Consider the following 144,179-nt stretch of genomic DNA (forward strand, 5'->3'; position numbering starts at 1 on the left):
CGCTGCGCCACCCAGGGATCCCCCAAAGCAGGTAGTCTTAAAGCAGACGATCCTTTCTGACATACTGTTAGAAGGCCAGTGGTAGCCTAATTCTGTATCAGAATGCCTACCTTATTCATCTCCTTTTGTTGCATTACGTAGGCATTTTATCATCTCACATCATTGCAAGGAGGGTTGATGCATTACATGAAGATATTTTGAGAAATAGACCACATTCACATAACTTTTATTACAGTATATTGCTTTTTTTTTTAAGATTTTATTTCTTTATTCATGAGAGACCCACAGAGAGAGAGAGAGAGGCAGAGGCAGAGACACAGGCAGAGGGAGAAGCAGGCTCCATGCAGGGAGCCTGATGTGGGACTCGATCCCGGGACTCCAGGATCACGCCTTGGGCCAAAGGGAGGCACTCAATACTCAGCACTCAACTGCTGAGTCACCCAGGCATCCCTATGGCATATTGTTATAATTGTTCTATTTTATTATTAGTTATTGTTAATCTCTTACAATGCCTCATTGACAAATTAAACATTATCATATGTATGTACATACAGGAAAGAACATAGTACTTAAAGGGCTCAGTGCACTGTTTGTGGTTTCAGGCGTCCACTGGGGATCGTGGAGCACATTCTCCATGGAGAAGGGGAGACTACTCTATGTCCACACAAGAACCTGCATATGGGCATTTAAAACAGTTTTATTCATAACTGGCTACACTCAGAGGCAATCAAAATGTCATTCAGTAGGTAAATAGATAAATAAACCATGGTACATTCAGACGATGAAATTTACTCAGTGCCAAAAAGGAATGAACCATGAAAAGCCCTGGAGGAAACTTAAATGCATACTACTAAGTGAAAGAAGCCAATCTTAAAAGACTACATAGTGTATGATTCCAACTATATGACATTCTGGAAAAGTGAAAACTGTGGAAATGGTAAAAAAAAATCAGTGGTTGCCAGAGGTTATAGGGAGGGAGGATAAGTCAATGAAGTGATGAATTCTTAGGGCATCAAATTACTCTGTATACCATAATGGTGGATACATGTCATATATTTGTCAAAACTCATAGAATGTACACAACCAAGTCAAATCCTAATGTAAACTATGGACTGATATGATACTGATCTGTCAAGGTGGACTCATCGATTACAATAAATGGACTCTGGTGGAGGATGTTGATAATGCAGGAGGCTATGCATGTGGAGGGGCAGGGGGTATGTGGGAAACTTCTGTAGTTCCCATTCCATTTTTACTGTGAACCTAAGGCTACTCTAAAAAAGAAAGCCTATTAATTAAAAAAAAAAATCCTTTTTCTGTCATTTTAGTGGTGTTAGGGAAGAGAGAAAATACAGATACAGCTAAAGTTGATTCTTAGAAGCCTAAATCAATATAATATATTGGAATAAAGAAATGTGTTGAAGTCAATGGTTGGTGAACACTAGGAAGAAGCTAGTTACTTTTGGTCCTGAGGAATTAATTAGCATTCTTGGTGCAAACCTAAAGCAAAGGAATAGGTATTGAGAGGGTCCAATGGTCTATTTAAGAATCATAAATATCCTGTCAGAACCAGGTGCTGAGTAATGGGGAATCATTTTTAGGTAGACTTCAAGCAGTAAGTGGGCTTTCTCACACTGAAAAAGATTCCTGACCCGGGGGGGAGACCATGGCCAATGTATAAGCAACAGAGGCAGAGATCTCAAGGTAGACAAAGAAACAGGCACATGTTGTAAGCCCATCTCTGCTAGGTCCTAGGTCCACAGAATGCTGGCACTTGGTGTATAACCACCAGCAGGGAGGTGCGCCTTTTCTGTAAATGCAGAAAGGCCTCAGAATCATAAATCACCCCCCCTCCACACACACAGTCAGTGCTTGATACTTTAAACAAGAATGGATACTAACAGGATAGATGCAGAGTTCAATTAAATATAATGGAGAGTCCAGAAATAAAGCCTTTAAATTTATGGTCAGTTATTTGGCAAGAATATTAAAACAATTCAATGAGGAAAGAATAGTTAGTATTTTCAACAAACGGTCAATATTCACAAGCACACGAATGAAATCATACTCCTTCATCTTGCCACACACAAAGATAAACTAAAAATAAATAGAGCTAAATGTAAGGGCTAATTTTTAACAATTTTAAAGAAAATACAGGAGTAAATTTTCATGACTTTGTGTCAAAGCCTTTTTAGATATGACACAAAAAGCAAAACCAACAAAATAATAAATAAATTGGACTTTGTCAAAGTTAAAACATGTCGGGGCATCAAATAATTATTTTTTAAAAAGTGAAAAGACAACACACTTCCAAGAATGGAAGATATTTATGAACCATTATTTCTAATAAGGCTCTTGTATCTAGAATATATAAAGAACTCTTACAACTCAATAATAAAAAGTAGGGGCAGCTTGGGTGGCTCAGTGGTTTAGGCGCTTGCCTTCTGCCCAGGGTGTGATCCTGGAGTCCCAGGATCATGTCCCACGTCGGACTCCCTGCATGGAGCCTGCTTCTCCCTCTGCCTGTGTCTCTGCCTCTCTGCTTCTCTCCTCTCTCTCTCTCTCTCCTCTCTCTCTCTCTCTGTGTGTGTCTATCATGAATAAATAAATAAAATATCAAAAAAAGTAAATAATCCAATTTTAAAATGGGCAAAATAATTAAGAGACACTTCTCCAAAGAATACGTAGAGATGGCCAATAACCACATGAAAAGAGGCTAACATCATTAGTCCTTAGGGAAATACAAATCTAAACCACAATGATACTGCTTCACACCTACTATAATAAAAAGATAGTAACAAGTTTTGATGAGAATGTAGATAAATTGGGGCCCTCATATATTGCTGGTGGGAATGTACAATGATGCAGTTGCTTTGGAAAATAGTCTGGCAGTTCCTCCAGAGGTTAAATTATAGTTATCATTTGAACTAGCAATTCCAGTACTGGGCATATACCCAAGAGAAATGAAATCATATGTGCACACAAAAAGTTGTTCACGAATGCTTATAGCAGTATTATTCATAATAGCCCAACAATAGAAATAACGCAATGTTCATAAACTCACGGATAAACAGGATAAATAAAATGGGGGTAAATCTATACAAGGCAATATTATTTGACAATAAAAAGGAACAATATACCGACACATACTACAACACTGATGAACCTCTAAAACATTATGCTAAATGAAAGAAGCCAGTTACCAGAAGCCGTATATGACTCTATTTATATGAAATGTCCGGAAGAGGCGAATCCACAGAGATAAGAACTAGATTAGGGATTGCCTCAGATATGCATAAAATCCCTCAGGGGGATTGAAAATGGGAGTGATCGCCAAAGAGAATAGGGTTTCTCTTGGGGTGAAAATGAAAATGTTCTAAAATTGTGGTGATGTTTGTGCAACTCTGAATATGCTAAAATCTGTTTAATTTTACACTTTCAGTGGGTGAATTTTATGGATTTGTGTGAATTATATTTCATCAAACCTACTTTAAAAAAAAAAAAGATTTCATTTTTAAGTCATCTCTACACCCAACGTGGGGCTCAAACTCAAAAGCAAGAGTCTCATGCTCTACCGACTAAGGAAGCCAGGTGCCACTAAGGCTATATTTTATTTATTTATTTTTAAAGATTTTATTTATTTATTTGAGAGAGACAAAGAGCGAGCTTAAGCGGGGGCGATGAGCAGAGGCAGAAGAAGCAGGATCCCTGCTGAGCAGGGAGCCCAATGTGGGGCTCAATCCTGGGACTCCAGGATCATGATCTGAGCCAAAGGCAGATATTTAACTGACTGAGCCATCTAGGCGACCCTAAAGCTATTTTTTTTTAAAAAGGTGGTCAGAGTCATTTGAGGAAAGCTTCCAACGTGAAAGAGAAAGAATAAAACAAAGAAACAAGTAGCAAAAATAGTTGCAAAAAAGCACCCAGAGACAATTTGGGAAACAGCAGAATAACCTCAAAATAAGAGGGCTAATTACCACAAATATTGAAGACATAAAACAAGAATAGATTGGTTAGAGAATAGGAATGAGCTCTTTGGAATTCAAAAGATATTGCTTGCCACCCCTCCCCCTTGAGTTTAATATGAAATCCAATGTCAATCAAATCTTTCAGAAAGATTAAAAGAATAAATAGGACATAGGGGATAGGATATAAATTAAGAAAACTGGAGGAGCAATTGAGGAGATCCAACATATAGGAGTTAGAGAGCAGAGTGACTAATGTTCAAAGTAATGTAAGAAAACTTCAGAACTGAAGGGCAACAAGCCTCTAGGTTGAAAGCTACAAGCGTGTTTAGGATAATACATGAAAAACAATGTGTATCAAGGAACATCATCATGAAATGAACATTGGACATGCAGAGATGATCCTAAATGCTTCTAGAAGAAAAGAAAAAGGCCACTCACATAGTTCTGAGAATCAGAATGGTACTAGACTTCTGACAGTTAACACAAGAAGCAGGGAAACAGGGAAACAAAGGACTCGTACCTTCCAAATGTATGTGAATTTTCATCCTAGAATTTTATGCCTACCCATATTTTCAATCAAGTAGAAAAGGGACTTTTCAGACAAGCAAGCAAGGACTCCAGATTTTTTTCTAGGTATAAATTAAGAAAAAGGAAGATAACAGCTTTTGGCAAAAATGGAATCCAACACAGAAAAGGGACAAAGAGAATTCAAGACGACCACTGTTTGTCAGGTTTGGAGGGCAGCCGGACCAGACTGGGAGGAGGTGGACAAAGTGTTTGTGCTCCTAGAAAACAGTCTGGTGTTTGACAGATCCATTGCAGCAACTGGGAGGGAAGGAGGGATGGAAGGAAAGAAGGGAGTGAGGGAGGAAGGACAAGAGTAAGGATGGGCAGACAAAAACACCTGTAGGTTCAAAGAAAACAAACCAAATGAAAAAAGTGAGTTAGTTATTAAGTCCAAGAGGAAAAAAATTTACATAAAAAGAGAAACATAATCACATATAGTATTTAGCTCAGAAACTAGCGTAGTCTCTAATATTTACATTGATGATTTATTTAACTAAAAATTGTAGAACTCTATTAGGAAACAGGTTGGGAAGGGGAATATAAGAGAATGACATAACATGCTATTGAGAAAAAAATCTTTGAATTAAGTCAAGAAATACTAAAAGCTTACTACTAAGGGTGGAAATGCTAAAAGAGATAACAGAAGACGTGAAAGGTGGTTGTGTTTGGGGTGCAAGCAATGGCAAGAGATGGACAAGACTTCTTTTTTTGGCAATATAACTTTCAAAACTATGTACATTTACTATGTTTATAAAATGTAAAAATAGCTTTAAACAAGAAGAAAAAAGACATTATCAATCATGTAAATCAGTGGTTTTAAAACTTGTTTTGGTTAGAATGCTTTTTTGGGAAACCTTATGCAAAATAAAAGCACAGCTAGTATACGATAGAATCAAAGGGCAGGGGCCCTCTTGCCCTAGCAGTCTGAGACAACTCTTAGAAGTCACTAATTCATTCATTCATTCATTTATATTTTTAGAGGTCACTAATTCTTAAGAATAACTTAAAAGCCAGAATCTCTCTGAGCCATGTAACTAATAAATCTGACAGAATTTTTTTTTTAAAAAAAATTTATTCATGAGAGACACAGAGAGAGGCAGAGGGAGAAGCAGGCTCCATACAGGGAGCCTGACGCAGGACTGGATCCCGAGACTCCAGGATCACGCCCTGGGCAGAAGGCAGGCACCAAACCACTGAGCCACCCAGGGATCCCCAACAGGAGTTCTAACTTACCCAAAGTTATACAAAGCTGGGCTTAGAATCAAGGCCCCAGAGTCCCTGCCCAGGACTCTTTCTCTTATATGGTCCTACCTCAAGAATTTAAAAACATAGGGACAGAGGCATCAATGAAAACCAGTTCATTTTTATGGACAGGGAAAATGTGGACACCTTTGATCATATCAGTATAGGAGTTAGAGGCCAATGGAAAGGAATAAATCAGAGTTGAGGCTTTCACAGGAGGTAAGAGATAATAGGGTCAAAGGAAAAAAAGAAGAGGTTGGTGTTATTATGCTAAGAGTGGCAATCAGGTATTATCTCAAGTGCCTCATTTGATCAATTGGGAAGATCTACTCCAAGCACTGAGTTGGGTTTTGAGACCAACTCTGGCTTCAGCAGGAAGGTATTCCTGATTGATTAGGGATGTCTGGCAAGACAAGTGAGAGGTTGCTGTGGTCGACATGCTAATTGTCCTCCATTCTCACTTCGATGAGCTATCATGATCCTTCTGGAGACATTAGTCACCAGCTTAAGAAAAGGAACTGGTGATTTTAGGGAGTACCAGGTAGTCAGAACAGCGAATCGGGAAATGAATAGGCAAGGATGTTGCTGAACCAAAGGCAGTTTTGGATGCGTTGTAGATCTTCAGCTGATTCTACTGCTTGAGGAATGCCCAGGTGTAAATGACTCGTAAGAGATGAAGGCTGGCTTATACTTACCTTTAAACTCAGCAAGGTGTTTGTCAGTGCAAGGATCCTCTCAGATCTGAGTTACGCAGTTGGTAAGCAAGCCGTGAACCACACGTACGCCTGAGCACATGAAATGAAGCTGCTGTGAGGGTTGAATTTTGAGTTTTAATTAGTTAAAAACTAGAGTTGAACTTGAAGCCCTCTTCCACTTTCAGATGGAGTAGATGTACTTTTCCCTATTCCTCCCACTAAGTACAGCTATAACTCTTAGACATTATATCTAAAACAAACAAGACACTGAAAGGTGAAGAGAGGAAGCAGAGCAGCTGGGGATGTCAGTACCCACAGAATGACATAGCAGTGAGCTCTCTGGGTTTTCTTTCTGCCTCAATGTTCCAGTCTCAGAGTTAGAAGCCAGCAGCCTGGAAGTGCCAACAAGCACAGACCAAAAGAGTTCCCACCAAAAGTCTGTTCTCTCTAGCTAAGGGAAGAAGAAAGTGGTAGACTAGCAAGACAGCTTTTAGACCATACCGCTCTACTCCAGCCAATTGCCACAGAAAAAAACATGGCACCACACACCTCTCCTAAAATGCCATGCCAGCAAAGGCAAAACGTGGAGCCTACAATTCTACCCTTGCAAGGCTGAAATGAGGCTCCTCAACATTCCTGCTGACGTGACTTCAGAGAACTCCAAGTAGGAAGCTGGGATTTTCACCCCCTTTGGCTGGTGATGCCTTTCCCAACTTGGCAGTTTCTAAGTGGAAAATATGAGAACCCGGACTTCGGTACCTGATATCTGACAATACTGAGCCATCCCTCTCTCCCCTCATGAGGGTGGTGTCAGAGGAGGCCTCGTGCAGAGTCAGGACTGCTCAGTGGCAATGAGGCCACCCCACAGTGAACACAACCTGGACAGCAGGCAGGTACATCACCCCTGCAAGGAAACTCCCTGTCCCTGGGTATCAAAACAGGCTGAGTGGGCACTTCTACCTGCACCAGGCAATAATGAGACAGCATGTCCCTCTTCCCTTGCCAGAGCAATGCCAAGAATGACAGCCACCTCAAACAGAAGGTCCAGAATCTAAGAACGTAATGCAAAATGTCCAGGTTTCTTTTTCTTTCTTCTTTCTTTCTTTCTTTCTTTCTTTCTTTCTTCTTTCTTTCTTTCTTTCTTTCTTTCTTTCTTTCTTTCTTTCTTTCCTTTCTTTTTTTTTTTTTTTTAAATTTACTCATGAGAGACACAGAGCGAGAGAGAGAGAGATAGACACAGGCAGAGGAAGAAGCAGGCTCCACGCAGGAAGCCCGACGTGGGACTCCAGGATCCCGCCCTGGGCTGCAGGAGGCGCTAAACTCCTGTGCCGCCCAATGTCCAGGTTTCAACTGAGTATACCACACGAAGAATCTGGAAGATCTTTAAAAGAATTCAGTAGATAACAATGCTGATATTAGACTTATCTAAGATTTTAAATCATAATAAATGCTTCCAAGAGCAACTGCACTCCTAAAAAAAAAAAAGAAGAAAAGATAGAAAGTTTCAGCAAAGAAGAAGATATAAAGAAGAATCAAATGGAATTTTGTGAACCCCCAAATACAATGACTAAAATACAAAGCTCAGTGGATGGGCTCAAGAGTAGAATGGGGACAGAGGAAAGAATCTGTGAATTAAAAGACAGAACTATAGAAATGACCCAACCTGAGCCACACCGAGAAAACTGGTGGAAGTGATGGGGAGATAACAGAACATGTAATACTCGCATCTATGGAGTCCTGGAAAGAGAAGAGAAACAGGGCAGGGATGAAAAGGCCCTCACTGAAATGATGGCTGAAAACTTCTCAAATTTGGCAGAAGAGAACCTACATAGTCAAGAAGCTGAGTGAACCACAAACAGAGTAAACCTAAAGAAATCCAAGCCAACACAAATCATGATTAAACTTCTGAAAAGCAACCAAAGAAGACACCTTGAAAGCAGTCAGAGAAAAACAACACCTAGTCTCTAGACTAAAAATAATTAGAATGACAATGGATTCTCAATAGAGACCACAGAGGTTGGATGGAAGTGGCACAATATTTCTCGAGTGCTGAAAGAATGACTATCCATCTAGAATCCTACACCCAAATAGGATTACATCCCAAATAGATATACCTAAAATATCTTTCAAAGAAAAAAAGGAAGACATTCTCAGATGAAGGAAACCTAGAAGAATTTGACCTATCCTAAAAGAGTGGATAAAGCACATCTAAAAAGATAGGAAAAGATATTCTAAGAATATCAGAAGAAAGAACATGGTAAGCAAAACTATCAGTAAATACATTAGCTTTTCCTTCTCCTCTTGAGTTTTCTAAAGTATGCTAGATGGTGGAAACAAAAACAAAGTTCAAGCTAGTTTTCTCCCTTTAACAGTGGGCCATATGTATTTCATCCCAGTGTTCAATAACAATAGACTGTTTCTTCCTTTCTACAGTGAATAAGCACATTTTGTCCACCAAATTTAAGCGGCCACTTTTGGAAATGGAAAATTCTCTTACTAAGGAGAAGTTCTTTACTGATGGAAAAGGACATAATGGTTAATAATGCCAGCATAGTACTACTTACAAATATGCACTTTAATAGCAAAGATCTTTTTTTATTATGCTGAATTTTGCCAGTGGAAATAAAATATTAAGTACTGGGCTTTAAAGTTGTTTCATAAGTAGAATCTGGAGGAAGTATTACGAATTTGATAAATTTCTTTTAAAAATGTGCAACTGGGGATCCCTGGGTGGCGCAGCGGTTTGGCGCCTGCCTTTGGCCCGGGGCGCGATCCTGGAGACCCGGGATCGAATCCCACAACGGGCTCCCGGTGCATGGAGCCTGCTTCTCCCTCTGCCTGTGTCTCTGCCTCTCTCTATATATATATGACTATCGTAAATAAAAAAAAAAAAATAAAAATTAAAAAAAAAATGTGCAACTGAATAATGGTTCAGACCATAGGAGGTTCAGGGGAAGCCAGCCATGCTGGCTACTGTTCTCTTCGAGATTTGCATTTAGAGTTATCAAGGGACACATAACGTGCCAAGTGCGAAGAAGGAAACTTCGAAGCAATGTAATAAGTATTTGTTCCCTCAACGCATGCCAATCGCATCCAGCAATGACCACAGCTATGTTGAAGTTAGGCCTGGCTGTATCCTTGCAACATTCTGAGCAGAGTATTCACCTCCTATGGAATCTGTCAAAACACTGAAGGGTCTGTTCTCAGTAATCTGTTATCTGGCCATCGGCCCAGTTAAACAATTCACTTTAGCTGAGCAGGAAGAGAAGACCAAGAATAAGAAGTGAATGGAAATCTTTGGGGATTCCCTTGGGTACCAGCCCTCAAATGATGCATAAAATTAGAACCATTACTTTTTAAGGATGTGCACAAAGATGCTCAGCCTCTTAAACTGAGAGGAATGTCAAATTAAAGTACATCAACACACACACACACATATTTTACCTTAGTCGAGGGACAAAAATAAAAAAAGGTTGATAATATTCTGCACAGTTGGCAAAGCAGTAAGTAAATACTCCCCTTTATCTCTACTGGGGGTATATATTAGTATAGTACCTGTCATTAGGCCTAAGAGATTTGATTTTACTCTACTTCTAAGCTAAGAAGTTAGCATCTTACTCTTGCAGGAATCCTGAAATAAGACAAGGGACTCCACGATCAGACACACAGGACTTTATTACTCACAGTACGTTAAGCAGCATGAGCATTGGTGTGTTTGCACAAATCTCCTTGCCCCCAGGTCCCACAGGTAAGTGCAGGAGACCTTGATGGATTCTGCTGAGGTACACTGAGCCTGAGCAATCTACCCCTTTTATAGCAAGCAATAAGGAAGCTTGCTTTTTTTTGTCTTGGAGGGAGACGTTACTTCATCTTCATCCCTCAAGGTTGTTCACTGCAAACCCAAATCTAAGAAATAGTCCATGTGAAAAGTGGTCAGGGCCTTGCATTCTTGCATACCCAAGAATGCACAGCAGAGAGCCTTGGTAGAGTTTTTCCCAAGGTCTCTGCAGGGCAGTTTGGAAATAAAAATTGTAAACATACCTAATTTTAACCTAGCAATTCCACCTCTAGGAATCTATCCTATATATGTAGTTGCACATGCACAGAACGATGGCTATAGAGGTTATTTATCCTAGCGTTATTTAAAATAGAAAAAGATTAGAAACTGAAATGTCCATTGATATGGGACTTGGCTTGATTATAATACACCTTCATGATAAAATACCACATAGTATAATAAAGCATAATGAGTGCTAACTTAGATTGCCAAGTGAAGAAAACAGATGCAGAAAAGTAAACATTCTCCCATTTGTAAAAAGGAGGTAAAATGTGCACATGTACACATTTTCTTGTGCTGTGTACACATAAAGTTTCATTTCTCTAAGGACACACAATAAACTGTGAGATCTAAACTGAATGACTGGAAAAGGGAATAGGAGACATTTTATTGTATATCCTTTTAAATGTTTTGATTTTTATTCATTCATGAGAGACACAGAGAGGCAGAGACACAGGCAGAGAGAAGCAGGCTCCCCGTAGGGAGTCTGATGTGGGACTCGATCCTGGGACTCCAAGATCACTGAGCCGAAGGCAAGCGCTCAACTGCTGAATCACCCAGACACCCCTACATGTTTTGATTTTTAAACCATGTGATTACCACTATTTGAAAGGTTAACTGAAAGAAAACAAAGTATTATATTTTCTGAAATCCCACCATCTTAAACCAAAGGTCAGGGCATTCCAGTGGCCCTCTCAGTTTAAACATCTCATGTAGGAGAATGAATTTTGTGACTTATTTTATCACCCACTGTAGGTATCTAATATCCCACCTAAACCACTTGACAAACCTAATGTGCTGTACTTCGTTACTATCTTATGAAAGAGCAGCTAGGTCACAGAACCACACCCTCACCTGGACTTTTTGTGTATAATCTGGAAACTCCTTCTTCCCACATCTATCCCTTCCTTCCTGAGCCAGGACGCTGTCTGGGGAGGCTCCACCCCCTTCCCTCTGGTGATGGCACATCCATCTGCAGTTGGCAATCCTGGCTGCATATGGACCAGGGAGAAACTACACACTGAAAAAGGCAGGAAATGACAAATTCCAGGACAACACAACACCAAGGGATTTGGATTCAAACTTTTAATAATAAATTGTGCCAGTAGAAGCTTTTCAAAGGCAATGATATATCAATAAATAATAGTTAAATTGAGTTCCTGAGAAAGAACCTACCACATGAAAGTATGTCAGAGCGCTGTAAATAACGGGGCGTTACTATAAAATAGCGAAAATACTGACAGTCACGATACAAGCACAGCAGACTTCAGATTTTGCCATTCATACAAATGTAAACCAGTACACAGGAATTGTTTTTTTGTTTGTTTTTTTTTAGTTTAGACATTGATAAACTTATAAGTGTTGTTGCCTAGATATATACTAAATAATGGATACATTATGCTAAAAAATTCAAGGAAAAATATGTGGAATAATATAATGAAAAATATGATGCTTCAGATTTTTAAAAAGCAAAAAAGAATTGAACTTTTTACTCAGATATAAATCACTTTAAATAGGAATCATACTAATTTGAAATAAGGAATATTTTGTGTGTTTATCTATGTAATTATATGTACATCTACACTTCTAAGAAAATATGTATGGCTTAATTAGTTTTTTTTATTCCAATGTCACTTTGAATAATCCTTGCTGTTTTACAAAGATTAGAAAACTGTATTTTTAAAACCAAGTTAAGATTGATACTTCAAAGCACACCAAAAAAAAAAGTGAAAGAATTGAATTTCATCATGGTAATAACACCTCCGTTGTCTATGACAACAGGAGGAATGATGTCACGCAAACCTTTCAGTGCGGGCAGTCTGTTGGCAGTAGGGTGGCAGCTACTGGATTCCACATATCAGCTACGCCAACCAGAGGGTACTGACCAGTGAAATAGTTCTATGATTGACTTAAAATTTTTTGGCATAGCTAAATTAATCCCTTTTGATGTATACAAGTTTCTTACATGACAAATGTCTAAGATCATCCCCCAGAGAATCCAATCATACCCCAGACACACACACAAAAATCACTTCTCAGTTACACATCTGCATTTCTTTAACAAAACAATAAGGGATACAATCACAGCGAGGAAGTCACCCACACAATACGTTATCAGCAAACTGTCTAGAACATCTCATTTAAAGATACTCAGTAAAAACATATTCACAGAACCTGCTGTGAATGGCAAGATATGGTAATTTTATAATAGAAAAACCCTGCTCATGCAGTACTCTCTACACATCAGACATCTGAAATCATACCCACGTAATCACCTTGCTCACACTTTCTATTATACTATAATATGCAAAAAGCAAAAAAAAAAAAAAAAAGCAGCTTTTAACATTATATCACAATTTTGAAATGTGGGAAAAATATAAAACAAAAGCCATTGTGTGAATAAAATGATATCAGTAATATCAGAACAGTGTTATCTTTTTTTTTTTTTTTTACACATTATTGCACAGATTTCTTATCACATGTTCTTCAGTTTTTATGTCTTTTCCTAAATGTGAATAAGTGCTATGGATAAAATACAAATGTAGAAAATAACAGCAGCATGATTTGTCAAAGTTAATCCCTATAATTTAGTAAGAAAAATGGCTATAAACAAAATAAGTGCTCTTTCTAAACTGTACTAAACTTTTTAAAATAATGTTTTAATGCAGTGAAGGTCCTCAAAAGCCAATTCCAATTCAAAGCAATATTGATACCTGCCCCCAACCCCATCAACCAGAATCTGCTAGATTTGAGTCCTTCTTTAAAAAGCTTTTTTGTTTTGGGGGGTTTTGGTGAAGACCAGAACTTCAAGTGAAGTAATGAATGGACTAACTTGAACAACGCTGACATCGACTCTCCATCAGGCCTGTTAGGAAACCAGCTGTTGGCACCCTGGACCTCTGAAGCAGAGCGTCAGGGATACCGATTCACGGTCTACACGTACACAGGCTGGCAACCTTCAGTCTGATCCACCATATCAGAATTTTCCAAATCGGAGTCCTCTGCCTGGGAAGCATCTGCTCCTGAAGGCTTTGGGCATCTAAAGGGATAGCCGTTGTCATCAAAGAACCTTCGGAAAGTGAATTCATAAAATGCGTGCTCAGGGTGTTTATTATTTGGGGAGGTGAGCGTGTCCCAGGCCTTCGTGCTATCTTCACTAGCATCATTCCAAGGGCTTTCTTCATCTACGGGGTCAAAATTTGAGGTGTCCATGGGGTGGCTGATCTTGGGAACATACGGGGCCGGCTGCTTCCGGATGTCACTTGAGAAGTCAATGGCCCCGAAGAATGGGTGGGCCTTCAGGTCATCGGCCCCATTCCTCCCTAGCCGGTGGTCGGCAGCACAGCACAGTTTGGTGATGAGGTCCCGGGCCTCGGGGCTCAGCTTCACCTGGACTGGAATGTGGAGCGTGTTCTCCCAGTTTATTACCTGATGAGACAACAGAACCCAAATTTTCCTTTCTTTTCACATTTTAAGGCCAGTTTAGGGCAGTTCTGAGACAGTATGTGGTGACATGGCTTTCAAATAATTTTACTTTCATGACGGGACAACAGTTAGAACAAACCCAGGAGCAGCAGTTGCAAACCTGAGCAGCTAGGAAAGGCCAGTATGGTTTAGTAAGGGGCTCACAGCTTGAGGCAGGGGGTGATGAAGCCAAATACAGACCAAAAGAGACTGATTTTCTTCTATCAGAAAAAGAGTTTAGCAAAAGAATTTTGTGATTATTATGGCCAACAGATGGTCAACTGAGGTTTTATTTAAAAAAAAAACAACCTCACAGAGGAAAATAAAGGTGACTGAACCAATGGCCCTGGCCTCATGTTCATGACAGTCAACCACACAGAGCAGCCATTGGGATGTTCAGTAAATACATTTGTTATGAAATGCATCTGCTATGAAAAGAAAACCTAAGAGACTTCTCTATTATTTATACTTAGAATCAGGATAAAGCAAGGCCAAGCTAACAGGCCACAGGCTGGGGTGACAGGGCATTGGTAAGGTATGGAGGCAGGTGGGGTATGGGTGGGAGGGCTGGTTCAAACTTGAGTAGTTGTTTTAGTAGATCTAAAACTGTGAAAGTCACAGAAGAAAACATAGGGGAAAATATTCATGACATTGGATTTGGCAAAATTTCTTGTATATGGTACCAAAAAGCACTGGCAACAACAAAGATACATAAAACGGACTTCATCAAAATTTAAAACTTTTATGCATCAAAGGACACCATTAACAGAGTGAAAAGGTAACCCCCAAAAAGGGAGAATATATTTGCAAAGCATATATCTGATCAGGGATTACTGTCCAGAATATAAAATATCATGATCCTAGTGTCCTGGGATCAAGTCCCACATCGGGTTCCCCACAGGGAGCCTGCTTCTCCCACTGCCTATGTCTCTGCCTCTCTATCTGTGTCTCTCGTGAACAAATAAGTAAAATCTTAAAAAAAAAAAAATCCACAATGAGATACCACCTCACACCCACTAGGATGATTACTATTAAAAAACAACAACAACAAATGAAGTAAATGTTGATGAGCATGTGAAGAAACTGGAAGCCTCAAGCACTGATGATGGGAATGTAAAATCATGTAGCCACTGTGGCAAACAGTTTGGTGGTTCCTCAAAAAGTTAAATGTAGAATGACCATATGATCTGGCCATTCCACTTCTGGGTATGTAACCCCAAAAACAAAAGCAGGAACTCAAACAGATACTTGTATATGTACTCATGTTCACAGCAGCATTATTTGCAATCACCAAAAGGTAGAAAAAGCCCAATTGTTCATCACCAGATGCTTGATAAATATATGTGCTATACACATACACTGGAATATTCTTCAGCCTTAAAAAGGGAAGGAAATTCTGACACGTTACAACATGGATGGACCTCGAAGACATGCTAAAGTGAAATAAGCCAGTGGTGAAAGGACAAATACGGTGTTACACTTTTACAGGATACCTAGACTAGGCAACTTCACAGAGAAAAAAGTCAAAGAGAGGTCTGGGGGTGGGAGGAATGGGGAGCTATTGTTTGATGAGCCCAGTTTCTGTTTGGGATGATAAAACTATCTGAAGATAGGTTATGGTTACAGTCGTACAACACTGTGAATGCACTTAATGCCACTCAACTGTAAAATTAAAAATGTTTAAACTGGTAAATTTTATCACAATAAAAAATTGAGTTATCATACAAGCAAATTAGTGAATGGTATGGCAATTCAATTAGGATAGAGATAGTGTCATATTTCATTTTTATTGTTACCAGAGTGAAAACTAAGCCTTCATTCAGGATTTTTCTAAATAAGGGATTATTAATTTAGGGTCTAACATGGACTCTGGGACTTATGAATACTTCAAGAATTTTTAGTGAACACATATTTTGGTGGGTAAGTGCACTGTTCAAAGATGTTCCAAAGATTTTATCAAATTCTCTATTCAGTCCCTCCTAAGAAATCAAATCATTTATTTCAGAGAATAATGGTTATAACTCCAAAACTACTTACTATTAAATGATTATTTCCAATCAATATTAGAAAAATGTACAACTAGCCCAATCACATAGCTGATAATCTGCAAACAATAATGGATATAGTGTATAATGTAGTATAATATCCAAAGAAGTAATTGATTTCTTCAAGTACAGTTCATAAAGTTTTCAGTATTTTTTGCAAGGTAGGCACGTGTGGCAGCAGAGAATGGACATAGAGCCCACCTTTACTGCTTCTCCCTGTTCATAGTTCAAGATGGCGGATGACCAATGGTTCAAGTAAAACTTCAGATATACATAGATATCAAAACACAGGTCTAACTTGGTGGCTTTACTTATTAAAATAAAACTTTTTATACAGGTAATAATAATGATTTAACAACTGACACTCTTCCACTACTCAGAATTAAAGGTCAAATGGTGACCAGAGACTCATGGGTTCACATCAGAAAACCAAGTGTGTTTGCAGCGAGAAGATGCATGGGCTGGTTAGTACCTACCTTCAGTTGGGTTTCCGTGGGGGTAGGGGCCAGAAAGGGTGGCTGTCCCACCAGCATCTCAAAGAGAATCACACCAACACTCCACCAGTCACAGAGCTGAGTGTATCCTGAAAGACAAAGTCTCACTCAATTCCACACAGGTGTGCATTCTTCTCAGAGAAGAGTTTTGCAAAATCCTCAAATGCTAATTTGTCGTTGAAGGGGAAAGCATGTTCAAGCAGCACACATGTCATGTAAAAGGAAAGCAACCAACACAAAATGTGCCTCCCTATATGTGTGGCTCAGAATAGCAGGCTGGGTGGGACACCTGCCAGGGTGGTGACAGTCTTCATGTATTCTCTTATTTTCTACAATTAGTCTGTAATAAACACAGGATGCTTTTATAGTAAGACTTTCTACTTTTAAAAGCCTATTGTTACTGTTAGTAACATCACTAACCGGGATTTTCAGTTCTTAAAGAACTGAAAGACATAAACTAAAATAGGACTAACTGAAAACCAGAAAGTGCTCCACCTGCCAGTCCTGAGGGCTTCCCTGGGAGGCTTGCTAAGTCTGTTTTGGAAGAAGTTGAGGAGTATGAAGAGGAGGGCAAAGAAAACAACTGTCCCCTAAGACCTACTGCGAAGCACTCACAGAGCCAGGCCCTTCCTCACAGAGCTCCCAAGGTGCGGTAGCTGTGGCAGGGCGCCTGCAGCTTGGTCAGGCGAGCCAGCCTCACCAAGGCAGTACAACAGGCCCATTTTTCGATTTTCTCCCACTTGTCCTTCAGAGCTCTGCATCCTAGTCCCAGTCATGCTCAGTCTTGATGTCACCTGATCCTTGCTAAGCTTGAACTGGGCCTTAAGACCTGCCAGCAGCATTTGCTGTGTTCTCCCATCACCCCATCCCCCAGCTCTTCCACCCTGGTCTGGCACTAGAGGTGGCAGGGTAACTTGGATCCCTAGTTCCAAGACTGCACATGTTAGGGTGCTGGAGATACTTCTCACCTCCCACTGTGAGAGGAAGGAGACAATGAGACTTTCCTGTGCGGTAAGGCTGATGTTCACAGCAACCTCTCAAGGTAGTTATTGTTATACCTGTGGCTCTGAGTGGTTAAGTGCTTTGCTTTGGATTTCCACAGCTGACAAAGAAAACTGGAGTAAAACAACACATGTGAAAAGACAGACCACCGATCTCTGGATTTATTATACTGTCACTAAAAGCCCTGCAACTGATCCCTGAAAGGTTCTTCTCGTACTCAATCAAATGTCGTATTTGATAAAACAGAGCATCCACACAGGAGACTAATTCTACTGAACGCTTGTAGTTGCATGTACACCACTGCCCCCAAATCTCACCTTCCAGCACTTCTGGAACAACAGGGGGAGAACTGGAGGGAAACAATACTTATGTCCTGTCATACTTCATAACCAGCTGAATATAACCATAACCAGCTGGTATAAGCAGCTAGGAACTCAGGCAAGGAAGAGTCAAAGCGGGGTCCTGGACGTGTATGGCTTAGGAGACTGAGTAGTGTCCCTGTGCCCTGAGATATGTGTCTGTCAAAACAATGTGGAGAGATTCTCTTGGGTTCTAGATAGAAAGCCCAACCCTACACCCCAACCTAACACTTCCCAGCCAAAGGAGTGAACTAGCAAGACACGTCTAATGGTGTATGTCCTCTTTCACCCCGGAAGCAAGGGCAGTTGCAAAAGACATGAAATACATTGGAGGCTTGTTTGTTAGGGAAATAATTTCGCTCTTGGGCTTCCACAAGTACAAAAATACAATGAGAACATTCAGAGTCTCAGACAGCTGGAGCTGGAAAGACTCTTAGAGGTCATCTGGCTCAACAGGTTTGAAGTAAAGATGGCTGCCAGTTGGGCAGCTGGCTGTGGCTGGAAGCACGCACCTTTTCGGAGGAGCACTTCCGGTGCGATGTAATTTGGGGTCCCAACCAGGGAGTGAGCCAGGCACCTCTGGTGCTGCTTCCTGGCTCTCTGCTCCAGGGTCTTCAGCCTGTCTCCACATCGACAATTAGACACGTCGTCCCAGAGGTCACTCGGCTCCATACTATCCTGTCTGATGTGGCTCCCTTTCATCCAGGAATCAGGGGCAGTGAAGAAGGGAATAAAAAAATGAATTTCCACTATTCAACAATGCAACAAATCTACAATTTCAAAGGGGAAAGTAATTCAGTTCAGCTCCTGACATGTTAAGAGAAAGAATCCTCCCCAACTGTTCTGTAGACTCAAGCCATGAGGTAACACAAACACTACGAACAACAGATGAAGAAATGACAGGAGTTGGGTGCTGTGCAGGGTGATAGTGTGATGCTGAGGGAGCAAAGCTCAGGTAACTGTGGCAATATCGTGCATAGCATGCGAGCCAAAGTCTACTACCTGTCTGACATGACATGTTTCAAGATGAGCGTGGAAAAGCATGAGAGGTATTAAAAAATATAAACAAAAGTGACTTTAATGCCAGAATGAATGGCATTAATGGGAATGAATTAAATTAGGATTAGTTTTGAGTTGAAAAATAGAAGCATGAAGCTCGGTTGAAATGAGCATGCAACTCTTAATCTCAGGGTTGAGTTCGAGCCCCACATTGGGTGTAGAGATTACATTTAAAAAAATTTTTTTTTAAATAAAAGGCTGAGCCATGGTATTAAAATGACTATTTCAAGAAATTGAGCCATAAATAAGATAATGGCCAGCAGGACTGCAAAAGATGGAGTTAACCTATACCTACACTTAGAGATACCTATAGAAAAAAAATCACGTTAGCTATAAGAAGAGGACTCTTGGGAGGCTGTAAGGCTTAGTTTTTAAGGCTCATTTTATAAGGGCAGAGCGATGGTTCCCAACCAAGGACCACACCCCACAGCCTATTGTCCTAAAAATACTATAATAAAACTTGCATCTCCTTCAGGAAGAAAAGGATGTCATATCAAATTATAAAATAATGGAAAACAGGTAATTTCAAAATGATCAGGAGCCACCAGGATGGGAAAGCATTGCCTTAGTTCAGTTATGTCTAGATGTAGAAAGTGGATGTGGCGGGCAGCCCCGGTGGCTCAGCGGTTTAGCGCCACCTTCAGCCCAGGGTGTGATCCTGGAGACCCGGGATTGAGTCCCACATGGGGCTTCCGGCATGGAGCCTGCTTCTCCCTCTACCTGTGTCTTTGCCTTTCTCTGTGTCTCTCATGAATAAATAAAATCTTAAAAAAAAAAAAAAAAGTGGATGTGGCACATCTGAGACAATACCTTTCTGGTAGTATTTGGAATTGTGAGTCCATCTGAACCCAGTGCAGAGGCCAAAATCTGTCAGTTTGATGTGACCATCAAGATCTATCAAAATGTTGTCTGGCTTGATGTCTCGGTGGATGAAGCCCATTTTATGGACACTCTCAATGGCTAGAGTCAACTCTGCGATGTAGAACCGGGCCAGGTGCTCGGGGAAGACCTCCATCCGGATCAGCAGGCTCATCATATCCCCCCTGGGATGTAGTCCATCACAAAGTACAGGCTGTCCTTGTCTTGGAAGGAGTAGTAGAGTTTGACCACCCACTCATTGTCCGCCTCGGCCAGGATGTCCCTCTCAGCCTTGACATGGGCCACCTGATTTCGGTTCAGGACATCCTTCTTCCTCAGGGTCTTCATGGCGTATAGGGCATGAGTGTCCACCTTACAAGCAAGGCACACTTCTCCAAAGGCACCGATCCCCAGGGTTTTGATTTTCACAAACATGGACTTGTCCATTTTGGCCCTCTTCAGCCTGTTGTAATTAGACTCCTTCTGGTAGAGGATCTTTCTCATCTGTTCCTGCTCAGCTTCACAAAGTCCAGCCTGTGGAGAAGGAAAACAAGGAAGTCACATTATTGGTCACATGATAGGAAACAGGTGGGGTGGGAGACCCTAGAACTGAGACAGTCCTAACTTAATTTTCATATTTAAGAACACTGAATAGGTCCAGTATACTACACAAGCAACTTGTTTGTTCTTTATATGCTTATGTAGACACACATCTGGAATCTAAAGGGAAGATAAAACAGGTGAAATTACTTCCTTTTTAGGCTCTAAAGGAAACCTCTATAAATAAAAATTTTTGAAAAGGGGACCACAAAGTTCCTGGAATTCTAAGAGCAATCTAATAATTGAATAGCTCAAGGAAAATGGGAACAAAGAAAAATCAATGAAAATGGGAGAGCAGAAAGAGCACAGATTTTTAGAATTTGCAATGATTGGCTTTGTGTGATTTCAATTTACTGTAACATTTTAATTTAAATCATTTCCTTAATAACCTTCTCTAGCAGATTACTGTCAACTAAGGTACATTTAAAATATTTGCTGGGGGACGCCTGGGTGGCTCAGCGGTTGAGCGTCTGCCTTCGGCTCAGGGCATTATCCTGGAGTCCCAGGATCCAGTCCTACATCAGGCTCCCTGCACAAAGTCTGCTTCTCCCTCTGCCTATGTCTCTGCTTCTCTGTCTCAGTGTCTCTCATGAATAAATAAAATATTAAAACATATATATGTATTTGCTGGGTGTCTGGGAGGCTGTCAGTTAAGCATCTGCCTTGGGCTCAGGTCATGATCTCCGGGTCCTGAGATGGAGTCATGCATTGGGCTCCCTGCTCAGTAGGGAGTCTGCTTCTCCCTTTCCCTCTGGCTTTTGCCTCTTCCCCTGTTGTGCTCCCTCTGTCCCTCTCCCAAATAAATAAAATCTTAAAAAAAATATATTATTTGCTAATTATAGAATTAAAGGATAAATAGATTGTTACCAGATATATTTTTCTTTATAAATCCCACAATTTCAATTTATAAAATCTCAAACTTTGTTTCTACCCTTTCAAAGTGTTTAAGTACCAGTTACTAAAATTTGACAAATTTTGTTAATAAATAAGGACTGACCCTAAAAATCGATCTGGCAATCTGCCTGTTGGGGGAATCATGCACAGTGTTCACCGCTCACCTGCAGAGTCAGGGTGAATGTGCAACAGATCCAGCAACATCTGTGACATTGCCAAGGTGTTCGCCTATAACCCACCATCAGCCCGTGAGACGAATTGTTTGTAATAAAGGCGCATAAAGCAGAAACAGAAATGGGATTCTGCTGTAATTCCCATTACCACTTTAGGAAAGAACCAGGGCCCAATGATAAGGACATAATGAGAAATTACTTTCGCCATTTCCTGCTCCAGCTGTAACCTTCGGTTGACCTTCTGCTGGTAGGTTTTTATGACGTTTTCCACATGCTGCTCCATGAAGAACTTAAACGCGTATGGGGAGTAGCTCTTGATGCGGGACTCCCTCTTCTCTTCATCTCTGCTGTTTTTCCGAACAGGAACAGGAGAGGTCTGAATCTGCTTTTTATCCTTTCCTGCTTTGTCCCCTTTGGCGCTCTTGTGGCTCTTGTCAGTCTTGTCAGCAGGCTCGGCAGCCTGGCTCCCACGGAGGCTCTGCTCCAGGCCCACGCACAGGCTGTCCACATCGTACTGTTCGGACTTACTGCGGAGTAGCAGGTGTTTGGGATAGGGCGGGGGTGGGCACCTCAGGTCTGGGCTGCCATAGTCAACGTCCAGCGGGTACGCACTGGCGCCCCCCAGGGGCAGAGGGTGCTCATCCTTGGCGTCCAGACCCTCGGCTCCAGAGGGGGTGGGTGCTGGCACCCAGGCTGGGTGGGAGGGCCCCACAGCCGTCTGAGGCTCGGGCCGCATCACCCTCACACTCTTCACTGGGTGCAGGATGTGGGCGGCTGTCACAGCTGTGATGGTGTTGGGGGAGGGCATGGACGGCTCTGTCTTGCTGGGCACTCCTGCCCGGATGGGCACGGCCACTGGCTGCTGGTGGTTGTTGAAGGAGTTGGTTCTGCTAGGGACAGGGCCTTCTGGCAGGAATGCCACGTGCTGGCGGGCTGGCGCCTCCAGGCCTGGCTTCTGAAGAGAGTCACGGCGGGACAGGGTAGAGGATTGCCACTGCTGGACAGAAGGGCTGCTCAGGTCATATAGGTCCACGTTGAGGCTGTTTCTGGAGGGTGTCATCAGACTCTGGGGGGGGCTGTCGCTGGTGAACACCTGGCCTCTGGAGCCCAGCATGTGCACCTGGTGGGCCTGCTTGTGGTGCGGGTGGGGCATGTACAGACCTGTCGGTGTTCCCGTGGGCGGGAACGCATGGCCGGCCCCAGGCTGCCCACCTGGGCCCTTGGCAGCCAGATTTGCATAAGCTCCGGCCTCCTTGTTTTGGAAGGAGGGGCTGCGCTGGATGCCATAGCCCAGCGGCTCCCCAGGCACCAGCAGGTGTGGCCTATAGTGGGGGCCTTGCAGCGGGAGGGCTTGGCCCCCAGGGCCAGCCACTGGGAAGCTCATGCCCGCGGCCTCCATGTTTGCGGCATAGCCTTTGGGCTGGTGCTGATGGCCACTGGGCACACTGTGAGTGCTTCCAGTGAAGAGAAAGTCCATGTACTGGCGAGGCACCTCCTCCAGTGTGCTGCCACCCTCGTAGGCTGCCGCACTCATCTGATGGTAGGGTGGGAAAGGGTCACCTGTTCCTTCAAAGCTTGGCCTCCGTGGTACAGAGGCTGGTACGGTTCCCTTTCCTGCAGAGAACAGAAGAGGGACATGGCATTAGTGGGGAGCCTGTGCAGCTGGTCTGTCTCTTGCAGACTGGCCCCGCCTGCCTGCAGTGTCCTTGGGGCTGGCCCTGCTGCAGGCTCTTCCATGAGCCCAGGCCCTCTGGAAGGCCCTTTGACAAAGGCTGAACTCTGCTGTGGGCAGATCCTGGGGAACTTCTGGGTCACAGGCTCTGCCCTGCCCCCCGAGGTCCCTCACAGGGATACCTGGCAGAGCCGAGAACCTCTACAGACATCAGCTAGTGCAGAAGCACAGACAAACAATGACTGTCTTCCTGGGCTAAGAAGATGCATCAGTGAATACACATCAGAGGCAAATGTAGACGAAAATCATAACAGATTTGGGCCTGCATTTCCCTTTGGGGCTCTGCCCCAAGACAGACTCTGGGACTCTAAGAATCTTGACAGGGATAGCCGGCAGGCAACGGTTTAAGGGTCTTCTATCAACAAGAAAACAAGAGTTTGTGCCCTCTTAACAAAGACACAATTTCTCACTCAACAGAGGAAGGGAGTTTTATCAAAGATCTACCACAAAATAAGGAAAGCCCTTTTTGCTAAATATCCTAAATCCCTTATCATGCCCAGGGACCTCAGGTACCAAAAATTGTCCCTCCCATTTGCTCTATCCTCAAAAAGGAACATTCACTGACAGCCAATGAGGCAGAGCATTTGGTGCTGATGCCTCTGGCCCTTCCCAGGGGATACTGAGGGGCTGTCTAGGCCACTGCCTACAGCCTCCAGGCTGGAGAGACGTCTGCCAGCCTGCTCTGAGGCTACAGTGTGAGAAATCACTGTATTTTAAAGTCAATGAAATAGGGGCACCTGGGTGGCTCGGTCGGTTAAGCAACTTCGTTTGGCCCCAGTCATGGTCCCAGGGTCCCAGGATTATCCCTGCACCAGGCTCCCTGCTCAGTGGGGAGTCTGCTTCTCCTTCCTCCTCCTGTTGTACTCACTCTCTCTCAAATAGATAAAATCTTTTTAAAAATCTTAAAAAAAAAAAAAATCAAGGAAATAAACCTCCCTTTTCAAAGACTCCCTCACAGGCCCAAGAGAAAGTAAAAAGAACATTTTTCTTTTAATTTTTATTTATTTATGATAGTCACACAGTGAGAGAGAGAGGCAGAGACACAGGCAGAGGGAGAAGCAGGTTCCATGCACTGGGAGCCTGACATGGGATTCGATCCCGGGTCTCCAGGATCGCGCCCTGGGCCAAAGGCAAGCGCCAAACCACTGCGCCACCAAGGGATCCCCAAAAAGAACATTTTAAAACTCACTCTCTGCTAGGTTGCCTAACTTTACTATCCAGTGAGTTCTTCAAACTCCATAAAAAAAAAATATGTATACAACCCCCGCCCCCCAGAAAGTACCAGAGGCTATTTCAGGACCCAGGTAAGTCCCATGATCTGCCACCTGTTGCTTCTCTTTTCAGGGCCCAAATGCAGAGCAGGGCAGGCCCAGCTCACTGGTAAGGGCAGTGAGTGCCAACAGATAATGCACTGACCAGGGCCACACTGGACCTCACTTCCTGCAAACCGTCTTCACCCACAGTGCAGCAAGGTCTGAGCTCACCTGGGGAGGTCTGCTTAATGACTCGCACTATCTGCTCATTCCTGGGGTCCAGGTAGCCCATCTTGCTGATGTACTCCAGGGCGGCCTCGATGCTCCGGCTGCCAGTCTGCTTGAGGGCCCTGCCTGCCATCTCCTGGGAGGAAAGCACACAGATGAATGGGAGGTCTCAATGTGTGTCATCTTGACACAAAGCTATGCAGGGACTTCTATTCTCGCCCTGCTCAGGACTGTTGTGATATCTGCCTCTGTGCCTGCTGGGGTCTGTGACGTGCCGCAGACAAGTCTCAGAACGAGCACAGTTGGCCACATGTCCTCAGGTGCTTCATGACCAAAGCCTAACACACACTAACCCATAGGCTATTTATTGTATGTCACAAACACACAGGAATTTTGATGGGTGGACCTGAAAGAATCCTAAGTTCTGCTTCTCCTTAGGAAACTTCTGTGATTGGACTGATAAATCCTGCTTTGGGATTGGGGGAGACTGGGTGATGGGCACTGAGGTGGGCACTTGACGGGATCAGCACTGGGTGTTATTCTATATGTTGGCAAATTGAATACCAATAAAAAATAAATTTATTTAAGAAATAAAAATAAAAAATAAAAGAACCAATGTGATAACGCGCCCCCCCCCCAAAAAAAAAAATCCTACTTTGGGAGTAAACCTAAAACTAGAACAGTTTAATGTGAACAACGGTTGAAGTCCAAGACCCTAGCTTAACCCCAGCTGACCCCCAGGCTAACTGGGAGGAGGAGTGGCCCCCCTCGTGCCCCCTGAAGGAGGGGAGGGTTGCCAGGGTCGATAATAAAGAGCTTGCTGGATGCCTACTGTTTCCAGTGCCCTGTGCTGGCTACAGTAGCTGGGAACTTGCACATGGGCTCCTGATCTAATAGAAGAGAAGACAGGCCCCAAAGGAGCCCTTGGAGCAGGACCCAGCACAGGACAAGCCCCCTAAAACTGCCTGTGGGATGAACAAGAGACAGAAGCTGGCGACTAGCTACCATGGGAGACACAGCAGCCGAGGGTCAGAGGAGATGGACTCCTTCTGCTGAGAGAGAGGGCATCAGGGACTGTTTGTGGAGGAGACAGAGACATAGATGACCCCTCAAGGACAGACAGAATTTGGGTAGACAGAGAGCCCAGGAGAGAAAAGGTATTCTTGGTAGGTGGAACCATCGGAGTATAGGACAGGGGGCACAGAATGGGCAGAGTGGCAGGCACCGAGAAGGGGCATTAGAGACAGCAGAGGGGGGCTCGGGCTGGGGCCAGACTGTGCCCAGGCCTGCTCCTAGTTGAAAGCAGTTATGGAGGCTTTTCAACAGGGGGACATGGGGCAATGAGAAGATCAGTTTGGGGCAGAGAGACAATAAGCAGATTCTCAAGTTGGAGAGATAAAACAGGCCAGAGTAGACAGTAGACAGGAGGGGACACAGCACCTGCTGGTTGGCTCAGCAGAGCTGTGGGCAAATGGGACGGGTGGCGGAGGGGAGAGAAAGCCTCAGAGCCCAGCCTCCTGGAGGCAAGGACAGAACAGCCATGTCGAGGCAGCAAATGGAGCATGTATGGAAGGGAACACAGCACTGTGAAGGGGGAGGGCAGGCCAGTGAGGAGGAAGAAACAATGCAGTAGGGGTGGTGACAGGAGATGAGAAGGGTTCCGACGGCTTAAGGGATGGGAAAGCATGGCAAAGGGAATCTCGGGGCTCAGACAGGAGAGAGGAGAAGGGGTGAGGGTGTGGGAAGACCTCAGAATGACAAGAAGAAAGCTCGGGGTATTTCTGGGCAGGCAGACTGTGGCTGCGCTAGCACAGGGCCACTCTGGGGAAACAGTACTTGTCCCCGACTCAGAATGAGCCAGCCTCCTGAGCTTCCCAGCCCAGCGCCTTTCCAGGCTGACTCCCAACAGACCACTGTGCTCCCAATGGCCCTCGGCCAGGCATCACACCCCCAGGACCTTTATCAGACCAACATGTCCGTCGGTCCATCTGTCTCCTCCTCCAGGACTGGGCGCACATCCTGGGGCCTGCAGCCCACAGTACCTGAGGCTATACCTGGCGGCTGGCCACGACAGCACAAGTGACTTCAGCGCTCACTACCCCCCTGGTGACAGCATACTCCAGCCAAGCTTTCCATTCCCAGCGATTCCCGCCTTGTGGCAGGACAAAGCACATGTGCCTATACTCCTGCTGACGCCAAGAGAGCAAGGGTGCGAGCGGGGGGCGCGGTCAGGCTGCCTGGGGGCCGTGGCGGAGAGGAAGAGGCAGCTTTCGAGGCAGACGGAGACCTGGGAGTAAGAACAGGGCTGGTGTTTGAAAGCGAGCAGGCGTGTAAAGTGCCGTGGGGCTGTTGAGAGGGAGGCGCACGAGCCAACAGGGTGATGCCTCACCTGCAGGCGGGAGGTAACGCTTCGGCCTCCCCGCCTCAGGGCTGCGTTATGCGATGAGGTCACGTCTGCAGAGAACTCTCAACAGCTCCGAGAAAAACATGGTATAAGGCCACATCTTATCAGGATCGCCCTGGAGCTTCTGGCGCCCGTTTAAACACTGCGCCCTTGGGAGCTGACCCTAACCAGCACGCGCTGGGTCTGCACCACCACCACCGTCTGCATCTCCCGGGGGTGACCCGCCAGCCATGCTCACTGCTTCGGCACCCGCCCATCGGCAGGGAAGTGCGGACTCCCAGCCTTCGGTCAGGGGGGTGATCCTGGGGACCCGGGATCGAGTCGTCCCAGGGATCGAGTCCCGTGCTGAGCTCCCTGCATGGGGTCTGCTTCTCCCTCTGCCTGTGTCTCTGCCTCTTTCTTTCTCTCCTTCTGTGTCTCTCATGAGTAAATAAAATAATAATAATAAATTATTTGACCCTGTCAAATAATTCAGGTCAGTTGTGTCTCGACCTTGTCTGTTTCTCATCTTCATTTGGCAACTAAGTAGTTTCTATACATTAATTCTTGGGAGATGCTACATACACATACACCCAGGTCGTACAGCTGGAGGAAACCCAGGATCGTTTACAAATCCACCGGGAATAGGCACCCCGTCGCTGATCCAGCCTCACTGTCTGCTGTGGACTGCAAACAGGCTCAAGCAGACATCAGTGGTGCTAAACCCATCTAACAGCACGACCTGCTTGCGGCACCACTGCTGTGTGCGACCTCTCTGAAGCTCCACGTGACTCTAGTTCTCAGACATCCTGCCACAGCCTGAGGTGGCTCCAAACGTGCTTAGGGAGCAATGCAGAGAAACGGACGCCTCCCGCATCCCTACATGGTTTCCAGGGGCTGGGCGTGGCTGCCTGGTGGGAGAAGACATGGGCTTCTCCCCCAAAGGTCAGATGCCCCTCCTGGCACAGGTCAAGGGTTATGGTGGGGCCAAGGGCGCCCTCATATACAGTATTTCTAATGCACCCAAGAATGCCCAAATTCTGCCCCAGAGCTTAGGCACTTTCCCTGGATGGTATGTGCTCAGACACTGGCATATTTATGTGCCATGTGTCCACACTCTAAGCATCCTGCACGGACTAGTACACACCAGCCCCCCTCGCCTCTTTCTCTGGCAGCACACACCCATGTCCCATCTGCCTCTGGACTATCTCTTCATCTTACCTATCCCTGCACCCTCCACCCCACCACACACACGCGTGCTCCTCTGTAGCTTGTGCTCCATGACAAGGCCCACCCCACTCATTCACAGGAGCTGTGGAAACAAAGGTATCATCTTCCAACCATTACTAGGACCTGCCTGAAAGCATCAGTTTTCCCACAGAGCTTTTTTCAGTGAATACCTTCCACAGAAGTGCTCCACGAGAAGCCTTGCCTCCAAGGCAGATCTGGGATGGATTTGGGCTCTGTGAGCCCCATGGCTGGTGGGCCACCTGTCCCATGCACCCTCCTTCGGTGCAGGACAGGGTTTCCACAGAGTTCAAGGGAAACAATGAGGGGGTGGGCCAGGCCCCGGGCGGGTAGAGGTGCCCCCCACCCCTGCGAGCTGCTGCCATGGAGCCCGCAGTGCCCACACCAGTCAGGAAGTCCAGCCCCAGACCCCAACTTTGTCTGGGGCTCACGGCACTTCTGTGTGTCCTACTGCCCCTTTCACTCTACCCCTTGTTTCAATGTGCCATTTCACAAAACTGCTCACCCATTTCCAATGGACTAATGAAGAAACAAAACTACTGATCAGCCTGTTATCAAATTCATATGACAATTACTGGGAGAAAGAAACACACCCCAAGATACAACTAACAACAGCTAAAAGCACCTATTGCAAGGATTAATGGTGACTGCCCTTGACAGAAGGGCGACTTACTACCCGAAAAATGAAACCTGGGAGGCATTGACATGGCAGAAACGGTGGCCACTTACAGCTTGGAAACAAAAACATGCAGTGACTGATACGGTCAAAAGCGGATCATGAATCCAATCTTCACTGTAAACTTCAAATGCAAAATACTTGGTTTTGTTGAAAATAAAAAAGTAAAAACGGAAACTACTGTAAATTATTTAACTTCTAAACCTAACATGGGAACTGACAGATGATGACCTTAAGCAAGTTGCAGAAGCTTCATTTCCCACACTGTCCCCAACTTGTAGGGAGTTTTCCTGCCACTTGCTGCCCACAGGAGCCCAGACTCCTCTGTGTGCTAGACTTTCCGCAGACCCCACCCCATATGTTGCGTGGAGCAGCTGGCTCAATTCCAAGGTACATCATTCCCCTCCTAGGAGGGAAGGCTGGGGGCAGGAGGGGACAGCGACCAAAGAGAGCAAAAAGCCTGTGCACAGTCAGCGGGATGGCAAGAAGCTGGCCTGAGGAGATTGAGGGGATGAAGCTAATAAAGCCCGGCATCAGGGCCCTGAAGCCATGCTCAGGGGCTTGGTCCTCCACTTCTTTCTCAGGAACTCACCAGCATCTAAGAGTCCTGATCTAGAACTGTGGCTATTTCAAGCATAAAACCCACTCCAGAAGAGGCTGCAGGGTGGCAGAGCCTTGGCGTGGGGCATGGAGCCAAGTGCCTGGCTTCACCCTGCCCCCTGTCACACAGCAGCTGTTTGACCTTCAGCCAATTATTTGCCTACTTGGGAGCATTTGTTTCCCTCCCTGCGAAATAAGGTGAATAGTACTGCTCCGCAGATTAAAAGACCATGACATGTTTCAAAACAGCATCATTTAAGGGTCTGCTCTTACAGCTACAGAAGTATTTAAGCATCTCTGGTGACAAACGTAAAGATTGTATTTGTAGGTCTTATACAGGGTCAATATTTCATCTAAAGGACTTTATCCTTTTTACCATACTTCTAAAGATAAATGTCATGGGTTCTTTCACCAAGTCTCAACGGACACCTCCAATCTCTTCCAATTCACCTAGGGCTGCCCCATAAATATTACTATCTTCCATGGGTGCTGAGATGTGCACAAGGTCAGGCAGTCCTGCCCTAAAGCAAGCAAGTGGCCCCTATTAAAGGGGAAGGAGAGTCAGGTATCTGTTCTAGTGTCTGACACTAGAAAGTGCTGGCTAAGTGGATGGAATGACCAAATGAGACTCAGATCTACAAAGGAGGAAAGAGCTACAAGTGGGGTGGCAGCCAGGAGGTGCTCCCGGTTCTCTGGGCAGGCTGCCTCCTGCCTGTGGGGAGGTGGAGAGAAAGCACAAGCCAGAGCTGTACCCAAACATAGGCTGTAGGGAATGTAAAACACCAATGTTTAACACAAATATCAAACTAAGTTTGATTTCCCCAAGTTTTACTCTATTACCCTAACTAATTTGCATACCTGGGCCATTCTTCAGGAGAGCCTTTTCTATAGAAGTTCATGAAATCTTAAACTGTCCTACTGTGTGCCTCTTAAATTGCTTACCCTTTACTAAGTATTAACAGTCTAAACCTGGGCAGTACAGGTTAACAAGACTTTGATACATTTATGTCACCTAGCAACATGCACCAAGAAAATGTCACATACAATTAAATTCTAAAGCACTCCAGAAAGCTTCAGTTAGGATTGCTTACTGTCTCACACTAAAGTTAGGCTTATCTAGTAAGGACTAAAGGTACCATGTCTGCAAGCCAGCCGCCTTCTTTTTTTTTTTTTAAAGTTTTATTTATTTATTCATGAGAGAGAGAGAGAGAGAGAGAGAGAGAGGCAGAGACACAGGCAGAGGGAGAAGCAGGCTCCATGCAGGGAGCCTGATGTGGGATTCGATCCCAGGTCTCCAGGATCACACCCTGGGCTGAAGGTGGCGCTAAACCACTGAGCCACCCACGGATCCCCCCCAAGCCAGCCTTCTCTTCCAGAAAGCCACCATGCTGGAGCTGAAGTCACTCTACCAGGCATGCTAAAGTCCTACAAGACGCCTCCAGGTTCAAACTCACTTCCTTGGTGACTGCTCCGTGCCACCTACTACAATGATGGCATCTGTGCAAACCGGACCTACCTCTTTAGTCTTCCCATTCAGTAAACAACCATGCCATTCTCCCAACCTTGGAAGCATCCTGACTTTGAGATTTCCTTCGTATCTCACATCTAATCTAGAAGCATTTTTTTCTAAGCTTTACCTAGACTAGAGTGGTAAAAGATTCTGGATGCTCTGAAGGCAAGAGCATTCCACCATTGGTATCTCTCCCAAGAGATTTCTCCTTTCACATTTTATTGACAAACTGTTGATAACTTACAACTGGTTCTGGCTAAAATCAATTCTGGAAAATGAGATTTTCCTATATCTCATCTCATATGAAAGGGACTGCAGTGATGCAGTTTAACAAAATGGCCAAGTGGATGAGGTGTGGGGCACATAGCCAAACTGCCCTCCCTCTGCCCTGGCAGATTCTTGGGCTTCCCCACACCCCAATTCCAGAGTGTCCACTGGGATCAGCCAATGCCTCCGCTGCAGGTCCATCATCCATCTAACCTCCCCTCTGCCTCGTCCAGCGACCAGTTCTCCAGCTGCCATAGGTCCCCCAAAGCTGGCCTGCCAGCCCTGAAACCCACAGACATGGCAGGGAGCCCACCAAACAGCATGAGGAGGACCAGCATCAGTTCTGCTGTTCCTTGGCCGCAGGTGCATGGGCACTGGGCACCAACTCTGCCCCCAGCCCGGGGCAAAGGCTGTGTGGTTGGGCCAGGTCTGTGTCCCACCTGCCTCTGCTCTCCTGACCTGGCCACTCTCAAATGGCTGTGTTTTCACCACCACTCACAGGCCCTACAGGGAAGAGCTGCAGCAAACCTAGTCACACGCCTACGATTTTTGACTCCTGGCTCACAGGGAGACAAAAGCTGGGTTCACACACTCTGTACAGCTCAATTATTTTACGGGCATCGACGCAGGGCCGAGAGTAATTGAAATGCAGTGAAGAGTTATTATGTATGAAGGAAGGAATTTCCCATGGAGGTCCCTCCCCCAGCCCCTTCCTGGTAAGGAAGCATTTTTCAATTGTGAGTAAAGCCAAATCCCAACATTTTCACATTCCAATTATGAATTTTGGCTGAAAAACTAGAAATGTAGAACTTGGGCCTCGTTGGGTCTGTGTGGCCTGTATTGCAGGCCTTCTCAATACAAACTCTCCATTTTAGTTCAAAGTTGGAATGGAGGAAGAGTCTCTGGCCACCCCTTGCTGGAGACCCCATCTCTGGCCAAGACCTAATAGCCACTGAGCACTGCTATCCTGGGACTCAAATGCCCCCCTCTCCCCCCAATCAACAGGCATTTTTTTCACCTGTCAAGGAAAAAGAAGACTGCACAGCCAGCTTTGAAACTGGGAACTATTCTTCTTCACCTTAAAAAGGAAAGTTATCCAGAAGACCTGATTTCCTGAAGAGACCACCGCCAAGACGGAGAGCAGAACTGAGTATCACGGTATTTCCTCAGGGTACCTGTAGTCAGTGGCCAGGGAGCACAGTAACGCTCCCACCACTCCCGGGAGTGGCCGGAGGCATCACCATGGAACACGTGGGTACACGCACCAGGTCCGCCGCTGAGCTGCATCTCCTCAACCAGATGCTTCCAGGAGTTCTTTTGGAAACAAAGTAGAACCTAGTGTCTCAGTGCATCTTGCCACCAGTTTGTCAAGCCTCAATCATAAACACAGGCCTCGGGGGGGACCAACCCGGCAGACCCAGCCTCCTACCATTGTACACAGCTCCCAAAGAGAATGAAGAGCATTCTACGTGGGCTTGTAAAAGCTTGCGTGCATGTACTCTATGGCTGGAAAAATAAAGTGAGGAACAAACAGAAGCAACCTTTGAATTTTTAATGTGTGTGTACAAGAAAAGAAAATTAATTACTACTGCACATTAGTGCTGCTCATAGAAACTTCAACAGGAAAAAGCCACTGCACCGGTACTTTATTTATGCAAGTGGCTCTGGGTAGAGTGACCACTTGGCACTTTTGAGGAAAAAAAAATTTCTTAAAGTAACCTGCAGGTAAGGGAATAAAGAATAAATTTGGCCTAAAATTAAATATGAAAAATTTTCAACCTTGCCAGTGATCAAAGAAACACTAATAAACAGTTTCATATTTTTGGTGGCAATATAAACCATAATACTCCTTTGAGATGAATGTTTGTTATTAAGTATCAATAGTTACAAAATTTGTTTGTATCCTGATTTAATAATTTTACTTCTTCCGATTTATTCTCAGGCTATTTTTTTTTTTTTAAAGTAATCTCTACCACCAACATGAGGCTTGAACTCATGGCCCCGAGAGATCAAAAGTCTCATGCTCTATATGGACTGAGCCAGCCAGGTGTCCCTTTTGGGCTAATTTATAATTTTTTAAAAGGTTTTATTTATTCATGAGAGAGAGAGAGAGAGAGAGAGAGAGAGAGAGAGAGGCACAGACACAGGCAGAGGGAGAGGCAGGCTCCTCACAGGGAGCCCGACACGGGACTCAATCCCGGGACTCCAGGATCACACCCTGGGCCAAAGGCGGCACTAAACCGCTGAGCCACCCGGGCTGCCCATTTTTTCAGCTAACTTAAAAGAATATTATAAAAATATTTTTAAATTCAATGTGTACAAAGAGTTGTCAGAAATAGGTAAAATAAATTGGCCCCTTAAATAGAAGGGGGATAGGATGGGAGTTGGACAAGGAGCTTAAATATACAATGATAGAAGGATTACATTAATTTTAATTAATGTTTTACCCAGAACATACTAATACAGCCATAAAAATACTTTCTATGCTTCTGTCTATGCTTCTGGGCTCTGTGTGACTAGAGAGAAACCCAGCCAGCCTCAGCAGTCCCAGGCTGCCCTGCCTGCTGTAGTTCTGCATATGGGGTGTGCCATCTTGGATGCTCAAGCCCCAGCTGAGCTCCCAGGGGAATGAGCTACAAGGAACCCCAGCAGACACCACGTGGAGCAGAACTATCCAGGAGAGGCCAGCCAACCAGAGGATCATCATAAATAATAAATTATTGTTATTTTTCAGTCACCAAAAGTTCCAGGATGGTTTGTTACACAATAGATAACTGATGATTGACTTGACTTTTTTTTCTGCAGTGTATACTCTGAAAAAGTATGTTCACCTATTTATCTTAAACTCTGCATTTAGTTATAAAAATTTGGCTGCATATTCAACAGTAAGTACTGCCTTTTTACTTGCAACTCTGTAGGCCCTCAAATAAATACTTGGTTGGGTTAATATTGGACTACAAAATTATTATTATTATATCTCTAAACGTTTTTGTTCTCTTAAAGAAGTAACAAACTCTTGGGTATGACTTGTTATAACTTAGGTCCAATCTCTTTTGAGAAAAATAAACTATTTTTTTCAGTAATGAAAGTAATAGAAAAATAAAAATACAAAACACTTTACAGTGCTTCAGGAAAGAATAGGTGAATGAATCCTTTTTTTTTTTTTTTTCCTCTTAAGTGAGCTGTATGTCCAACATGGGGCTTGAGCTCACAGCCCTGAGATCAAGAGTTGTATGCTCAACCAATTGAGCCAGACAGGCACCCCTGGGCAAATTAATCTTTCACAGCACGTCTGTTCACTGTCAGTGTCTGCTAGGGGAGAACTCACATACATGTGTGCATACAGCCCACTGTCTGGGCTTAGGAAACCAGCACTGCACTGGGCTTCCCGGCCCCAGCCTACAACCTGCAGGTACCCCTGTGCTCTGGCAGGAAGCCCTTGGGCTCCAGCAGCACCAGGGAACAATCCAGCAGCATCCTGATCCAAGGAGTGAGAGCCAAAGCCCAACAGAGATTGCAAAAGAGCTTCACAAGGCAGAATCTGCTCTGGCCCTTTCCAGAGCACCTCCTCCACCCAACAAGACATCCCTGGTTTTAAGAAGAACAACAGGTATACTCTAAAATTTGGCTGGTACAATTCAGAAAAAAAAAAAAAAAAAAAAAAAAAAAGCATACACAGGGGAGTTATCATGTGCCTCACTTTTACCGAGTCTCTAAAACAATCTGTACTGCCTAAGGAAACTATGAAAGAAATCCAGATCTGCACTTCCAGTGTTGAGTGCTTAGGGAAGCAAGAAGCCTTTGGCAGACAGCACAGAAATGGTGCAATCCACAAGAAGCAAAGATGCTGGCCCCAGAAGACAGAATTCTAGGGAAAATTCTGGTAACTGATAAGCCAGAGGGTTTGACTTCTCAAGTAGGCAGAGGTCCATGCCTTCCTAGCGCAAAAGAAAACCTATCCCTAAGTCAGAGCACACACTTTCAAAGGATGGCATCCTTGGTGGCATCCTTGGATGAGGGTGGGGCTGAGTGCAGGTAGAAGACAGATCAACAACCTTTCTGGTAAGAAGACAAGATCAGAGAAACTTCTCAAGAGAAATAGGGAGAAAACTTAGAATACAACCCGACCTTGACAGAGTGGATAACTGAACAGATGCTAACAGACTCAAGCCAGCTTTCTCAGCTCCCCCTGTTGGGTAGGGCTCAGGCTGGCCAGGACTCTGCACCAATCTCAGGCTTTCTCCTGTGGCTTTCTCTTCCTTTCCAGATAGGTTCAGAGGTCAGGACAAGGGTCCAGAAGCAAGGGCTTGCCAAAGCATAGGAGTTCATCTGTAAACTTAACCCTGAACTTCCAGTGTTGCTGACGAAACAGAGATAAGATAGATACTAAAGAAAAGTTAGACAAAAGGCCACCTGCCGTTTGTCTTTGGCTGCCTACAGCAGCATGACTAGAGGGAAAAGTCTCCATAAAGGAAAAGATTCAATTTCTGCTTCAACTCATGATGCCTGAAGAAGAAAAATCATAGCAAGACAGATGGCAGGACCAATGGCCTGTGAACAAAGCATGGAAACCTGTCATTAGTGAGCAAAAGAAAACTTTACCCCAAGATGTGTGTGTTTTCATCAAAGACTCTGGTACCTGTCCTTGGTCTCCAGCACCCGGTGTATACACACTTGGAAAGGGCAAGTGGATAGCCGGTTCAACTCTACGAAGAACCGTATGCCACCAAACTTATGTGCTATGTGAGACTGAATTTATGAAGGACTAGCCTGTGTCCGGCCTGGGCATCAAGCTGGCCAAAAGATAAACCAGCCATTGAAGCTGAAGCACGAACAGCTTATATGTGATTCTGGACAAACAGATTTCTCCTACTGGGCTCCAAGCCAATCCTGGCTTTTGAAGTCTACCCAATATGCGGGAAGACTGGCTGCTCTTCACTTCCAGACAAAGTTCTACCCTGGTCCATGACCCACTTACCTGAAAACAGCATGTAGGCAGCATACTTCCTAACCCATACTTTTGTCATAAAACTCGAAGCTCCTTTTCTTTGCTTCTTAAATGAGTAACTGTGTTTTTCCATGTGTTGTTGGTCCTCCATGCTGTCTCTGTCTCATTTTGTTGGGGATGGTCAGCCCATAAGCATCAAGGGGAGGGGCATTTGGATGCAGTGTACACAGAGCTCTTTTCCCTGTGGTTATTTTTTTTAAACGTAAAGGGGAATATCTAGAAAGCTATAGGCTCATCGAAGAAGGAAGACAGCAATCTGCTACTTCTAAAAGTACTTTTGAAAGATACCATGTAATATATTAATTACAGTATAATTTATTAAAATCCATAAATATTTTAGTTATGAAACATGGTAGTAAAAATTGAAATTCCCTAGTTAAGTTTTTATGTATTTTTAAAAATTATTTATTTATTCATGAGAGACAGAGAGAGAGAGAGAGAGAGAGAGAGGCAGAGACATAGGCAGAGGGAGAAGCAGGCTCCATGCAGGGAGCCTGATATGGGGCTCAATTAGAGGACCAGGATCAAGCCCTGGGCCGAAGGCAGTGGCAGTTGCTCAACCGCTGAGCCACCAGGGTGTTCCAGTTTTTATGTATTTTTCAGAAAAAGTTACAGTATAACTTTGAAATAGATACATATTGGGGAGTTAACTTTTAATTCACATCTCCAAGGGCTTAAAGGCTTGAACAACTTTCATTTTGCAACAATGCTTTATATTTTATTTTACTTCATTTTATTTTAAGCAGGCTTCACATACAATGTGGGGCTTGGATTCACAACCCTGAGACTGAGAGTTGCATGCTCTACCGACTGAGCCAGCAGGCCAGGTGCCCCTCCAACAATGCTTTAAAATCCACTCATTTTGTTTCAAACTTGGCTGTGACTACCAGTTATAATTTTTTTTCTTAATTCCATGTTGCTGACAGTGAAATTTCAGAACGTGCATTGCCAAATTGTGGTATAACTTTTATGCTTAAAAAAATATACATGTATCTGTGTGGCAAGAATGTGGAGAAAAAGGAACCCTCATGCACTGTTGTTGGGAATGTAAACTGATGTAGCCACTGTGGAAAACAGTATGGAGGTTCCTGAAAAAATTAAAAAGACTACCATATGACCCAGCAATTCCACTTCTGGATATTTATCCAAAGGAAATAAAAATACTAACTCAAAAAGATATTTCCACCCCTATGTCTGTTCCAGCATTATCTTCCAAGACATGGAAGCCTAAGTGTCCACTGATGGGTGAATGGATAAAGAAAATGTGGTATTTATATCTATATCTATATCTACATCTACATCTACATCTACACCTACACATACACACACACACAGAGAATATTATTCAGCCATTAAAAAATGAGCCAGAGAATGACGAACACCATATGATCTTACTTGTATGTATAATCTTAAAAAAAACAACAACCCCAAAGCCCCCCGCCCCAAACAAGCTCATAGGCACAGAGAAGAGACTGGCAGTTGTCAGAGGTGAAGAGTGGGGAGTGGGCAAAGTGGGTAAAGGGGTCAAAAGGTACAAACCTCTAGTTATAAAATAAGTCCTGGGCATGTAATGTACAGCATGGTAACTACAGTTTAACTACAGTTATTGCTATATTGTACATTTGAAAGTTGCTAAGAGAATAGATCCTAAAATTCTCATCAAGAAAAAAAATTTGGGGATCCCTGGGTGGCGCAGCAGTTTAGTGCCTGCCTTTGGCCCAGGGTGCGATCCTGGAGACCCGGAATCGAATCCCATGTTGGGCTCCCAGTGCATGGAGCCTGCTTCTCCCTCTGCCTATGTCTCTGCCTCTCTCTCTCTCTCTCTGTGTGTGACTATCATAAATAAATAAAAATTAAAAAAAAAATTTGTAACTATGTATGGTGATGGATGTTAACTGGATTTAATGTGACAATCATTTTGTAGTATATACAAATATTGAATCATTATGTTGTATATCCTAAATTAATATGTTAATCTTATCTCGGTTAAAAAAAATCTATGTGCACAGCATTTTAACATATTTTTTATTTATTTTTTATTTTTTTAAGATTTTATTTATTCATAGAGACACAGAGAGAGAGGCAGACACACAGGCAGAGGGAGAAGCAGGCTCCACGCAGGGAGCCTGACATGGAACTTGATCCCAGGTCCTTAGGATCACACCCCGGGCTGCAGGCGGCGCTAAACTGCTGCACTACCGGGGCTGCCCTTAACATATTTTTTAAAAGATTTTATTTACTCATTTGAGAGAGAGCAAGAGAACATGCACAGGTGGGGGTGGGTAGGCAAAGGGAGGAGGAGAAGCAGAGTCCCTGCTGAACAGGAAGCCTGATACGGGACTCGATCCCAAGACCCTGAGATTATGACCTGAGCCAAAGGCAGACACTTAACCGACTGAGCCTCCGACCAGTCCTAACATTTTAATATTTTTAATATTAAATAGAATGCTGCATTTAAATTCTTATTATGGCCAATAAGGGAAGTATAGCTTTCTCCAGGTTCAGATTACAAACATGTCTCTCAGGCCCCAATTTTTCCTAGAAAGGAGAAATTCATCAGTGGCATTTCTTATAGCACCAAGGAGTGAACCCAGGCCTCTGAAAAGCCTTCACTGCCTGCTATGGAGCTACTTCGTACTCAGGTGACAAGACGTGGCAAGGCCCAGCACAGCCACCCCGGAGCAACCACGTCAGCCTGGACAGCCATGGCCAAGGAGACGGAAGAGTGGGTGTGGGTGCAGATGGGTGTGACAAAGGGACTAACTGGTTGTTGTAGAGAAAGGGGGCCAAAATCAATGTAATTTGGGGGAAGACTTTAAAAAGTGTCTTCCGGGGATCCCTGGGTGGTGCAGTGGTTTAGCACCTGCCTTTGGCCCAGGGCGGGATCCTGGAGACCCGGGATCGGGTCCCACGTCGGGCTCCCAGTGCATGGAGCCTGCTTCTCCCTCTGCCTGTGTCTCTGCCTCTCTCTCTCTCTCTGTGTGAGTATCATAAATAAAAAATAAAAATAAAAAAAAGTGTCTTCCTCTAAAATTACAAAAAGGACCAAGAACACACGACTGCAGGGGCTCCATGCCAGTAACCACTACCACCAGCTTGCAGTGCCTTCCACCCTGCCAGACTAATATCTGATCACAGCTTGTAACTGGAGAAGGATTATCATTATTAGTGAGATTAGACAATCAAACACGCACCGAAGGAACAACCTGAGATGCTAACACTGTGTCATCTCTGTGTGTGGGATCAGGGGTGAGGTTAATGTTCTTCACCACTTTTCCTACACTTTCCAAATCTTCCATAGTGAGTTCGTACTGTTTCTGTACTCAGAAAATAAAGTCTTTATAAACATGTGCCACCACCACCCTCTCATACAGACACACAAGCAGCCCACTCTGGTCCTGCCTGAATTCAGGAGCTCCTCCTCTCCTCCTGGCCTTCCCTCCCCCAGGGACCCACACACTGGGGCCCTCTTTGACCTCTGTCCCCTTCCCCTTAGCTGTCACCTGCCACGTGGGCTATACTCTCAATGGTTTGCCACTCTGAAATGCATCACAGAAATCTGTCACACAGCTTAAGGTCCTGGGACCCTTGCTCACACTGCTGCCAATGCTGGAATGTCAGCCCACTCCTAGCTCCAGCTAAGGCCTACACACTTCTGTAGACTCAGCTCAAGCCTCATTTCCACCATGAAACCCTCAGTGATGTCCTCTGCTCATCCTCCGAAACCACCCAGAAGAACTCGTTTCTCAGTCTTCCTGTATCAAAATGCCTTGTAAAACTACCATCAAACTGATGTTATGGAGTTGTCCTTACTGGTTTACATACTGTCTGCCCGTACTGGACTGTGGTAACATTTACTGAAAGTCTGCAACTCAGTCATCTGTTCTAGAAACATTTCTACCAAGGGCCCACCACGTGCCAGGCACCATTCTAGGCTCTGCGGACGCAGAGGTGAACAGAACTGAGGAAAATCACAAGTTAGGTAATAACCTACTATAGAGTGACAAGTGCTATGTGGAAAAATGTCAAGTAAGGGTGACAGCGAGTGTGTGTCAGGGGTAGGGGGCTACTATTTTACAAAGGATGTTTGAAGACCTATTATGGGAACATGTGAACAAAGACCTGAGGAAGGGAGTGAGGGAGCCCAAAGTCTTCTGCAGGAAGTGGGAACATGACTACAAAGGCCCTGAGGCAGCTAAGTGTGTTCAAGAAGAAGCAAGCTCAGTGGCTGGAACAGAGCAGGCAGGCCAGAGTGAGGAGTCCCCATCCCACCGAGGCTCACGGGCTGTGACGTTACTTTGACTATGGCCACATTTTACATGAAAACTCAGTACACGTGCACCTAACGGATCCAACTGATTAAGCAGCAGCTGCTTCTGACATCCCCCCTCTACTTCCTGGCTTTGAAATGCTAGACATGATCCTTCAGGTGCATTTCAGGATTAAAAGGGGTGACAAACCATTGGGTAGAAACTCAATGCACAGGCCACGATAAGGACTTTGGCTTTTACCGAGTGAGACCAGAAGCCATAACAGAGCACAAGATCTGCCTTCTGCTTTGAAAGGATTGCTCCAGCTGCTGGGTGAGAATGGGCTCTAAAAGGGACAAGGAGAGAGAAGGGAGATCAGTTGACATAATAGACCTGACCGACTGTCTGTATGTTCTGTGGCACTGCAACCTCATGCAGAGGCTCCTGCTGGGGGCTCAGGAAGGTGCTCTCGGCTCCAGTAGGGCTTCTGTTATGGGCTCCAGACCGCAGCCCACGGTTCAGGGGGTGGGGGGCGGGTATTAGGGTTATCACTTCAATGTGGGGGCAGCCCTGAGGGTATTATTGGAAGAATGACTCAAGACTGAGACGGAAATAGGGCCAGGAGCTGTGCACATGGTCTCCAATCCTCAGAATGACTCCAAAATGTTGGTATTCATATTCAATGAAAATCAGGAGATTGAGGGTCAGAATGAGTAATCATATCAGAGGTTTATGCTATCAGTGGTTCAAACTCAAAAAGTCAAAAGAAGTCCAAAGTCATTAGTAATCAAGAACTGGAAAAAAAAAATTTTTTTTTTTTGAGAGAGAGAGAGAGAGAGAGAGAGAGCATGCATGCAAGGGGGGAGGGGGAGAAGGAGAGAGAAAATCTCAAGCAGACTTCACACCCAGTGCAGAGCCCAATGCAGGGCTCGACCTCACAACCTTGAGATCATGACCTAAGCCAAAATCAAGAGTTGGATGCTTAACTGATTGAGCCACCCAGGCACCCCCAGAACTGCATTAAAAAATTTATTTTAAATTCCATTTAGTTAACATAGACATTATTAGTTTCACGGACAGAATTTCGTGATTTATCAGTTGCATATAATATCCAGTGAACATCAAGTGCCTTCTTCACACCCATCACCCAGTTACTCCATCCCCCCACCCCTCTCTCCTCCGGCAGCTCTCATTTTGCTTCCTATGGTTAAGAGTCTCTTGTGGTTTGTCTCCCTCCAGAACTGCATTTTTAAAGACTATTTCACACCCCTTAGGTTGACATATTTAAAATGTCTGACACCACCAGTTATTGGCAAGGACAGTGAGACCTGCCCTGATTAAACCAAGGAAAGAAGTGTGAATTGGTATATCCACATAGGAGAACACTTTGACAATATCTAGGAAAGTTTAAGATGTTAAATCCCATGACCCTGAAATCCTACTTTTAGGTATGTATACTCTAGGGAAATTTCCACATACACAAGAGGACATACAGAAGAATACTCGCTGCGCTTCTGTTGGCAAAAGAAAACTGGAAACAATCTGAATGTCCATCAACAGGATAATGGATAGATAAGTGATGATATACAATACAACTGAGCAATTAAAATGAACTAGAACCTCTTCTGTCAGCAAGCATAAATCTCAAAAACATGTTGAATGAAAAAGTAAGCTGCAAAATCATACTGTACACAGCTTTCTAAAAATTTTGTAAAATGGTATGGTAGATTGGTTATCATCTGTAGGGGAATGAGAAGATTAACAATGGCTGGGGAGGAAGGGGAGCGATCAAGGCTGGAAGAGCCCAGAGAAGCGCCATTATATATGTAATAGAGTGTTTCTTCAAAAGTCTCTGAAACAGAATCACAATTCCTGACTTCAAGTTGTATCACAAAGCTGCAGTTATCAAAACAGTATTGTACTGGCACAAAAATAGACACATAGATCAGTGGAACAGAATAGAAAACTCAGAAATAAACCCACAATTACATGATCAATTACCCTCCCACAAAGCAGGAAAGAATATGCAATGGGAAATAGTCTCTTCAACAAATGGTGCTGAGAAAACTGGACAGCTAGATGCAAAAGAATGAAACTGGACCACTTTTTGTCAGAAATACACAAAAATGAATTCAAAATGGATTAAAGTTCTAAATGTGAGACCTGAAACCATAAAAACCCTGGAAGAGAACTCAGACAATAATGTCTCTGACATCAACCATAGCAACATTTTTCCAGCTATGTCTCCTAAGTCAAGGGAAACAATCAAAACTAGGCAAACTACTGAATGGGAGAAGATATTTACAAATGACAAATCTGATAAAGGGTTAGTGTCCAAAATATAACAAACTTACAAAACTCAACACTGAAAAAATAATCCAATTAGAAAATAGGCAGATGATATGAACAGACATTTCTCCAAAGACGACATATAAATAGCCAACAGACATATGAAAAGATGATCATCATCACTTACGATCAGGGAAATGCAAATCAAAACTACAATGACCTATCTCCTCACACCTGCCAGAGTGGCTAAAATCAACAACACAAGAAACAGCAGGTGTTGGCAAGGACAGACAGAGAAAGGAACTCTCGTTGCACTGTTCATGGGAATGCAGATTGGTATAGTTTTTGTGGAAAATAGTATGGAGATTCCTAAAAAAAAATAAATAGAACTACCCTGTGATCCAGTACAAAAAATACTAATTCAAAGGGATATATGCACCCCTATGTTTATAGAAGCATTATTTACAATAGCCAAGATATGGAAGCAGCCCAAGTGTCCATCAATAGATGAATGGATAAAGAAGAGGTGGTATATATTTACAATGGAATATTATTAAACCATAAAAAATAAAATCTTGCCATTTGCAAGTACATGGATGGAGTTAAAGGATATAATACTAAGTGAAATCAGTCGAGAAAGACAAATATTGTATGATTTCACTCATATGTGGAATTTAAGAAACAAAGAAGCAAAGGGAAAAAAAAAAAAGAGAGCGAGAGACAACTCAAGACTCCTAACTCTAGAGAACAAACTGATGGTTACCAGAGGAGGAGACGGGTAGGGGGTTGGGTGAAATAAGTGATGGGAGTAAGGCATACACTTGTGATGAGCACTGGATGTTGTATGGATGTGTTGAATCATATATTGTACGCCTGAAACTAATAACACACTGTATATTAACTAACTGGAATTAAACTAAAAACTTTTTAAAAAGTCTGAAACAAATGTGGGGGAATGTTCTCTTATTCTCCCTTTATAAATGTTTGAAAGATTACATCATCATCATCAATCATCACCAAACATACTGAACAATTAAACCAAGACCCAGCTTCTCTTTGTCCCACGGCCTTTCTTCACAATCCTGCCTCCTTGTCCTGTATGCTTTCAGGGCCAAACGCTGAGTCATATTCATATTTGTATCCACTCTGCTTAGCAAATAGAGGCTGCTCGGTGTTTGCTCAAGCAATGAACGAATGAATAAATGACAGCATAGCTCTTTCATGCTTTGGTTTCTCTACCACCTTGCAAGCTCTCAGGAGGCAGGAACAAGCACATTTCACATCTGATTCAGTGCCCTGGAGACCTTTTTTACAGTGTCAAAGAACCCGTTCTTCCTTTGCACTTGCTCCTGTCTCCTCACCCTCTCCTCTCAGGCAACTAGCTGAAAATCCCTCTAGGAAATTGGTTCAAATTCTTTGTTGACAATTGGCCCTGCAAATCATGTCTAGGAATGAAAGAGTTGATTAGAAGTATATCCACCTGGGTGAAAAATTACAAATGAACTGAGTGTCCCCAAATAAACTAATGTCTATCATCCATTTGGTAAAATACAGCACTTTTTTTTAAGTGCTAGAGAGTAAAATTTTGTGACATAGGAAAATGTTTATAATATATAGTTAAGTAAAAGCAAACAACAAAAAATTGATAATAAAAAAATATATAGGACTTCAGCTGGTACTTGGTACATTAGCCACAACTCTTGTTACTCTGCTTAGTTTTCCATCATAGCTGTTAGGTGACAAACACAGTGAGTAAGGGATTTACTTCAGCACCAAATGGAGTAGCAGTGATGTGAACCCACAGGGCAGGGGAGAAAGGAGGGTGCTCTGCTGGAGGTGCATATGCTGTGCACCCAGGTCCTTGGGTCCCCACTCTGTGCAAGAGACACTGAACCAGAAGCACTCGAATCAGAGACTGCAGCACAGCAAGGAGCAGATAGGAAGCACCAGGATACAGTAGAGAGACTAAGCCAGACACACCGAACTGACCATGGCCTGTCAGCAATCCTCCCTTGTCGTGAGAACACACCTCCCAGAGCCTCTGTCCATCTCACAGACTTGAGGGTCTCCCCTGGAAAAACTCAAGGGCCCCTCAGATAAGCCTCTAGAAACAGACATCTGTGGGTCTGGTTCTCCATCTGTTCATCCTACAGTGACAGTCCCATTAATAGGCTCCATCCCACAGTCTTTCCAATCAGCATTTTAGTGCACCACTCCCAAATATGAACAGCCCCAAATCAATAGACACTTGAGAATGTCTTCCAAAATAAAGTCAACACAAATCAAACAGTACATACAATATGATCCTGTTCTTGTAAAATTTTTAAAAATCACAGCATATACCAACATTAATGGTGAATAGTGGCTTCCTTGTAGAGAGAGGGTAACAGCATGATTTTCCAGAAATGCACGCCAAATACCTTTTAACAGGACCCATGACCCTTCCTACTTTCTCTCACTTCTTTGGCTACTGTTCTGAAATATCTGCCTTCCTTCACAGACTCAAAACTGAGTTCTCAAGATGGTGAATATGTGTCAACATCTGGTTGAAAGAATCTATACATCCTACAAATCCTTCCCACCCATCCATGGGTCTCAGACATTTACAAAACGTGTACTCTGACACCACTGCAAAAGATGTGGTTGGAGGTAATGCTTCTCATTTCAGGGAGGATTTTGTTTTTAAACTGGTCACTGTACCCACAAGGGTCAGGGAGCCAATAAACAAAAAATCAGAAAATGTGTAACTCCTCAGGTGCATTAACATTTTCTCTGAGAAAATGGCTATGTTGCATGACAAAGTGACTCTATGTGAAAGAGCATTAAACTGTTCTAAGTACCTGCTATTGCTAGGAGGCTCTGCCTGAGCCCAGGGTTTCAAAATCTGTTGTGCTGCTTTCTGGACTGGACAATCTGGGGGCAAAATACCAGCTGGCTCCTGTAGAGTTAACAGATTTCCAAAAAATGATAGAATGTTGCCTTTATTAACATTTGCCAAAAGCTTCAGCACTTCCACTAGGAAATTTTCTAATCCAATTTTCTTTCTTTAAAAAAAAATATTTTGGGGACACCTGGGTGGTTCAGTCAGTTAAACATCTGCTTTTGGCTCAGATCATAATCCTGGGGTCTTGGGATCGAGCCCCGTATGGGGCTCCCTACTCAGCGGGGGGGCCTGCTTCTTGCTCTCTCCTCCCCTCTGCTCATGCTCTCTCTTGCTCGCTAGCTCTCTCTCCTAAATAAATAAAATCTTAAAAAAAAAAAAGATTTTATTTTTTTTTAAATTTTATTTATTTATGATAGGCACACAGAGAGAGAGAGAGAGAGAGAGAGGCAGAGACACAGGCAGAGGGAGAAGCAGGCTCCATGCACCGGGAGCCCGACGTGGGATTTGATCCCGGGTCTCCAGGATCACGCCCTGGGCCAAAGGCAGGCGCTAAACCACTGCGCCACCCAGGGATCCCAAAAGATTTTATTTTTAAGTAATCTCCACACCCAACATGGGCTTTCAAACTCACAATCCTGAGATCAAGAGTTGCACTTGAGATCAAGTGTACAGACTAGCCAGCCTGGTGCCCCTCTAGTCAAATTTTCCACCTACAATGTTCCCACCTTCAATTCTTAGGAAATGCCACTTATGCCACTGACCAGAGCCCGTAACTATAAACTGTTGGTAGATTTTTTAAAGAAAGGGGCAGCGTGAGGGGAGAATGCTAGCAAAGGGTCACGTGCTGTGCAAAGCCCTTAACCTAAATCATCTCTTGCCAACCTCACAACCACCCTGGGAAATAAACATTACCAGCCATGCTTCCAAGATGGAATAACTACGACTGGAACAGATTAGCAATATACCCAAAGTGACAAAGATAACACAGATGGAGCAGTGTTAAGGAGAGGAGAGGCTTGTTTCTATTACAAAGTAACTATTTAAGGTATAGAGACTTTGTTCAAGTCAGTGACTTCCTGATCTCCGCTAGAACATTCCATTCATTCAAAACAGTTATTAAATCACCAAACAGTAAGGGACCCTGGTCTAGGTACTGGGGACGCAGCAGTGACAGAGCAGGCAATGGTTCTCGGCTCACCGGAGTCCTATTCCAGTGGTCAGTAATCTGCCTATACCTAAAAATTCTCATTGCTTGTTCATTTAGGCCAGGTAAGCCAACCAGCTGTAGTGATGGGTTAAAGCAGGGCTTTCAGGGCTTATATGAGTAACTACTCACTAGTTATGGAAGCTTGTGGTTAATCCCAATGGGACCTGAACAGTTGTCCTGGCTTGCTGCCTGAGTAATACGCTCATCCTCAGGATGTGAGCAATGTGCTTGAGCCAAGACTTATTATCATACTTTATAAAAGCAAAAATCAGTGTGTGCTAATTTCAAAAATGCATGGAAAGAATCGCGTTTTCTGTAGACAAGATCTAAAATGAGCAGGAAAGGTAAAGATAAGGTTGTCTGAAAAGCTGTACTCAAGAGGCTGTTAATGATATAGAGTCCTGACCTTTGCTTCAAGGTCCTATAACAGAGTTCCATTTTATATTGGAATGCTCTTTTTATTTATTCTCTGAAATGTCCTTTTCCTTGTCCTCCCATTAAATTTGTATAGCTCATTAAAAAAGGAGATAAGGAAGTAGACGTAAAAGGCTACATAATTTAGGGGGAAAAAACAGCTAAAAGGGAATCATTCTAAAAACAAGAACAAGACAATAATGAGGTCTGTGACCCTAGTCACCACTCCCTGGACGGGAAGGCGTGGTGCTAGGAAATCCAGCAGCTTTCTTCACCAGTTCTCTCAAAGATGAGAGCAAACCACAGAGGACAATTAGCAATTCAACCATCTATCCTCTCAGTTCAAATGATCTATCTGAAACAAATTCCAAAACCAAAACACACCAGCCAAAGAAAGTAATAACACAGTCAGGTTAAACAAACCAAAAAAGCCAATTTGCCCTGCTGCATGGTTTGGCCTAGCTCAATACTGAAGTATGAATAAAGCATAACCTTTGCTAAGGAACTGCTATGAAGAAAGTATTTTTGGATGAAAAGTATATGCTTGATGTGTATTAGAAAATTATATGCCAGGAAGGTTTTACAAAAACTCTTTCAGATAGCATGGAAATGCTGAGACAGTGCCTTGAAGCAGCACCCCTCACTGGCAATACATACACACCTCAGCCACTGAGTCAGGAAGGCGCTGACCATAAGCCCATTCACTAACACAAGTTCTGCTGATCTCACTGAACTGGAAAAATCTGTTTCTGCAGCCAGCACTGATGCTATCAGCCTTAAAGTCCAATTTGAGCAACAAAAATAAACATCACAGGGCCAAGGAAAGAATCAATATGATACTTAAAGTTTGTTGAGCAGTTTAACTTTAGAGCCTCAACCACATGAACACTCCTTTCTCAGAAATTCACAAATAACACATAACATTCTTTATCCAGCTGGGCAATCTAAGCTATTCTAAGATCTTGTCTGTTTTAGGACAATTTGGTTTTGAAAAAAGGTTGAAAATGTATTTGTTGGCCGTTGTAAACTCCAAGAGAAGCCATCAGGTCTCTTTTTTTTTTTTTTTTTTTTTTTTTGCCATCAGGTCTCTTATGCTCATTACAGCACCCTTGGGGCCCTAACACAGTGCCTGGCACACAGTAGGCACTCCACAGTATGTGCTGAATCAGCAAAATTAGGAATTTCTTTGGAGTGTCCAGTGCGTGGTATTCTAGGTAAAACTGTATAACCTTCCCGGTCCACTAATATTTAGATTACTGTGCAATGACCTATACTGCACTTTGGCAAGAATGGTTTAGTAATACATTTCTTTACTCTTCTTCCATTGTCAACTACTCAGAGTGAGGGAGCTCCTCAGAGTGAGTGCTAAATCGCTGAGCCACCTGGGCTGTCCCAGCAGTTTTCCTTTTTATACCAGTTCATGCCTTTAAAGATGGCCAGGAAGGGCAGCTTGGGTGGCTCAGTGGTTTAGCGCTTCAGCCCAGGGCCTGATCCTGGAGTCCTGGGATCGAGTCCCACGTCAGGCTCCCTGCATGGAGCCTGCTTCTCCCTCTGCCTGTGTCTCTGCCTCTCTCTCTCTCTGTCTCTCTGTGTCTCTCATGAATAAATAAATAAAATCTTTAAAAAAAAATGGCCAGAAAAAAGTATCTTTCTTCACATTTAACCCTTGTCCTACAATCAGGAAATATCAGCACTCTGCCATAAATACTAAGACACTAAGCACAGCCTCTCTTGTGACCTTGAGTAAAAACAAGAGTTTCCCCACACCAACACCAAGTGACTGGTTTTTTCATTTCACAGATGAGAAATTAGTCAGAAAACCTCTTGCTTAAAAAAACCCCACAGAAAACCTGATGTAACTCTCTACCATGGGCAGGATCCAAGACTACCTAGTTTTCTGCTAAATCCAACTCCTTGAAATGAAGGACACCAGGACAAAGGATAATACCATGCTCAACACTGGGCCATCTATTTGTTCTCAGACAGAAGACTGATCAAGGCACCAAATCACTCATGAGAAAAAACACGTCCCACAGAATATGGCAAAACCAGAAACAAATCATTCTCATTGTGCCTTTCTCGCTCAGATTTCTAAAGAATCTGAAGCATTGTAGTAGGAAGTGGCAGACCATTAGGAAAACCCTTAGCAGAGTGCCCAGCAGGCGAACAGCAGCTAGATGATGATGTGGAACACGGAGCTTGTCACCCGTCATTCCCCTTGTAGTAAAAATTCACATTCTACATGGAACTGTGGTGTCGTTGTTTTGTTTATATCATGACTCACAAATTTGTAAGAACAATTTATCCTTATTTACATGTGATATGATTTTCTGCATGTTATTCATGGCCCACAAAATGCTTGTTTGATCCATTCCTCATTCTGTAGGCTGAGACACCTGACTAAAATGTTTGGGTGCTGTCAGCAACCACTGCCTTCCACCAGAAGGATCACTCACTTCTTCATATTGGTCATGTGAGACTTTTGACAATGCCCTCCCTTCAATTAGGTGCCATGATCCTCTTGACATCTTCTCAGTTTAAAGGTTCCATGGAGGGGATCCTTGGGTGGCGCAGTGGTTTGGTGCCTGCCTTTGGCCCAGGGCGCGATCCTGGAGACCCGGGATCGAGTCCCACATCGGGCTCCCGGTGCATGGAGCCTGCTTCTCTCTCTGCCTGTGTGTCTCTGCCTCTCTCTCTCTCTCTCTGTGACTATCATAAATAAATAAATAAATTAGTTTAAAAAAATTAAAAAAACAAAAACAAAAACTTAAAGGTTCCATGGAAGTGGGAAGTCACCAGCTGGTCCATTCTCTTCAGGATCGACTTCCCTGACGTATGAGAGCATCACCTAGTTGGTTAGCAGATCTGCAACCTAACAGGTCAGAAAGGCCTGTAAGTCCTAAGACATCCCCTCAGGCATGTGTCAAATACCTAGAATTAAGTCAGAGAGTGGAGATATATTTGAGAAATACTGTTTATGGAGATAAGCCAAGGCAAGTTTCCTCCTGATTTGGAAAGGATGACCCTCTCAGAGCACTTGTTAAGTATGGGGTCTGCAGTGATGCTGAAGGGATTCACCACCAGGTGATATGGCACCGACACAGAACACCAAATCTGTGTCACAGGACCCAACGCTCCCAGGCTGCTGGGGCACCACTGCTCTGGTGGCGTGGAAACCCAGCACATCCCTATCCACCACAGCACCCCACAAACCAGCTGTGTCAGAAAGCAGCAGCAGGTGAAAGCTGCTCTCAACCTCCTCAGTTCCACAAACTGTACTTGGACTTGCTTTCAATACTTTCGTCCCCAAATAAGAAGAGCTAATTTCATGTGTGACATTCAAGTGACTGGGGTAAAGGATAGTGAGCCCAGAGGGAAACAGGAAGGTGACAGCCCAGAAGACTAGCCCAGTGGGTTCTCATATTTGCTGAGTTTTTAAAAATACCACAGCCCAGAACCCATCCAAGACCAATTAAATTGGAACTCCTGGGGCTGGGGCCCAGGCCTGCTGAGTGTGTGAGCATGAGTGAGAAAGAGAATGTGCATGCTCATATGTGTTCCCAGAGCCCCACCTTGAGTCTAACTGCTCAGGGCTAAGAACTGTTGCTGCAGTTCATGCATTTACCCTGAGGTTCTAGACTTCCCCCAACATACCCCCGGAGGTGGAGCTAACCCTTCTAACACCCCACCTTCAGACGGCAGTTTTAGGAAGCTCCCCCTCATATTGTGCACACATCACATGGAACTTGCTCCCACCTGCTCTAGTTCAAACCATACAGAATAAATCTTGTCCCTCTTCCAAGTCTTTGAAGAGACAAAGTGAGCTATATCAAAGTCAAAATTGAGCTTTTTATTTAATTGTCAGGTGCTTTCAGGAGTCCTGTGTTTAGTACCTGAGTCAGATAAATTGAATATCCAAGCAAGCAGGAGTCAGAGATGAGAGATATTATAGAAACAACCAATTGAGATATGAAAGTAGAGAGCTTCATTTACATGTTTTTGAGAAACTCAAGTTGATATAAAAAGTCATTCACCCTGATAGAGAATAAAAGATCTTCATTATATTCACAAAGGGATTTTCCAGCTACTCTCCAGGGAGGTAGGAGGAGCCATAATACCCTGGCTTTAAAAGAAATAACCACCTTTTCTGGGGCACATCTATTACCTTGATCACACATAAATTAAAAAGTAATAAAATGTCCCCTTCTTAATCTTTAGCTGGATGCTTTACAATGGCTGGTGTATTATATTCCCTCCACCCTGGCATTTTGATCTCTTCTCTTTAGCAAACATAGGAAGCAGAGAAGCAGCAGGTTAGAGAGAGTGAGGTGTTGCAGGAGGGGAACACCATTCAGCTGGGCTGCTCCGGGGCTTGGTTGTTTAGATTCCATTAGACCATACTTTTGCCTGTGTCACCTTTGAACCAGAGCTGTCACTGAGGGCTCAGAGGTCACCCAAAAGCTCTAGAACCAGCTTCTGTACAAGACAGACAGGTCATGGACTTCTCCTTTTCAAGGGAAGCTACAAACCCAAATTTTAATGTGAAACATCCTGGATTTTAAAAATTGGAAACTGATTTTTTTTTTTTTAAACTGCAAGACTAAGTGAGGGTGGAATAAAACCATTGCAGCTAAAGAAAGGGATCCTTATGGTTCCAGTCCGTGATCTCTGCTTTATACTGACTGGAACCTGAGCTGCCAAGTGCACTGAACGGCCTTTGCCTGCCTGTGGTGTGAACCTGTATTCATCCCCAAACCATGTGCGTGGCGCAACCAATGTACATTAGGTGCTGAACTGACATTCTTGATGAGAATGCTTGGCCCCTGAGTCTTCTGAAGTTGTGGATTAACAATGAAACAAGATCTTAAAATTCCAAAAGGACTGGAAGGGAGGTCCAACTGACAACACATTTTGTGCTATTGGCTAAAAGAAAACAGAGACTTGGAGAAAAAGAAAGCAGGCATCCTGGCATCATTTGAGGGATGTGCCCCCCCCACCAGGTAAATTTTTAGACCTTCACAGAGAAAAGTTAAATATTTAACTGTGAGGGACGCCTGGGTGGCTCAGTGGTTGAGCGTCTGTCTTTGGCTCAGGGCATGATCCCAGGGTTCCAGGATCAAGTCCTGCTTCTCCCTCTGCTTGTGTGTGTCTCTGCCTCTCTCTCTCTGTCTCTCATAAATAAGTAAATGAAATCTTAAGAAAAAAAAATTTAACTGTGAAAAATTAAATGCCAATTTGGAAAAAAACCTGCATTGGTTTAAACACACAAGAAGAAAAAGTGGAATCCAGAGAGAAGCCGCAGCTCATGAAATGATAAAACAAGATTATAAAACAATATGATTGCAGTTTGGCTTCTTACAGAATGCATATGTATAAAAAGACTGAAGCGATATATTCACATCAATATACTCATGTTAAAAAATGTAATTTTACCAATGGTTGCCTTTCAGAAGTAAGGTTTTCAACAGCTTTTGTTTTCTTCACCTATGGTGCCCAAAGTTTTCTACAATGAGTATAGATTACTGTTTTAGAAATAATGAAATGACAACAACAAAATTATAAAGTTGTCCCTTCTAAACTGCTTAAACTTTTACTGAGGACAGTTCTAAGCAGGCAGTCTGGGCAGAGATTAACTGGCACCAAACTGTCCACATGGTCATTTCCAATTTTCTTGTAGCCACCTTTAAGAAAATAGAGATAGGGGCACCTGGGTACTTCAGTCTTAAAACATCCGCCCTTGCCTCGGGTCGTAATCCCGGGGTCCTGGAATCGAGTCCTGCAGGGGGCTCCCTGCTCGGCGGGGAGCCTGCTTTTCCCTCTCCCTCTGCCCCTCCACCTTCTTGTGTTTGCTCTCTCACAAATAAATAAAAAATCTTAAGAAAAAAAAAAGCAGATAAAAGGGGAATTAACATTAACATATGTTCTGTAACACAATTTTTCCAGCATGTAACCAATATTAAAAATACGGACATATTTCATATTCTCTTTTCGCATGAAGTCTTCCAAATCGGGTGTGTATTATAGACTCACATATCTCAACTCTGATAAGCCATATCTCAGGGGCTCCACAGCCATGAGTGGCTCAGGCCCTGCCTGGGCAGTGTGGCCTGACAGCATCAGCTGTGCCCACTAGGCCCCTTAGTTATGAAGAACCCAGCAGACTGCTCTCAAGTCACTGTCTTGTTTTGTTTTATTCACAGTTTCCTATTTAACAGGCTCTTATCAGTTATATATCACTATTCCTTTATGGCTACCCTTCTACCTATCATTCCCAATGAGTTTTGTGTCTTTAATGAAGTATAATTTACATACACCAGTGGAGAAGAGTTTCTGGTTGGCGTCTATGGGTGGGGAGTGAGGCATGGACACATTTGCAGGAAAAGCTGTGGAGTTTCTGGAAAGGACAGGGACTGAGATCAGTGGGACCATCTTGTTCAGTAAGTCTACTTTTCAGTGTCTTCCTTCATACAGGATTACTTAGCTGTTTACCTCTAATTCGTGACCTACGAGGTAGTATACCATGAAATTCTGCCTGGCTTTTGTGAACTCTGGACTCAAAATTAGGTCCTTGTCTTAACACTGCTCATGCCATCATCTACAAGAGTACTAAACTTATGCTGCTCAGCTAATTCACCGGCTGATGGACATTTGAGCTGTTTATAGTTTTTGGCTACTACAAATAAATCTGCTATGAATATTTATGCACAAATCTTTTTAAAGACATATGTTTTCATTTTTGAGAAATAATAATAGGAATGACCAAGATGTACGGCTAGTATATATTTAGTAAGTTTTTTTACATTTCCACCAGAGGTATAAGAAAATCCTAGTTGCTATACATTCTTACCAACACTTGGTGTTATCAGACTTTAAAATTTTATCTTTTCTAATGTAGCGATATCTCATTGTGGTTTTCATTTGCATTTCCCTGATGTCTAATAATGAGTATTTTTTTCCATGGTCTATTCTTGTATATTCTCCTGTGAAGTGTCTGCTCAAATCTTTGCCCTTTTTAAAGATTTTTATAAATTTGAGAGGGAGAGAGACACAGAGAGGGAGAGGAAGAAGCAGGCTCCCCGTTTAGCAGAAAGCCTGACACGGGGCTCCATCCCAGAACCCTGAGATCACAACCTGAGCCAAAAGCAGATGCTTAACCGATGGAGCCACCCAGGCGACCCTGATCTTTGCCCATTTTTGAAGGCTTGTCATTATCGAATTGTAAGCATTCTTCATATATTCCAGAAACAAGTCTGTTGTCCAATGTATGTATGCAGAATAGTTTTTTTATCTCATGGATTGACTTTTTGTTGTTTTAATGATGTATTTTCAAGAGCAAAGATTTTTTTTTTTTTAAGGTATATTTAGGGGGATGCCTGGGTGGCTCAGCAGTTCAGCGTCTGCCTTCAGCTCCTGGGATCGAGTCCCACATCGGGCTCCCAGTGTGGAGCCTGCTTCTCCCTCTGCCTGTGTCTCTGCCTCTCTCTCTCTCTCTCTCTGTGTGTGTGTCTCTCATGAATAAATAAATAAAATCTTTAAAAAATAATAATTAAAAAAAAGGTATATTTAGGGACACTTGGGTAGCTCAGTGGTTGAGTGTCTGCCTTTGGGTCAGGACTAATCCAAGGAGCCAGAGATGGAGTCCCACACTGGGCTCCCCACAGGGAGCCTGTTTCTCCCTCTGCCTATGTCTCTGTGTCTCTCATGAATAAATAAATAACATAAATCTTAAAAAAAAAGATGTATTTATTTTACTGGACAGAGACAGAGAACATGAGTGGAGAGAGAGAGAGGGAGCATGTCAGGCTTTCTGCTCAGCAGGGAGTCAGACGTGGGGCTTGATCTCATGACGCTGGGATCATGACCTGAGCTGAAGGCAGACACTTAACCGACTGAGACACCAAGATGTCCCAACAGCAAAGATTTTTAATCTCAGAAAAGTCGTATTTATCAATTTTTCTTTTATGATACATGTTTCATATTAGATTAAGAAATCTTTCCCTTTTTCAAGATTGCAAAGATTTTCTACTACATTCTCTTCTAAAAATTTTTATAGTTTGTATTTAGGTCTATAATCCATTTTGATTTAATTACTGTGAATGGTGTAAGAGTGTTAATTTTGTTCATTAGGATATTTATTTATCCCAGGACCACTTGCTGAAAAACCAAAAACTCCTTTCCTTCTTTCTCTTGGCATCCTTGCTGCAAATGAGTTGGTTTATTTCTGGACTCTAAGAATTTCACTCATCTGTGTGTCCTCATGACACGACCACACTGTTTTGATTATTCTATAGCTCTAGAATCTATACAATCTATTATAGTCTGAAGTTTTAACTAGTATGTGTCTTAAAATTATATAGTTTAAGTATTCTACCTATGTTCTTTTTAATATAGCATTTGCTATTCTAGGTCCTTTGCAGAACATAAGATTAAGATCAGTTTGTTAATTTCAATTAAAAAGGAAAAAAAAAAAGCCTGCTATGGCTTTCTTGGAATTGTAATTAATCTACAAATAAGTTTGGGGAGATATGCCACATAAACAATATTAAGTCTTCTGATCTATGAACATGGTATATCACTCTATTTATTTAGATCTTCTTTAACTCATTCATTTCTGTTTTGTATTTTTTTTACAGGTCTTATACATATACATATTTCATTAAATTTATCCCTAAGTATTTCATGTTTCTAAATGCTACTGTAAATGAAATCACTTATTTTTTTTAAGTAGGCTCCATACCCAGCATGGAGCCCAATATGGGGGCTTGAACTCAGAACCCTGAGATCAAAGCCTGATCTTTGATCAAAAGTCGGACACTTAACTGAGTCACTCACCCAAGTGCCCTGTGAAATTATATTCTAAATTTCAATTTCCCAATGTTAATTGCTGGACTACAGAAAACTACTGATTTCTGCATATTGACCTTGTCTCTTATAACTATGCATTATTATTATGTAGGAAATTATCAGTTCTGGTAATTTTTAATAGATTCCTTAGGATTTCCTATAAAAGGGTCGTGTCAAATGTAAATAAAGACAGTTTTACTTATTTTCAAATCTGTGTACTTTTATTTCTTTTACCCTTCTTAAAGCACTGCCCATGATCTCCAGAGAAGATGAAAAGTAGACATCCATGCTTTATTACAGATCTTAGAGGCAATGTATTCAGAGTTTCACCCTTAAATGTTATGCTAGCAGATTTTACACAGGTGTCCTTCAGCAATTTGAGGAATTCTCTTTTATTAGCTTTGTTATGAATGGCTATTGGATTTTGTGAAATGCTTTTCTTGCATCTATGGAAATGGCTTTATTCTTCATCTTGACATGGTGAATTACATTAATTTTCTATTTTTAAACCAACCCTACATGTCTGGGATAAATATCATTTGGTCCTAATATATTTTTACTGAATGGCGTATTTCCTAATACTTTGGTTAGGATGTTTGCCTTTATATAGCATTTACAAAAGATGTTGGGGGAAGCCTGGGTGGTTCAGTGGTTGAGCATCTGTCTTCAGCTCAGGTCATGATCCTGGGGTCCTGGGATCGAGTCCCTCATCAGGGTACCCACAGGGAGCCTACTTCTCCCGCTGCCTATGTCTCTGCCTCTGTCTCCCATGAATAAATGAAAATCTTAAAAAAAAAGACAGTCTATAGTTTTCTTATAATGGCTTTGTCAAGTCTTGATAACAGAGCAACACTAGTCTCATGTGATTAGTTGGGAACTACTCCCTACTGCTTTATCTTGTGGAAGAGTTTGGCTAGCATTACTATTACTTCTTCCTTAACTGTTTAATAGAATGCACCAGTGAAGCATGTGAACCTTTAGTTTTCTTTGTAAGAATTTTAATTATGAACTGAATAGAAACTGGGCTATTCAGATTTTTCTATTTCTTCTTCTGTTCATTTTGGTAGTTTTTGGTCTTCCAACAAATTTGTCTATCCATTTCATTTAAGTCACATTTGTTGGATCATAAATTGTTTATATATTCCTTAAAATCTTTTTGTCTATAGGACCCCTATCCCTTCATTCATTCCTAAAATTGGCCATTTGTTTTCTCTGTGCCTTTTTTCTCTCTTTTTTTAAAAAAAGATTTTATTTATTTAATTGAGAGACAGAGGGAGACAGCATGTGTACAAGCTTGTGGCAGGGGCATGGGGTAGGGAGGGAAGCAGGAGGAGGAGGGAAAAGCAGACTCCATGTGCTGAGTACAGAGCCTGATGAGGGGCCTGAAACCATGACCCTAAGATCATGGCCTGAGCTGAAATCGAGATGGCTGCTCAACCAATTGGGCCCGACCCAGGTGCCCTCTTTCTCTTTCTTATTTACTTTTTTGGGTAAGTTTGCCTAGAGGTTTATCAATCTTACTGATCTTTTCAAAGAACTAGCTTTTTGCTTCATTGATTTTTCTGTTTGTTCTTATAGTTTGTTCTCTTTATTGTTTCCTTTCTTTGACTTACTTTGGGTTTAATTTACTGTTCTTTTTTCTAGCTTCCCAAGGGAAAAGCTTAGATGATTAATTTTAGACTTCTTTTCTAAAATATACACACTTAAAAATACAAATTTCCCTCTAAACACTGCTTTAGCAAAATCTCACAAATTATGATTATTCAGAATGAGTATTTTATAATTTCCTTTGTGATTTCTTTTCTGAGTCATGACTTGTTTAAAAGTGAGTTGCTTGGGCAGCCCGGGTGGCTCAGCGGTTTAGTGCCGCCTTCAGCCCAGGGCCTGATCCTAGAGATCCGGGATCGAGTCAGGCTCTGTGTGTGGAGCCTGCTTTTCCCTCTGCCTGTGTCTCTGCCGCACCTCCCCCCCCCCAATTAAAATAAATAAAATCTTAAAAAAAAAAAAAAGAAGAAGTGAGTTGCTTAACATCCAGATATTTGGGGCTTTCAGAGATTTTAGCTTTTTTCTAATTTAATTTCTTTTTTTTTTAATTTTTATTTACTTATGATAGTCAGAGAGGGAGAGAGAGAGAGAGAGAGAGAGAGAGAGAGGCAGAGACACAGGCAGAGGGAGAAGCAGGCTCCATGCACCAGGAGCCCGATGTGGGATTCGATCCCGGGTCTCCAGGATCGCGCCCTGGGCCAAAGGCAGGCGCCAAACCGCTGCGCCACCCAGGGATCCCGTCTAATTTAATTTCATTGTGGTCAGAGAACACAGACCTCAATCTCTGAGAAGCTATTGAGACTTCTGTCTTAACAATTGATCCGCCTCTGTATACATTCTATGTGCACTAGAAAAGAATGTGTATTCTATTTACTGAGTGTGATGTTTATAGATGCCAATTAAGTTAAAGTGGCTGACAATGCTGTTCAATTCTCCTATATCCTTACTTACATATTTTTATCTACCTATATCCCATCAATTATTGAGAGGCAGGTTAAAATCTCCACATACAATTGTGGATTTGCTTATTTCTCCGTTAGCTCTTACTCCATCTACTTCACATCATATAGTCTGACGCTCTGTGTTTAAATGCATACTCACTACCACATCTTCCTGATATACAAGGCCCTTTTACTATAAAGTGGTCCTCTTTGTCTCAAGTAATACTCATCCTGGGGGGTCCTATCTGATATTAATATTGCCACTGCATCTATTTTATGTTCACAGTTTGCATGGCTTATCTTTTCCCAGACTTTTGTTTGGAGTCCATTTGTGTCCTTGTATCTGAGAAGTGTGTCTTGGGGCGACTGGGTGGCTCAGTTGGTTAAGCAACTGCCTTTGGCTCAGATCAGGATCCCAGGGTCCTGGGATCAGCCCCGCATGGTTTCGGGCTCCCTGCTCCTCCCTTTCCCTTTGCCCTGCCCAAAAGCTCGTGCTCTCTCAAATAAATAGTCTTTACCCAAAAAAGTGCCTTATGGACAGGACATAGTTGAATCTTGCTTTTTTATTCAGTATGACAACTTCTGCCTTTTGAGTGGAGTGTTTAATCCCTTTAAGTGAATGGAATTGTTAATATGGTTTGATTTAAGCCTGACATTCCTATTTATCTTGTATGTTTGTTCCTTTGTCCCTCCTTCCTTGCCTCGTTTCATGTTAATCAAATTTTTCTTTGTATTCCATTTTCATTCCTTAATTGGCCCTCTTGCTTTATCTCTTTGAATTCTATTTTAGTGATTGCTCTATAAACTGCAATATAGACTTTTAATTATCACAATCTACTTAAGTGTTAATTTCTAATTATGCCAGAAGAAACATAGAAACCTTGCAATAATACAATTCCATTTAACCACTTATCCATAGCGTCCTATGTTACATCTGTATGTGTGATAAATTCATTAATACAGTGTAATTTTTACTTTAAGTACTGACATGTCTTTTAAAGGAATAAATTAGTGTTTTATACTTGTTGATATTTACCATCCTTAGTGCTCTTCATTCCTCCCTGTATATCTTGTATTTCTTTTAGTGCAAATGGTGACAAATTTTCTCAGATTTTTGTTTCCCTGGAAATGTCTTTGCTATCATCTCTGAAGGACAGTTCTACTACATACAGAATCCTCAGTGGATAGATTTTTTTTTTTCCTTCAGCACTCTGGTAAATGAGAAAAAAGTCCAGCCAGAAGCAACCAGACATTAAGAGGAAGGATCTCAGGTCTCAGACATCTCTGAATCCTCAATGCTTAAGCACAGTGCATAACTCATAGATGTTCAAAAAACACACAATCAAAGAAGGACTACAAACATTATTTAGGTTTATGTCTGGTTCTGCCAGTCATTTAACAGTACTAAATGTTATTCAACCTCGGAAAAACTAACTTACATGAAACAATTATAGGACAAGGATCCTGGAGTAATTTCACTTTAAAAAAACCTAACCTAAGGAAAGCAACAGAGATGTCTTCCAAAATTTGTGAATAAACATGTTCACTGTGGCATTATAATAGTAAAAAATTTGAAAAATAGGGGAATTGTTAAATTCTAGCAGACTACCATGATGGCATATAAGCGCTTTGGATTATTATTACTGATATGAAGAGATGCTTTGTATACAAATGTTGAGGGAAAAGAATTCAGCATACAAAACCAGAAAGAGCCAGATCTGGATTTGATTCTTAGTTCCACTACTTAACAGACACATTATTTACCTTGTGCAAGTTAACTTGTGAACCAGTGTTTTCATCTGTAAATGTTGATAATAACAGAACCTTCCTTGTGGACTTGCTGGGAAGATATAGTGATATTCACATAGTAATCACTCAAAAATGTTAATTTCATTAATAAGTAGTTCAAAATATCAACTATGTAGTCATAAAAATTACATTAAAATTAAATATATTTTGTTGAATGTAATAATAGTATTGTGATTATGTTTTTATTCTGTTGTGTTTTTATCTTTTCCGATCTTTTACAGATACATTTAAATATATGAGTATATGAGTGATAAGTAAAATAATGTCTGGTATTTGTTTTTAAAATATTCTAGATATTATATTTCAATTAAATGTTTATTCCAAAAAGTACTAGAGAGATAGATGCTCTTGTACTTTAAAATTTTTTCCAAAATAAAAAGTCCATCAAAACAACAAATAAGGGCAGCCCCGGTGGCGCAGCGGTTTAGCGCCGCCTGCAGCCCGGGGTGTGATCCTGGGGACCCGGGATCGAGTCCCACGTCAGGCCTCCTGCATGGAGCCTGCTTCTCCCTCTGCATGGAGCCTGCTTCTCCCTCTGCCTGTGTCTCTGCCTCTCTCTCGTTCTCTCCAAATAAATAAATAAATAAATAAATAAATAAATAAATAAATCTTAAAAAAAAAAACAACAACAAATAAAGAAAATATAATGTGGCCAAATAATAACAATTATCCCAGGACAGTGGGTTGATGGGTCAATTATACTGTATGGTAATTAATATCTTACTTTTATAAATGGTAGGGTGATGGCTAATTCTTTCTCTTTCAAGTTTCATGGGAAAAAACTAAGAGACCTGTAGCTTTGGGTCTGCCCCTCACTTGCTGTATAGTCTTAAACTGAGCACATCACCTCTCTGGGTCTCAGTTAATTTAACATGAGCCATGCAGGCTAAATAGCCCCTAAAACCCTGTAGACCTACCATGGTTCCCGAGATGGTATGATAAAAACGGGAATTCAGAAAAGGGAGAACCACACATGTACTGGAATGAATAGCTGGAAAAGGCCACAAAGATGAATCATGGAAGAAGCGGGACCTGAGTGGGCAGAGCATGGTTGGGCTGGGGGGTGGGGGTGCATTCCAGGTAGGGCAAAAAACAGGCATAAAGTCAGTGTGGGAGAAAGTCACACAGCTTGGCGACAGTTGGTGTGTAAAGAGGCAAACACAGCTGAAGCAAGCAGGCTGGGCTGGTAATGAGAGAAATAATCAAGTTTGGTAAGTGGTGATCGATCAGATGGTAGGAAAAGGAAGGGAGTGGATACTGAGAGGGTGGCTGATTGTCACCTTTCAGGAAAAGTTCACTGGCAGAAATACTGGCTGAGGGAGACTACTTAGAAGAATCTGGGTATAGAGCAGGGTGTGAGCACCAAAAACACACAGATATGAAAGTTATGCAAGAGAAAAAAAAATATGGGGGTGCCTGGGTGGCTCAGTCAGTTAAGTGTCAGCCTTCAGCTCAGGTCATGATCCCAAGGTCCTGGGAACTAGCCCCACATTAGGCTCCCTGCTCAGTGGGGGGTCTGCTTTTCCCTTTGCCCCTCCACCCAACTTGTGCTTCTTCTCACGCAAAAATAAATAAAATCTTAAAAAAAAAAAAAAAACGGAGGAAAAAGGTAGGTACTGGGGAAGTACACAGAGTATAGTCAAAGACAAGTCAACAACAGAGGTCTCAATCTTTCTTTAGAAACTACTCCCAGTACTTCTTGAGGGAGAAAGTAGAGACAGAGCACCTATCTTTCTGTTGTAGGAGAAAGAATTCCAAAATTACCAGTGAAATCCTAAAGGAAGGGTAGGCTGAGCCTCTGGTGACATGAGTCCCCTTTCTACTGTGGAGATCTCAGAAACCTTCGCCTTCAAAAGGTAGATATGGCAGATTGGAAACAAGCACATCAAGACTTATGAAGAGATCCCCAGCCACAGGTGAGACCTCTGGAGCAAACACTTCCAGTTGAAAACACCACAGAAACAGTGGGAATGCCAAAGAGTTGAATGAGGCCGTTTGGTATGCAGGCAGAAAGGGGAGGTGGCGGAGACACATGCTCTTTCCAGAGCCTCCTCTAAGTCCTCAAGGTTGACAGCTGGCACAGAGGCTGATTTACTCGGGTATGCCTCGCCACACTCTTGAGCCTCCTAGATGCCAAATGCCACTAGCTTTACGATGGCTCTCTGCTCAGTAAATCTTTCATAAATCCAATGAAGTTGCTTTAAATTTACACTGAATGTTTTCTTGTTGGGTGGGGAAATTTCATTACATCAGTCATTTGTTTTCAAACAACATTTATTTCTGCCCATGATAATTCTTCTAATGTCATAATTAGCCAAATATATATGAAAACCACAAGGGTACACAAGTTGCACAGGTTAGAGCAGATCTGCTCTGTGTAATTACTGGGGGAGAGATGACCTGCAGGACCAAGGCTGGCGAGAGGATGACAATCTCAAAGGAAACACTCTGAAACCCAGCTCTCGAGGCACTTCACCAGTTTTCCAGCTGATGACACTATGGTTCAGCCACCTTCCTGAGTGCCCATCATATGCCAGGCACTTTCCATTCCTTCTGGTCGATTAAAACAACCCACAGTGTAGGAGTAACTGTTACCCACAGGGTATAGATGAAGAATTGTGAGGCTCAGAAAGGTAAGCTGTTAACATGTGTGACATGTTGTTATGCTCTGGTTTCCTAACCAAATATACCATTTGACTTACTGAGATCCTTTCTTCCTTACTAATAGCAGCCCAGTTCTATCCCAGGCAGCCATATGCACAACTCAAGTACACATTTCCAAGGCTGCTTTAACCTCTTGTGACTAGGTTCTGGCCAGTGAGGTGTGGAGGAAAGCCCTTTAAGAAAGAGCCAGGGGATGCCTGGGTGGCTCAGCAGTTGAGCATCTGTCTTCGGCTCAGGGCGTGATCCCAGAGTCCCAGGACCGAGTCCCACATCGGGGTCCTTGCATGGAGCCTGCTTCTCCCTCTGCCTATGTCTCTCCCTCTCTCTCTGTGTCTCTCATGAATAAATAATCTGAAAGAAAGAGAAGTAAGGAAGGAAGGAAGGAGTTGGAAGGAAGGAAGGAAGGAAAGAAGGAAAGAAGGAAAAAGAAAAGAAAGAAAAGAAAAAAGCAAGCCAGAGCTAGAGCAGCATTTTGCTGCCATATTTCGGCTTCTTGTACAAACTGTTGACTCTCAGAGAGGTACCACCTGGTACACCTGGAAATGTTAGCTTCTTATTAAGGAGGACAGAACCGAAAGAGAGGAGGAGCCTGGGGCCTTGGTGACAGAGCATACCACCAGGCTGGCCATATCCTGCCAACCTTCCTTTGTTATGCCACCTATGTATATTAAGCCCTGTAGCTGGGGATCTATTTCCAGCAGCTTGATTCAATTCCCAAATCATGCTCAGAGCAAGCTTGGTCAGAACTGAAATATAGTTTGTCTGATTCTAACAGCTGGAGATATCTGTTGAGCATTCACTATTTACCCAGGACTCTGCTAGATGGTCGGGGTAAGGGTGAGGGCATGAGAGAATGGTACAAAGGGAAAAGACATTTCCTATGGCTTCCCAGAACTCTAGGAAAATACCAAGTATGCTTATAAAAATTCTGAAAATAATTATATAAAATATAATACAGCACTATGCTATAGAATATATTCAAATGCTCATTAATCACCTACTAGGATGGCATGAGCCATCAAATGGCCACAACCATATATATATATATATATATATATGTATAATAGCAAATAATTCAGGTAGAAAACTGCTCAGTGTGCCATAATAGGTATTAGATAAACAATACTGGTGATCTCCACTATTTTCCACATTGTTGCACGTAGAGAAAATACTAATGGTTGTACTGCGTGTTTGCATTTGCTCAAAGAGGCCAGGACCTGGCTTCCTGAAGGCAGCAGAACCACACCCCAGCAAACTCAGAGCCTGTCATCCCCAAACACCAGCCAAGTGCTCTGCTCAGCACACAAAACATTCTGGGGAGCAAAGAAAGCTGAAGTGTCCAGATGGTGCTGCTCCTGGAGCTGTTCTGGCCTGTCCTCCCAAGACGCCAGGCCTTGCCTGTTTGCCAGCTACTCTCTTGCAAAACCTCTAGGACTGCAAAATCCTGTGTTGGCCAGGAGTTGTCCCATGCACAAAGAGAAGTCACTTGGGGAGGAGAGAGAAGACATTCCTCAAAAAGATGCATTTTGGTCTTGATGTACTAGACTTTGCACTATGTTTTAAGAGGAAAACGGGGGGATCCCTGAGTGGCTCAGCGGTTTGGCACCTGCCTTCGGCCCAGGGCGTGATCCCAGAGTCCCGGGATCGAGTCCCGCGTCGGGCTCTGTGCATGGAGACTGCTCCTCTGCTTCTCATTCTGCCTGTGTCTCTGCCTCTTTCTCTCTCTCTCTCGTGAATAAATAAATAAAATCTTTAAAAAAAGAGGAAAATGAGTCTAATCTCAAAACACTCAGAGCCCCCCCTCAAAATATGAGTTTTCTGCTACTTAAAATCGAAGAACTGTCACCACTTTTTTATGACCACATACTTACTGCCACAATTAAGAATACAGAACAAACTATTAAACTGATGAACAGATATGTTGTTTTGTAGTAGCAGTATTCATTGCTGGCAGGGTTGGAAATATAAAGGCAATTTATAAGACTTTTTCGAGAGAAACTTGGCAAAATAAAAACTGCTCTTCTCATTTGTCCTAGTAATTCCATTTCTAAAATTTAGTCTAAGTAAATCAGTGATATCTACAAAGATTTACGTAGAAGAATGTCCATCACAGTGCTAAATTAATTAAATAAGGAAGCCATCAGACTGAAGTGATTCTAAGACCTTCTGCCTAAGCTGACATACCAAACCTAAGCCTGATAAGGACAACCAATCCTAAACCTAGGCTTTCCCAAATATTGTAACTTCATTGCTGTAAACAAATAATTTTCTTACTTTGCTTCTGCCTCTTCTCTCTGAAAGTCGTCCCCTGAACACCTATTAGTGGAGCGCTCCTAACTTCTGATTTGCCACCACTGATTGGAATCCTTTTTGTTCAGATAAACTTAAAAAAATTTTCAATATGCTTCAGTTTACCTTTTAACACCAGTTATTTATAATAAGTTACAGAACTACTGTTTGAACAATGGAATATAATACAGGCACAAAAAATGAAAATCTGTATAACAAAATGTTTCTCCCTTTACTTATACATCCGATGCTTATTAGAGTTTGCAGTTTTAGGTACTTGAGAATGAGGACCAGAACAAAGCCACTGCCTAATGGGGCTTAAACCTAAAGAGAGAAATGGATATTACACGAAATACACAACTAAACAGTAACAAAGTCTGATAATGCTATGAAAAGAAACTTCTGTAATGAGAGAGAATAAAACAGAGGGATCTGGTTCAAACTAGGGCATCAGAAAATGCTTTTCTGAATCCAGGACAGCAAGACAAGCCTTCTAAAAGGAGTAGGCTTTATTCAGGCAAGAAGGGGCCAGTGCTGAGAAGTCCGGGGAAAGGCTGTAAAGCTGGCAGGGCCTGAGCACCAAGTGCTGGAGAAGGGGAGCCGCCTGAGGCTGTGGGGCGGGCCCTGCCTACGGGTCCGGGTCCGGAGCTTCATCCCAAGTGCAGTGGCAAGGTTTCCAGAAGGAAATGACAGGATCTTTTCCATTTTAGAATGATCATCCAGAGAGCTCTGTGCAGGGAATAGCTGAGCAGAGGGGCCAGGAGAAGCAGTGTTGTCAGCGAGCAAAGATGGAGGGTTGGCAGGTAGGGGGGAGCAGGCCCCATAAGGGCATAGACGGGGGAGCAAGATACACTCTGGGAGAGAACTGACTGACCCTGACGTTAGGTAAGGAGAGTGAGAAGGGCTATACTACACACATGTATTTCTTGTAAAGGAAGAAGTGGGATCATACTGCATATTCTGTTTTTTTTTCCACTTGTCACATCCCTCCTCACTTTTCTTCATTTCCTTTCATTACAAAAAAATTTGGCTGCTTTTATACCAAAAGTTCAAAGTGGTTCTATCTGAGCTGATAGAATTATAGGCAATTTTTATTTTCTTTTTATACTTTTCTAGATTTTCCAAACTTACACAATGAACACATACTCTTCTAATAACCAGGGGGAACACTGTGGGGCGAGTCGGTATGATGTGCTGGTGTCTTGTATCTTGTCAAATATCCTACTTTAACAAAGTATACAGTTTATGTTTTGGCAAGGCCAGATTTAATTTGAAAGGCTAAAAAAAACGGGGGGGGGGGGAGGCAAGGAACTGCTACACCCAAAAGCCATTGTAATACAATTTCCTGTTACATTACTGGCATTCCTAAACTTAAGTGTTTCTTTTTTCCTTCTCCTCTTAGGAATATTTCAGGGCAGTACCCAGTGCTCGGTAATACTGAAAAGTCCTTCCCTTTCCAGAGGAAGGGAGGAGGAAATGTACATGTTATCTAAACTTTTTCTTTTTTAGATTTTTTTTATTTATTCCTGAAACACAGAGAGAGGCAGAGACATAGGCAGAGGGAGAAGCAGGCTCCCTGCAGGGAGCCTGATGTGGGACTTGATCTCAGGACCCCAGGATCACGACCTGAGCCAAAGGCAGATGCTTAACCCCTAAGTCACCCAGGTGTCCCTCTACCTTTTTTCATTAGCAAAATACCTGCATTACACAGAACCAATCCTGAGGCAGGATTAGTCGTCCCCCCCCCCCCCCAGGTGTTTGCCTCAATGGCTGACAAATCAGCAATGGCTTCTGCACTGACCAGCACAGGGAACTGTCTGGGCAGTGTTCCAGGCACATGCACAGTGCGTGTGCAAACCCACAGTGCACATCGAGGGTGAGCCACACCCATGGCCCTGCACACACCCGGGATGCACCAGACGCAGCACCCAGAGGCCTGCACACCACACGCGAGTGAGACCACAGCATGAACACCTGTCCTCACAGGGCTAGGCATCAAGCATCAAGCATCCAGGGCCTTAGGGAAATACAAGACTATGGAAATCTGAACAGGAACAGTTCAAATCCAGGTGGAAGAATTACAACCCTGCAGTAAGAAAGAATCTGGGTTGGACCCTCACAGGTGCCCAAATCCAGGCTAGGGAAGGCGGATGCCAACATTACCAGCCAACAGAATGATATGTTGAAGAAGTCCCCAGAACAAGTGAAGTGGAGATGTGAGCAGGAGGAGGCAGCACCGCACACCCAGGGCAGGTGCACAGGGGAGGAGTCAGACCAGGTGGGGCCTGATGGCCAGGGGACCTGGGGGACTGGAAGCACTGAGCATGTGCCACTGGCCCATGGAAGTGAGAGGAGAGGGGATGGATGTCCTCACTGGGCATGAGGGGAGCAGAGGACCAAGTTGGGAAGAAAAAACCCCTACCAGGACAAGGTATATACATCAGCAAACACACTGCAAGCCAAAGACAGAGGTCTGCGTGGCCACATTAAAGGAGCACTGAAGTCTTTCCTGTCAAGTGTAACAACTATGTCTAATCAACCCTCACTGAAGATACAAGGTCAGTAAGAGCTGGGGGAGGGGTGGCAGAGGGGGTTACAGTCACCTGCCTGACCGCCCAAGCCATCATTTCCTCTGCAATACTGGGCTAATGACTGGAATCCATCTCAAATGCCTGCTGTGCAATTTCAATAAGGCTACCAGTGAAAGTGCTTGTTGGAATGGTCCTTGGCACAGGAAGCTGCTGCCAACACCAGTATCTGTCCTTCCTCTGAGAGATGCACAGGCCCCAGCAGGCCTCACCCCTCTGCAGTGATATTTCCTTTGGCAAAAGGACGTGGGTTGATGAATAACTAGTAGAATAGGTTGAGAAACTTGATTTTTTCTGGGACGCCTGGGTGGCTCTGCAGTTGAGCGTATGCCTTTGGCTCAGGGCATGGTCCCGGATTCCCAGGATCGAGTCCCGCATCGGGCTCCTTGCATGGAGCCTGCTTCTCTTCCCTCTGCCTGTGTCTCTGCCTTTCTTTCTGTGTCTCTCATGAATAAATAAATAAAATCCTTAAAAAAAAAAAAGAAAAGAAACTTGATTTTTTTGCACTTTTCAGCCTGAGAATACAAAAAAAAAATTTTTTTAAATCACTCCCTTTTCCTATTAACCACACTACCTCAGATTTATTTGTTGCTGTGGCCATTATTCTCAGGAAGCCTGCCTCTGAATATACATCCTGACCAGCAGCTTTTTTCTTAGGCCAAATTTGGTGTAATACATCAATTTGTTTACATTTCTTCCTACCCTCCTCGTTCCATTAAAGATTTAAGTCATTCAGACATTCACAATAAAGTGAGGAAAAACTGGATTAAATCAGGATTAGGAAAATTATGCTAACATAGAAATTCAGGACTGGAAGAATATGGTTGTGACAAGCTAGAGCCCTAAAAAGTCTTCAAAGCTGCCACAGACTTGGCACCACTCACAGCTGATCAATATGGGAGGCTCACGAAGGTCAAGATATGGGTTGTCCACAGAGAAAGAGCACAGGCTAATTGCTCAAGAGAAGCAAAAAACGTTTCCTGGTACTCACATCTGAAAGGAAGTTTGCACCTACGTCTTCCTCTAGGTGATAAAATGCTTAGCTATTTCTGAGGAGTGCAGGAGCTACTACTGAATAGGATCCTTGCTATCATTAAGGCCCCCATGCCATCCATCCATCCATCCATCCATCCATCCATCCATCCATCCCATGCACCCTGAGAAGGCCTGAGTATAGTGAACCTGCCCCAACAGCATCCTTACACCTGTTAACCCACTGCAATTCAGTGAGAAGACACAAGTCAGATGCTTCTGAGAAGCAGACATGTTATATGTATTAACGATGCTGCAAAATCAAATTAGTGGTTTTTAAAACTTTGTCAGGAAGAGGGAAAACCCAGTAATATGATCACTTGAAACCATTAAAAGAAAAGGTGAAACTAAATTTTATAAGATAAAGTAAAAGCTAAATTTAAATTACCTATGCCAATAAGAAGAGTATCCATGATACAAAATATGACACTAATAACCAAAACACTTATTTTCCCAATTCCTTTAATCTATATATAAAGAACAGCCCCTTCCATAAGGAATATTAACCTACTGGCTTTTTTTTTCTATAGTATTTTTTATAAGTCTTTAGAAATCTATGTGCAAAATATTTTAGGCACTCTATCATTTGACATATACACTATATCATTACACAGAAAATACTTAGTCTTGTACTTTTCCTAGAAATTTACATTAAAAATGTATCCTGTGGTGGGAGGGGGACCTGTGTGGCATAGTCAGTTGAGCATCCAACTCTTGGTTTAGGCTCAGGTCATGACCTCAGGGCTCTGAGACTGAGCCCTGTGTTGGCTTCATGCTCAGTGGGAGTCTGCAGGAGATTGCCTCAACCTCTGCCCTTCCCCTCCACACCCATGCAGGCACTCTCTCACAATAAATAAATAAATCTTTAAAATACACACACACACACACCCCAGGCAGGGGTGCCTGGCTCAGCCAAAAGGGCATGTGACTCTTGATCTCAAGTTCATGAGTTCAAGCCCCACATAGGGTATAGAGAATACTTAAAAAAAAAAAAAAAAAAAAAAGTTAAAAAAAAATATATACCCACACATACTGGTTACATGGGTGTGATTCATTCACTGGGCTAAAATCACCAAGCTGTACACTTGAGAATCATGTATTTTTCTTATGTAAATTTTATTTTATTTTTATTTATTTTTTAAAAAGATTTTTTAAAATTTATTTATTCATGAGAGACACAGAGAGAGAGAGAGAGGCAGAGACACAGGCAGAGGGAGAAGCAGGCTCCATGCAGGGAGCCCGATGTGGGACTCGATCCTGGGACCCCAGATCACTCCCTGAGCCGCAGGCAGACGTGGGACTTGATCCCGGGTCTCCAGGTTCACACCCTGGGCTGAAGGCGGCGCTAAACCACTGAGCCACCGGGGCTGCCCCGTAAATTTTATTTTAATAAAAAGTTTAAAAGAAAATATATATTCAAGTAAATACTTTCATTAAATCTCAGGTCAAATGACACAGGAAAAAATGTATGCACATACATATGTGATGGATAAAATAGTGCATATAGAAGTGTATTTCACCAGTTAAGATCTTGAGAAAACGTGTTCACTGCCATTCTGATTAGTATTAGGGTTAAAAATAACAAAGTACAAGAGAAAAAATTAAACCTAAATTAAAAGGCAATACAGTAGAAGACAAAGGAAAATGAAAAGCTGCAATACTAGCTACTCTCTATACCTATCATATTGGATCTGATAATCTGCTTTAGTGAAGACACACACAGCTCTAGAGGTTCTGTTGATGGTTTGCACTCACATTATTTGGATTCTCATAATGAGGTTCTGACCAGGCTTCTCTGAAAGCAAATGTACCCTGTATACAGACCAAAAACAGTCCAAATCAGAGGGTAAGGGCGAGGGCAGAGCTGTTTTACTTTATCAAGTAACACTATATACACCAAAGTGATTGAATTATTTCAGGGGCATTAAATATGACAAATGGAGACCTTTCTGCTAGCAATTAGCATAAATTAAATGTTCATGGGAAGATCACTGGTGTCATGATCCTTAATTTTACTCTATTTTGTATTTTACCGTCTTGGATACAGCAATGGCTTCATTATTTCTTGCACTGTAATTATCACTAATGGATTTTGCCACAATGAGTTCCCACCTGTATTTTGGATTATTTGCTTCACTCGTTTCTTTTTATCACAGCTGAAACACAACTGCAAAGAATGCCCTGCTCTGATTACCTCTTTTGTTTGCAAGTGATTTATAGAAGATTTTAGGCTTTGCTGTTGGTTTTCAAGTATCTGCATTCTTACTCTAGTATTTCCCCAGGACTGCTCCTTCTTACTTTCAAAACCATCAAGTTCTGTTTGTCAGGGGATAGCAATTGGCAGCGTATTTAACTTCATATCTTCACAATGAGAGAGGTCATGCCTTTGCTGTCAGCTTCCACTGCTAAAACACTCTGCACCACATTATTCATGATCCTGTGCTTTATAAAAGCAACTCAACATAACAATGCTTCTTCACACAAGTTAATCCTAGTATATCTTAAAGTGTCAAGGAAATGCCCTACAAAATAGCACGATTAGTTTCACAGACATATCATCTGAGAAATATAAATTCTCTAGTTAAATTCTGTGGTAATCAACTACAACAAGAAGGTTGATATGGCTTTTGGAAATAAAAGAGGGCATTGTTAGGCTTTTCCTGTGACTGTGAGGCCAGGAGTAGGTAATTAGGTTATTTCTAAGAAAGTACAAGTGCTCAAGCCATCTTGATGTTGCTTTGAGCATGAAATCTTACTAGTTTTCCAAGGCAGCAAAAAATACCTAGCTGATTTCCATTTTCATGAAACTGTGACTTTTAAGATGACAGATGTATAACAAAGCATTAGCTTTCAGAAGTCCTTTTATAAGGCAATTACATTTTTACCAGTTACATTTTACTAAATACATTTTTACCGGGTTGAACACTAATTCCCTTTTACATGGTCCTGCCTCTCAACCTGTGTTTTACGTGGCTATGCGAATCGCCACAGGATCATAAATATAGAGCTACAAGTTGTTTATTTATATATTATTGGTGCCACCTCCATTTATGTGTCCCTTATTCTTAAGCAACTGAGAAGTCAGACTATGTTGTCACCATTTTGATGATTCTCAAGCTTGATCATTTCCTTAACAGAGTTGTGTCTCCTATAACAGTATACATACCATTTTTTAAAATAGGAGAAAACAGAGTCTAAGAAGAGCTAATTCATGTTAATCAATGTTAGCTAAATCAAAAAAATGCACAAACCAAAAACAAGGAAGCCAGTACCTTCCCCATGACAGCTCAGAGTAAGCCCAAATCAATCTCAAAGACAGGGCTAAGTGTGAAAGCCCTTCTCAACTTCACAAGGACAGGACAGAAAATACACAGGTACAATTTCACTAGAGTTCAGAAATGTCCAGGTCTGGCCTGAAAAGGAAAAGCAACCAAGAAGTCAGTTCTGGAGAGAAGGTGGAAAACCATGCAATGGCACACTGGAAGGGTCTCAGGTTTTGGCCTATACACACTTCTCTATGTAAGCAATTCAGAGCCTTCAAGTGGCAACCACGAGCTCTTTGGCTGTCTCAACTGTGCTAGACGGACTACTTACTGTAACTGCCACCGCAGGAGCCTCAGGGAAGTTACACCCACCTGGTCACATCCCGCATTCACCAGTTCCTGCAGCATCTGTCGGTTTACTTCTGCAGCTGCGGAAGTGCCGGATTCATTAGCAAAAGGCAACAGGGAGTATCTGATTTCTCTCAAAGCTTTCTGATAAGGTCCAAACTTTGGAGTAGGTCTCATCTGCTGTTGCTGCCTGGCAGCATCCTTGCCCCCCAGGACCTTGGTGGCCAGGGAAGCATCACTGTTTGGTCCCACGGGCAGCCCCTGAGCAGAAGACTTGGACGGCTGCTTTAAGCCCTCTCGAATCTCCTGCAGTCGCTGACGGCTATTTCCAGAATAAGTCGTAGCAGGAAAAGTCTTTGGCCTCATTGTTAGTCCAGTTTCCTTTTACCATAAATACAATCTTCTTAAAGTGTTTTATTATTTAAAAAAAAACTGTCAACAGTATCAGTTAGTTGTAAACATACTTTCAAAACAATTTCCTTTTGAAAATTTTCTTTCCTTCCATTTTTGTAGTTCCTATAGAGAACCCAAAATTTTCCAGAGTCTTCATTTTGAAGATCGTCACTATCTGAAAAAGAAAATGGAAAGAACATATTCATTTGTGATTTGCACAAACTGTTAACAATACTTTTCAGAAATGGACAATGATCTTGAAAATATTCCACTAGGAAGGATTAAGAAAGAACACAACACCTCTCAGAAATGATAAAAATACTGTTCAACACTGGTTGGCACACGTGACATCTAGGGCTGTCCCAAGATGTTTCCTGTAATATGTAATCTGCAATAAAGTAAATCTCCACAAGCTCATACTGACTTAGAAATATGTAACTCAGGCAAGAACAGTAAGTAGTATTAACAATTGATAGCTCACTTAAAATACTTCATCATAATAGAATTTCATTTTGAAATTCAAGCCTGAGTATTTAGGGTTAAAGTTTCTACATGAAGTCTTGGATTTCTGGCTCGCCCCTAATTACCACCCAGCTCAGGGCCCACACCTTTGTCTCTTCGTGGTTTTACTGACCTTTCCCCCCACCTGAACCTGTGGTCCTTCCAAAAATTTGGAAATTTTTCCTTATAAAGCCCTCCCAAACTTCCTGGAAGATACTACAAAACTTGTCACATTAAAGGTGTCCTATCTAGCAACTTAAAGCAGTTCTAACACAATGTGTTACTGAGACTCTGGAGGTAACTACTCTCTTGTTTTTTTTATAAAGTGGTCAAGTTCTTATCAGCATTGTGACCTAAATACCTTTCTGGTAGAAACTGATACTTACATGGAAGGGGACTGGTAAAAGCATGTGGGTGATTTCTTTCAGTACTGATGAGTGGCTATACCGATAAAAGTTATTCGTATAGATCATCTACTACTTCAGCATGGAAATGGCTTCTACACATAGAACTAGATATCACAAAGCCATTTTCTGATAGTGAATTAATCCTACCTGAGGCCTAATTCACTAACTACTCTGTTGTTCTTGCATTCAGAAAACAAAATGAAGCCCAACCTGATACTGCCCTTAGCGGCCAGCTCTACTGGAAGCAGGATCCAGCTCCAGTCACTAGGTGACTGGGTGACCTTGGACTAGTCGTTTAACTTCCCTCACCCTCCCTGGGTGAAAGAGATGACAACACTCGGTAAGAGGGCAGTAGTGAGCACCGAGTAAGACCATGCAAGTAACTGGCTCAGTAGCACTTGGAACATATCACATCTTTGGTAAACCATATTTCTACTACTCCTGTTATTATTACTTGTGTAATTAGCTATCATCACCGGAGCACAGATGCCCACCAGTGGCAAAAGCAAAGGCCTACACAGTCTCTGAGCTCATACTTGAAGCTGTGGTGGCCCCTTTTACCTGTCCCTCCTCTTTTGCCCTCACTCATTTCACCCCTTCTAATCCACAGAACTCAATGAGCAAACTGCAAAGGATAAGTCCTTTTGCATTTTAATGAACAAAGAAAAACTGATTTAAAAAAAACAGTCTTTAAAAGGAGGGGGGCAGAGAGATCTGGATTTTCTCAGTAAGGAATTGTAGAACTATAAGATGGAAGTTGGCTTCACAGGCTTTGCCATGTCGAAAAAAAAAAATTTTTTTTTTTTTACCCAGTATCTACTATGTGCCAGGCTCTAAGCGTTCTATGTGAATTTACTTATGTAGATCTATTTCATAACCATACATATATGCCCGTAAACCTGAAGAAATTACATTAAAATTACTATTTTTTTTCTTAGAGGTGGGAAGATTCTTTTCTTAAAAGGTTCTAGCTATCTCTTTCTCGATGAATCTGAGGGAAGATTCTATTTAGAAAGTAAGAAGCAGACTAAATACATTTTTCAACATGAAATCCATACCTCAATACACAACATCTAACATAGTAAAGTCACCGAAATGACTGTTTTAAGACTATGCAGACAGTGAACAATTAGATCCAAGAACTGCTGAGATTTCCCTGGGGCCTGGACCAGAGTATTGGCAGGAGGCCAGAAGCCCAGAGCTCTGCTTAATTGGTGTAAAACGGGGCATATTGCAACCACACTCATTTTCAGTGACTTCGTGGTCTAAGCATCTGTTTTGAAATACCTAACTCTCTAAAACCATGAATTCCCATTCCAGCAAAAATAGAGATTCTCAAGGAGCTGCCAAGCACGTAGGGAGAATCCTGAGTGATTCGCTATGTCTGAGAACAGGCAGGAGTCTCTCTCAAACATCACTTTGTTTCCAATCTTTGGGGTCTTTTTTCCTTTTTTTGAAATACACAAGACATAAATCATACTCCCTTCACAATAAATAATCAGGGAGGGTTTCTTTACTGTCAAAATGTCTTCACCCTTCCTCTACCTTCCTGTACCATCTACTCACCTACGCCCCATCCACCCACCTATCCACCTTGCGAACATTCATCAAAAGCCTACTAAGTCTCAGGGACTGCTAGTACAAACAAGAACAAAATCCCACCTTCAGCAAGGTAAAGGTGAGGTAGCCAAAAAAACAGCTTCAAAGGAAAAGAGATGCCTGAAAGGAGGGGGAAAAGTCATCTAACAAATGGGAGAAGAAAGGAGAAAGCCAGAAAAAGCTCTGAAGTAGAGATAACTGAATCTGAGTGTAGGGAACAATGGAATTCCAGCCAAAGGGAACAGCCTATGCAAAGGAGCAGAGGGACAGGCCCCACCCGTCACATTTACATCTGTGTCGTAAAGGCTCTTCCTGGACAGTTATGGAGGGATGAGGCTGTGCAGGTGCACAGGGCTCCACCAGGAAGGACCTTCAAGGCCATTTTAATTGTCTGGACTCCTTGCAGATGGTGGCAAGTCACTGTCTGCGTAAGCCAAGGAGCGATATGTCCAAAAGTGCTGTTTAAAGAGTCTGGAGCCCAACTGGAAGGTGGACTGGAAGGGACAACTGCAACATACCAGGTAGATGAAGAAAGCCTGGATGAGGTGCAGTAATCCCAGGGAGGGAGGAGAGGGGGTTTCAGGAGCTAGTTACACCTTGGCCAGACATTTGGGCTTAAAGACATGGATGGGAACTACCAGTAGGCGGGACATTTACCTAGCTAGTGACTTGTCTGCTCAGCAGTTAGGTAAGTGAGTGGAGAACTCCTATCCCTCCCAACTGGCATGAGTGGCAGTCTAGGGTAAGCCTCATTTTACCCTCAAATGACATCAACAGACTGAAAAGAAAGTACAGAGCTGCTTCATACTCCACTAAGAAAGGGCAAGGGCCACAAGAGATGGTCCACATGAAGAAAAAAAGCTGTGAGAATGCCCAACCCAAGATGGTGGAGGGGGCGGGGAATGTCCTCTCTGCTGGGCTACACCAGCAGAGAGAAGGGAAGACAGGCACAGGTGAAAGAGGCCCTGGTTGGTTGATGAAAGCCCTCTGAATTCACTCTAAAAACGTAAAGTTGCTAAAATCTAGTGAAGAAGTCTTTTTTTTTGGTGGGGGGTGGGAATGTTTTTATTTAACATATATTTCTTAAGGTGCACAAATCATAAGATCAATGAATATTCACAAAGAACACACCCTTATAAATAGCATCTGGATCAAAGAGTGTATCATTACAACACAGAAGCCCTCAGCCCCCACAGGTCAATGCTCCAAGGGGAACTGCCTTCACTATTTCTAACACCAAGGATTAGTTTGACCAGTTTTTGAACTTTATATCCATGGAATTACCTGTACCCATAGTCTGTACCTTACATGTCTGGCTTATTTTGGTTGACACTGTTTGGTTATTCATACAGCAGTATGCAGCAAGAGTTTTGCCATTTTTCACTGCTGAGTAATATTCTACTGTACGAACATAATTGTTTATCCATTCTACCACCAAAGGACATCTGGGTTATTCCCAGTCTGGGGCTTTTGCAAACTGCTGCTGCCTTATGGCTCCAGCCCCAGAGCTATGAGGAGCTGAAGAGTGAGTCAGTCGTCTGCTCTAAGATACTGCTTCTACCACCACATCAAATATTTTCTGTGTAGTTATTGGCAGAGCCCTAGTGGTTCATGAAGTACCTCTCTGGAATTATAAAAATGTACCCCTTCCTCGAGTAAATTGTTACTATGTTATTGTACAACATGAGCAACTCCTGCCTGGGGAGCTTCCAGAGCTCTGCAGGCAGTGGCCTGGCCCAATCCTAAATAGACTGATGCCACAGTCTATCACACACACCCCAGGTGAAGGGGGACAGGTAAAGTCTGAATTACGAGGAGAGTTGGAACTGGACTTCTGAGGCAGGTGACAGTGGAGTGATCATGTATACTCTCCAGAATATGTGCATAACATGCACACCGTGTGGCTTTATCTCAGGAGATGATTCTCTACTGTTGTACAGGTATTCCATGAGTGGTCCGGAGTCTCCAAATAGGCTACACATGCCCTCATATAAGTGAGCATTTGTATGATGTGAGGTATGCCCTTTTACATGTAAGGCCCATACAAGGTGACCCTCTTACTAGGTCTCAGGGAAGCAGAAAATAATGACCAGCCTCTGACTTTAAGGAGTTCACAGTTTAAGATGGGAGACAAACAAGAAAATCAATTACTTAGATAACGTAACAAAAGTTTACCCAAAGAATTATGGGGATCTGAAATAGAAGAATAGCTGGAGAACAAAGAAAAATGGGTAGATTCAATAGCTTAAGAAATAGAACCCATAGGGTTGGTGATGTTCACTAGAGGACTGGTTGGAAAGGGGAGGCCAAGTTTCTGGTTTAGAGACCAGAGCTGATGGTAGTCCCATTCTCTGAGCCAGGACAACCACTTGGACAATGAGCATCAAGAAAGACGCCTTGGTGGGGATGGAAGAGGGCAGTTCTCAGGAGGTAAGGACAGACATGTCTGGGGGAGGCATTCGGAATATGGCCGTTTCGGTGCAAAGGAAAAAGCAACTGGTGGTGAGAAGCCTGGCTTCCACCCCCAGCTCTGGCACTGAGCTCCATGTGATCTGGGCAAGCACTTCACCTCTCAGAGCTTCAATTTCCTGCTAGGTAACAAGCCTTTCTCTGTCTACCTGACAGGGCTGCTCTGAAGATCACAGGTGAAACTGCATGTGAGATCACTCTCATCTGTAATGCACAACACACTGGCTAATTATTAGAATTACTAATAAGTTCAGGACTCAGAATCAGACAGAAAAGGCTTTATTCAAGTCAAGAGACACGACCAGGTTAAAGGTCAGATTGGCTAGTGGGAAAGATTCCAAACTGGATGTAGAAATGTAGGTATTTCATGCTTACTCCAAGTGACTCCTCTTTGAAGACTATTTGATAAGTACGCTTGAAAAGTTAAAGTATTTTCTTTTTTAAAAAAGAAAAGCATGAAGAGGGAAAAACTTAAGTCATCAGACTTGATGTCTGAAACATGTGCCTGCAGCAGGGCCTAGGATGGTCAGTTCTGAGCAGTACCTGAGCTTCCAGAAGCTGACTGCTTCCCAACCAGCCAGGATCAGGTTCTATCTGGATGACCAGAGACATGTTAAAAGCAACAAATCCTTCCTTACCTCTGGAACTTAACAAGACCATTCTCTCTGCTAGGAACAAATACTACTCTCAGCCTGGTTCACTTATGCCTGCTAGAATTCTCAGTTTTCTCAGTTTAAAAACTCCCTGCAGGGTAGCCTGGGTGGCTCAGCGGTTTAGAGCCGCCTTCAGCCCAGGGCATGGTCCTGGGGACCCGGGATCGAGTCCCACATCGGGCTCTGTGCCTCTCTCTCTATGTATGTGTGTGTGTGTCTCTCATAAATAAATAAATAATCTTTTAAAAAAAATAAAAACTCCCTCCACAGAAGGACTTCCCCACCCACCCAACCTCAAAGACTGTGGTGTTCACTCACAGCCTCATCACAGTGTACGATGAATGACTGACGTGCCCACTTTCATCTTCAATCACCTTAACTGTAAGCTCCGTGGGGGCGGGAGGACCTGCACCCACTGCCTGGCATGTACATGCACACAGGCCCAAAAAGCACCTGTTGATTGAATACATGCAGCCACCTGCCACTCGGGGGCCATCCCCTCCATTCTAAGCTGGTGACAAAACCTGCTGGAGATCTAAAGGCAGTGCAAGAGTACTCTTGGCACTAGGCTGAGCACATGAAAGACCCTCAGTAAACAGCAGCGCTCTTTCTCTGAAGTGTAAGATGTAGGCCCAGATAAAATGTTCTCACATGAAGTTCACGCATGACTATTATATAAAGTTTTAAAACTACGGTATATTATTCAGCCAGAAAAAAGGAATGAAACTGTACCTAGGCTACAACATGGATAGACCTTGGAAATGTTATACTAAGTGAAATAAGCCAGACACAAAGGACAAATACTACATGATTCTGCTTACATGAGGAGCCCAGAATAGGCAACCTGAGAGAGACAAAGCAGAATGGAGATGACCAGGGCCCAGGGGCACCGGGAGCTATTATTTAGTGCAAACAGTTTCTTTTTGGATGATGAAAAATCTTTGAGTATAGACTGTAGTGATGACAGCAGTAACAAGGTGAATGTACTTAATGCAACTGAATTATACACTTATGAATGGATAAAATGATAAGTATTACATACATTTTACACTCATATAAAAATGGGGGAAAAATCATCTATTAACATTTAACTAACTAGCATTTGAAGAATTGTTCCCTTTCTAAACAGTTACACATGCAGAGACCGAACCTTGGGACAGGATGCTGCCAGTAAGGCAAAGTCCCCTCACAGAGTGGAGTCTAACCTGCCAGGTGCCACCTATGCCCTCCCAAGCACACAGTCACCCCTACCACCAGGAGGCTGAAACACACAGCAGGGGGCAGCTTCCAAAGAGCTGAGCTCCTCAGATACCGGGAGTTGTAACCACTCATGTGTCCCACAAACATTCCAGTTACAAAGCCAGCCAGCACAGGTGTATTTATGCATTAGCCAAGAAATGCCAAGGGGATGAGCCCTTAACCAGAATCTGGATCAGAGGGCCTGCTTTCTTTTCTGTTTCCCCCACAACATTTTATTATAGAAATTTTCAAGCATACAGAGAAGTTGAAAGAATGATTCAGTGTCACCCCATAAACACACCTCCTGGGAAAAGTTCCTCCATGTGGTGGGAGTAGGAGGTCACCACACACTTTTGTCATATTCTTTCCATCTCCCACCATCGTCTTACAGAAAGCAGCGGTCCTAGGACTACCACACGTACTGCCCTGTCTCTGTGAATGTGAATATGTAATATGTGAAAGTGAATATGTAAAATAGCACCGCTGGGTAAACTGTGTTCCTGCCTGAACAATCTGGAAAGCATGAAACTTTCCTTCAATCCCATAAAGAATGAATGTATTTTTTCAGCTTGAGACCTTGTATTTTAGATTTTAGTTTGAAGACAGTTGATTTCATGGCCAAATTATGATCTTATGAAAGAATTCTTCACGAGAATACTCACCAAAGATTGTAGCTGGAAATGAGCTACTCTGACACCCTACTATATCATTTCAGTAAGTTCGTTCATCAAGAATTTTCTAAATATGACCCTAAGGCCTCATGAATGTGGATTTAAAAAAAGAGGTATCACACAAAGTAAATCTAATTTTGGAAATTTGTTTGGCATCATCAATCAATTTAAATATACTTTAAAAGAGACTGTCAGACGCCAGAATTTAACAACTCAAAAACACCTCATTTTCAAACCTGGAGCTGAGACAACTACTTAGTATAGGTGGCTCATGTAAAAATGTGAGAACTCTATTTGAAGTATCCCTTAATTTGGCCCTATCAAGCCCAATTCCAATCCTGGAAAGTGCTATCAAATGTTCATGAACTTTCATTCTAATTTTTGTTAGTGCTTCATGAACCCACATCAAGGATGGATGCTAAACACACATCAAGCACCAACCAAAGAGGGGATCCCTGGGTGGCGCAGTGGTTTGGCGCCTGCCTTTGGCCCAGGGCGCGATCCTGGAGACCCGGGATCGAATCCCATATCGGGCTCCCGGTGCATGGAGCCTGCGTCTCTCTCTCTCTCTCTCTCTCTCTGACTATCATAAATAAATAAATTAAAAAAAAATTAAAAAAAAAAAAGCACCAACCAAAGAATCAACCAAACCCATGTATCTCAAGACCCACACTGACGACAAACACTGGCATTTTTTAAATCCGTATTTCTTGGACCTAAAACTCGAATTATTTAAATCATATTCTTTTACTATAATTAACTAGCAAAGCTGAAACTAAATCAGGCAGATGGGTCAGGCTCCAGCCAGATGCTGAATGAATGTAAGAATCACAGACTACCATGCTGATGCACCTCTCCAGTACTGCTCAGGCCAGGAAACCAGACAACAGTGGCTACCCCTCATAATGAGGGTCTTTGAAGAAATCAATGATTACACTCCTCTGGGGATCCAAGAAAACTCCAATAAATAGTGCAATCACAAGGCTGTAGTGGATTCAGAAGCACCATATGTATGCCAAATACTCCACTGGATGTTATGAGGTAGAACAGGGTCTCCCCTCTAAATAAGCTTACAATCTGGAGGAAAAACAAACCATCACCTTCTCTGTTGGCTCTGTACCTGTTATCTATGGTACATGTATGTATGCATTATGAACAATGGCATAAAAAAATGGAGCTACAGAAGTTTGTACTCAAGATGACCACAAGGAATGATCAGGCTGTAGACAAAGTTAGCATCCATTACTTGCAGCATTCCTAACAGCGAGCAACCGTACAGGATGGGTCTCCTTATCTTCAACTCCATACCCTAGTAAGGCTTTTCGATCTCTGAGAAAGCCCTGCTTCCTTCCCCTCCAAATTTCAGACATATACCACTTAGGGAGTCCTTGATCCCTAGGGACTAATCCTAGTCCCGTTAGAGAGTCCCATTAAAGAAAGAGTCACTGCTATGGACAGAGGTAATAGTGTGGACCATCCAAAGAATCCCGATACACTTGCCTATTTGGAGAAAATCTACTAGAGAAAGGATTGTTTCACCAGAACTGGAAAGTCTAAAAGGCTATGATTTGATGAAGGAAGTGTGAGGCTATTCTTAGAGTCTGGAACTTCCTGTAAAAAGGCTCAAACATAGAAGAGAAAGATGAATAGGCAGATAATGTTGGGGAGGGGGCAGGTACTGTCTGGGTACACTTCAGGAAAACACAAGAGTGAGGTAAGGTAATGTTAATTAGTAATGGAACTCTCTGGTCCTTAGCATTCCTAATCAGGAAAACTGCTTGGAGGCAGGGAGGCCAATACCTCTAGAGACCTAGCCATTCAAAAGCCAACTAAAAATTTGTAAAATCTTTACCGTCCTTGCTAATTTAGAGGTTATAGAATCTACAAGCTACACAATAGAACAATGATTAGTTAACAACAAATATAAACCAGTGCTACAAAATAAGAGATTTTTCACTTGTCCTCCAGAAAAATTCCTATGAATGTCAAATATTAGTACATGAACAAAAAGTATTCAATTAAGAAATCCTTTGTCACAATTAGGTTGACATGCCTACGTGGTAAGCAACATAAGGTTTTCACAATAGTGAATGATAAACATTAAGTAATGTCAAATTTCTATCCTAATTTCAGTATCACAACCCTTATCTTTATTTCCAACACTACTTTGTTTGAATAAGACTTCTAAAATGAAACTATAAATCAAATAACATCAGCTTTAAAAATACTGAGAGAATAGCTGGACTTAGTGAAACTGGTGGTCCCAGCAGGGCTATCTTCAAACACCAGGAGCCATTCACAGATGCTCTGTGTAATAAAGCCCTGGTTCACACAGCATCATCCACCCAACGTATAATGGGAATGGTGACACCTGGACTTGTGCCACAGAGGCCCAGTTCTGTCCAGAGGAATTATTAAGCAATAGGCTTTTGTAAAAAGGAAGGAGATTCAGAGAATTTTTTGAGCTGGAAATCAGTCACTTTCAGGATTACCAAGCCCAAGCCCCTCATTCTGCTGATCAGGATATGGTGCTCCTTTTTAAAGCAGATTTACAGTCCAGACAAAGTAAATGCACGGAGTTATCTTCTGTATTTCAAGCCATTTTTTTTAAAGTCAGTAGGGAATGTTGCTTAGAAATTTCACATCATAACTATGAAATAAAATATAAAAGCAACCTTTGAAAAACAGACTTGGTCTGGTTTATCTAATACAAAGCAGAACACCCAGCCCCCTCCAAAAGCTTTCCCAAATCTTTCCTATGTGTTTATGGTGAATTTATCAGCTTCACCACCTGCCCCCCCCCCCCCACACACACACAGTGGGATTTAGAAGCCTAGGGCTGGCTATTTACAACACAGCATTTAAAATAACAAGGCACCTTATTGTAAAAACATTCCCCTCCCACCAAAGGAAAGTCCCTCCCATCAACCCTGTGATTTGCTAAGGAAAGAAATATGTACAGTTCCAATTTACACTTAGGTCAAAACTATTTCCAAAAAGATGGAGGGAATCCTTTCTAAAATTCCACGATTCTAGTAATTCACCTTAGTACTTTTGCATGATGTCTTCTGCTCAGATACCATTTTAAATTACTTGACATTTTGAGATGTATTAAATGCTTAGCAATTTTAATATCAAAGGAATGCTGGTGTACTCATTAAACAGTGTTCTATATATCTGGATAATGAGACCAAATGTTATGAGATGCTGAATAACATAGTATCTTGTTAATTATAATTTAAAACAGACTTTCTTAAACAGTCTCTGCATTCTTCTTCTGGAAGATTGTTCTGTTACTACCTTATTACAACAGCTGCTAAAGAAAAAAAAGTAAAAGATACAAGGCGGCTTAGTCTCTTGATTTAGCACTCAGAAATCGTGATCCATCATGGAAGGGATTTACGCTGAGAGTCGACGATATGGAACAAGACCTACTAAGTACAAATTTCCTTATAACAAGCCACGAATTGCTTTCTCCATTATTAAAGGAAGGCCCCTTATCTACTAATTTAAAGTTTAAGCAGGACACCTGTACAAAGACAACACACGTTTTGTGACTTTACATTCAAATTTTAGTACATTTAAGTTTCTTAGTAAAACGCGGGCCAACTTCCCTTTAAAAACGTTCACATATTTGCCGAATACTTTGGGAAGAGAGCTGTTTGGCCACCGAATTTTTATCCGCCGAATGGACAGTCTCTGGCTTGAGTACCGTTGCGCAACTTTTCAAAGGCGGATTACTATTATTTTAGAGCACCGACCCTTATATCCTACACAGCTGTGAAAACGTCCAAGTCCTCGTTTAGGATTTGTCTTTATAAATCCACGAATAAAGAAAGTACACTTCCACGGTCATGACTGCAAGAAAACAACATACTTGTCCCTGGAAGGGGTCAGCACGTGCTGCCTGCAGCGCCGGACACCCGGCCCCGGCCTCCCGGGGAGCTTCCCCGTCCCGCAGGGGTCTGTCCGCCTTTCCCCGCCTCCGGGGCACCGGGGGCTCGCGTCCAACGAACGGCAGGCTCGCTCCGGGCTGGCGCCGCCGCCCAACCCCGCCAGCGGGACTTCACCCCGAGAGACGCTCGTCCTCAAGTTCCGAGGGCAGGATGCGGAGGAGTGACGGGCAGGCCGGGGTCCGGCGGGGAGCCGGGCGCACGTGAGGTTGCATCAGAAAAGACGAGCTCCGCAAAGTCGGTAAACTGGGGCGCACGCGGAGCGTGTTATGCAACGGCCGCCGCTCTCCCGGCCGCGACCCGCGAGGACCCGGGACGCGAACTTGCAGGGGTCGACGCGGGTGGGCAACGCTGCGGCTCTGCGGGCGGCGCCGTCGGGGCGGGGGACCCGGCGGACGGCGGCGGACGGCGGCGCGGCCCCGGGGGACGACCGTACAGCCCGCGGGGCACGGCGGCGCGGCCCCGGGGGACGACCGCACGGTCTGCGAGCGGACGACCGCACGGCCCGGGGGCCGACGGCGCGGCCTCGGTGGACGGCGGAGCAGGGCGCGGACCCCGATGCTACGGGGCCGCCAGCAGGCAGGCGCCCGGCCCCGGTGGCGGGGAGCAGCCCGGGCCGTCGCAGCGGGTGCCCCCGGCGCGGACGGCCTCTCGGGCCGCCCCAGCCCCGCCGGGAGCCCGGCGCACAACAAAGCGGCGCAGCGCCGGCGGCCGGGCGCTCCCTCCCCACGGCCCCCGCTCGGCGAACTCCGGACGGCCCGCGACGACGCGCCGCCAGCGGAGGCGGCTCCGGGCCCGGGCCGGGCGGGGGCCGTGGGGGCAGGGCGAGGGCTCCGCTCGGGACGAACTTCCTCGGCCGCCCCGCCGAGCCCGGCGCCCCTCCCGCAGCCTCGGCCCGAGGGTGGGCGCCCGGAGCCCCGGGGCCCCGCCGGCCCGCGGAAACTTCCAGCCGCCCCGCCCTGGCCCCGGGCCCCACGCCCCCCGCCCCTGCCCCCTCACCTCCTGGGGCGCGGTCTACACCCTCCGGGGCGTCCCGGTCCGCGGCTCCGGGGCCTCGCGCGCCGGGGGACCGGGCGCCAGTGGCTGGAGCGGCTGCTGGCCCCGCGGGCACGGGGGAGCCCCGGGCGGCGGCGGCGCGGGCGGCGGCGGCTCCATCTTCCCGGGGCGCTCACGCCGAGGTTCCAGCGCGCAGACCCAAGTGGGACATTCGCTACATTGTTGGCATTCCACGGGCGTCACGTGACCCCGCCTCCCGCGTCACCGGCGGCCGCATACCAGCCCGGGCGGGGCGCCCGCGGCCCTGCTGCTCGGCGGCCCTGCTGCTCGGCGGCCGCCCCGCCCGCCCTGCCCGCCCTGCCCGCCCTGCCCCGCGCCGCTTCCTGCCTCCGGGTCCCCGCCGCCACCTGCCCCGGCCGCCCGGCTCCAGGGTCGCCCCTCCCGCCGTACTACTCCGAAACTTGGTAACTCCGTCCTCAAGGCATCTCACACCAGCCTCGGCTGGGAGAGTGAGTTAACAGGCCTAGAGGAGCCACCAAAGTGACCAAGTCTGTGTCAGCTGTTAAAAGCAAGGGCAGGAGAGGGCAACTTCACCCGTGCAATCAAGTAATAAAGGACGTTCAGATATATATTTATCCCGGTTTAGTCAGTTTTCATTTAATCAAACCCCAGAGCTATGGATATTTTATGAGAAATGTTTCCTGATGTGCAGAACTAGATAGTAACGTAGACCAGCGAGTGAAACTCTGAGTCGAGCATGTCCATCTGTGTGGGCTGTGCATGTGGTGCAAGGGCATGTGCAGGGATGGTGCAGAGATGTGAGTACCAATAATAGCTTGCAAACCAAACCCCTAACCCACTACTGGACTCTCCTGGCATCATACTTCCTACCACCTGCAGTCTGCGGCAGGTGATGGTGAGGGCTAATATTGTTTTAAAAGGCAGTCCAATTTCCTTTTTAACTAATACACTCTTGTGAAGTTTTTTGAACTTTAATCTGAAAGGAAACCGTCATGAAGGTCATTAGGTCCGGCCGTTTTAACAACCTTAGTTAGCAATCCTTGGCGGGCCATCCTATACACTTTACTCTCTAATTCCCACCCAGGCTTTCAGCCCTGCCTCTGTCTTAGCTCTGCAAGGAAATCTTCCTAGATCGCCCAACTGTTTTCTCTCCTCTTTGGGCTCTGGTAATTAAGCCGATTACTGCGTGGCATAGAATTCAATTTCATTTTTCAATCTTATCCTGTGCTCTACCCAGGCATCTTGAATGGCATAAAACCCCAGTGGATATTCTGTAATTGAGTCTCTTTTGCATTCACCTGTGTACCTATTCACTCACGCACTGACCTTTCTTTCTCCTTCCCAGCCCCTGGCTGGCTGGGCTGGCTGCCGTTCTTCTTCCTGTGTGTTTAAAGGTCCTGCTCTTGCTGTCTTCGAAGATGTAAACATAATTAAATAAAACATTTTTTTTTGTCAGAGAAATATTGCAAATAAAAGGAATTTAGTGGACTTAAAATTTTGTATAAGTCCCTAATTTTGTAATTATAATGACCATTATACTATTGCTTGCAATAGTGAAAAATCAAGAAGAACCTAAAATACCCAGCAATAGGGAATAGTAGGAAAATAAAAGGTGAATATTCAAATGACAAAATTGTTAAGTAAATGAAAGAGCTCCATACTTTTCAAAGGATAAATGATAGAATTCAAATTGTAGAATGCAAAAAAAGCAAGTTGCAGAACTATATATATACACACTATGATACTATATTCATAAATAAACAAGATGCCTCAATCTATACTAATCAATAGTATAGGTATAGACATGGAGAATGCAAGAAGTTGCACCAAATTCATTATGGCTGCTGACTATGTAGAAGGAAGGAGGGAAATTAGACTGAGAAGAGTAAAATGAGGACTTCAACTTTACCTCCAGTATGTTCTTTTATTTAAAAAAGCAATGCAAAACTGTCAAAGTCTTAAAATTTGTTGATTCTGTGTGATTAGGTTCAATCATGTGTTATTCTTTGTGCCTTAAAAAAAAATCTTTTTAAAGTTTTCAAATATTAGGCAGCCCAGGTGGCTCAGCGGTCACTGCCTTCAGCCCAGGCCTAATCCTGGAAACCCGGGATCCAGTCCCATGTCAGGCTCCCTGCATGGAGCCTGCTTCTCCTTCTGCCTGTGTCTCTGCCTCTCTCTCTGTCTCTCATGACTAAATAAATAAAATCTTAAAAAAAAATAAAGTTTTCAAATATTTATGTATGAAACAGATTGGAAAGCTTGTCCAAAGCTTGCTTGGACAAATTGATACACCTATGCAAGAGAATATTATGATTAATGGTCATGTTTATTGTTATTCTGGATATATGTGTTTATTGATATAGACTCATTCATTGCTTTGGGTTTTTTGTTTTTTTTTTTTTTATTTTTTGAATACTGCTGTGAGTCATGGGCTAAACCAGGCACTGGGGATACCATCGAGACCAAAACCACATGATTTATCCCCTGCTTGAGCTGACAGTCTTGTAAATGTATTTAAAAAAAAAAAAGTATTATACAATTTTGTAAAATAAGTATGTATATTTATATTTAAAATACATATATACAAAAATATATAACATATCATAGAATTTTTTAAAAGATGCATATATAGGGGTGCCGGGGTGGGTCAGTTGGTTAAGTGGTTGACTTCAGCTCATGTCATGGTCTCAGGGTCCTGGGATCCAGCCCCACTTCTGGTTCTGCACTCAGCAGGGAATCTGCTTATCTCTCAGCCTCTCCTCCTGCTCTTTCTCTTTCTCTCTCTCTCAAAAAAAAAAAATATATCTTATTTTTTTTTCTTTTTAAGTTCAGAAAAGTATGCAGCCAAATATTAAAAGTTGTACTTCTGGATGTAGTGATTCTGGGTGGCTTTTTGTTTTATTTTATTATTTTTAATACATACTTGATTTTTCTTTTTTATTAAGTTTTTCATTTTAATTCCAGTGTAGTTAACATACAGTGTTACATTTGTTTCAGATGTACAATATAGTGATTCAACAATTCTATGCATTACTCACCCTAAAACAGAGAGCCCCAGTAATTCCAAGATCTAACAGCTGGGATTCAAACTTTGATAGATCTGACTCCAAAGCTTGAAAACCCAGACCTCAAGAATCATGATTACAATGTACTTATAAATAAGGAAACTGAAATCAAATGACTCCCTTATGCTTTGTCTGAGGAGGGTGGGGGGATTGGGCTTTGTGCAGTGAGGAAGAGGGGAACTCAAAGATGTGTCTCCAGCACCAGCCAGAGCCAAGAGAGCCTGCAGATCCACTCCCGGCCAGTCCCCTCCAGTTGTGAGGTCTGGATGTTTTAGGGGTTCTCACTGAGGCTCCCGAGGAATATGCCCTAAGACTATCTTGCCCTCACCCTCTCCCCAAGATTCCAATGCAAGAAACCTGATTATGGCTCAGCTTCTTTATGCCTTAGTGCCTAGAAAGCAGGCTCTAGTCTTAAAAGCCCTAGAAAACTAGATGAGCTACACTGATTTAATTTGTTTTATACTCATGTATTTTGTTTCCTTGATTAGATTATAAATTCCACAAGATGGGATGCCTGGGTGGCTCAGCTCAGGGTGTGATTCTGGAGTCCTAGGATCGAGTATGGATCCTGCTTCTCCCTCTGCCTGCGTCTCTGCCTCTCTCTCTCTCTCTGTCTCTCTCTGTGTGTCTCTCATAAACAAATAAATAAAATCTTTAAAAAAAACTCCACAAGAAAAAGGAACCATATTCTTCCCCTAAGACTACATATAAAGAACTTCTTAACTGCTAATTTGAATTTATTGAATGCATTTTAGTATCTCCAATATCAAAATGTAATACAACCTTTTTCTTTAAACCAATGACTCTGGGTCAGCCAAAGAGATCTGGTTCATTGTTTGGAGTTTTCGGTTCTGCAAACCTGTAGCAACTTCCAGAAAAAGAAAAAAAAAGGAAAAAAAAATCAAATTAACAATATCATCTCTATTAGTCGGGGCTCTGCTTCAATGATGAACTTGTTTTTTAAACATTCTTTGGTAACTGTGATAAACTATACATAATATAAAATGTATCACCTTAACTAATTTTAAGGGTACAGTTCAGTGCATTTGCAATGTTCTACAACCATCATCACCACCCATCTCCAGAACTTTATCATCCCAAACTGACACTCTTACCCATTAAACAAATCCCATTTCCCCTCCCCTTCTTGTTTGGGGGCTTTTTTGAGGGACTTCTTTGCAGTTAGTTGCTTTGCCTCTGTTAGGTAAATCAACTCTTTTTGTTTCTCTCCTATCGAGATTCCAGTCTCTTGTAAAATACCATACTTTACTAATTTTTTGCTTTTAATCTGCTGTTGGATAAGAGAGATTACTTATCAAAATTGTATGTAAAGTAAGAGCTAATAGAACTTATTCCTAAAAGACTTTCCTCTGCAAGGAAGAACTAGGACTTTGTGATGACTATTTCAACTGTTAAAAGGCCTTTGCTTCTTCAGTTTCTGGACATTTCCCAAAAGGTTTAAATTGTTTGAAAGTCAGACTTACAAACAAGTAGTTTATTGTTTTTGAGAGAGTAACAGATTACTAGATAGCAGATGAATGACCAGAAATGTTTTATATTTTGTAATTTTTAAAAAGCCTTTTATAGGAACCTATCTAATAGGTTCCGCCATTAGGTTTCTTTTTCAATTTTTTTCAATTTTGGCAAAATATGCCTAACTTAAAATTTAACATCTTAACCATTTTTAAGTGTATAAACTCTAATATTTCACAATAATGAAAACAGTCCTGATACCAGAGGAGAAAATCCCCAGTATTAAATTTTTACTCTTACACGTGTTTTCTAATAGTAAAATCATGAGAAAGTAAAATTTTCTTGATTCTGGTTTATTTCTACTTGCTTTCACCATTTTGGAAAACAAGACTTCCTGAAAAACTTGGTAAAACTCTCTGGGGTATGTTTAGGGGAAGGCCCAGGGTCCCAGGAAGCCTTCCTGGGTGGCCACCTGGTCAGTCTCTGCAGACCTGCCTTTCCAGCACTCCAACACTACAGAGTACGGCTTCATTCTCCACATAGCCGCTCTGCTTCTCAGATGAGTAATAAAGTATGTGATTGCATAAGTCAGAATTGCTCAAGAGTTTAAGATTTGTTCCCAGAAGACCTCAAAGAAACACTGTCAAGATAAAAATCACATTCTGCATTTAGAGAATTCTTATGTTGACACTTTACGTTATTAAGGACGAATTGCTAAAACAAATTTTCTTTTCTTACCACATCTTCCATTAGCTTACTTTTTATGCTGAGTGAGCTATGACAGTAACACCAGCTATTTACTTATTTCTCATTACGTTTAATGCTGCCTGCAATTTCTATATTATCTGCAGACATGAGCAGCATGTTATGTCTATAACTGAAATAAAAATCCCACTGAAAAGGTCTATATGCTCCTATATGTTCTAAAACCTTCCATTCAAATTTTTAATTTAATCTTTTGCAGGAAACATTGGTAATAATTGCTTTAGGAAAAACTAAAAGTATAAGGCTCAAACTCTCCTCTCCATGAAATCAATCTCAATGGCAAAATTAACATTTTCAAAGGGAAACATCTGAGCTCATCTAAATTGACAAATATTTAATTAATTGTAATAGAAACGTTTTCATGGTCTATTTTTTTTTTAAGATTTTGTTTATTCATAGAGACACAGAAAGGCTCATGGTCTATTTTTAACTTTAAAATTAACTACTAAATGTTTTGGTTGTTATTGAACAGCACTTTAAAACTATGGATTTTGTTTTGTTAAGCAGAACTGAAGACAACAACAACAATTGAGTGTGTTATCTTCAGATGCTTGATAAATGGGTCTTGATAATAAAAACCACGATGTGATGATGATAAGGTGATTTCATATGCAGAAGTGGAAGGAGGCCAGTGACAGGCTGCCAAATTTCAGAGAGCAAAGGAAAATCTGTAAAAGTCAGGAAGCAGTCATGCATATTGTATTTGGTAGCTGGCAACTCCAGAACAAAAAGAGTTTTTTGGTTTGGGGTCAAAACTTGAAAAATGTCCCAGAGCTAATACCCTTTAGAAAGAGGTGAGAGAAGGAACTAATGTTTGAGGTAAAGATACTTGGAAGGGGAGAAGGGCAGCAGCAAAGTCATGGGAAAGCCTGGTATTTCAGGCATGCAGAGAATGGACAGAATGGAGAGAGTGGGAAGAATGTTAGAGAAATAGGGCCATGAAATAAACAGAGAAGTTGAGAAGACCAGATGGCATCGCTCTGTGCGTATGTACTGTCAAATTAATAGTTAGGGGAGAGAAAGAAGCTGAAAGAATATTGGGGAGATATCACAGGAGGTGAGAGAAAGTTAAACTGAGCTCAGGTAAAGGACTCTGGTGGAAAGTATCACAGTGCCCAGGGGTCACACAACAAAAGAATGGAGCAAGGTTTATGTCTACACTGAAAGGTGACCTCAAAGGAAAACAAGATCTTGAGTTTGCCTACCTCTTCCCCCTGGATTTTGCATAAATAGGAATTTGGGGCATATTCATGGATAAGAAAGTTACAATTTTCAATTGAAAGTCCCACATATTCATTCTTACACTTCCAACCAATGTTAGACATTTTCACATATGTGGCTTGACAACCTTTCAAAGTGGTCTAAAATGGAACACATATATTCACCCAAATATTTAGCAAGCATTTACAATATGCTAGTCTTGTCACCCTCTCCAGAAGTACCTAATTCAACCCATTGGGTGCCCTGATGTGCTAGGCACCAGGGACAAAATACTGAAAATGGGCATTATTGTGGAACTTTAAAGTCTAGTGGGAGAGGTAAATAATAATAAGGTAATGCTACAAGCAAACGGAACTTTGGAATTGTGATTAGTATTATAAAGGAAAGACAACTGAGATTTTATTTTAAAAAAAGGGTATTTGACCTTGTCTAATAAATCAGGAAGCACTTTAGCTGAGATGTAAAAGATGCAAAGAAAATTAACAAGATGGACAGGGAAAAGCATTCTAAGAGAGAGAAGTACACATGCAAAGGCATAATACACCACTTCAAATGCTAAAAGAGACTATTGTTATTGGCATGCAGAAGTAGGGGATGGAAGATAAAAGATGAGGATAGAGAGGTAGGCAGAGGTCAGGCTACATAGGGCCTGGTGTGTCACTTTAAGGATTTTAGTCTTTAGACTCAGAACAATGGGAAGTCATGAAAGGGTCATAATGACATGATGGAATGGCATGATCTGATGTGTTTCCAAAAGATCGCTCTGGTTGCTGAATGAAGGATGAGTGGGAGCTGAGAGGAAGGAGGCAGAGACTAGTCAAGGAATGAAGTGATAAAGCTTGGGCTAAGATGGTAGGGATGGACATGGAACGAGTAGGCAAAATGGAGAAATAACAATGGGATCAGCTGTATGGCCCAAGGGAGATGGTAGTAGCTCATAGATTTCTGATTTCTCAAACTGGTGGGCTATTGTGCCATCCATTGCACTGAGATTCCAGATTTGGGTTTGGAGCTATCTTTTGGGGTAGAGTGGAGTGAATGGAGGTGTTCTGAAGGCAGTTGTAGACACCCATTTGTAGCTCTGAGAAATCTGATCAGGATATCCAAACTTGTGAGTTGCCTGCATATACTGCAAGTGGTCACTGAAGCTGAAGGTGTAGAGGAATTTGCCCATGGGACAGTGTAGAAGGAAAGGTGGAGGGGACTCAAATGTTGAGGAAATGCAGTATTTCATGGTGAGCCTGCACAGGAAACAGACAAGCTGCCAGAAAGCTGCAAGTAAATGTCGTTTCAGAGAAACAAAGGGAAGAGTGTTTCAGGGAAGGAGGGATCAACAAAAAGACATGCTCCTGAAAAGTTAGGTGAAATGAGAACTGAAAAATGTCCATTGGATTTAAAGATCTGGCAGCCATTGGAACCGTAGTGGAGAGCTCTCTCTTGGGAGGCTGAGGAGAAAAGATGTCAGATGGAAGAGATTTGTGATGAGTAAGGTAGCAAAGAAGCTGGGCAATGAAAGTAGCTGGAGGACAATGAGGGTTCAAGGGTAGAATTTATTTTAAATTGAAGAATTCTGCTGGTGTAATAAATTACAGCACGATTAATGACTTGCAGAAGCACATATTTGTTACTTTACCACATTGTAGGTCCAAAGATACCACCTGCAGCACAGGTGAAGAATGGAATAGGAGATCCCAGCATCACCATTCCCTTTCCTTTTTAGACCAATATGGTGGCCTAAAGCGCTCCTCTCCTTTCAGTTTCATCTTTTTCCTATCCATTCTTCACAACCCGAAGCCACATTAGTTTTCCTAATGTACAGCCTACTGTGTGGCCCACTGCCTACCGAACAAAGCCTAGACTCTTTGATAGTTGACATTCTCTGTGATAAAGTGAAAAAATGTGTTTCGAGGCTTCTTTCACACTCTTCGTGTGTGTACATGTGCGCAGGTGCAAGTACCCTAGACCTCCATGCAAATGAAATGGCTGTTTCCTGCTTGGAATCTGTCTCCATGTCCTGTTCATGCCTTGCCAGGTTTGGCTGTCTACTTCCCACTTTCTCTCCTGGTTGAAATCCTACCCCTATATGGTAGGTAGTGGAATGCCATCTCCCCTTTACTCCCCGCCCCCCCCAAATGTCCATGCCTCAGTGCCTGGAGCCTGTGAATATGATATTCCACATGGCAGAAGGGACATCTCAGATGTGATTAAAGTTACAGACATTGAGATGGGGGAGATTATTTTGTATTATACAGATAAGGCCCAATGTAATTAAAAGGGTCCTTAAGAGGAAGAGAGCAGGAACACCTCGGTGGCTCAGTGGTTGAGCATCTGCCTTTAGCTCAGGGCATGATCCTGGAATTCCAAGATCCAAGTCCCACATCGGGCTCCCTGCATGGAGTCTGCTTTCTCCCTCTGCCTATGTCTCTGCCTTTTCTCTGTGTCTCTCATGAATAAATAAAATCTTAAAAAAAAAAAAAAGAGAGAGCAGATGGGAAGGTTGGATGCTACATCATGGGAAGAATTGGTCCTGCGGCTGACTTTGGAGACAAATAAAGGGCCACAATCCAAGGAATGCAGTGGCCTCTAGAAGCTTTGCAAAGCCCTGGATTTACAACTAGCCGAAAAACCCAGGAACCTCACTCCTATAACCACAAAGACCTGAACTCTGTTAACAACCCAAATGGACAGGAAATAGGCTCTCCTAAAATCTTTGAAAAAAAAGGGGGGGGGGAGGATCCCTGGGTGGCTCAGCGGTTTCACTCCTGCCTTTGACCCAGGGCCTGATCCTGGAGTCCCGGGATTGAGTCCCGTGTCGGGCTCCCAGCATGGAGCCTGCTTCTCCCTCTGCCTATGTCTCTGCCTCTCTCTCCCTCTCTCTCTCTGTCTATCATAAATAAATAAAAATAAATCTTTGAAAAAAAAGAAAAAGAAAAAGGCTCTCCTGCCTAGAGTCTCCAGAAAAGAAGTCAACCCTGACAATATCTTGGAGTTAGGCATGGAGATCCATGTTGGACTTCTGGCCTTCAGAATGGTAAGAGAAGACATTTTTGTTGCGTTAAGCCACTGTTTGTGGAATTTGTTGTGGCAGCATTAGGAGACTGCTATACCCTTCTTCGTGGGGTTTCTTCTTCGTTAGACACTTCCTTTTTTTTTTTTTTTAAGATTTTATTTATTCATGAGAGACACACACAGAGAGTCAGATATATAGGCAGAGGGAGAGAGAGAGGGAGGCTTCCTTCAGGGAGCCCGAAGTGGGACTCTATCCCAGGACTCCGGGATCATGCCCAGAGCCAAAGGCAGACACTTAACCACTGAGCCATCCAGGCATTCCCATTAGACACTTCCTAATTCACTGTCTCCAAGAAGCTGTCCTTGACCATCTAAGTCAGAAATAACCACTATCCTTTCTTTGGAATTCCCAGCAGCGGTGGGTGGGACTTCTCTCCTAGTGAGAAATGGTCTGGTATGTTGGTTATATGCAGACTTGTCCTAAATCTCATTAGACTTCTAGCTCCTTGAGGTGAGTAAATGTTCAGGATATAGGTGCATACAGTAGTTGCCACAGTATTTAGCCCCTTGTCTAATACATAGTACCTGCTCAACAATTTTTTTTCTGTCTTTTTTTATGTAATAAATGAACAAATGGAAATCCCTATAAAGATGGCAGAAGCAAAATGACCATAGTAAAGTGTACCCTTTCTCTTCTTTTTTCCCTCATGGTAGATATAATTATCTTAACTCTGAAATTAGAAGCCATTCCTTTACTATCATGGGTGGCCCCCAAACTATTTGAATATTTACTGTTAACAGAAAATATTATTCCTGTCACATAATTAATTTCAATTAGCTATATTCCATGCCTTTCCTCAGAAGCAGACCTTGGAACTTAAGGGAACTGATAATAAATAAGAATGGATAAAGAGACACGTTTACCTGTAAATGGCTGGTGACAACCAAGGTATTATTTTTTTAATATTGCTGATAATAATCAGTTACATTTGTGCTAAACAGGATTTGGTTTATACTTATGAAGGACTAAGTCTGCATTTTAATGTTTCTTTTCCAGGGTGGAATTATGAGGGAGGGAAGAGTACAATAGTGAATATAAATTATATTTGGACCTAAAAAGAGAAAGAAGTGTTAAAAAAAATTCTCCCAGATCAATACATTCAAGCCCATCTATACCAAACAAATACCATGATGATACTAGTAAGACAGAACATTATATACTACTAAAAATCCCAAGACATGAAGCTCTGGTATTCAAATAATCGCTGTAAAAGCATAAAGCAAGATTCAGATATTAGAGACGACTGTCCCTTGACAATGGATGCATGAATTTCACAGATCCCAGAACTAGAAATCTAAAAAGTCAGGAGAAAGGAAAATATTTTCTGAACAGTTGGAGCTACACTAAAAAATCACAACTCAGAGCTGAACTAACAGTTTAATTTTCCATTGAGAGATCAGAATGATAGATTTTGTTTTGACCAGGCTCTTGCTGGTTTTTAAGCTTCCACAATAGCCCCCAGTATGCCTTTATTTAGTAGATAGTATACTATATAGTTTCCAAAATGAAAATGAGTTGAAGATCTCTGTAGCAGACATGCAAATACTCAAATACTGAACATAGTTAGCTACAGAAATCTAGAGAAATTTTAGATAAAAACTGGCTAGGACGGAGAAGAAGTGGCAGGAAAACAGAGGGAGAAGCCAAGAAGTACAACTGGAGCAGAAGCACAGGGGAAAACCCACCCAGGAAACAAGGCAGGTAGACAGAGGGGAGGGCTGAGCTCCCAGCAGGAAAATAATCAAGGAGCACTGATGCTCCTGCGACCGACAGGGCTGCCGGATTGTGGTTGCCCACCCTATTACTGTAGAATTGCTCTTGGCAGATTTCTCAGTTTTCCTCTCCAGATTAAGTTTTAATTACTAAGTGTGCTAGAAATACTGTAGGATCACACAGATGCCTGAGCACAAGTACTTTTTATTAGTAGAGCCTAAAATGAGGCCAAAAGGAAAAGAGGAGGTTCTTTGAAGTCCTCATGGAAGGTAACCAGTGCTGTATTACCATGTCCCCAGGACAGTGCTGGTCACAGGTGTGGGTGCCTTAGGAAGCCATGTCTGGGTCCATTCTGATGCTGCATTTCCTCTGTAACTAATAACCACTGAGTATTTTATTCTAATTTTTAAAAAAGATTTTATTTATTTATTCACGAAAGACACATACAGAGAGAGGCAGAGACATAGGCAGAGGGAGAAGCAGGCTCCCTGCAGGGAACCCAATGCAGAACTTAATCCCAGGACCCCATCCCAGGACTCTGGGATCACAACCTGAGCCAAAGGCAGACTCTCAACCACTGAGCCACCCAGGCGCCACTGAGTATTTGTATTTCAAAAGGAACTCAGGAGATGTAAAGCCCTTAAGACTCAAAGAACTGAATCTCTTTAGGTTGAATATCAAGAATTAGAAATACTTTGTCATTCATTCATTTATCACATGTATGTTGAATTCCAGGCACAGTGCCGGGCATTGAGATCATCATGGTAAGCAAACTCAGGCAGGACTCTGTCATCATAGAACTCACCACTCTGAGGAGGAGTGGTAAATTAATAAATTAATCATCATAAAAACAAATGTGTGATTAGAAACAATATTAAATATAACCATATAACCTAATTCCTCTAACCTGCTGGGCACAGGAGGCAGTCAGGCCTGTCCTTCCTGAAGGAATGACATCTGAGAGCTTAAGGGGAAGGGGAAGGTAAGCTGGCAAAGTGTAGGGATGGGGTGGGAGCAGCATCCCAGGCCTGGGAACTTGAGGATTTCTATAAAGGATGGGAGAGGAGGGGTGGGGTGGGGTGACTAGTGCTGTGCTAACGAGTATCCTGTGAAAACTATAGCCAGTCTACTCTTGCTAGAAAGACCATTTTTTTCACCAAATGAACTTCTTCTTGGTGATGCTGATAGGAGTGATTTTGGGACACAAAGTTTATTTGGAGGGGCTGAAGGGGATGTTGGTGACCTAAGTCCCTCTCATGTCCCCTTTCAGCCTTACCACCAGCCAGAGGGAACTGTCAGCACAATCTTCCTATCAGGTCCACAAAAACATTTTAATTTTAACATCTTTTAGAATCAGAAGAAAAACGTGAATGTAATATCAATTATCAATTATATTTATCTTTATATAAAGTCATAAGTATCATTTTAATTTTTTATGGAGGAAGGAGCCCATGAGGGCAGTAGCCACACCACAGCCATGGGAAGTGCCTGTAACAGGAAGGCACAAGGAGGGAGCTGAAAGGAAAGGTCTGGAGGACAGGCAGGGCCAGATATCTGGAAAGGTAAGGATGTGGGACTTTATCTACCTCAGAGCAATGGGCAGCCACTGAGAAGGTCTAAGCTGAGGACTGACATGATTGTAGAAAGATCACTCTGGATAGATGTGGAGAGCAGATGGTGGAGCTGCTTGGGTGGAGTTTAAACAGCCACCAGCCTCACAGAGGTGAGGGACAATGGTGCTTCCTCAGAGCAGGAAGATAGGGGTTTGCTGAGGCTGCCTAACAAAGTACCACTAACTGTGGGCTTAAACAACAGGAATGTATTGTCTCATGGTCAGGGACGGTAGAAATCTGATATCCAGATGTCAACAGAGTTGGTTCCTAGTGAGGGTTGTCAGGGAGAATCTGTTCCAGGCCTCTCCACAAGCTCCTGTAACTTTAGGCCTTCCTTTGCTTGTTGGTGGTCATTTTCTCCCTGTGTCTTCACTTAGTTTTCCTCTGTATGTGTCTGTGTTCAAATTTCCCCTTTTTATAAGGTCATATAATCATACTGGCTTAGGGCCCAGCCTGACCACTTCACTTCAACTTGATTGCTGGTACAAAGACTCTATTTCTGAATGAGGCCATATACTGAAGGTACTGAGGATTAGGACCACAACATACGAATTTTGGAGGGACACACCTCAACTAATAACAAAGAGTCAGCAAACTATGGCCCATGGGCCAAATCTAATCCACTACCTTTTTTTATGTGGCCCTTGAGCTAAGAATGGTGTTTATATATATATAATTTTTTAAATTTTTATTTATTTATTCATGAGAAACACACAGAGAGGCAGAGACATGGGCAGAGGGAGAAGCAGGTTCCCTGCGGGGAGCCCTATGTGGGACTTGATCCCAGACCCCAGGATCATGCCCTGAGCCAAAGGCAAATACTCAACCACTGAGCTACCCAGGTGCTCTGGTGTTTATATTTTTAAATAGGGGGGAAAGTCAGAAAAATATTTCATTCATGAATATTTTATGAATCTCTATTTCAGTGTCCATGAATAAAGCTTTATTGGAACACAACCACACTCATTCATTCATGTATCAAATGTAGCTGCCTTTGCACTACACTAGAGTTGAGTAGTTATGACAGACACCATATGGCCTGTAAAGCCAAAACATTTGCTACCTGGCTTATTACAGGAAAAGGTTGCCAACTTTTACTCCAGAGCTACAGTGGGCCTAGAAAAACTGGGTGGGTAAGGGGGCTGTTAAGGGGGCAAGATTGATAAAATTTGGTATTGGGTTATATAGAGGTTGACAAAGAGGGAGACATCAGGGACTCCTGCTTTTCTGGTGCCTCCCCCAGATATTGCCACAGAGCTCAGGATATGCAAACACCTCCACAGACCAAGAAGGGAAGTAAAATGACCCTATGTTTGGACCCCTGGAAGAAGTAAAGAACACTGGGGCCTTTGGGGGGGATGCCTAAAAGTTCACCTAAAAGTTCACAAAGTCAATTTTTGTGACTACACAATGCTGGTGAAACAGAATACATCTGAAAACCAAATGCAGGCTGACTTACTGGTTCATAACTCCCATTTGACTTCTAAGGCTGATGCGCAGAGTCCAGTGGGGCTTATGGGGTAAAAGGAGGAGCCTCACAACTCTTAAATCCGAGTTGTCTGTCTACCTTGGGGCCTAACAAACACCACATGCACCCCACCTTTTTTCTCTCCTGAAGGCCCTCAGCATTTAGCCGTGGAGCTCCTTTTCACCATCCCCACTGAGCTCCTTTGTTCCCTGGGGCCCACCTCCCCCCCCACACCCTCAAATTTGATTCAGCCTTCCTGCACCCTGGCCTGTGTGAAGCCAAGGGAGATAGGGCCAAATTCACCTCTGCCTCAGAAGGACTCTCCTCTAGTAGGGGAAACAAAAATGGAGGCTGGTTCATCTCTGGTGAGATGAGCACAACAGACAGGTGCAAATGTGTGAGGAAGACTGGAAGTGAGGACCAAGGCAACAAGAAGACTCTGAACAAAGGCCCAGACAGCTGGACCAGGACACCATTCAAAGGTAAGTAGGTTATTCCCAACACTTCCGCCTGCCTTTTAGCACTACCCACCCATCTGAGATGGGATCCAGGCTGGACTCTGACAGACTCTCTGGGGGAACTGATGCCCATGTGCAGCTCTGCCACACCAGGGATACTCCACCAACCAAGGGCTGCTCCCAGGCTTCTCTCTAAGTCTTGCCTCCTGGCTGCACTTCTGAAGTTCCTGGAAAAGAAAGGTATGAATGAGCTACTGAGTGAAGAGGGGAAGGAAGGACAGACCTTCCCCTGCTACTGTCAACTGCACTATGACAGGGATTAGTTTAGTCTTTGTTCACCCTCAGCACCTAGAACAAGACTGATACATAGGAGGTGATCCATAAACGTGATAGAACTATTGAAAGTAACTACTTTCCAATGGTGTTATTTCAGGTGCCCAGAAATGCCACGTGTATGTTGCATGTCTATTTATTTTCCAAATGATTTTGATCCTTAGTACTTTTTTCCCACTTGTTGCTCTGAAAGCTTCCATCACTCTGATTTAAAAGAGTTCCCCAACCTGCCACCTTCTCCACAAAACCTTTCCTGATCCTGGATTGCAGGCATATAACCTCTCATCCAGGAGACAGCTGAGTGTGCTGGAAATACCCAATCTTTGAAGTCAGCATATCTGGTTAGTTGTGAAATCTTGACCAATTTCATCAAAACTTTTCAGAGCCTTGGTTTTCTCATTTATAAAGCAGAGATTCATATCCATCTCATGGTGTCATAGGATCAAATAACACAATGTATGTGAAGTCACTGGCATATGGTAGGTGGTTGTTGAATAAATAAACTTTTTATCCAAGGAAAAATTTTGAAGAGCTGGAGCTCACCAAATTTCAAAGGAGTGAAAAGAACATCCTAGAAGGGAGGATAAAGCCAATAATCTTTCTGAGAGTTTTCAGCCTAATGAATCAAATTATTAACATCAAATTTAGGGAAGGAAATGTATTTCTACAGAAGGTAATAGCACCGTATGCTACCAATTATAGCTCATAGCTGTGCTTTCTTAGGAATCATGAACAGAAAATCTAAAAAAGGCATTTATAATGATTCTTAAGTAAGGCACAGTTGTGACCAACATCCCATAGATACTGAAATTTAAAATAAAACTATTTATCTATATTAAACTTTACGTGCTGTACATACTGGAAAAAAAAAGTCAAAGAATTTGGGGACTTTGAATGGAATTTCCCTAACCTTAGGGAGGGACGCCACAACTCGAATATCATAACTGCCAGCTGTGGAATTAATTTTAAGCCATTTTAAGGCCTGACAAGTATTTTGTTTTGCAAGAGTAGAGCAATATGTTATGGTAGATCTCTGAAACTTGGGGTTCTGATTCAGGGATAACCCTAGTTTTCCTATAGTGCTGTTATACAAAGAGAAGAAACATAGGATTTACAGTCTAGACTGCAAATATAAAGATGATTTTGAACTTGTTGATATCCCACAGTCTTATGTCACTTCATCTTCTTTTTGAAGGTTTGTTTTTATGTTAACAAAATTAGCTGAAGTGATCAAAGTCAAATCCTATCCTTTGTTAACACATGCACACATAATGCACACACACACACACACACACACACACACACACATTGACCCCCCACCTCAGCTGGAAACAGGAGATCAGACATTCTGTTCACCACGTCACATTCCGTGAGGCCACACCCTGTTGGGTCAGTTCACACGCCCAGCAGAGTGTGTCACTGAAAAACTCTGAATGTCAGGAAATTGAGACTATGGGTAAAGAGAGATGGTCAAATGATTTCAATTCCTTCCTCAAGAGAAGCAATTCCTGACACCATGAGGAATGCTTAGAGGAATTTGCTCTTTCACTTCCAGGTTCTCCTATCTAGTGGGCATTATCTCAAACACCAAATGGGCTGACTGAGGACAAACATCAGTATGAGGGGCTCAGCCCTAAAAATCCCCTGGCACTCCTGGACGTTAATTTGAGATATGGTCATTACATGTAAGTTCTACAAAAATAGCACAACTGGCAAGACGTGGATGTATGGGGTTTCATTTGTGTGCAAAACAAGTACTTCTATGCTCAGCTGCAAATGAATTTCATATTTGTAGTTGCCTCCATTGCTTCACTGCTAAATGCTACATACCAGTCTGGAGTGCATGTTACAATATTCTTTCAAATGCCTGGGATCCCATAATAGCGTAATGTTTAGTTTCTGTAGGTGTTTTATTTAGTAAAGTTGGATGGGACTGGATGTTAGCCAATAGCATCCATTGAGCACTTCTGTGCCAAGGACTGTGAAGAGAAAGAACAGAAAAGACTGATGGAGAGAGCCCCACATACAAGAGAAATAATGACAGCGTGCTTTTTATTCTGCAACAGAGCAATAAGAAGTTCAAAATAATATACTAACAAAGAAGGGCTTGAGTGCTCAGAGGGTATCAAACCAAAATTCAGGGCTCAGTTGGAATCTGAAGTTCAGATGACTGCAGCTATGGAAAACAACAAACGAGGTAAAGAAGGGACAGCTCAGGCGCAGCCTTATGGTCTAAACACAGGCCTGGGCTTGGAAACATAATTTTTAAATAGCATCCAAAAATGAGGCTCAGAGAGCTATGATTTCACCTTCAAACTCTAGAAGGCAGAATTAAATATTTTTTCTTGTTGTATTTTAAAATCTATCCACTTGTATTGAACTAAGTTATTCTCGTGAGAAAAACAAAAAAATTGGCTTTTGTGACTTTACACAGTTATGGTTTAAAGGTAGTTTATTCTTAAATTTGTGGTACTTGATAGTGATGAGACAAAAGGTATGGACAAGTGGAATATTTAAAAACGGGTTCCACCATGTATGCTTGGTCTCACAATCCCCCATTTTTTGTGGAAGCAGACTAATTGAGTGACAAATTAATGGAATTTGACATTCTCAAGCAACCAAAATATTCACTAAGTCAACATAAAAATGACACTGCCAAATCACAGGTTTTTGTGAAAGTAAAGAGGCATCTTTCATCATGGTTTCTCGAAAACAGACCTGAGTTTGGTAAAGCACCAAGATGGTGAAAACCTGGAGAGGATCCTGGGCCAGGATAAAGGAAGCTCTGTTCATTTGTAATTCACAGACCAGAATGGAAACCCTCAAGCAATATTGTCTATAGGGATAGTCTGGAGAGCTTGTTAAAAAAAAGTATACTCCTTACCTAGAGATTCTGAGTCCAAAAGTCAGTTCAAAGTGCTGACTCCAGGCATGTTCATTTTTTTTATTATGGAAATATATTTAATAAAAGAATTATATACTTAATAATATGTCTAGAATATATAAAGAACTCTAGTAACTCAAAAATAAAGAGACAATCCAATTAAAACAGAAGCAAAGGATACAGATAGATATGTGCCCCCCAAATATATACGAATAGCTAGGAAGAACATGAAAAGATGCTCAACATCATTAGTCATTAGGGAAATGTAAATCAAAACCATAATGAGATACTAATTCCCACTCACTAGAATAACGATAATAAAAAAAGACATAATAAATGTTGGCTAGGGTGCAGACTCCTCAAACATTGCTGGCGAGAATGTAAGATGGTATAGTCACAGTGGAAAGCAGTTAGATAGTTCTTCAAAACATTATAGGTTGTTACTGGGATCCAGCAACTACACTTCTAGGTATATCCCTAAGAGAAGTGGAAACAATGTTTATGTTAAACCTTGTACATAGAGCACCTAGGTGGCTCAGTTGGTTGAGTCTCCAATTTTGGTTTCTGCTCAGATCATGATCTCATGGATAGTGGGATTGAGCCCCACATATGGCTCCTGCTCAGCAGGAAGTCTGCTTGAAATGCTATCCCTCTGCCCCTCCCCTCTCAACTAAATAAATAAATCTTAAAAAAAAATTTGTATATAAATGTTCACAGAAGCATTATTCATTAATAGCCAAAAAGTGGAAACAGCCCAGATGTCCATCAACTGATGAAGGGATAAACCAAAGGTAATACATCCATTTAATGGAATATTGACCATAACAAGGAATGAATGCAGTACTTTACATATTATCACCTGGATAAACCTGGAAAATAAGCCAGTCATGAAAGTCTATATATTGTATGATCAATTGACATGAAATGCTTGTAATAGGCAAATCCATAAGGGACAGTAGATTACTGGTTGTTAGGAAACCAGAGGAAGAAGGGAAAGATGAGTGACAGCTAATGAGTATGGGGTTTCTTTTTGGGGTGATGAAAGCATTCTGGAATTAGATAATGATGATCGTTGCACAACCTTGTGAAAATGCTAAAACCACTGAATTCTACCCTATAAAATGGCAAATTTTTAAAAAAGATTTTATTATTTATTCATGAGAGACACACACAGAGAGACCGGCAGAGACACAGGCAGAGGGAGAAGCAGGTTCCATGCAGGAAGCCTGATGTGGCACTTGAACCCGGGTCTCCAGGATCATGCTCTGGGCTAACGGCGGCACTAAACCACTGAGCCACCCGGCTGCCCTAAAATGGCAAATTTTGTTGTGTGTGAATTATGCCTCAATTAAGAGAAAATATAACCATGATAGGATTTTCACACATAAACAAGTTAACGATAATCCCTTAAAATCACCAAATAGGATCATTGATCAAATTTCTAATTTTCTCTTTAAGAATATGTTTTTTGCCTTCTGTTTGAATTAGGATTACAGTAAAGTCTATATATTGCAGTAGACTAATATGCCTCAGTCTCTTTTAAGCCACCCCCTCTTTTCCTTTTTTTCTTCTTTTCCCACTTGCAATACATGTACTGAAGAAACCAGATTTTTTTTTAAAGATTTTATTTATTTATTCATGAGAGACACAGAGAGAGAGAGAGAGGCACAGACACAGGCAGAGGGAGAAGCAGGCTCCATGCAGGGAGCCTGGCGGGCAACTCGATCCCAGGTCTCCAGGATCACACCCTGGACTGAAAGTGGCGCTAAACCACTGAGCCACCCGGACTGCCCAGAAACCAGATTAGATGTCTTGCAGAGCCTTCCGCCATCTAGGTTTCACTGCTTGCATTCCTGGTGCCCTTTAACCTTTTCCTATATTCTTTTTACGTTATGTAAATTGGGTGTGACCAAGCTGCTTGATCAGATTCAGGTTTGATATTTTGGCAAGATGAATGTAATATACTCCCATAGTTAGGTGCCTAGTATCAACCTAGTGTGGTTGTTTCTCCTGTGTTGTATTAGGAAATGTTGATGCTCAGTACCTAATCCATTACTGCATTAGGGGTGCACAGTGGGGATATATTTTTTTAAGACTTTATTTATCCATGATAGACACACACACACACACACACACACACACAGAGAGAGAGAGAGAGAGAGGCAGAGACACAGGCAGAAGGAGAAGCAGGCTCCATGCCGGGAGCCCGATGTGGGACTGGATCTAGGGACTCCAGGATCGCGCCCCTGGCCAAAGGCAGGCGCTAAACCCCTGAGCCACCCAGGGATCCACAGTGGGGATATTCTATCATTCTATCTCTATTTATCATTTGGAATTCTTTATTTTTTATTTTTTAAAGACTTTATTTATTTATTCATGAGAGACACACACAGAGGCAGAGACACAGGCAGAGGGAGAAGCAGGCCCCGTGCAGGGAGCCCGATGTGGGGCTCAATCCCGAGTCTCCAGGATCACGCCCCAGGCCAAAGGCGGCGCCAAAGCACTGAGCCACCCGGGCTGCCCTGGAATTCTTTATACAAAGAAACCTTCTAGCAACAACTATTTGGTTCTCCTGAGGTTAGGTTCTAATAAGAGAGGGAGAATAAATGTTTGATTTTCCCCTTTATTTTGTCAGCTGTTTCTCTAGCATTCTGTGAAAGTAACCCAGGAGTGTTTGGTTTGCTTTTGGTATCATTTGAACATATCAGTATATGTTTTGATCCATTGACATGTTTATTCTCACACTGCTCCATTTCAACCAGTGCATGCTGATTCACTTTACCTCCCAAGTCATTTTGAATGGCTTCTTTCCTTTCCTGTATGACAAGATGTTCTGGGCTCACCTTGAGTATTCAGGAAAGTTCCTTTTTTTTTTTTTTTTTTTTTTTTTAAGATTTTATTCATTCATGAGAGACAGAGAGAGAGAGAGAGAGGCAGAATCACAGGCAGAGGGAGAAGCAGGCTCCCTATGGGGAGCCTGATGTGGGACTTGATCCTGAGACACCAGGATCCCACCCTGGGCGGAAGGCAGATGCTCAACCGCTGAGCCACCCAGGAGTCCCATAGGAAAGTTCCTTTTAAACAAGTTTTCTTGGTGGTTCTCTTAAGGGAGGTCTAAGGACCACAATCTAAAATACACAGACCTTGGGATCCCTGGGTGGCGCAGCAGTTTAGCGCCTGCCTTTGGCCCAGGGCGCGATCCTGGAGACCCGGGTTCGAAGCCCACGTCGGGCTCCCGGTGTATGGAGCCTGTTTCTCCCTCTGCCTGTGTCTCTGCCTCTCTCTCTCTGTGTGACTATCATAAAAAAAAAAAAAATACACAGACCTTGTAGCTGGGTGGCTCAGTTGGTTAAGCTCTTGATTTCAGCAAGGGTCATCATCTCAGGGTCGTGAGATCGAGCCCTGTGCTGGACTCTGCAGTGAGCATGGAGCCTACTTAAGATTTCCTCTCTCCCTCTCCCTCGGGCCCTCCCTGCCCTCTCCCTTTCCCTCAAATAAATGAATGAATGAATAAACAAATAAATACACTGACCTAAGTAGTTTGTCCAGCTTCAGCCCATGTTACTTATTCTTAACAAGATCATTTATGTTTTATCTAATGACATGTTTGTCTAGACTAATTAAAGGGGGTCATGTTAGTAGTGGATGTTAGTGTTAGTGGTGTCAGTGGCTACCATAGAATTATAGGGATGAAAGTTCTTTTTTTTTAAGATTTTATTTATTTATTCATAGAGACACAGCTAGAGAGAGAGGCAGAGACACAGGCAGAGGGAGAAGCAGGCACCATGCAGGGAGCCCGACGTGGGACTCGATCCCAGGTCTCCAGGATTAGGCCCTGGGCCAAAGGCAGCGCTAAACCGCTGAGCCACCGGGGCTGCCTGGGATGAAAGTTCTTATATATATCTCTCTTTTTCTGGGGAGAAATAAATCCAAACTGGGCATCAGCAACCCACCACACCTATGCCAAAGGAGATGGCATAGGAAATGATGATGGTGTTGACTATGTAACAGTAACAGGTACCTGTTATTCTGTGCTTGCTACGTGCCCATGGCTATGCGAAGGGCTTTACAAATGCTGTTTCCCTCTAACCTTCACACTGGCCCTCTCACATCATCCCATTTTGCAGACAAGGAAACTGAAGCTGTTCCTCTGCAGTCTTTTTTGGCCTCTTTGCAGGCACGCGTCCCAGAGCAGCCTTTAGTCCCTTCAAGGCTGAGGTGGGATGGGTCCTCGACAGTGCTCCCAGCTGCGCTGAAACCTCTAGCCCCAAGGTTAGGCTGACCATGGTGTTAGAAAGAGATGCTTGATATCAAAAGAGTTTGAAGTGAAGACCCTGTGAGGTCATTATATTGGGAGGGGAGCTTTTTTTTTTTAATTTCAGTGTCGTTAACTTACAGTGTTAGACTAGTTTCGGGTGTACGATATAGTGATTCAACAATTCTGTACATCACCTGGTGCTCATCATGACAAGTGTGCTCTTTAATCCTCATCACTGATTTTCCCCCATCCCCTCTGGTAACTATCAGTTTATACTCTATAATTAAAAGTCTGGTTTTCAGTTTGTCTCTTTTTTATTTTGTTCATATGCTTTGTTTCTTTTTTAAGATTTTATTTATTTATTTGAGAGAGAGAAAGGAGGAGCAGAGGGGGAGGGAGAGGGACTCCACACTGAGTACAGAGCCATGGCAGGACTCAATCCCAGTACCCCAAGGTCATGACCTGAGCCGAAATCAAGAGCCTGATTCTCAGCTGACTGAGCCAACCAGACACCCCCATATATTTTGTTTCTTAAATTCCACATATGAATGAAATCATGTGGTATTTGTTTTTCTCTGACTGACTTACTTTGCTTAGCATTATACTCTACTTCTATCCATGGTGTTACAAATGGCAAGATTTCATTCTTTTTAATGACTGAATAATATTCCTCTATCTATCTATCTATCTATCTATCTATCTATCTATCTATCTATCTATCTCTGTATCTCTATCTTCCTTGTTCATTTATCTATCGATGGACACTTGGGTTGCTTCCATATCCTGGCTATTGTAAATAATGCTACATGTATTGTAAATAATATAGGGGTGCATACATCTTTTCAAATTAGTGTTTTCAGGGTTTTTTGGGTGAATACCCAGTAGTGAAATTACTGGATCATATGGTAATTCTATTTTTAATTTTTTGAGGAACCTCCATACTATCTCCCACAATGGCTGCACTAATTTGCATTCCTACCAACAATGTTCAAGGGTTCCTTTTTCTCCACATTCTTGCTAACACTGGTTTCCTGTATTTTTTTTTATATTTATTTGTTTTTAGAAAGAGAAAGAGAGCAGAGTGATGGAGGGACAGAGGGAGAGGGAGAAAAAGAATCTCGAGTATAATCCCTTCTGAGAGTGGAGCCTGATGCTGGGCTCAGTCTCACAACCCTGAGATCGTGACCTGAGCCAAAAAAATCAAGAGTTGGACACTTAACCAACTGAGCCACCCAAGCATCCTTGTTTCTTGTGTTACTGATTTTAGCCATTCTGACGGGTGTGAGGTGATACATCATTGTGGTATTGATTTGTATTTCCCTGATGATGAGTGATATTGAGCATCTTTTCATGTGTCTGTTGGCCATCTGGATGTTGTCTTTGGAAAAATGTTCATGTCTTCTGCCCATTTTTATTTTTTTAAAGACTTTATTTATTTATTCATGAAAGACACACAGAGAGAGGCAGGGACACAGGCAGAGGGAGAAGTGGGCTCCCTGCAAGGAGCCAGACGCGGGACTTGATCCCGGAACTCCAGGAGCACGCCCTGGGGCCAAAGGCCTGCGCCAAACCGCTGAGCCACCCAGGAATCCCCTCTTCTGCCCATTTTTAAGTTGGATTGTGTGTGTGTGTACGTTCAGTTCTTTATATATCTTGGATATGAATGCTTTATTGGACATGTCATTTGCTAACATCTCCTATTCAGTAGGTTATCTTTCAGTTTTGTTGTTTCCTTTGCTGTGCAGAAGTTCTTTATTTTGATGTAGTCCCAATAGTTTATTTTTGCTTTTGCTTCCTTTGTCTCAGGAGATATATCTAGAAAAATGTTGCTGCAGCCAATGTCAGAGAGATTACTGCCTGTGTTCTCTTCTAAGATTTTTAAATGGTTTTAAGTATTTAATCCACTTTGAATTTATTTTTGTGTATTGTGAAAGAAAGTGGTCCAGTTTCACTCTTTTGCATGTGTCCAGTTTTCCCAACACCATTTGTTGAAGGGCCTGTCTTTTTGCCATTGATTAATTGACCATATAATTTTATTTTTTTTCCTGGCTCTCTATTCTGTTCTATTGATCTATGTATCTATTTTTGTGCCAGGACTATACTGTTTTCATTACTACAGCTTTGTAGTATATCTTGAAATCTGGGTTTGTGATACATGCAGCTTTGTTTTTCTTTTTCAAAATTGCTTTGCCTATTTGGAGCCTCTTGTGGTTCAATACAAATTTTAGGGTAATTTGTTCTAGTTATGTGTTAAAATGCTGTTGGTATTTTGGTAGTAATTGCATTAAATGTGTAGAATGCTTTGGGTAGCATAAAACATTTGTTCTTCTAATCTATGAGCATGGAGTATCTTTCCATTCATTTGTGTCCTCTTCAATTTCTTTCATCCATGTTTTATAGTTTTCAGAGTACAGGTCTTTCACCTCCTTGGTTAAGTTTATTCCTAGGTATGTAATTATTTTTGGTGCAATTGTAAATGGGATTGTTTTCTTAATTTCACTTTCTGCTACTTCATTATTAGTATATAGAAAGAGATCATCACATTTTAAAACTGAAGTTTATTGGCTCAAATATTCTTCTGCAGTTAGAAAGTGTGGGGAGGTAATTTGAGGCCCAGGTACAACCCTGCTTTCATTTTCTCAGCCTGCATCACAAGAAGAGGAGTCAGAACCTTGGTTTTCTTGAAAGATGACAACTTTCCCCGACAGCTGACCACTACTGAGCAGAGGCACCCCCGCAGTTCTTAAAACTCCTTCAGTATCTGTGGTCATTACTGATTTTTACCTGTCCTTTGTAAGCAAGGACATTCATTATAAAAAGCATCTTAGCAAATCAAACTTTGCTAAAACACCTAAATAGTACTATGATTCAAGTTGACAGTGTCTTTTACCACTTATGTACACAGATATTACATTCATGTGGCTGAACTGTGAAATTAAATTAAATTAAATTAAATTAAATTAAATTAAATATAAAAGACAGGAAAGCAAGGTGCCTTGAGTGACATTAATGAAAGGGGGAAGAAACCCTCCATCTCTACAAAAATCATTCTAAGAAATAGTGAACGTGGGCTAAAATTATATAGGACGCTCTTAATGAAAATTAAGTCTGTGGGGTGCTGGGGTGGCTCAGTCAGTTAAGCATCCAACTCTTGGTTTCTGCTCAGGTCATGATCTCAGGGTCCTGGGATTAAGCCCCGAGAGCCTGCTTCTCCCTCGCCCTCTTCTTCTGCCTCTCCCCTTGCTCTTGCACTCTCTCTCTCAAATAAATAAATAAATCTTTAAAAAAATCAAATCAAATCAATTCTAAGCTCAGGACATACGGGCAAATGGCAGCCAACTGGCAGAAAGAGCTCAGAGAGCTTAAGGAGTCAGGAAGTACAAGAGGAATATTTTTAAAGTGAAAACATTTTTCTTTTTTGCTTACCTATATTTTCTGATTTTTCTCTTGGGAGCAAATGTTGTCTCTGTGATCAGAGAACAACAGCAATAAACTTCCCTTTGGAAAAACTGAAAATGACATGCCAAAGCCGAGGCTTCAGGCTGGAGGGGCTGGTGGGGCTGGGTGTGCCTGCAGCCATGTCCAGGTCCCAGAGCCTGGGGACTCAGGCTCAGTACTCTTCATCCTCTACCTTCTTAGCATGTTCAGGGAGTTGAGGGAGAAAATGGGTTGGGGAGGGCAGCCCGGTGGCTCAGCGGTTTAGCGCCGCCTTTGGCCCAGGGCGCGATCCTGGAGACCCGGGATCGAGTCCCACATCGGGCTCCCTGCATGGGGCCTGCTTCTCCCTCTGCCTGTGTCTCTGCCTCTCTCTCGCTCTGTGTCTCTTTTGAATAAATAAAATCTTAAAAAAAAATGGTTGGGGAACTGGAAACCCACTTGAGCAGGACTCTCTTTGTTTAATGATCAACATTGTGGTTGTGAGTTTTTAAAAATAGGGCTGCCGGGCCCTTGCCACAGAGGCCCTGCTTCAGTGGGTCTGGGTGGGACCCAGACATTATTTGGAAACTCCCTAGGTGAGAGTTATTGTTTAATGGGGATGGAGTTTCTGTTGGGGAAGATGAAGAAGTTCTGGAGATGGACAGTGGTTTTTCAATGTACAGTAGCATAATTGCCACTGAATTGTACACCTAAGAGTACTGAATCGGTAAAGGTTATGTTATTTTACCACAATAAACATCCCCCCCCACACACACACCTCTTGTGATCACTCCCTGCAGCCAGCGTGAAGACCAGGGTTGAGACTTGTGCTCACCACCTGTCAAGCCCCAGGGAAATCGCTTCTAGGATTTTTCTCATCAGATCCTCAGAGCAACCCTATAGGCAGCTACTCTGACCAACTCCATTTCATAGTGAGTTAAAGGAGGCTCAGCGGCTCTAATTGGCCTAAAGTTTCATAGTGAGTCGGCGGCTAAACCGGGTTTCAAAGCCAGATCCAAATCTATGTTTACAATTTACTAAGTGGACTACAATTTCATTGCCATTAAAACCAACCAGAGGGTGTCAATCAGCAGGTACCTTTCATCTCGAGTGACTTTAAGAAAGTTAACAGGGACCTTTCTCCTCTCCTCCTCCTCTTCCTCTTTCTCCTTCTTTTCTCTCTTATTAAACACTCTGTATTCGTCCTGTACTTGGAACAGCTTCCAGTTGAGTTTTACAGCCGGCAAAGAAGAGGCCGTTTATCACGCATTTCTGTACCGTGGGCCAAGGTTGAGCTTCACTGAAAACTATGCAATACATTTGCAATAAATCTACTTTTGTTTTGGTGCCACTGAAAATACCGAGGCTCACAGCAAAAGTGAGGAATTTGAAGATTAATATTTTTAATAGCAAAGGCTATCACTGTAACAACGAGATACCAGCAAGTCGCCAGGCCCAGATGGGAGGATCTTGGAACATGGAGGGAGGGTACAGAGAGAAACCAAGGCAGATGCCTCCTCTTCTGGTCCTGGTTCTTAAGCAAGTGTTGTTTTCCATCAGCCTGCACTTTGCCATCCCCCCTCCTTCCAGCTCCCTTGAATTCAGAATGATTGTTGAATCTGGCTGGCAGAGCCCTGGGCTTGGGGGCGGTTCCAATTCTCACATGTTTCAGAAATAAATTTCAGTGGAACAGCTATCTCTCAGCCTGGTGAAGCAGGGTTTTTGAAAAAAAATTTTTTTTAATGAATCTGTTTAATAATCTGGGGAAGCCTATGGATGCCTTCTCAGAATATTTTCTAATGCATGAAATAAAGTACATATGATTACAAAGGAAGCCAATTTTATTGAAATATAATCATTATATATATTACAAAGTAATAGATGTGTTTCTTTACTCATGCATTAAGATCTGATGGCAGACCTAACAACTTCCATAGTTAAGAGGTAGTAATGGGGGCAGCCCCGGTGGCTCAGCAGTTTAGCACCGCCTTCAGCCCAGGGTGTGATCCCTTCGTGGAGCCTGCTGCTCCCTCTGCCTGTGTCTCTGCCTCTCTCTCTCTCTGGGTGTCTCATGAATAAATAAATAAAATCTAAAAAAAAAAAAAAAAAAAAAAGAAGTAGTAATGACTATAAGTGGTATTTCAAGAATAACTGCAATTGTCATGTGATAGGAAAAATCTGTAATTTCTCCTGGAGACAAAGTCACAGGTTCTGCTAATACTACTGAGAATGCTGCCTACATTCATAAAGGAAGGAAATGCTAGATTTCAGTTAGAAATAGAGAAAATAAAGATGTAACTTTTCTTTATCCAGGTTCACAAAACCCTTAGCTCTAGCCACAGATTCTTGGTGATCTCTAAACCTCAGGCTAAGAACTCTGGACGAGTATCCCCTACACGAAGTATCCCCCACATGGAGCCTGATAAAAGGCTTAACGTGGCATTAAATGTTAGCAGTGATCACAATATACATCACATGATTAGATTCCCTTTTAATGAACCTAACCAAGAATCAGAGAAGGTTTGGAAGCCACACATTTCTGCAATGAATACTTAAAAATGAAATTTTAAAGTACTGGTGGTAAACAGCTACACTTCCAGGAAGCCAACTACATGAATGTTCCTAAACACCATCTGGACATCAAATAATCTGTCTCCTGCTGTTGTAACTGACCTGAGCTAACTTTTTTTTTAATAATAAATTTATTTTTTTTATTGGTGTTCAATTTGCCAACATACAGAATAACACCCAGTCTGAGCTAACTTTTTAAAAAATATTTATTTTTTTGTGAGAGACACAGGGAGAGGGAGAGAGAGAAGCAGGCTCCCTGTGGGGAGTTCAATGCAGGGCTTGATCCCAGGACCCCAGGATCACCACCTGAGGCGAAGGCAGATGCTCAACTACTGAGCCACCCAGGTGCCCCTGACCTAAGCTAATTTGATTCCACACAACCCCCCAGTTAATTTTCACAGGTAATGGTAACTGCCAGAGAATTTTTTTTTTAAAGATTTTATTTATTTACTCATGATAGTCACACAGAGAGAGAGAGAGAGAGAGAGAGAGAGAGAGAGGCAGAGACACAGGCAGAGGGAGAAGCAGGCTCCATGCAGGGAGCCCGACATGGGATTCGATCCCAGGTCTCCAGGATCGCGCCCTGGGCCAAAGGCAGGCGCCAAACCGCTGCGCCACCCAGGGATCCCACTGCCAGAGAATTTTGAAGCTACCCCCCCCACATCTCCCTATTGGGTTATAATGAAAGCAAATCTCAGACCGAAATCAGATACAAACAGGTACTTAGCAGACAGCATGTGCAAAGCAAGCACAAAGTAGTTCACACCACCAGTTCTGGAAGCTCAAGGAAGTACCAGCTCTCTATTCTTCAGTTGCTCTGCCTGTACCCTCAACACAGCAGATGAAACATTCCGGAGATGTAAAGGCTGGACCCCCTATCATAAGGCCTTCAAACCCCAGGCTCGATCTTAAGGATATAGGCTGCAGGGCTCCAAATTCTTCTATCTTGCTCTTGTAAGGAGAAACTCTAAATTGTTTTAGCCAATCCCAGCTTGGTTACCCTTCATTTCCACTCATGCCCATTTTTGGCATTTCTCACTCAAAAAACAAGACACTGTTTAACCAATAAAAATCCATTTTTGGTAGCCAGTATGCTTATTAGAAAGGCGTAGGTTGTTGATGGAGACATAGACTGCAGAGGGACTGGCAGCAGCCACCTGTGAAGGGTGCTCCTTCCTGGTGAAATGCTAGCTGACCACTCCTGGATTCCCATTCTTCTCTCTGCCCCAACTTTTTATCATGAGAATTTCAAACTCACAGAAAAGAGAAACATTGTACAGTGACCACCAACATACCACTCTCTGGATCAATAGTTCTCAAATTTTAGCATACATCGGAATCACCTCAAAGGCTTGTTAAAACATCCATGGGTGGGCCTCACTCCCATAGTTTCCGATTCAGTGGGTCTGGCCTGAAAGTGTGCATTTCTAACAAGTTCCTAGGTGATGCTGATGCTGCCAGTAGAGCTGGAACTGGTTCTACTTTTAATATTTCACCATATTTATGTTATCACACATCTATACACTTATCCATCCAATTTTTTTTTTTTTTCTGAGAGCAGGGAAGAGGGGCAAAGGGAGAGGGAAGAGAGAATCTTAAGCAGACTCCATGCCCAGCCCGGAGTCCAACATGGGGCTCAAACCCACAACCCTGAGATCATGACCTGAGTCGAAATCAGGAGTTGGACACTTAACTGACTGAGCTACCCAGCACCCCATATCCTTCCAATCTTCTAATTCATTTCAAAGTAGGTTTTAGAAAAAAAAAAAAAAAAACAAAGTAGGTTTTAGGGCAGCCTGGGTGGCTCAGCCGGTTTAGCACTGCCTTCAGTCCAGGGCGTGATCCTGGAGGCCCAGAATCGAGTCCCACATCAGGCTTCCTCCATGGAGCCTGCTTCTCCCTCTGCCTGTGTCTCTGCCTCTCTCTCTGTGTCTCTCATGAATGAATGGATAAGATCTTAAAAAAAAAAAAAAAAAGAAAGAAAAGAAAAGAAAGTAGGTTTCAGAAATCAGTACATGTTTTGATGTAAACACTTGAAGATGCATATCAACTAGACTCCAGTATTTTTACATGGACTTTTTTTTTTTTTAAGTTCTGGCCAGTGTGGGGCTCAAACTCATGACCCTGGGATTGAGTCGCATGCTCCACCAACTGAGCCAGCCAGGTGCCCCCTCGTGTTTTTTTTTTTTTTAGGTAAAATTTACATATGGTGAAATGTGAACTGTGTAATCTTTTTCTTCCTCAAGTTTATTGAACCAGAATTTACATATAGTAAAATTCACTCTTTATAGTATATAGTTCTATGAGTTTGACAAATACGTACAGTTAGGCACCACAATCAAGATGCAGAACATTTTCCTTGCATAAAATGTTTCTTCAAGCCCTTGTGCGGTAAATACCTTTCTCAGCCTCCAGCCCTTGGCAACCACTGATCTGTTTTCTACCCTCATAGTGTTGCCTTTTCCAGAGTGTCATAGAAACGAAATCACAAAACGTGAGAACTTTTCTGTCTGACACCTTTCACTTAGCACACTACATTTGAAATTCAACCATGTTATTAGTAATTCCTTTTATTTATTTATTTTTAAAGATTTTATTTATTTATTCATGACAGACACAGAGAGAGGGAGAGACACAGGCAGAGGGAGAAGCAGGCTCCATGCAGGGATCCCGACGTGGGACTTGATCCCGGGTCTCCAGGATCCAGCCCTGGGCTGAAGGTGGCGCTAAACCACGAAGCCACCTGGGCTGCCGGATTCCTTTTATTTCTGAGCAGTATTTTACTACTGATAGCATGCTGTTGGCTGGACAATCTTAGAATTAGGTTTGAGGTCGATTGGCACACACAATTGCGCTGAAGTATTGCTTATTTATTTGACAGAGATAGAAACAGAGAGAAAACAAGCTGGGAGAGTGGTGGAGGGAGAGGGAGAAGCAAGCTTCCGGCAGAGCAGGGAGCCCAATTCAGGGGGTCATGACCTGAGCCACCCAGGGGTCCCTGCACTGAAGTATTTTAAAATAAATTGCAAATATTGCAACACCTGTCTTCATAAGAACATTGTGTGCTGGACGCTGGTTTTTGTAATCTGCACCTCACCTTCCCCGGGCCGTAGTAATATTTTCTACTCTATAACCTATGATTTCCTTAAAGTGACTTCATGAAGTTTGGTGCTCTGTTCCCTCCCTTGATCTTCTCCTAGAAACTCTTAGGATAAAAGGCCCCCGTGATTCCACAGGCTGCCAGCAGTGCTGGGTGCATGAAATTGGGGTTTCCCCCCACCCCCTGGGCCCCCAACATAAGTATAACATTACCCTGCCTTTAGGCCGACTTTTCCTTCAGACCACCACAATGTTCTTTTTCTTCTGTTTTCTTTAAAGGCTTTCTTTTAAAAAAGCAGCTTTAGGTTCACAGAAAATTGAGAGAAAGGTGCAGAGATTTCCCTTACACCTCCTTTGCTACACAAGCACGACCTTCCCCACTATCACCATCCCCTACCAGCATGACACATTTGCTACAGTTGATGAACCTACACGGACACATCATAATCCCCCAAAGTCTATAGCTTACATTACTGTTCACTCCTGGAGTTGTGCATTCTATGGGTTTGGATAAATGTATAATGACAGGTATCCACCATTCCAGTATTCTACAGAATAGTTTCACTGCCCTAAAAATCTCTGCTTTACCTATTTATTCCCACACCTCCACCAACCCCTGGCAATCCCTGATCATTTTACTGTCTCCAAAGTTTTGCCTTTTCCAAAATGTCATATCATTGGAATCACAGTATGTAGCCTTTTCAGATTGGCTTTTTTTCACTTAGTCGTATGCATTTAAGTTTCCTCCATGGGTTTTCATGGTTGATAGCTCATTTGTTTTTAGTACTGAATAACATTTTGATGTCTGGATGTATCACAGTTTGTCTACCCATTCACCTACCGGGAGACATCTTGGTTGCTTCTGAGTTTTGGCAATTATAAGTAAAACTGGTATAAATATCCATGTTCAGGCTTCTGTGTGGATATAGGTTCTCAACTCCTTTCGGTAAATAACAAGGAACACAGTTGCTGGGCCTAAAAGTAAGAGTATATTTAATTTTTGAGAAACTGCCAAGCTATCATCCAAAGTTGCTGTACCATTAGCATTCCTACAAACAATGAACAAGAGTTCCTGTTGCTCCAAATCTTTGTCAACGTTTGGTGTTGTCAGTGTTCTGGATTTTGGCCAGTCTGATAGGTGTGTATCTCATTGTTTTAATTTGCGTTTCTCTGATGACATACGATGTGGAACATCTTTCCTTATGCTTATTTGCCAACTCTATATCTTCTTTTTTTTTTTTTCTTCTTCAACTCTATATCTTCTTTAGTGAGGTGTCTATTAAAGTCTTTGGCCCCCTTTTTAATAGGATTCTTTGTTTTCTTATTGCTGACATTCTTCATTTTAACTTGGGAATTTTAATTCAAGTATTTTTTGAAAATGTCTCTAGAATAGCACTATTCAATAAAAATATAATGCAAATAACATGTGCAGTTAAATATTTTCTAGTCAGCCACATTAGGAAAAGGAAAAAAAGGAAACTAATTTTAATAATATATTTTATTTAACCCAAATTATTATTTTAACATGTCATCAACATTAAAAATTTATGGAGATATTTACTTTCTGTATTTTGTACTAAGTCTTCAAAATTTCGTGTTTTTGGGCAGCCCCAGTGGTGCAGTGGTTTGGTGCCGTCTGCAGCCAGGGGTGTGATCCTGGGGACCCAGGATCGAGTCCCACGTCGGGCTCCATGCGTGGAGCCTGCTTCTCCCTCTGCCTGTCTCTCCCTCTCCTTCTCTCTGTGTCTCTATGATTAAATAAATAAAATCTTTAAAAAAAAATTTCGTGTTTTAACTTACAGCACATCTATAATAAAATTCAGACTAACTACATTTTAAATGTTCAAAAGTCACTATGGTGGCTAGAGGCTAGATATTAGACACTGTAGGTGTAGAAATGACCAGGACCCTCATGACTAAGAGGAAAAAATTGAGCTGTGGATAATAATAATAGTAATAATATTTTAGAGCAGATTTGGGTTTGCAGAGATTTTCCCAGACATTATCTCATACAGTCCTTGTACCAACCCTGTGAGATAATTATTTTCACCAACATCATTTTGCAATAAGAAAATTAAGGCTCTGAGAGGTGAAAGTGGCTTGCCCAATAGTGCTCAGTGGGTAGGTGAGACAGCCTGGCTCTTCTCCCCTGAGATATCTCATTCCCACACAACCTCCCATTAAGCAGACCTTACAATCTAGGTGTCACAGAGGAACATGAAAGCAAGTGAGGTTACTTCCTCAATTATTCTGGATAATGACACCCCAAGGAAGAATGTTCACATTAAAATGATAAAAGGCCAGTAGCTTTCAAGGTTCAATTCTCATAAGAATTTCCTGGATGAGCTTACTTTATTTTATTTATTTTTTAAAGATCTTATTTATTTATTCATGAGAGACACACAGAGAGAGGCAGAGACACAGGCAGAGAGAGAAGCAGGCTCCATTCAGGGAGCCGGATGCAGGACTCGATCCAGGGACTCCAGGATCATGCCCTAGGCCGAAGGCAGATGCCCAACCACTGAGCAACCCAGGTGTCCCAAATGAGCTTACTTTAAATGAAGGTTCCTGGTCCCCAAATCCTGACCTTCTTGTTCAGTTAGGCAAGAATCTGCATTTTATCAGGAGCCCCAGGGTCCTGATAGAGATAGTCCTATGGCCCATGAGTTTCCCTAAATGGCCTGCGAGAATGCAGGATCTTGATATAAGAGTCCTGCTTAAGAATTGAAATTCATTTCAGAGAGTTGTTTGACCTTAGGCAACTCGAGAATCCCAGAGAGGTGATATGTTCACGAAGTGGAATACTAGAATTATGAAACATGCTATTGAAGATTCAACAATATGTTAAGATATTTGTTATATATTGCATAAAAACAGGTTTCTGTAGGATGTGTATGTCAATGAAAAATTTTATAGAAAAGATTATCAAATGTTACAGTGTCATACCTTATATGCATGTATTTATTGTTTTATATTTATGTGTAGATGTGTTTCCACATAAAAGGAATAGAAAATACCAAAATATTTGTGGTGCTCATTGCTGCCTGGTAGGTTCATGGACAATTCTTAAGTTTTCTTCTTTCACCTTGATTTTTTCCCTGAATTTTGTGCAATTAACATGTGCTGTTTTTGTAAAAAATAATGAACAATTTAAGGCAATACAACATAAAGAGAGGTCTTGAAAGATAAACCCAATGAGTAGTCATTTCAGCCTATAAATGAGGTTTTAAGGAAAAGATTACATTTGGTAGCTTTTTAAAAAATTCCATGTTTTCTCATTTGGTGTATAAGGGAATACCATTCATGCTCCATGTATTTATGTAATTACCCTAATATTGGAAACGTTAGCTATCAGATCCTCTTCTAGGCTGGGATCTCCTTAAAGGAGTTTCTGTCCACTAGGCACCGCCAAGGCGCCAGGCACGTCGTATCTTGAGGCCACGGAACCTGAGATTAACATCAGGGTCTGCTACTCCCGAGTTGCAGGGACCAGAGCAGGGTGGGGAACTGCCTCCAGTTCATGTGACATCAAAGCCCAGGGGTGCACCCGAGGGCTCTGAGCAGATCAGAAATCTAGGAGCACTTGTTGGGATGCCTGGGTAGCTCAGTGGCTGAGCGTCTGCCTTTGACTCAGTGTGTGGTCTCGGGGTCCCAGGATCAAGTCTCCCGTCTGGCTCCCTGTGAGGAGCCTACTTCTCCCTCTGCCTATGTCTCTGTCTCGCTCTCTGTTTCTCTCATGAATAAATAAATAAAATCTTAAAAAAATAATAAATAAAAATAAAACAGCACTTGTTGGTTTGATAAATAAGTTGATCTGCACCCAACTCAAGCTTTTTCTCTGTTGAAGATGTTTAGCGTTAATGTGCATAGATTGACAATTTTAAGGGAAGCATCTGAGTATATGAATGTATTTACACATTTATATTTTTATATTTAAAATACATATATTTTCAGGCTCCTGGGTGACTCAAGTCGGTTAAGACCCTGCCTTTGTTTCAAGCACTAGATCCCCGAGTCCTGGGATTTAGCCCCACGTCTGACTCCCTACTCAGTAAGGAGCCTGCTTCTCCCTCTCCTCTGACCTTCCTCCTGCCTGTGCTCTCTCTCTCTCATGCTCATAAATAAATAAATAAATAAATAAATAAATAAATAAATCTCTTTTTAAAAGAACCTAATAAAATAAGATACATATATTTTCTAGAAAGTGAAAGCATCTTTTAAAGACACCTCCAAAGAAGTATGCTAGAACAACACGTCTGGCTTCTGGCAGGCTTTCCTTTGGTGAGGGTCCTATCCGGCTGCCTCACTGGATGGTTCCAGTTAGACTGGGAAGACTGCAGTAGGGCTGGATTTGAGTCTGGCTGGTACAGTGTTGGGCCACTTTGTGACCTACTGACACTCTTGGTAAAGCATTCACAAGTGAAACCACAGGGAGACGCCCTGAGCCAAGTGCCTTGGAAGGACACCGCCAGGACCCTGCTCTCTGCATCCCCACCAGGCCTCCGAGGCTCCTCATCTGGAGGGGGAAAAAAAGGAAGTGGGAAGAACAGTGATATTTTCTTCACAAGGTTCTTGTGAAGTGCTGAGTGTAACACCTGGCTCAGAGGAGGTGCAGTTAATGTTGTGGTTAATGCTGCCGCTGGGGCCAAAAATATGTTACCAGTGAATAAATGAATAAAACGGAGCAAATGTTTGAATAAAGGACTTTGGCAGCAGACCTAGGCCACGAGTGGTTGTCTAGCCACCAGCTCCTAAGAGAGTAGGGAACGAAAGCGTGCGGGCACCATTAGCCTGCACCTTCGGGTCCCCTTCCTTGCATTTCCCAGCCCACATCTCCTCTCCGTGGGATCCTCACAAAACCTGGTGGGCCGGCTTTGCAAAGCCTACCAGCACGTTCTGGCATGACTCCCGTTTTAGCTTTCTCCTCTATCTATGTTGTGTCACCCCCCACTTCCTGGGCAGGATTCGCCTGTAGGCCAGGATCAAAGATGGTGGGAAAGGGGCTTTGATGTTCACAGGCGGCCTCACGCCCCATCTGGCAGGCGATGTGGAGAAGTCAGTGGTGTGTGAATGGCAAACAGAGCTGGGGAGAAGAGAAGAAGGAACCCCCACTACTCTCCCACAGCGAGGGGGGGGGCAAGCAAAGCACACGGGAACCACACAGGGCCACAGAAGCTGAAGTACTAGAATTACCTCAGGACAAAACAAACACAAAGAACAGGAAAGAATTGTGTAAAAGTGACTAAGCTATGTCAGTCACTGTATAATTGCCAGAAAAATTCTAGGTTTTCTGATTTAAAAAAAAAAGAAAATTAACTATTCCTTCCTTTCTGCACAGAGGGAGGTTACATTTCATTTAACAACAGGATACAAAAATAAACTTTAAAGAAGAAAAATAAAAGACACTCTAAAAGCATTTAATGAGATCAAGCCCCCCCCCCCACTTCCAAAGGAAGCCCCTCCTTGCTGCATGCAAGGAGACAGTGGGAGCTAAGATAGATTCCCGGCTTGTGGGACATCTAGACCCACCACGGGAGAGGAAGGTCCCTCTGGGAGGTGACCGGCTCCTCTTGGCTTAGTTAAGAGGCCTTTTGCCACAAGAAAGTGGGGCCAATCTTTTAATGCAGGAAAGTCTCGGTGGTAGAGAATTAAAATGATGAACAAAACATCATCTTAAAGAAAGATGTGCTCCATTGGCATGATCCAGAACACTGCGATTGAGATATTCCTAGGCAGCTTTAGACATAGTGAAATCATTGACCTGAAAGAAAACGTATCCAAGAGGTCATGTTTCCAGGTAAGTATCCTCCCCTCGCACACAGGTTTCCACACATTTCTGACATTTAAATTTCAGAAATTCATTTTTTTCTTGTTTTAAGGAAACACTTCTGCTATAGGTTGAATTGTGCCCCCTTCCCTCCCCACAAAAAGATATGATGAAGTCCTGACCCCCAGCACCTCACAATGTGACCTTATCTGGAAACAGGGTTTTTACAGAGGTAATCAAGTGAGCTCATGAGGGGGCTGGTGCCTAATCCACTGTGACTGGTGTTCCTATAAGAAGGGGAGATTTGGGCACAGACACGCGTGCCAAGGAAAATACCATGTGAAGATGAAGGTGGAGATCAGGGTGATGCATCTACAAGCCAAGGAATACCACAGATGGCCAGCGAACCATCAGCATCCTGGGGAGAGGCCTGGCACAGATTCTGCCTTTGGAAGGAACCAGCCCTGCCCGTCTTGGTCTCACTCTTCCAGCCTCCAGAGCCGTGAGACAACCATGGCGGCTGTGAGGGTGGTTCTCTGTTACTGCAGCCCCAGGAAACCAATACAAACATCATTCAGTTTTTGTTGTTGTTGTAATAACATATGCTCCTTGTAAAACATCTCAGAAAATGAGAAAAAGTACAAGGGGAGCCGTTCACGTGAGCAGTGCTCCTACCACCAGAGATTGGCTCCTGTCTGCGTGCCACAGATCTTCGTAGGCAAGGCCAGGTGCTGGGCTCCACCCCAAGGGAAGACATGAGGCACAGACCTGTGCTCCAGGAACCAGAAACAAGCAGAGAAGTCAATTCACAAATATGCAGCAAAAAGCCAGGGGTGGTCAATGCTGGGCGGAAAAAAAAAAAAAAAACAGGAGAGGAAGGAGGTGACTGGGAAGGTGGGAAGGTTTTAGCTTGGCAGATCAGGAAAGGCTTCTTTGAAGAAATGGCCTTTGAGGCAGGAAACCTGAAGGAGAGGAGGAGCCATGTGAGTATTTGAGAGAAAACCAAGTGTGGAGATTTCCTCCTTGTGTTCAAGAATAAGCGAGAAGCCCCCGTTCTGGACAGAATGGAGGGGAGGGCAGAGAGTTAGGTGGAGGTCACCTTTTATTTTGTTGGTGACGGGAAGTCACTGGAGGGGGAGGAAGGGACCAAGGGGTCCTGGCTGCCAAGGCTTCCCCTGGCTGCTGGTGGAGAACAGGCTGGGGGGTCGGGGAGGTCCCTGGGAGGCACACAGGAGGCTATGGAGGCAGTGCAGGCAGGAGATGCCACAGCACTCCAACTCACCGGGGGTCCTGATGAGTCAAAGAGGGGGCACCTTCTACCTTCATATTTGGTAAAAAGCTAGTCTTCCAGAAGTGTATCTTTTTAATTATCTTTTTTAAAAACAAAAATGTGGGTCCCTACTACATATGCAAGATTATGTTATATTGTTTATTTGGTTTGGGTTTTGGCTAGCCCATGCTGGCTTCTGATGATCTTGCCTTTCCTTTTACGGTTCCTTCCTTTTCCTCCTTCCCTCCTTCCTTCCTTCCTTCCTTCCTTCCTTCCTTCCTTCCTTCCTTCCTCCCTTCCTCCCTTCCTTCTTTCCTTTTGCTTTTTCTTGTTTATTAAGGTAAAATGTGCATGCAGTAAAGTACCTAAATCTCAGTGCGCAGCTCCATGCAGGTTGACATATGCATCCACCTGTGTAGGCACCATCCAGGCCAAGACATGAAACACTGCCAGCACCCCAGCGGTTTCCCCTATGTCCCTCCCCACCCCAGCTTCTGTGTCTTGATTTGTCTAGGTTTAGGAATAGATAAGTATCATGTCAGTCAATATAGACCTATGAAATTATTTTCAGTTTTTGTATGGTATTCCATTTTATATCATGGATGTTTCATCATTTTCATAACTACTGATATATTTAGATTCTTTCCAATTTTTAAGGTTTCACAAATCATTCTGTAATGGTCATTCTCACAAATACATCTTATCTCATTTGTCTAATTGTTCCCTCAAGGAGGTAGGATTGCTGAATCGAAGGAAGGTGGTTACATACAGGCTGATGACCCTTCGGGAAAGTCCTACTGCTTGACCCTCTCAACAGCGTGACATGCCTGTGCCCATTTGCCCACACTCTTTCAGGCACTGAGTTCTGGAGATCCATCTTCACCAGCCTTGTTCTCACTGGTATTTTAGAAAGGAGTTTCAAGAGCCCTTTAGAGAGAGCATTTTAAAGAAACCACTAGGCAGATGAAGGAAGAGAAACCACCGCCTGCCCTGGTGGACAGCTTCTTCAGGTAGGGTCCCCAGACTATAGCGTATAGTTCGAGTGCGTTTTGTTTTGTTTTTTTAAGATTTTATTTATTTATTTATTCATGAGAGACAGAGAGAGAGGGAGAGAGAGAGAGGCAGAGACACAGGCAGAGGGAGAAGCAGGCCCCATGCAGGGAGCCTGACATGGGACTCGATCCCGGGTCTCCAGGATCAGGCCCTGGGCTGAAGGCGGCACTAAACTGCTGAGCCACCCAGGGATCCCCTAGGGTGCGGTTTTTAAAATGACTTTACACAGACACCTGCTCAAGCAGGCCAATCTTACCATGGTCATTGTTCCTGCTGTTCCTGCTATTATTATCCTCATAGACAAATAAGAGAAAATTTTAAAACGAGAGAGAATCAGAGTATACCAATTGTGTCAAATGAAATACTCAGCAGCTTACAGAGTCAGGACTTAAACTCAGATATTCTGACTCATGCCCCAGGGCTTTTTCCAGTTAAACTGAGGGCCTTTGTTCACTTTTTATTTGTTTCCTTGTGCTTTCCTTGGTCTGTGACATTATTAGGTCCTAGAGTGAGTGGGCTTGAACGAGCCTGGAATATCTTCCTGCGCCGGCAGGAAGAATTGACTTGACTTCTCCTGTTAAGTTAAAAAAGTCCAGGATGGAATTGAAAGCTCTCATCTGCCAAAGAAAGGACAGTTTGAGTCACAACAAGGAATCTTACTACATTGGATAGAAACACTTTAAAAATATCTATATCTATGAATTCAAAAGGGTAGTAAAAACAGCAATGGAAAGACCCTCACTGGTCACTTTCAGAGAATGTGAGAGACCCATGTTTTATTTTCAGACTGGCACATAAAAGGAAAGAATTAAGTATTCATTTCTGCCATTCCAGTATGAACATAGTACTGGGTAACCTGAGAGGGTTGAGGGGAGGCTTCTATTTACAAAGTACTCCAGTTAACAAATGAAGAAAACACAGTAGAATGTCACCACTGTGTGACCTTCTATGGACTCCAGTCATGAAGCATCAATGGCTGATAAACACACAAAAAGACAGACAAGCAGACATTGTGTACACACCACCACCAGTGAAATATTCTTGCCAAAATTTTAAAGCTTAAGTCTGATCCCACATCTAAATCAAACTCCACTTTCCAGGAAATATAGGGGATGGGAGAAACTCGCTAAGTGACATTACATGGGGCTGCTGTGAGAAATATGACCCACTTTCTTCATCAAAAATTTGCAAAGAAAAAAAGAAATGGAAGGGGAGTTTATGGATAAAAAGAGAAACAAGTTTGTGAATTTTATGTTGTGTAAGTTATAACTCAATCAAGCTGCTCTAAAAAAACAATTAAGAAGTATAGCAGCCAGGAGACAGATCTTATTTGGATCCTAGCTAGCAAAAGAAATTGTACAAAAAGATTGAAGTTCTGTGAGAATTTGAATGCTGACTATTCATTTACTAATACTAGGAAATTAATGTTTAAAATTATTTTAGGTGTAATATTGGTATTATGGTTATATTTTAAAAGCAGAATCTTCTCTCTTAATGACACATACTGAAACATTTATGGATGAAATGATATTATTTTTTAAATTTGCTTCAATATAATCAGGGATGGGGGAAGTTGCTGGGGGTGTATGTGTAAACAAGATGGTAATTGTGGGAGGTGGATGCGATGCATGGAGGGTCATCGTACTAGTCTATGTTTGCATATTTGAACATTTTTTGTGATAAAGACTTTTAAAAAGTCAGTATTTAAGTATGCAAGTATGTAAAAGGACACTTACCCAACTTTGTTTAAATGTTTTTAAGAATTAGAGAAAACCTAAATGCAGAAAGTTAATATTTTTGTTGCATCTCTGGGATGGAATACTGTGCTTCCACTACAAATGCAAACATTCACGATATGTTGTACATGATAAAAAACAGCTTGTTTTTAAATTTTTTTATCATTTAATTTTTTTTTCATCATGGTAAGTGTTCTCTTTAGTCTCCGTACTCTATTTCCTCTACCTGCCCCCCCACCTCTGGGAGCCATCAGTCTGTTCTCTATAGTTGAGTCTATTTATTGGTTTCTCTCTCTCTCTCTCATTTTTTCCACCTTTTCTTGTTTGTTTTGTTTCTTAAATTGCACATGTGACTGAAATCATATGGTATGATCAGACTTTCTCTGGCTTAGTTCACTTAGCATAATACCCTCTAGCTCCATCCATGTCCTTGCAAATGGCAAGATTTCATTCTTTTATATGGTTGATAATATTCATACACACACACAGAGATCACCTTTTCTTTATCCATTCATCTACCAATGGACACTCGGGCTGCTTCCATATCCTGGCTATTGTAAATAATGCTGCAGTAAACATAGGCATCCATATATCCCTTTGAATTAGTGTTTTAGTATTTTTTTTTGGGGGGGGAATGCCTAATAGTGCAATTACTGGATTGTAGAGTGGTTCTACTCTTAATTTTTTGAAGAACATCCATCCTGTTTTCCACAGTGGCTGCACCAGTTTGCATTCCCATCAACAATACACAAGGGTTCCTTTTAGTCTACATCTTTGCCAACATCTGTTATTTCTTATGTTTTGGATTTTAGCCATTCTGACAGGTGTGAGGTGATATCTCATTGTAGTTTTGATTTTCATTTCCCTGATGATCAGTGATGTTGAGAATGTTTTCATGTGTCTGTCAGCCATCTGTATGTCTTTGGAGAAATACCTATTCATGTCTTCTGCCCATTTTTAAATTGGATTATTTGTTTTTTGGGTGTTGAGTTATATCAGGTCTTTATATATTTTGGATACTAACCTTTTATCAGATATGTCATTTCCAAACATCTCCCATTCAGCAGGTTGAATTTTAGTTTTGTTGATTGTTTCCTTTGTTGAGCAGAAGCTTTTTATTTTGACATAGTCCTGATAGTTTAAATTTGCTTTTATTTCCCTTGCTTCAGGAGACATATCTAGAAAAATGTTGCTACAGCCAAAGTCAGATTACTGCCTGTGTTCTCTAGGATTTTTATGGTTTCAGGTCTCATATTTAGGTCTTTAATCTGTTTTGAGTTTATTTTTGTGTGTGGTGAAAGAAAGTGGTCCAGTTTCATTCTTTTGCATGTGGCTGTCCAGTTTTCCCAACACCATTTGTTGAAGAGACTTTTTCCCATTGTATATTCATTTCTCCTTTCTTGAAGATCAACTGATCATATAATTGTACATTTATTTCTGAGTTTTCTGTTCTACTCCATTGATTTATGTGTCTGTTTTTATGTCAGTACCATATTGTTTTAATTACTACCACTTTGTAATATAACTTGAAATCTGGAATTGTGATACCTGCAGCTTTGTTTTTTTTGTTTGTTTGTTTTTTCAAGATTGCTTTGGCTATTCAGAGTCTTTTGTGATTCCATACAAATTTCAGGATTTTTGGTTCTAGCTCTGTGAAAAATGCTGGCGGCATTTTGATAGAGGTTGCCTTAAATGTGTGGATTGCTTTGGGTAGTATAGATATTTTAACAATATTTGTTCTTTTTTTTAAGATTTTATTTATTTATTCATAGACACAGAGGGAGAGAGGCAGAGACACAGGGAGAGGGAGAAGCAGGCTCCATGCAGGGAGCCCGATGTGGGACTCGATCCCGGGTCTCCAGGATCACACCCCAGGCTGCAGGCGGCGCCAAACCGCTGCGCCACCAGGGCTGCCCAATATTTGTTCTTTTTATCCATTAGAATAGAATGCTTTTCTATTTTTTTTGTGTTGTCTTGAATTTCTTTCATCAGCACTTTACAGGGCTTTCACCTCTTTGGTTGAGTTTATTCCTCGATATTGTATTGTTTTTGTGCAATTGTAAATGAGATTGTTTCTTAATTTCATTTTCTGCTGTTTCATTATTAGTGTACAGGAATGCAATGGATTTTTGCACATTGATTTTGTATCTTGTGACTTTACTGAATTCATTTATCAGTATAAAAGTAGTTTTTAAGTTAATTAAAATATTGTAATATGTCCATTGTAAAAAGAAACTCAATACCATGGGAGTGAATTACAGCTCCCCTCTTCTTCATCTCCATCTCCATTAATGGCACTTAATTCCTCTTTCTTGTATGTTTTTATTTCAAAGTTACCCATAATATAAATTTGTATTCCTAAACTCCTATGGAAGCATTTTATCTAATAAAAGCATTAACTACTAATATAATATTAGTAATTAAATATCTTTTTTAATTCTTCTACATCAATTTTTACATGGATAAAGTAGTCTTTGTTACAAATTTTCTGAAACACTAAATTTATTGATCATTCAACAAACGCTTATTGGGTGACTAATTTGTCTCAAAAACTGGGATATTTGTGTGTTGGGGGAGGAAAACAGTAATGAACAAAACAAATGTCTTAATCCTGTCCTCATGGAGCTTAGACTCTAGAAAAAGAAATAGACATGAAACAATAAGTCCACCTAATGTGGTGGAAAGAATATTTTTTATTAAAGCCAGGAAATCACGGGAAAAGGGTGTTTTTCAGATGGAGAATCTATGTTTATTTACAAAAGTATCTTTTTTTTTTTAAAGTAGACTCCATGCCTCACCTGGGGCTTGAACTCATGACCCTGAAATTAAGAGTCACATGATCTACCAACTGAGCCAGCCAGTCACCCCTTGCAAAAATATCTTTATTGGGGCACCTGGGTAGTTCAGTCAGTTAAGCATCTGACTCTTGATTTCAGCTCAGGTCATGAGCTGAGTGTCCTGAGACAGGAGCCCCCTGCCAGGCTCTGCACTCAGCAGGGAGTCTGCTTGAGATCCTGGCTCTCCCTCTCCCTCTGCCCCTCCCCCCCGTGTACTCTTGCGCACTCTCGCTCTCTCTCTCTAAAATAATGTACAAATAAATCTTTAAAAGAAATATCTTGATTACCTTTTTTTAGTATGAAAAACCAGATCCTTAGAGTGATTTAATGGATTTATTCAGTGGTTCTCAAACCAGGCTGCATATTAGAATAACTTAACTAAAAAAAACACACACAAAAACTGATGCTTGAGCTCCACCCCCAGAACTTCTGATTTCATTGCTTAATGAGTTTTTCTAATAGGCGAGTCTAAGAATATATTTAATTTGCTATGCTGCAATATGAAGCCATTCCATTCTGTACCACCATGGATACATACATAAATAAATAAATAAATAAATAAATAAATAAATAAATAAATAAGATTTTCTCTGTCTCTCTCCTTATGCTCCCTCTATTCTTCATCTCTCTCTAAAACAAACAAAAAACACTATAAAACTTTTTATGTATTCCTTTTTACTTTGTTTTGTAATGATTTCTATAGGATAAATACCTGTGCATGCAACTCCATTTTATTTATTTATTTATTTATAAGAAGTTTGTCCTTTTTAAAAAAAATTATTTATTTATTTATTTATTTATTTATTTATTTATTTATTTATTTATGATAGAGAGAGAGAGAGGCAGAGACACAGGAGGAGGGGCAACCCCATTTTATTGTAAAAAGTGTCTGTGTGTTTGTTGTGTCTGTATAGAGGCAGTATTTTGACATATGAACTCATTCTTACTAGTTCCTTTTTATCCCACATTCCTTTGCATCATTAAATCCAGATCACAACCCAAAGAAATGAGTCATCAAAATAGACTTTTGATGCTCGTGACAGAGACAGAAGCTTTGAAAGAAAATACTTTTTGAGTTACCAAAACCTATATGAGTGCCAATCTTTCAAAATTCATGCCATAAACAACTGATTCAGGAAAATTTCATGATGACGTAAAAGCAAGTTGTTCTACCTAAGAGGAGATTAAAGGTCACTGAGCTGAAGATGAACTTCAGAGAGATGAAGATAAGGGCCATGGAGATACATTTTGGTGGTGTCTCTGAAAAGTAACCTCGCTCAGCCTGGATGAAAGCTGACAGCAGCCCTGGAAAAGACTAAGGGGATCCCACAGCTCAGGAAGGCCATTAGGCCCTCTGTGGAGCTCCAGACCCCTTGAGGCAGGATAGTTGTATAGTGGCCTGGCTGGGTGAGGCTCCTGAGCAGACGGCCTGAGGATAGCCTCATACCATTCGACACACCACAACACATGAATGTGGAGATGGCTGAGAGAGGACTTACCATAGCAGCAAGGAGGACTCTGAAAACATGGACACTTGACCAAAGATCATGTGGGATCAGGGCCATCTGTGCTAAGGGCTAGGAATAGAACAGTGAACAAGACTTACATAGGCCTTCCCTTCACAGAACTTGCAGACTTCCATGGATGGCACCAAACAACTGGACAATTATTACAAAAATAATGTAATATGTTGGAATATACAGCTTCCTAGAGTAAATGATGTCTACATGGAGAATTGAAAAGGGAATAGAAATCTGCTGGGTACAAGGCTCATGGGATGATCTTCAAGCAGAGTACAAAGGCTCAGAGACAGGATATGGAATATTTAGGAGCCTGGCTAGAGAGGTGAGTTAAGACTAGAAAAGTAGGCAGGAGCCAGTTACAAAGAACCTAGAACATCACATTAATCAATTTGTATTTTGTCCTGAAGGCACTGGGGAGCCATTGGCAGATTATCTATCTATTTCTATCATATATTTTTCTGAAGTGCCCTGCTTTATTAATTAACTAAATCTACAGCTAATTTGCTAATGAAAACTGTAAGATATGAAGTAATTATAAAATGTTGGGAACTAAAAGCACCAGGAGTTATTGTTATAGTAATAACTTCACATCATTTAAACTAAAACTCCCAGACCAATCAACTATTTAGGATGTGATAATAATAATGTCATTGAGAGTTTAAAATGGCTAAGAGGCACTGAATGGTTTGTAGCAGGCAGTGCCATGATTAGTTTTATGTATTAAACAGAGCACTTGGGCTATTGTGTGGCAAATGGAATGGAGGGGGCCAGCCTGGAAACAGGGAAATCAGGCAGGAGGGCCAGAGATCCAAACCATGCTAGAAACTAGAGTGACCTCAGAGCCTAGTTACCCAGGCCCTGGTTTGCCTAGAATCTACCCAAGTTTATGACTGTTGTCCTCTCTTGCCATCTGTTGAGGAGCCTTTCACTCTCAAACACATTTTGGTTTGGAGGCTCCTATAATAGTGGCAGTGGAAGCAGAGAGAAACCAGCTGGGATTTGAGAGCTCTTTGGAATATAGAACTTGGTGATGGGTCAGATGTAGGGGTGACTTCTGGGGCTGTGGCATGAGCAGTGGGTGGAGAGACATGGTGTTTTCCAGGATATAAAGAGCACTTTGTACAGCTGGCTCTAAATCTCTCAGGTTTGCTACTTCAGCAGCCTTCCCACCCAGAGGGATGAGTAGGGGTTGGCTTTGAAAAGGAAGGGAGAGTTTTCCAGCAAAGACAGTAATTACAACAGTACAGAGGCAGAAGGCAAAATGTCACCTTTAGGGACAAGGGCAAATATTTTGTTTTATAGGGGAAACAAGTGTCTTGGTGTGAAGAGGAGAGGATGGAACAGCCAGGCCCTGGAGCAGAGATTTTAACAGGGCCCTAGGTATGCATCATAGACTGTGGCCCTGGGTTAGGTTCTTGCGCTGGATTGTGATTGCAGGGGTCATGTACAGTATCTTTAAAACATATCAGGGGAGAGCTTCCCCTACCTCTTTCCTTCTTTTCTGTAGTAGGAAAACATCAACAACCAGTCTTCACCAAACATAAGATGGCAGAACTTTCCCACAAGCCTGGACCACTACATCTGGACCATTATAGGGAAAAAAAAAGAAACTTCTATATTATTTATGGCTTTATTTTTTAAAAAGTCTTTTCGTTATAGCAATTTAACTGTGTATTAAAAAAATGGTGGGTGTTAGTAAAGTCATTTAGAGATTTGAAATAAAACTCCCTGCTCTTTACTGATATGCTACCCTTAAATAATTCCAATCTGTTCAGGTCCCAAAGTCTTGGGTTCTCAGCTGAAAGTCTGGACTTCTCTTAAACACTCTAAGGGATGAGTTCCCCACTGAGGGCTCAGGGAAACCAGGAAGCAGAAGAGAAAAACCTAATGCTGAGAACTGGCTTGGAGGCCAGAGCCAATCAAAGGGGGACCACAGGGTTGGAATGAACCAGGTTGCCCTTCTAAGTATCTGTAGGCTTGCTGACCCACATTAGGGAGCCACCGCAGAAAACTGCTCAAGTTTGTGCCTCTGTGTTAAGCTAGCTCACGAGACAACTAATTATTAAGTAATGAATGCTAAATGGGCTTCAGGGAGCTCAGGAGAAATGCACAGATGTCCCCCTTACCTGTAGGAACTGCAGGGGTATGTCCCTCATACAATGAAGCCCTTAGGGAACTGAGAGGTGTCTTAAGGCCCCCAACTAGGTACACTATTTACTGGAAACCAACTGGGTGCCAGGCAATGGGTCAGGTTTGAAGAAATACAAAGCTGAATAAAACAATGCCCCCTACCATCGAATAGCCAACACTGCAGCAGGAAAACAGAAGGGCCAAAAACTATAATGTGATCCCAAGGAAACTCCACATCTGTGGAAAGCCCCTTTAGTCCTCCTGTTGTACCAATGGAAAGCATCCTGACAATCCCACCCTTGCCTGGAGTGCTACCTACTGGGCTTGTGTGGGACTCAAGGATGAGATCGTTGCTCCACTCTTTAAAGAAAAACCCACTTTTAGAGACTGCAGCCCACCCCTCAAATGCAAAGAAACACTGCACAGAGTCAGTACCGTTAGATGTGTTGGCTCTGACTTCAGATACTTGGGTAAACAAACCCCTGCTCAAGTGGAAACTACCCCTGCAATCTTTCCCTGCCCTTCTAATTCATCAAAGCCTCAATTCTCAGAGTCTGAGTGTCTCACAAATACCTTCTAATGGGTCTATCCCATGGTTTTGTTTACTTTGTTTATCAGAAGAACATCCAATGGTATATTTTTATCCCTAATCAGCCTCCTTTAAAGCATGTCAACCTTTCAATTCATTTTGGCTTACAGAATTTTTTCCTTTTTCAGATGGTGGCCAACCAGTTCAAAAGGCTACGATTCTGAGCATGGGGTGGAATTTGATGGGTCACACCAAAGAGCAGCCTGCATTGCTAATCTTATGCTTCAACCCTTTGTACCTTACCATCAAGGTAAAAGCTGTGAAACGCATTTTTTTTCTTGGCTTGTAATGGATAACTAAGAAGTGTAAAAAGAAGAAGGAGGATGCCTATATAATTTTATACATATATGTACATAAAATGTATACATAGAAATAAATACATATATATATAATATGTATTTATATATACAATCTGGCTTTGGTATCAGAACAATATCAGCCTCATAATATGAGTTTGAAAGTGTCCTATTTACTGGAAAAGTTTGTGTAGAGTTGGTCTTATTTCTTCCTTAGATGGATAGAAGAAAGCACTAGTGAAGCCATCTAGGCCATATAGACCTGGAGTTTACTATACGTGATAAAACATCCCTTCTTTTAAGAGGTCTTTGTAAACCTCCCAAGTGAGTATTCATCAACTTATTTAAACATTGACTGAGCTAGAAGTACTGTGTACTTTGAGCACACAATGAAGCTCTCCAATCTAACAGAACCCAACTGACATGACATGTGCTTAACTTTGGAGTCACCTGAAAAAGCTCTTTGGCCTTCAGACTGTTTTATGGGATGTTTTTGTTATGTAGTCTTATAAATGACACGCAGATTGGCTGAAAATAGCTACCATTTGACATTCTTTAATAGGTTAAAACCAGATGCCTGGCCAAAAAGCACTTGAAAGATGCTCACCATAGTAATCATTAAGGAAATGCAAACCAAACCCAATAAGATGTCATTTCACATCCATTCAGATTTCACATCCATTCAGATGGCCACTATTAAAAAGACAAAACAAGGGCAGCCCGGGTGGCTCAGCAGTTTAGCACCGCCGTCGGCCCAAGGCGTGATCCTGGAGACCTGGGACTGAGTCCTGTGTCCGGCTCCCTGCTTGGAGCCTGCTTTTCCCTCTGCCTGTGTCTCTGTCTCTCTCTCTCTCTCTCTTTCTTCTCTCTGTGTATTCTCATGAATAAATAAATAAAAAATCTTTAAAAGAAAAAAAAAGACAAAACAAAAACAGAAAAGCCTGAGGGGCAGGCTTCAGACTTAGCAGATATCTAATGGCCTACAGAGCTGTTCTCAGGGAACATAGGCTGTAGACACCATCTTGGCATTTCTACCTTGCTCCAGCTTCCTAGTACCTACCGCAAAAGAGGTTATACACTCATCTGGAGCCCAATTTTTATAATTGCCACACAGAGGATATCTCTACATCTCTTGGCTCTGGTGGCCAGTAGGGCTTATAATATGATAGCTACAGGACTGTATATACTTATACACATTTAAAAGCTGATGACTGATGATCTGGCTTCCAATCGGCCTAAATCTAGGTGCTGAGATACTCCCCTTTGGGATATTGACAAGTCTGGGCACATATGTAATTACAGAGAGCTACTAAAAGTACAATAGGCTGCTTGGGCAAACACAAAGGTTTGAGAGACAACCAAGAGCTGGTGTGGGATTGAACACAAGGTTTATCTTCTACACAAGATATGACCGGGAGAGAAGTCTCAACATCATAGAAACCAATATAGAAAGTCAAGCAAAATGAAAAAATGGAGAAATGTGTGCCAAACAAAAAAAAAAAAAAAAAAACAAGATAAAACCTAAGGGAAAAAAAAAACTTAATGAAACAGAGATGCTTTACTTGATAAAGATTTCAGAATCATGGTCATAAAGATGCTCACCAAATATGGGGAGAAGAAGGGATGAACACAGTGAGAACTTCAACAAAGAGATGAAAATATAAAGTGCTAAATAGAAGTCACAGAGGTGAGGAACACAATAACTGAATTGAAAATTACACTAGAGGGATTCAACATCAGACTAGATGAAGCAGAAGAAAGGATCAGTGAACTCAAATATAAGGCAATGGAACTCACCCAGTCAGAGCAGCAAATAGAAAAAAGATGGGAAAAAAGTGAAGATAGCTCAAGGAGCGTATGGGACAACATCAAACAGACTAAATTTGTATTATAGGGCTCCCAGAAGGAGAAGAGAGGGAAAAACAGGAAGAAGTCTTTGAAGAAATAGTGGCTGAAAACTTCTCTAACCTGGGGAGAGGAAACAGACATCCAAAATGACGAAGCCTAAAGAATTCCAACAAGAGAATCCAAAGAGACCCATACCAAGACACATTACAATCAAAATGTCAAAAATTAAAGAAAAAGAATCGTAAAAGCACCAAGAGAAAAAATAAATTGTTACATATAAGGGAATCCTCCACGAGACTATCAGCAGATATTCCATCACAAACCATGAAGGCAGAGGGGAGTGGCATGATATATTCAAAGTGCTGAAAGAAGAAACTTCCAACCAAAAAAACCTCTCAACCTACTTTGTCAGATAGTCCTGACAAACTTACCATTCAGAATTGAACGAGAGATAAATAATTTTACAGAAAAGCAAAAGGTAAAGGATTTCACCACTAAATCAGCCTTACAAGAAATGTTAAAGGGATTTTTTAAAGCTGAAAGATGGGATAATTAGTAACAAGAGAACATAGGAAAGGATAAAAGTCATTGGACAGGTAAGTATATAGTAAAGTAGGGAAAGTAGGGTACTAATCACTTACTAAACTAGTATGAAGGTCAAAAAATGAAGTAGTAAAAATAATGATGATTATGATAACTAGTTAAGGAATACACCAGATAAAAAGATGTAAAATCTGACATTAAAAACACAAAACGTGAGGAGGGGTGAAGAGTAAAAATGTTGAGATTTAGAATGTGATCAAATTTAAGTTGTTCTCAATTTAAAATAGATTATTATAGATATAAGTTCTTATATAAGTGTCATGGTAACCACAAGGGGAAAATATATACTAAATACACATAAGAAAGAAAAAAGAATCTGAACACACCACTAAATAAAATCATCAAATCCCAAAGAAAGAGAGCAAAAGAACAGAGAGTAACTACAAAAACAGCCAAAAAACAATTAACACAATGACAATAAATAGATACCTATCAAAAATTATATGTAAATGGACTAAAGTCTTCAATCAAAATACATAGACTGGCTGAATAGAAAAAGAAAAAAAAACAAGATCCATTTATATGCTATCTACAAAAGACTCTATTTTTTTTTTAATAAATTAATTTTTTATTGGTGTTCAATTTACCAACATACAGAATAACACCCAGTGCTCATCCTGTCAAGTGTCTGCCTCAGTACCCGTCACCCATTCACCCCCACCCCCCGTCCTCCTCCCCTTCCACCACCCCTAGTTCGTTTCCCAGAGAAGACTCACTTTAGATGTAAGAACACATGTAGACTAAAAGTGAAGGGATGGAGACAAGTGTCCCATACAAATGGAAACCAAAAGAAAGCTGGGTAGCCATGCTTATATCAGACAAAACTGACTTTAAAACAAAGACTGCAATAAGGCAAAGAAGAGCATTACATAATGATAAGGTAGTCAATCCAACAAGAGAATATAACATTTGTAAATATTTTTGCACCCAACATAGGAGAATCTAATATATATAGCAAATATTAAAAGACCTAAAGGGAGACATCAATAGCAGTACAATTATAGAGGGGATTTAACACTCCACTTACATCAATGGATAGATTATCCAGACAGAAAATCAGTAAGGAAACATTGGCCTTAACACATTAGGCCCAATGAACTTAAACGATATATATAGAATATTCTATCAAAAAACAAAGGAATACACATTCTTTTTCAGTACACATGGAGGAGTCTCCAAGACAGATCATATGGTAGGCCACAAGACAAGTCTTAATTAATTTAGGAATATTTAAATTATATCAAACTTGTTTTCCAGCCACAATGATATGAAACTACAAAATAATTACATGAAGAATATTGGAAAATTCAGAGATATGTGGAGATAAAAGAATATGGTACTGGGGCAGCCTGGGTGGCTTAGCAGTTTAGCAACGCCTTCAGCCCAGCGCAGGATCCTGGAGACCCAGGATCGAGTCCCACGTTGGGCTCCCTGCGTGGAGCCTGCTTCTCCCTCTGCCTGTGTCTCTGCCTCTCTCTCTCTCTCATAAATAAATAAATAAATAAATAAAATCTTTAAAAATATATAGTACTGGACAACCAATGGGTCAAAGAAGTCAAAAGATAAATGTTTTAAAATGCCTTGAAACAAACAGTGATGGAAATACAATCAAAATTTATGATGCGGGCAGCCCCGGTGGCGCACTGGTTTGGCACCGCCTGCAGCCTGGGGTGTGATCCTGGAGACCTAGGATCGAGTCCCACGTCGGGCTCCCTGCGTGGAGCCTGCTTCTCCCTCTGCCTGTGTCTCTGCCTCTCTCTCTGTGTCTATGAATAAATAAATAAAATCTTAAAAAAAACCTAAATTTATGATGCAGCAAAAGTAGTTCAAAGAGTGAAGTTCATAGCAATAAATGCATATTTCAAGACACAAGAAAAGTTTCAAATAATCTAACTTTACACTTCATGGTACTAGAAAAAGAAGAATAAATGAAGCTCAAAGCGGGGAAAAGGAAATAACAAACAGTGCAGAAATACATAAAATAGAGACTAAAAAAGACAATTGAAGAGATCAATGAAAATAAGAGATAGTTCTTTAAAAAGGTAAACAAAATTGACAAACCTTTAACTGGACTCACCAAGAAAAAAAGAGAGAGGATTTAAATAAAATTAGATACAAAAGTGAAGTTATAATTGATACCACAGAAATACAAAGGGCCATAAGAGGCTACCATGAACAATTAATTATACACCAACAAATTGGGCAACTTATAAAAAAATGGATTAATTCCTAGAAACACATATCCTACCAAGACTGGATCAGGATGAAATAGAAAATCTGAACAGATAGATTACTAATAAGGAGATTGAGTTAGTAATTAACAAACCAACAAACAAAGGTCCAGGACAGAATGGCTTCACTGATGAATTCCCCCAGACCTTCAAAGAATTAATACCAATCTTTCTTAATTCTTTCAAAAAATATAAGAGGAGGAAACTCTCCCAAAGTCATTTCATGATGCCAACATTACCTTGATACTAAAATCAGACAAGGATGCCACAGGAAAAGAAAATTTCAGACCATATGCTGATATTCTGATATCCAGATTGAAATATCCTCAACTAAGTATTAGCAAACCAAATTCAACAATTCATGAAAAGGATCATATACCATGATCAAGTGGGATTTATTGAAGGAATGCACGTTTGGCTCAACATCCACAAATCAATCAATGTGACACACCATGTTATCAGAATGAAAGACACAAATCTTTTAACAAAACTCAATTTATATACATATACATATTAAAAATTCTCAACAAAGCAGGTGAAACATACTTCAACATAATAAAGGCCATGTTTGACAAGACCATGGCTAGCATCATACTCAATGGTGAAAAGCTAAAATCTTTTCCCTTATAGGAAGAAAACAGGAACAAAACAAGGGTACACTTTCTCCACTTTTAGTCAACATAGTAATGGAAGTCCCAGCCATATTTCCCCCAGAAGGGGAAATAAAAGGCATCTAAATTGGAAAGGAAGAAGTAAAACTGTCATTAATTGCTGATGACATATTACATATAGAAAATCCTAAAGACTTCATCAAAACACTGTTAGAAATAATAAATTCAGTAAAGTTGCAAGATACAAAGTCAATACAAAAAAATGTGTTGCATTTCTATACACTAATAATAAACTATCAGAAAGGGAAATTAAGAAAACAATCCTATTTGCAATTGCATCAAAAAGAATAAAATACCTAGGAATAAATTTAACCAAGAAGGTAGAAGATCTATACACTGAAAACTATAAGACATTAAGGAAAAAAATGAAGAATACATAAATAAATGGTAAAATATTCTATGCTCATGGATTGCAAGAATCAATACTATTAAAATGTCCACACTACCACACTACCACAAATCCAATGCAATCCTTATCAAAATAGCAATAGTATTTTTCACAGAAATAAAGCAAAGAATCCTAAAATTTGTATGGAACCATAGAATCCCCTGAATCCTGAGAAAGAAGAAGCTGAAGGCAACATGATCCCTGGTTTTAAATTCTATTACTATAATTACTATATATATTAAACCATAGTAATCAAAACAGTATGGTATTGGCATAAAAACAGACACATAGATCAATGGAATAGAGATCCCAGAAATAAACTCATGCATACATAGTCAATTAATCTCTAACAAAGGAGGCAAGAATATACAAAGGGGAAAGAGTAGTCTTTTTAATAAATGGTGCTGGGAAAACTGGACAGACACATGCAAAAGAATGAAACTGGACCACTTTCTTACACCATACACAAAAATCAACTCAAATTAGACTAAAGACTTGGTGTGCCTGGCTGGCTCAGTCAATGGAGCATGTGACTCTTGATCTTAGGTTGTGAGTTCGAGCCCCACATTAAGTGTAGAAATTACTTTAAAAAAGAAAAAAGAAAAAAAATGGATTATGGAGCCAAAGGCTTGAAACCATAAAACTTCTAAAAGAAAACATAGTAAGTGCCTTGACACAAATCTTGGTAATGATCTTTCGAATCTGACACCAAAAGCAAAAGCAACAGCAACAAAAGTAAGATTACACCAAACCTAAAATCTTCTGCACAGTAAAGGAAACAATAAACAAAATGAAAAAACAGCCTACTGAACGGGAGAAAATATTTGCAAAGCATATATCTGATAAGGGGCTAATATCCAAAATATGTAAAGAACTCATACAACTCAACACCTAAAACACAATCTGATTAAAAACATAGGGAGAGGATCTGAATAGACATTTTTCCAAAGAAAATGCCCAAATGGCCAATAGGTACATGAAAGGGTGTTCAACTTCATAAATTATCAGAGGAATGCAAATCAAAATTACAATGAGATGTCATACCTGTTAGATTAGCAATTATCAAAAATTCAGGAAATAACATGTTGGAGAGGATGTCAAGAAAAGAGAACCCTTGTGCACTGTTGATGGGAACGTAAAATGGTGCCATGACTATGAAAAACAGTTGTTGGTTTCTGAAAGATTAAAAATAAAATTACCATATGATCCAGCAATCCCACTTCCAGGTATACATCCAAAAGAATTGAAAGCAGAATATTGAACATATGTTTGCATATCCATGTTCACAGCAGCATGTTTTGCAATAGCCAAGAGAGTATCCATCGACAGATGAATAGGTAAAGAAACTATGATATGTACATACAATGGAATATTATTCAGCCTTAAAAAAGAAGAGGATCCGGGATCCCTGGGTGGCGCAGCAGTTTAGCGCCTGCCTTCGGCCCAGGGCGCGATCCTGGAGACCCGGGATCGGATCCACCCAGGCGTCCCTTAGCAATTTATTTAAAAAGGAGTTGGAGAAAAAAAAAAAAAGGAGTTGGAGAGGTCAGCTTGTAATCAGGTCAGATTAGACACATGTATTAGTTAAAATGGGTCAGGAAGCTAAGGGTAAAAGTGAACATAAATCAGCAGCTTGGCCTCATGGTAATAATTACTCAACTCATAGTGAGGAGACTAGAATTTTCATTTTAAGTCAATTATTAACTAGCAAGACTTTGGGGAAATCTTTTAAATTCCTTAAGCCACATCGATTCATCTTTAAGATGGAGTAGTGGGACTATATGATCTCTTAAGATCCTTTCATGCTCTAAAATGTTATGATTTAATTAATTCAGAGATCCACTGGGCCTCTCTTCCTCTGGCCCTGATCACTTGTTCAGGCTTCTATGTAAGTCCATGCTATTTGGCTGCCTTCCATGATACATACTGCTTCAAACAGGAGTCACCAACAACCCTGCACAAGTATGCCTTCTAGTTCATCCTCTCTGACCTTGCCCACTGACATCCCCAAAATAGTTTTCCTGCTTGCTGTGCTTTTAAGGGCACCTGGAGGTTGGGATTGTCAGTCCTCACTGTTTACCCTCCAGTCCTCTGAGGGAAGAGTGTGGATGAGAGCAGTAATGCTTGAAGTTGAGAGTCTGTGTAGTAGAGTGCAAAGAGCAGGAACAAGCAGATTCAGAATCTAGCTCTATCTTTAGCCAGCTTTTAGGCATGTTAGTATTAAGTGGAGAATGAGCACAAAGCACTGAGTCTCACATACAGTAGAAATATAACCAATCCTTTCTGAGTACAATTTTTAAAGCATTTCTCATACCATGAAGCTCTCCTTGGCCTACTCCCTTCCTCCTGCCGCACCCAGTGGAGTACCCACCCTACCTGCTGGACACCCTATTCCTTATAGGACCACTGGCTAAGCCTTGTTGGGGTCAGCACATTGGAACAGGACTGAGTTACAGTGCAGATGGAAGCAAAGTATCCTACCCATGTAGCCCAAACAGAGGAAAGTCTAAAATGTATAAATTTGCTAAGGAAGTGCTGAGTTGACCCAAAAAGAGCAAACACCAACATCTAGTACAGAAATAATAGGCTGCTTGATATAAGGGATGAAATCAAAATGCAGGGCTAGAGGTAGCTGAAAAGAAAACAGGGCAGAATCAGGAAAGAGGTCCCTAAGTTAGATGGATCAATCTGAGCTCTCTTACAATTCAGTGAACATCCTTGAGTTTGTCTTATTCAACAAGTAAAAACAAACTAAAAGAAAAAGTAAAGAAAAAAAGAAGGACATAAAAATCCAAAATAAAAGGCTGACACTTTAAAAAAATCACTTTCGGAGGCACTTGGGTGGCTTAGTCCGTTAAGCATCTGGCTCTTGGTCTCAGCTCAGGTCTTGATCTCAGGGTCATGAGTTCAGGCCTGAGGGTGGAGCCCACTTAAAAAAATCAACTTCAGGGGTAACTGGCTGGTTCAGTTGTTAGATCATGTGACTCTTGATCTCAGGATCATGAGTTTAAGCCCCACATTGGGCATGGAGCCTACTTAAAAAATAAAGAAATAAATAAAAATAAAAATAAAAAATAAACTTCATTGAGAGATAATTTACATACAACAAAATGCATCCATTTAAGTATACAGTCCAATTAAAATAAGAAACATTTCCATCACACCAAAAGGTTCCTTAATACCCCCTTTGTTGAAACCTCTCCATAGGCAACCACTGATCTGCTTTCTGTCATTAGAGATTTGTAATGCTTTTTTTAAAAGAATTTCTTTTTTTTTAAGATGGTATTTATTTATTTATTTATTTATTTATTTATTTATTTATTTGACATAGATAGAGCACACAACAGGGTGAGCAGCAGGCAGAAGGAGAGGGAGAAGCAGCGTCTCCCAGAACAAGCCTGTTGTAGGGCTTTGGTTCCAGGACCCTGGGATCATGACCTGAGCTGAAGGCAGATGCCTAACCTAACCAACTGAGCCACTCAAGCATCCCTAAAAAAGAATTTCTTATAAATAAAATCAAATGCTATGTACTCTTTTGTTTCTGTTTTTTTTTTCATTCTGCAAAATATTTTTGAGATTCAGCTATGTTGTTGTGTGTATCTGAGTATATTCTATTATATAAATATGCCACAATTTGTTTATCCACTCACCTGTTAATAAATATTTGAGGTCCTTCTAATTTTGAGTTGTGAACATCTGTGTACAAGTCTTTGTGTGGAAAAATATTTTCATTTCTCTTGGATATATACTTAGCGGTGGAATTCTGATAAACAAACTTGGTAAGAGATTGCCAAAGTGCTTTCCAAAGTGGTTGTACCATTTTACATTCCTATCAGCAATGTATTAAAATTACAGTTGCTCTACATCATTGCCATGACTTGTTATGGTCTTTTCAGTTCTAGCTATTCTAATGTGTGTGTGGTTATTTTTATTTGCCTTTTCCTGATGACTAATGATGTGCTTACATCTTTTTTCGCAAAGTGTTTATCAAAATCTTTTGTTTGTTTTTCTATTGAGCTGCTCATCTTGCTGAGCTCTCTTGTAAGTACTGGTATTTTACCAGTCAACTTTCTTAAATGTTCTACCATAGATCATCATATCATTGGCAAATAATTGCAATTTGGCTCTTCTGTTCCAATATGCATACCTCCTTTATTTTTCTTATTTGATTGCATTA

General features: G+C 42.1%; 1 protein-coding gene across 1 annotated transcript; it reads right to left on the reverse strand.

Moving 5' to 3' along the window:
- Positions 1 to 11,606: 11,606 nt before the first annotated feature.
- Positions 11,607 to 85,850, reverse strand: LATS2 (large tumor suppressor kinase 2). The gene is given in 9 exon segments (XM_055317409.1): positions 11,607 to 13,958; positions 16,516 to 16,622; positions 18,407 to 18,589; positions 19,764 to 19,997; positions 20,000 to 20,345; positions 21,678 to 23,092; positions 24,695 to 24,827; positions 72,775 to 73,318; positions 85,635 to 85,850. Coding segments are annotated over 8 exon segments (3,255 nt in total). The 5' UTR covers positions 73,117 to 73,318; positions 85,635 to 85,850; the 3' UTR covers positions 11,607 to 13,463.
- Between the last annotated feature and the right edge of the window lie 58,329 nt (positions 85,851 to 144,179).

This window comes from Nyctereutes procyonoides, unplaced genomic scaffold (assembly GCF_905146905.1).
Source record: "Nyctereutes procyonoides isolate TBG_1078 unplaced genomic scaffold, NYPRO_anot_genome, whole genome shotgun sequence".
NCBI lineage: Eukaryota > Metazoa > Chordata > Mammalia > Carnivora > Canidae > Nyctereutes > Nyctereutes procyonoides.